The 144,179-nt window shown below is 44.9% G+C and overlaps 3 protein-coding genes across 4 annotated transcripts in view; 1 reads left to right on the top strand and 2 right to left on the bottom strand.

Annotated features, from left to right (window-relative positions):
- LOC135503817 (constitutive coactivator of PPAR-gamma-like protein 2) overlaps positions 1-23,693 on the bottom strand; it is a 77,435-nt gene extending 53,742 nt beyond the window's left edge. For both annotated transcript variants that reach the window (XM_064921954.1, XM_064921956.1), the window contains exons 1-6: positions 22,230-23,693; positions 8,600-8,846; positions 6,324-6,406; positions 5,780-5,908; positions 1,772-1,874; positions 1,547-1,620 (exon numbers count right to left, since the gene is read on the bottom strand). In XM_064921954.1, the coding sequence (XP_064778026.1) occupies positions 1,547-1,620; positions 1,772-1,874; positions 5,780-5,908; positions 6,324-6,406; positions 8,600-8,846; positions 22,230-22,727 (1,134 nt within the window). In that variant the 5' untranslated portion in view covers positions 22,728-23,693. The remainder of the gene's footprint in view (positions 1-1,546; positions 1,621-1,771; positions 1,875-5,779; positions 5,909-6,323; positions 6,407-8,599; positions 8,847-22,229) is intronic.
- Positions 23,694-38,317: 14,624 nt separating this feature from the next.
- LOC135503816 (isocitrate dehydrogenase [NAD] subunit gamma, mitochondrial-like) lies at positions 38,318-103,054 on the top strand. The gene is made up of 10 exons (XM_064921953.1): positions 38,318-38,365; positions 39,648-39,745; positions 42,346-42,461; positions 59,513-59,573; positions 72,320-72,452; positions 101,001-101,134; positions 101,365-101,467; positions 101,899-102,045; positions 102,340-102,495; positions 102,771-103,054. Exons 1-10 carry the CDS (start codon positions 38,318-38,320, stop codon positions 102,870-102,872), a joined length of 1,098 nt encoding a protein of 365 aa, XP_064778025.1. The 3' UTR covers positions 102,873-103,054.
- Positions 103,055-115,463: 12,409 nt separating this feature from the next.
- LOC135559440 (probable C->U-editing enzyme APOBEC-2) lies at positions 115,464-143,311 on the bottom strand. The gene is made up of 5 exons (XM_064993592.1): positions 142,997-143,311; positions 121,977-122,157; positions 117,610-117,780; positions 116,762-116,943; positions 115,464-116,679 (listed from the first exon to the last, which is right to left on the bottom strand). The coding sequence occupies exons 1-4, from the start codon at positions 143,266-143,268 to the stop codon at positions 116,764-116,766; spliced, it is 804 nt and encodes a 267-aa protein (XP_064849664.1). The 5' UTR covers positions 143,269-143,311; the 3' UTR covers positions 115,464-116,679; positions 116,762-116,763.
- Between the last annotated feature and the right edge of the window lie 868 nt (positions 143,312-144,179).

Raw genomic sequence — 144,179 nt, 5'->3', positions numbered from 1 at the left:
AATGACAGATTTGTACCTTGTCAGCTCGGAGGTTTGAACTTGCAACCTTCCGGTTACTCGTCCACCGCTCTAACCACTAGGCTACCCTGCCGCCTTACCGCCACTAAATAATGAAACATGTTCAATTTGGTTTGAAATAAGGCAAATACAAAGTTTTGGAGAAGAAAGTAAAAGTGCAATATGTGCCATGTAAAAAAGCTAACGTTTAAGTTCCTTGCTCAGAACACGAGAATAAATGAAAGCTGGTGGTTCCTTTTAACATGAGTCTTCAATAATCCAAGGTAAGAAGTTTTAGGTTGTAGTTATTATAGGACTCTCTATACCATTTGTATTTCAATTTTTTGTATTTCAAATACCTTTGACTATTGGATGTTCTTATAGGCACTTTAGTATTGCCAGTGTAACAGTATAGCTTCCGTCCCTCTCCTCGCCCCTACCTGGCTCGAACCAGGACCACATCGACAACAGCCACCCCCGAAGCATCGTTACCCATCGCTCCACAAAAGCGGAGCAAGGGGAACAACTACTCCAAGTCTCAGAGCGAGTGACGTCACCGATTGAAAAGCTATTAGCGCGCAACGAGCCAGGCGGCCCAAACTGCTGCATATACCCTGACTATGTTGCAAGAGAAGTGACACAATTTCCCTAGTTAAAAGAAATTAATGTTAGCAGGCAATATTAACTAAATATGCAGGTTTAAAAATATATACTTGTGTATTTATTTTAAGAAAGGCATTGATGTTTATGGTTAGGTACACGTTGGAGCAACGACAGTCCTTTTTCACGAATACACACCGCATCGATTATATGCAACGCAGGACACGCTCGATAAACTAGTATCATCAACCATTGATTGATTGTTTTTTTTATGAGATAAGTTTAATGCTAGCTAGCAACTTACCTTGGCTTCTTACTGCATTCGCGTAAAAGGCATGCTCCTCGTGGAGTGCAATGTAAGGCAGGTGGTTAGAGCGCTACAAGATTCTGCCCCTGAACAAGGCAGTTAACCCACCATTCCTAGGCCGTCATTGAAAATATGAATGTGTTGTTAACTGACTTGCCTAGTTAAATGAAGGTGTCCAAAAACACTGATTTCCGATTGTTATGAAAACGGCCCTAATTAATTGGCCACTCCGATTAATTAATCAACCTCTAGAACCAGCTACTGTACCACAGTCAAGACAAGACCCAGCTACTGTACTACTGAGCCAATACAAGAGAACCAGCTACTGTACTACTGAGCTAAGAGAACCAGCAGTTGTTCTGCTGAGTCAATACAAGAGGAGAACCAGCTACTGTACTGCTGAGTCAATACAAGAGGAGAACCAGCTACTGTACTGCTGAGTCAATACAAGAGGAGAACCAGCTACTGTACTGCTGAGTCAATACAAGAGGAGAACCAGCTACTGTACTACTGAGTCAATACAAGAGGAGAACCAGCTACTGTACTGCTGAGTCAATACAAGAGGAGAACCAGCAACTGTACTACTGAGCCAAGAAGCTTAAGAGGTAATAAGTAGCTACATCAGAGGCATGTGACTCCTACCTGGGTCTTTACAGTCTGCATCGCCCCCATGTGGCCAGGAGGTCCACCAAACGGAGCCGGCCCAAACCCTGGCACTACACACAGACAGAGAAATAAATGACTTGTCCAATTTAGCAGGTCTAACAAGTATTTAAGAAAAAGCTTTAGCCAATCGTGCTTGTGTCACTGACTACAAGAGATACTGCATGACAGACAGCGGCCTTCGCCAAATGCGGGGTTACTCACAGAGGTAGGGGGAGGTTCCCATGGAGAGTGGGCGGGGTTTAGAGGCAGCTGAGAAATACTCCACAGCTCTCTTAAAACGCTGCACCTTGTCCTCCATACGAGACTAGAGGGAGACAAATATATATTTATTTAACCTTTATTTAAACAGGGATCCACATTGAGATTAAACATATTTTACAAGAGAGCCCTGTACACATTACAATAAAAACAGAATATTAAAACATACGTGTATAAAACAATAGAATTCAGCTCAATTAAAAAAATAAACATTTAATAAAAGCAATCCCATTCAACTACATAGAGGTCCTCAATCAATAATGTAAACTGCCTGAGAGGTACTAGCACATCTAAGTGCAGTGAACTCTGCAGATTGTTCCACAAATTAGAAGCAATAAAAACAAAATGCAGATTTTCCCAAATCTGTAGAGACTGGAGAGATCTCTAATGTTATCCATTCCTGTGAATGGGATATTTTGATATGAAAAAAACATCTTGGATCTTAGCTTCTTAGTCAGATGATTTATGTGTGTTATAAAGGACAACTTGTCATCAATCCAGACACCCAGGTACTTATATTGCGAAACAAGCTCAATGTGGGCTCAATTTATAGGGCAAGTCCTCAGGGTCAACATTTCATGACCTACAGAACAGCATGAGCTTGGTTTTACTTAGTATTTACACTAATTTAAGATATGGATTTCTGAACTGAATCAAAGTCATCCTAAAGTTCATGAATGGCCTGCTGCACTGAGGTGGCACAGGAATACAACACTGTGTCGTCTGCATAGAGATGAATGTTACAAGTATGAACAGTGTCTCCTATGTCATTAACTTCTTGGTGACTGGGGGGCAGTATAGAGTAGCTTGGATGAATAAGGTGCCCAGAGTAAACTGCCTGCTACTCCGGCATTAAAGCTAGAATATGCATATAATTAGTATATTTGGATAGAAACCCCATTGAAGTTTCTAAACCTGTTTGAATGATGTATGTGAGTATAACAGAACTCATATGGCAGGCGAAAACCAGAGAAAAAAATCCAACCAGGAAGTGGGAAATTTGAGGTTGGTCGATTTTCAACTCAGTCCCTATTGAAGATACAGTGGGATATTAGTCATGTTGCACTTCCTAAGGCTTCCACTAGATGTCAACAGTCTTTAGAAACTTGATTGAGGTTTCTACTGTAAAGGGGGCTCATAAGGGCTCTTTGAGTCAGTGGTCTGGCAGAGTGCCACGGCTCGTGACGCGCGGTCATGAGAGTTAGCTCGCATTCCATTGCTTTTCTACAGACAAAGGAATTCTCCAGTTGGAACATTATTGAAGATTTATGTTAAAAACATCCTAAAGATTGATTCTATCCATCGTTTGATATGTTTCTACGGACTGTAACGGAACTTTAACATTTCGTCTGCTCCTAGTGAACGCGCTTTGTGACTTTGGATTTGTTTACAAAACGTGCTAACAAAGGTAGCTACTTGGAAATAAATGATGGACATTATCTAACAAATCAAACATTTATTGTGGAACTGGGATTCCTGGGAGTGCATTCTGATGAAGACCATCAAAGGTAAGTGAATATTTATAATGCTATTTCACACTAATGTTGACTACACAACATGGTGGATATTTCTTTGGCTGGTTTGGGCTCTGAGTGCCGTACTCAGATTATTGCATGGTGTGCTTTTTCCGTAAAAATAAATAAATAATCTGACACAGTGGTTGCATTAAGGAGAAATGTATCTAAAGTTCCATGTATAATAGTTGTATCTTTTATCAATGTTTATTATGAGTATTTCTGTGGCTCTCTGCAAAATCACGGCATGTTTTGGAACTACTGAACATAAAACGCCAATGTAAAATGAGATTTTTGGATATAAATATGAACTTTATCGAACAAAACATACATGTATTGTTTAACATGAGTGTCATCTGATGAAGATCAAAGGTTAGTGATTCATTTCATTGCTGCTTTTTGTGACTCCTCTCTTTGGCTGGAAAAATGGCTGTGTTTTTCTGTGACTTGGTGGTGACGTAACATAATAGTTTGTGCTTTCGCTGTAAAGCCTTTTTGAAATCAGACTGTGATAAACGAGAATTATCTTTAAAATGGTGTAAAATACTTGATTGCTGAAGAATTTTAATTAGGAGATTGTTGTTTTGAATTTGGCGCCCTGCACTTTCACTGGCTGTTGGCGGGGTGGGACGCTACCGTCCCGAATATCCCAGAGGTTAAGTAGCTAGCCGCCCGGGTGAACATCCCAGAGAGGTTAAGTAGCAAGCCTCCCAGGTGAACATCCCATAGAGGTTAATATACAAAGTGAACAATGGACCCAAAATCAAACCCTAAGGAACACCTTTTTGAATCTCAATTCAGATTTAACCCCATCTATCAAGATGGCCTGAGTTCTGTCACTGAGATAATTCAGATTTAACCCCATCTATCAAGATGGCCTGAGTTCTGTCACTGAGATAATTTAGATTTAACCCCATCTATCAAGATGGCCTGAGTTCTGTCACTGAGATCGTTCAGATTTAACCCCATCTACCAAGATGGCCTGAGTTCTGTCACTGAGATCGTTCAGATTTAACCCCATCTACCAAGATGGCCTGAGTTCTGTCACTGAGATCATTCAGATTTAACCCCATCTACCAAGATGGCCTGAGTTCTGTCACTGAGATCATTCAGATTTAACCCCATCTACCAAGATGGCCTGAGTTCTGTCACTGAGATCGTTCAGATTTAACCCCATCTACCAAGATGGCCTGAGTTCTGTCACTGAGATCATTCAGATTTAACCCCATCTACCAAGATGGCCTGAGTTCTGTCACTGAGATCGTTCAGATTTAACCCCATCTACCAATAAATGTCTGAACTGAAACAGTTTTGTAAAGAGGAATGGTCCAAAATCCCTCCTGACCATTGTGCAGGTCTGATCTACAACTACAGAAAACGTTTGGTTGAGGTTATTGCTGCTAAAGGAGAGTCAACCATTTATTAAATACAAGGGTCCACATACTTTTTCCACCCTGCAATGTTTACACGGTGTGTTCAATAAGGAGATGAAAACGTATAATTGTTTGTGTGTTATTAGTTTAAGCACACTGTGTTTGTCTGTTGTTGTGACCTTGATGAAGACCAGATCAAAGGGTTCACATACTGTTTCTTGCCACTGTGTATCCCAGGACTACTCTTGATCATTTCTTCATCAAAACAGAACGATCAACAGTGTCGAACGCCTATGACAGGTCAATGAACAAGGCAGCACTATGGGGTCAATATCACGCCATATGTATTGAATTAAATATGAAATAAATTGCGAACATGAAAAATACATTTGAGAATGTAAACATATTTGAGGACGGATTAAATATTGGATGTTGAAATCATAATGTATAGAATTGTTAATAAAAATAAGACAACATAAGCAAAACCCCAAAAAGCGAGAGCAAAACTGTGACAAATTATTTAAAAAAATATTTGAAAACGAATGCAAAAATAATTTTTGGTTTAACTTTCCCAGCAACCAATCGTATTGAATTAATTTAGCCTCTTGCCTGCATGTACTACCTTTTGGTTACGCTACTCATATCTTTGCTTTCACAGAGTCTTTTCGATCTCGAGTTTTGGCATTATTTTTCCATGAAGGGTTTAGGGGGAGGCGTAGACAATGAGTCTCCTTTGGTCTGCTAGTTTTGCAGTGATGGTTCGCCTTAACCCAATCAATGAACATGATAGACAGGCTTTTTTCTATTGCCTACTTAAGTCAACGGTCTGATGTCACCACTACGCTCCAAATCTTCCCCCCTGTGCCCGCATGCTCTGAACATGGCGAAGCAGTTACCAACACCTGCGCAGAACATTGTGCAACAGGCAAATCACATATTTACTTATGTAGTTAGAAGGGTCAGAGCCAGTGACACCTCAAATCATTGATTGGGTTAAGACAACTGTCACTCCAAACTAAAGGGGGGGGGGCGAGAGAAAGAGAGAGAACTAGGTGTGTGTGTACCTGTGACTGTTTGAAGACGTCTCTGGCGATAACGTCGAGGTTCCCCAGGTCTTTAATGGAGGAGACGTACTCTGACACCGCCTTGATAACCACCTCACAGGGAGGCAGCACCAACTGGTGGGCACGCACCTAGAGGGTTAGAGGTCAGGGGTTAGAGGTCAGACACCGCCTTGTTAACCACCAACTAGTGGGCACGCACCTAGAGGGTTAGAGGTCAGACACCGCCTTGTTAACAACCTCACAGGGAGGCACCACCAACTCGTGGGCACGCACCAAGAGGTCAGAGGTTATAGATGATGGGCCAGACAGCAGGGGTATAGCTTAATGTAATGGTTTAGAAGTAAATAGAAGATATCGTCAGGATTAAAGGTCAGAGGTTATAGATGATGGGCCAGACAGATGGGGTGTAGCTTAATGTAATGGTTTAGAAGTAAATAGAAGATATCATCAGGATTAAAGGTCAGAGGTTATACCTTGAGTGAGGCCAGGGGGTGTTCTGGTCCTAAAATTCTCCAGTGGAAAGGTTAAAGGTCAGAGGTTATACCTTGAGTGAGGCCAGGGGGTGTTCTGGTCCTAAAAGGCTCCAGTGGAAGGCAGCCAGGTCCTCATCAGGGAGAATATGGTTCCCTACGGGGGGAGGGGGAGAGGGAGAGTAAGTTCAGTTGTGTGTGTTTGAGCAAAATTCCAAATGCCTGTATGGCAAGAATAACGGTTTTAATGAACGTTGAACGTTTGTCAGCTTGTTCTGGTGATTGTATTTTTGGTCTCCTTCGCTCCTCTGTGCTGTGTGCATTTCCCCATTTACACCAGAGATCTGTAAATAATGACAAGATGCACGTCTCCTCCATAACAATAGGAGTCGTCCCAAAGGCAGGAAGGCAGGCGACAAGCTGAGATCCAAAATAAACCCATAGAAACGCATTGGCCTTAACTTGGACACACTTTATCTTTGCCTCTTCCTCTATGGTTTACACACGCCAAGCCCCTCCCCCCACCTCTAGCCCCTCCCCCCGGCTAACACGCCAAGCCCCTCCCCCCGGCTAACACGCCAAGCCCCTCCCCCCGGCTAACACGCCAAGCACCTCCCCCCGGCTAACACGCCAAGCACCTCCCCCCGGCTAACACGCCAAGCACCTCCCCCGGCTAACACGCCAAGCCCCTCCCCCTGCCTAACACGCCAAGCCCCTCCCCATGACTCTCACAACAACACAGTTGAGAGATCACATCTTCCTCTCTGGCGAGAGGTTTCAACTTGCTATTTGTGACGGGGTTAGGGCTTGGTGTGGGAAGCAGAGGAGGGGAGAAAGTTGACTCAAGTAGACTATAAAAACGGGCATGTTTTTAGAGTTGGGGTTGCGCATCACATTTAACAAAACAAACATTGAAATACCGTTTTAGGGGGTAAAGTAAAAACCCAAAGCAGTAAGCATCGAAATCGGGCAAAATCGGGCCCGATTGCAGATCCTAGGGCTTCCACTAGATGTCAGTCTTTAGAGTTTCAGGCTGGTTTTTGGAAAAATGAGCCAGAAATTGTGGTTTTTCTAAGTGGCTCCCATTTTGTCTGTAGTGTTTCCAAGCGCGTGAATGAGAGCACGTTCTTTGGTATTTTTCTCCGGTAAAGACAATAATGATTGTCTTAAATTGTATCGTTTATTTGCATATTAGGGTACCTAAGGTTTGACTATAAACGTTGATTGACTTGTTTGGATAAGTTTAGTGGTAACGTTTGGGATTCATTTTGTATGTATTAGGAGGGAAACCAAGTGGATTATTGATTGAAGCGCGTTATGCATGTGTGTGCTGGGCTCTGTCCTCAGATAAACGCATGGTTTGCTTTCGCCATAAAGCCTTTGACACGGCGGCTGGATTAACAACAAGTTAAGCCTCATTTTGATGTATTGCACTTGTGATTTCATGAAAGTTTAATATTTATAGTAATTTAATTTTGGCACTGCAATTGCACCGGAAGTTTTTGCTAGCGTCCCACTGATCCGCAAGAAGTTAATATTAGGAAAGTTTAGAAAGAAATATAGTAGGTCTAGTCTGTAGAAAGCTGATGGGATCCTCCTCTTTTTAATAGAGGCCATCACTCTGTTTTCTCACACAATAGCATAGCCTATAGAAATATTGCCCAACATGAGCTCATGGGCTCTCATGAAGTGTTTGATTAGTGTTTGATTAGATTTTAAATTACATTTGCATTGATGTCAGAGTGATTAGAGGGACAACCGAATGCTGAGGACCAGGCAGTTAGCAAGTTTGGTAGGCTACTAATGACCATCAGCAGCATCAGAGCTTGGAGAAGCCTTATTACAGTGACTAAATGGTCATGTGGAATTTGACTAGTCATGACTCGTGACCACCGGTGTGGAGGAAATATGGTCACCGTAACAGACCTACACGTTGGTGCTGCATGTTCCTTACTGTTTATAGACCGGACACATTTTGCATTGAGTTTTCCGTATGCTAATTTGTAACATTGCAGAAAAATGTAAAACCTTGAAGAAAAACCACATTGTGTGTATAGAACACACTGCTGGATAAACACAATCAGCATACATCGATCAGCATATTTTGATGGAGCTTAAAATCTGCGATGTCCAAGCTATCCTCCTGCAATATATAATATAATAATATATATAATAATAATATATAATAATATATAATATAATAATCTGGTCCCTCTGGAGTTCTGCCCAAGCAAGGCATTTGATTAGTTTGACATGTTGCGAGGAGTCACTGATTTACAGCAGGTTACCACACCTATTTAGCTACCATGGACTTACCCAGACTTCAAGTTTTGGTTAATTAGGTACCTACCGAGCAGTGCAGTGAAGCAGGGCAGGTGTTGTGTCTTCAGACCAAGCTGTCTGGCTGCTTCAGAGAGCAGGTACTGGTGGGTGGTCAGGTTCTTGCCGTTCCAGGACAGTTTGAGGGCATGCGAGGAGAAGTAGGCAGGCACGTTGCAGAGGGCAAACTCTGAGTCCTGGGCGATCAGGCCGCAGAAACCAAAGTCCCTGTAGAGGGACAGCACCTCCTGGTGGTGGTCCTCCAACGTCTGGACAACCTGGATAATACAACAGAACATTACACACCTTAACCCTTCACCCTGACAGTAGTAGTGAATCCAGAGGTCAGTCAGTCTTCAGTCCAGTAGAGAATCTACAGATATCACATGCTGAGTTTAGCATTAGTCTCTCGGTATCAGAGGCTATAAATTATGTTTAAATTGATTGAGATATATAATTCATTCAGGCCCAATATTCTACATGTATGTCTGTATGAATTATATGCTAAATGTGAAATGTTTTTTTGCGATGGGAAGTAATAGTTGTACATTCAGATTGGAAAATGCTTAATGTTTATGTATTCTTATGATTACGATCTACTGGCTTATTATGTGAGTTTATGGACTGCTTATCCTTTAGTTTAACATCCTGCTGTGTGTGACTGCTGTCTGTCCATCAGCCCTATGCAGTGGAGTAGTGGTGCTTCAACAAGCACAGCACTAACACAAATTACTGATTGGCTGAGAGAAATTGATACAAAGATTGTGGGGGCTGTCTTGTTAAACTTCAGTGCAGCTTTTGACATTATCGATAAGTCTGCTGCTGGAAAAACGTATATTTGTTATGGCTTTACACCCCCTGCTATATTGTGGATAAGGAGATACCCGTCTAACAGAAGAGGGTGTTCTTTAATGGAGCCTCTCCAACGTAATCCAGTAGAATCAGGAATCCCCCAGGGCAGCTGTCTAGTCCAAATACTTCTTTTGATCTTTACTAACGACATGCCACTGGCTTTGAGTAAAGGGTTCGTGTCTATGTATCCAGATGACTCAACACAAAACACGTCAGCTACCACAGCCACTGAAACACTTAAAGGGCTGCAGTTAGTTTCAGGGTGGGTGGCAAGGAATAAGTTAGTCCTAAATATTTCAAAAACTAAAAGCAAACTAAATCTTGTAATTAATCATGTGGAAATTGAGCAAGTTGAGGTGAATAAACTGCTTGGAGTAACCCTGGATTGTAAACAATCATGGTCAAAACATATTGATACAACAGTAGCTAAGCTGTTGAGAAGTCCTCTGTTCAGTAGTGTGGTCAGGTGCCACAAAGAGGGACTTAAGAAAATTGCAATTGGCTCAGAACAGGGCAGCACGGCCCTTGGATGAACACAGAGCTAATATTAATAATATGCATGTCAATCACTCCTGGCTTAAAGTAGAGGAGAAATTGACTTCATCCCTTACTTGTATTTATGAGAGGTATTGACATGATGAATGCACCGAGCTGTCTGTCTAAACTACTAGCACACAGCTCTGATACCCATGCATACCCCACAAGACATGCCACAAGAGGTCTCTTCACAGTCCAGAACAGACTATGGTAGCACATAGAGCCATGACTACATGGAACTCTATTCCACAGTACTACATAGAGCCATGACCACATGGAACTCTATTCCACAGTAGTACATAGAGACATGACTACATGGAACTCTATTCCACAGTACTACATAGAGCCATGACTACATGGAACTCTATTCCACAGTACTACATAGAGCCATGACTACATGGAACTCTATTCCACAGTACTACATAGAGCCATGACTACATGGAACTCTATTCCACATCAGGTAACTGATGCAGCAGTAGAATCAGATTTAAAAAGCTGGTAAAAATACACCTTATGGAACAGCGGGGACTGTGAAGACACACACACAGGCACAGACACACGACAACATGCGCACGACACACACACACATGGATTTTGTACTGTATGTGGTAGTAGTGGAGTAGGGGCCTGAGGGCACACAATGTGTTGTGAATGTATTGTAATGTTTTTAAAATTGTATAAACTTAATTTTGCTGGACCCAAGGAAGAATAGCTTCTGCCTTGGCAGGAACGAAGAGGGAACCATAATAAACACCAGGAAGAGTAGCTTCTGCCTCGACAGGAACTAATAGGGATCCATAATAAACCCCAGGAAGAGTAGCTTCTGCCTCGACAGGAACTAATGGGGATCCATAATAAACCCCAGGAAGAGTAGCTTCTGCCTTGGCAGGAACTAATGGGGATCCATAATAAACCCCAGGAAGAGTAGCTGCTGCCTTGGCAGGAACTAATGGGGATCCATAATAAACCCCAGGAAGAGTAGCTGCTGCCTTGGCAGGAACTAATGGGGATCCATAATAAACCCCAGGAAGAGTAGCTGCTGCCTTGGCAGGAACTAATGGGGATCCATAATAAACCCCAGGAAGAGTAGCTGCTGCCTTGGCAGGAACTAATGGGGATCCATAATAAACCCCAGGAAGAGTAGCTGCTGCCTTGGCAGGAACGAAGAGGGAACCATAATAAACACCAGGAAGAGTAGCTTCTGCCTCGACAGGAACTAATGGGGATCCATAATAAAACACAGGAATAGTAGCTCTGCCTTGGCAGGAACTAATGGGGATCCATAATAAACCACAGGAATAGTAGCTCTGCCTTGGCAGGAACTAATGGGGATCCATAATTAATACAAATCTGTTAAATATGTGTATGCGACAAACATTTAATTTGACTTCGATATTGGGATGACTGAGTTGATGTGTGCTATAACCAGCCTTTCAAAGCTCTTCATGACTACAGATGTGAGTACCACAGGGTGGTAGTCATTCTGGCAGGAAGCCTTACAGTTCTTGGGAACAGAAATGATGACTAGTTTGAGATGGGTGGGAGTTACAGACTGAATGATTGTGAATATGCCTGCCAGCTGTTTTTTGCTGGAATAACATCCGGCCACACGGCCTTATGAGTGTTGACCTGATTAAAAACCTCACGTCAGCCTCAGAGCGAGATCACCCAGTCTCCCTGTCATAGCCTCAGAGCGAGATCACCCAGTCTCCCTGTCGTAGCCCCAGAGCGAGATCACCCAGTCTCCCTGTCGTAGCCTCAGAGCGAGATCACCCAGTCTCCCCGTCATAGCCTCAGAGCGAGATCACCCAGTCTCCCCGTCATAGCCTCAGAGCGAGATCACCCAGTCTCCCCGTCGTAGCCTCAGAGCGAGATCACCCAGTCTCCCCGTCGTAGCCCCAGAGCGAGATCACCCAGTCTCCCCGTCGTAGCCCCAGAGCGAGATCACCCAGTCTCCCCGTCGTAGCCCCAGAGCGAGATCACCCAGTCTCCCTGTCCGTAGCCCCAGAGCGAGATCACCCAGTCTCCCTGTCCGTAGCCCCAGAGCGAGATCACCCAGTCTCCCTGTCGTAGCTTCAGAGCGAGATCACCCAGTCTCCCTGTCGTAGCCTCAGAGCGAGATCACCCAGTCTCCCCGTCGTAGCCTCAGAGCGAGATCACCCAGTCTCCCTGTCGTAGCCTCAGTTGTCTGCGATAGCTTTGTCTTTTAGTTTAGCACCAGCCTCTGTGTTAACTTAGGGCTGTTGATTAAGGAAGCAGCAACACTTCACTGTGGGGACAAGGTCGCCGATGCATTTCCTAATGAAACTGGTCACCGAGGTGGTTTGCTCGTCTATGCTATCGGCAGAGTCCAGGGAACATATTCCAGTCAGCGCTAGCAAAGCAGCCTTGTAGCATAGCTTCCAATTAGGATGACCATTTCTCAACAGAGTACTGTTGAGTAGCAAGATAAAGTATGAGAACCCTTTGGAATTACCTGGATTTCTACATAAATTGGTCATCAAATTTGATCTGACCTTCATCTAAGTCACAAGAATAGACAAACATAGCGTGCTTAAACAAATAATAGAAATTGTATTTTTCTTGTCTATATTGAATACATAATTTATAACATTCACAGCGTAGTTTGGAAAAATGTATGTGAACCCACTAGGCTAATGACTTTACCAAAAGGTAATTGGAGTCAGCTAACCTAAGTTGAATCAATGAGACAAGATTGGCGATGTTGGTTAGAGCTGCCCTGCCCTATTAAAAAAATAATGTGAGATTCCTATTCACAAGAAACATTGCCTGATGTGAACCACACCTCAAAACAGATCACAGAAGACCTAAGATTAAGACATGTTGACTTGCATAATGCTGGAAAGTGTTACAAAAGTATATCTAAAAGCCTTGATGTTCAGTCATAAGACAAATTGTCTATAAATGGAGAAAGTTCAGCATTGTTGCTACTCTCCCTAGGAGTGGCCGTCCTGCAAAGATGACTGCAAGAGCACAGCGCAGAATGTTCTATGAGGTTAAGAAGAATCCTAGAGTGTCAGAGACTTACAGAAATCTATGGGACATGCAAACATCTCTGACTAGTCTACAATACGTAAAACACTAAACAAGAAGAGTGTTCATCGGAGGACACCACGGAAGAAGCCACTGCTGTCCAAAAACACATTGCTTCACGTCTGAAGTTCGCAAAAGTGCACCTGGATGTTCCACATCGCTACTGGCAAAATATTCTGTGGACAGACGAAACTATAGTTGAGTTGTTTGGAAACAACACTATGTGTGGAGAAAAAAAGGCACAGCAGAGCAACATCAAAACCTAATCCCAACAGTAAAGTATGGAGGAGGGAGCATCATGGTTTGGGGCTGCTTTGCTACCTCAGGGCCAGGACAGCTTGCTATCATCGACGGAAAAATGAATTCATAAGATTATCAAGACATTTTGCAGGAGAATGTAAGGCTATCTGTCCGCCAACTGAAGCACAACAGAAGTTGGGTGATGCAACAGGACAACAACCCAAAACACAGAAATAAGTAAAGTAAATCAACAACAGAATGGCTTCAACAGAAGAAAATACCCCTTCTGGAGTGGCCCAGTCAGTCCTGACCTCAACCCCACTGAGATGCAGTGTCCTGACCTCAACCCCATTGAGATGCAGTGTCCTGACCTCAACCCCACTGAGATGCAGTGTCCTGACCTCAACCCCACTGAGATGCAGTGTCCTGACCTCAACCCCACTGAGATGCAGTGTCCTGACCTCAACCCCACTGAGATGCAGTGTCCTGACCTCAACCCCATTGAGATGCAGTGTCCTGACCTCAACCCCATTGAAATGCAGTGTCCTGACCTCAACCCCATTGAGATGCAGTGTCCTGACCTCAACCCCATTGAGATGCTGTGTCCTGACCTCAACCCCATTGAGATGCAGTGTCCTGACCTCAACCCCATTGAGATGCAGTGTCCTGACCTCAACCCCATTGAGATGCAGTGTCCTGACCTCAACCCCATTGAGATGCAGTGTCCTGACCTCAACCCCATTGAGATGCAGTGTCCTGACCTCAACCCGATTGAGATGCAGTGTCCTGACCTCAACCCCATTGAGATGCAGTGTCCTGACCTCAACCCCATTGAGATGCAGTGTCCTGACCTCAACCCCATTGAGATGCAGTGTCCTGACCTCAACCCCATTGAGATGCAGTGTCATGACCTCAACCCCATTGAGATGCAGTGTCCTGACCTCAACCCCATTGAGATGCAGTGTCCTGACCTCAACCCCATTGAGATGCAGTGTCCTGACCTCAACCCCATTGAGATGCAGTGTCCTGACCTCAACCCCATTGAGATGCAGTGTCCTGACCTCAACCCCATTGAGATGCAGTGTCCTGACCTCAACCCCATTGAGATGCAGTGTCCTGACCTCAACCCCATTGAGATGCAGTGTCCTGACCTCAACCCCATTGAGATGCAGTGTCCTGACCTCAACCCCATTGAGATGCAGTGTCCTGACCTCAACCCCATTGAGATGCTATTACTTGACCTCAAGAGAGCAGTTCACAGCAGACTTCCCAATAAATGTCTGAACTGAAACAGTTTTGTAAAGAGGAATGGTCCAAAATCCCTCCTGACTGTTGTGCAGGTCTGATCTACAACTACAGAAAACGTTTGGTTGAGGTTATTGCTGCCAAAAAAAGGGTCAATTTATTGAATCCAAGGGTTCATATAGTTCTTCCACACTGCACTATGTTTAAATGATGTATTCAATATAGACAAGACAAATAAAATAATCTGTGTTTTATTAGTTTAAGCACACTGTCTATTGTTGTGACTTAGATGAAGATCAGATCAAAGTTTATGACCAATTTATGCAGAAATCCAGGTATTTCCAAAGGGGTCACCTTTTCTTGCTACTGTATGCTTGTGGGTGGAGCAACAGTGGTCTAGGACTTCATTGCCCCGAGTGACGAAGGAGACGTGTTGATGGAAGTTGGGAAACAATGAAACCTCCAGGTCCATCCTGAGTTAATCAGGAAGTGTATAGGAGATGTTGCACCCACTGTGACTATTAAAACCTATCCTAACCAGAAACCGTGGATAGATGGCAGCATTCACGCAAAACTGAAAGCACGAACCACTACATTGAACCATGGGAACATGGCAGAATAGAAACAGTGTAGTTATTCCCTCCATAAGGCAATCAAACAGGCAAAACCTCAGTGTGGAGAATGTGGAGTAGCAATTCAACAGCTCAGACACGAGACCTATGTGGCAGGGTCTACAGACAATCACAGATTACAAAGGGAGAACCAGCTACATTGCGGCCACCTGGACAATTGAAACACCTTCGCCTGCTTTGAGGATAACACACTGCCACCGAAGTGACCCGCTACCAAGGACTGTGGGCTCTCCTTCTCCGTGGCCAACGAGAGTAACACATTTAACCTCTAGAAGCTAGGGGGCACTATTTTTACATTTGAAAAAATAATGTTCCCAAAGTAAAATGCCTATTTCTCAGGACCAGATGCTAGAATATACATATAATTGACAGAATAGGATAGAAAACTCTAAAGTTTCCAAAACTGTCAAAATATTGTATGTGAGTATAACAGAACTGATATTGCAGGCGAAACCCTGAGAAAAATCAAACCAGGAAGTGGCTTCTATTTTGAAAACTCCTTGTTCCATAGCCTGCCATTGCTCCATTTAAAGGGATATCAACCAGATTCTTTTTCCTATCGCTTCCTCGAGGTGTCAACAGTCTTCAGACATAGTTTCAGGCTTTTATTTTGAAGAATGAGCGTGAACGACCACATTGCGTAAGTGGATAGGTGGGGGCTCTCAGAGTGAGTTGTGCACAAAAGAGAAAGGCGGCCATCGTTACTCCCGGTCCTAGTGAAAAGCCAACTGTCCCGGTTGATATATTATTGAATAGATATTTGAAAAACATCCTGAGATTGATTATAAAAAACGTCTGACATGTTTCTGTGGACATTATGGATATAATTTGGAATTTTTCTCTGCGTTGTCATGACCGCTCTTTCCGGTGGATTCCTGGGCATAACGCACCAAACTAACGGAGGTATTTGGATATAACAAATATCTTTAGGAACAAAAGGAACATTTGTTGTCTAACTGGGAGTCTCGTGAGTGAAAACATCCGAAGATCAAAGGTAAACGATTAATTTGATTGCTTTGCTGATTTTCGTGACCAAGTTACCTGATGCTAAGTGTACTTATTGTTTTGTCGAGCAAGCGATACATTTACACAAACGCTTGTTTTGCTTTCGTTGTAAAGCATATTTTCAAAAAATCTGAGACGACAGGTGGATTAACAAAAGGCTAAGCTGTGTTTTGCAATATTGCACTTGTGATTTCATGAATATGAATATTTTCTAGTAATATTATATGACTGTGGCGCTATGCTATTCAGCGTTGCTGATGACAATTATACTGGGTCCAGGATGGGTATTTCAGAGGTTAAGCTTGTTAACCCTCGCAAGGCTGCCGGCCCAGGCGGCATCCCTTTCCGCGTCGTCAGAGCTTGCGCAGAACAGCTGGCTGGAGTGTTTAAGGACATACTCAATCTCTCCCTATCCTAGTCTGCTGTCACCACATGCTTCAAGACGTCCGTCATTTTTCCTGTACCCAAGAAAGGAAAGGTAACTTTACTAAAATAGCTATCGACCCATAGCACTCCTGTCATCATGAAGTGCTTTGAGAGGCTAATCAAGGATCATATCACATCTACTTTACCTGACACCCTAGACCCACTTCAATTTGCTTACCGCCCCAATAGATCCAAACAATGCAATTGCACACTGCCCTATCCATTCTGGACAAGAGGAATACCTGTGTAAGAATGCTGTTCATTGACTACAGCTCAGCCTTCAACACCATAGTATGCTCCAAGCTCATCATTAAGCTTGGGGCCCTGGGTCTGAACCCCACCTTGTGCAACTGGGTCCAAGACTTTCTGATGGGCCACCCCCAGGTGGTGAAGGTAGAAAACACCACTTTGCTGATCCTCAACACAGGGGCCCCCACAAAGGTGCGTGCTCAGCCCACTCCTGTACACCCATGACTGCAACAGTAGTAGGCCTGACTACCCACAATGACGAGACAGCCTACAGGGAGTAGGTGAGGGCTCTGGGAGTGTGGTGCCAGGAAAATAACCTCTCATTCAATGTCGACAAAACAAAGGAGCACCCCACTATCCACATCGACGGGACCGCAGTGGAGCAGGTGGAAAGCTTCAAGTTCCTCAGCGTACACATCACCGACGATCTGAAATGGTCCATGCACACAGACAGTGTGGTGAAGGCGGCGCAACCTCAGGAGGCTGGAGACATTTGGCTTGGCACCTAAAACCCGCATGCACCTAAAACTAGGGATGCACCGATATGGAATTTTTGCACGATACCGATATCTGATAATTTCCTTGCCAAAAACCTGATAGCGATATTTACATATTTTGCAGCTTTTTAAGCATTCTAGAACAGTTAAATAGTTTTTACACACTGACAAAAATGTTATTTTGTTGGCATTTACGTAGGTCCCCATTACCAGTAAAACATCAAAACCTTTTTCTTTCACATACTTGCTGTGCTGTTTCGTTGTTTGTTTATTTGTTCAGTCTCATAAATGTCAAGAAGTGAAGTTTCAGCTGTCTATCCGTGGTCTCTCTTCCTCTGCACCGTCACTGTGTTGTTTCCATCTTGTCCAGCTGTGTTTAACGTCACGTATCCCTGTTTCTTGTCAGCATTGAAGTAGCGGTACTTGTACCTGACATCTAGCATGGTGGTGACACAGTAGAGGTTCTTGTACCTAGCATGGTGGTGACACAGTAGAGGTCCTTGTACCTAGCATCTAGCATGGTGGCGACACAGTAGAGGTCCTTGTACCTGGCATCTAGCATGGTGGTGACACAGTAGAGGTCCTTGTACCTAGCATGGTGGTGACACAGTAGAGGTCCTTGTACCTGGCATCTAGCATGGTGGTGACACAGTAGAAGTCCTTGTACCTGGCATCTAGCATGGTGGTGACACAGTAGAGGTCCTTGTACCTGGCATCGAGCATGGTGGTGACACAGTAGAGGTCCTTGTACCTAGCATCTAGCATGGTGGTGACAAAGTACAGGTCCTTGTACCTAGCATGGTGGTGACACAGTAGCGGTCCTTGTACCTGGCATCGAGCATGGTGGCGACACAGTAGAGGTCCTTGTACCTGGCATCGAGCATGGTGGTGACACAGTAGAGGTCCTTGTACCTAGCATCTAGCATGGTGGTGACAAAGTACAGGTCCTTGTACCTAGCATGGTGGTGACACAGTAGAGGTCCTTGTACCTGGCATCTAGCATGGTGGTGACACAGTAGCGGTCCTTGTACCTGGCATCGAGCATGGTGGTGACACAGTAGAGGTCCTTGTACCTGGCATCGAGCATGGTGGTGACACAGTAGAGGTCCTTGTACCTGGCATCGAGCATGGTGGTGACACAGTAGAGGTCCTTGTACCTGGCATCGAGCATGGTGGTGACACAGTAGAGGTCCTTGTATCTGGCATCGAGCATGGTGGTGACACAGTAGAGGTCCTTGTACCTGGCATCGAGCATGGTGGCGACACAGTAGAGGTCCTTGTACCTGGCATCGAGCATGGTGGCGACACAGTAGAGGTCCTTGTACCTGGCATCGAGCATGGTGGTGACACAGTAGAGGTCCTTGTACCTGGCATCGAGCATGGTGGCGACACAGTAGAGGTCCTTGTACCTGGCATCTAGCATGGTGGCGACACAGTAGCGGTCCTTGTACCTGGCATCGAGCATGGTGGCGACACAGTAGAGGTCCTTGTACCTGGCATCGAGCATGGTGGTGACACAGTAGAGGTCCTTGTATCTGGCATCGAGCATGGTGGTGACACAGTAGAGGTCCTTGTACCTGGCATCGAGCATGGTGGCGACACAGTAGAGGTCCTTGTACCTGGCTTCGAGCATGGTGGTGACACAGTAGAGGCTCAGAGAATGCCACAGCTTGTTCACAGCCTTGAGTACTTTTGCAATTTTAACCACACGGTCTGTGTGGGCAGTTTTGTTGAGCAGGCGTTTCAATGCCATGACAGAGGGGTATCACGTCTGCTGCAGACAGCTCTTTCTCCAGTCAGTTTCAACAATACTGTGTAACTCCGGTAGGGCAAAGTCTGAAAAATAGCACCTACTTGGTAGTGTGTACCGGGGCTCGAGGTGCTCGACCAGTCGGCAAAAGCCAACATCATCCACAAAAGAGAACGGTTGATTGTCAAGTACAATGAATTCCATTATCTTGGCGTTAATGGATGTTGCCATTGAGTTGTCTTGCTGAAATTTTCTTACCCTTTGAAATGACTGCTCAACTTGAACTTGGTTAGTTGTTGGAAGTGTGCACTTTGTATTATTCTGCTTTTGTTCGGCGTCATTACGTCATCTACCTACGTTACAAGCATTTCGCTACACTCGCATTAACATCTGCTAACCATGTGTATGTGACAAATAAAATTTGATTTATATAGGTATGCATGTCAGCTTTGACATCGGTGTTAAACTAGACATCAGGCTGATGCCGACGTTGGCATTTTTAGCTAACGTCGGCCGATTCCCATATGCTTACCGATATATTGTGCATCCCTAACTAAAACCCTCACAAACCTTTACAGATGACCAATCAAGAGCATCCTGTCGGACGATATCAACACCCAGTATTGCAACCACACCGCCCTCAACCGCAGGGCTCTCCAGAAGGTGGTGTGGTCTTCCCAACACATCACCATGGTCAAACTACCTGCCCTCAAGGACACCTACATCACCCAATGTCACAGGAAGGCCAAAAAGATCAAGGACAACCACCGCCCAAGCCACTGCCTGTTCACCCCACTATCATCCAGAAGGCGAGGTCAATACAGGTGCATCAAAGCTGGGACCGAGCGACTGAAAAACAGCTTCTATTTCAAGGCAATTAGACTGTTAAGTTGTTGTAACTCCCAACTCCCGGGATCGTTGTCATCATCTGACACTAATTAGCATAACGCAACAGACATAAATATTACTAGAAAATATTCCTATTCATGAAAATCACAGGTGAAATATATTAAAACACAGCTTAGCCTTTTGTTAATCACCCTGTCATCTCAGATTTTCAAAATATGCTTTACAGCCAAAGCAAGACAAGCATTTGTTTATCGATAGCCTAGCATAGCATTATGTCCAGCTAGCAGCAGGTAACTTGGTCACGAAAATCAAAATAAATTGTTTACCTTTGATGAGCTTCGGATGTTTTCACTCACGAGACTCCCAGTTAGATAGCAAATGTTCCTTTTTTCCAAAAATATTATTTTTGTAGGCGAAATAGCTTTTGTTCTTCACGTTTGGCTGAGAAATCGACCAGAAATTGCGGTCACGACAACGCCGAAAAATATTCCAAATTAGCTCCATAATATTGACAGAAACATGGCAAACTTTGTTTATAATCAATCCTCAAGGTGTTTTTCAAACATCTATTCGATAATATATCCACCGGGACAATTGGTTTTTCAGTAGGAGCAAAAGGAAAAATGGCTACCTCTGTATTTTACGCAAGAATCACTCAGAGCCATCAGGAGACCACTTGCGCAATGTAACTACGTCACAATGCTGTAGACACCTTGGGGAATACGTAGAAAAAGTAATCTGGTTGATAGCCCATTCACTGCTCAATAGGGACGCATCGGAACGCAGAGCTTTCAAAACATGAGTCACTTCCGGATTGGATTTCTCTCAGGCTTTCGCCTGCAATATCAGGTCTGTTATACTCACAGACAATATTTTTACAGTTTTGGAAACTTTAGTGTTATCTATCCTAAGGTGTCAATTATATGCATATTCTAGCATCTTATCCTGACAAAACATCCCGTTTACTTTGGGAACGTTATTTTTCCAAAAATTAAAACACTGCCCCTAGTCACAACAGGTCAAATAGCCATCACTAGACAGCTTCCACCCGGTTACGTAACCCTGCGCCTACGCTTCCGACAGCATCATTGTGCAAAATAGTACGCAGCATCATCTGGATGTGTCTGCAACAAAAGTTCAACATTCACCTTCTGCTACCATTTCTGTCAAGCCGTCTACGCACATTCGAAAATCCAAAGTACGCACCACACCGAACGTACTGCAACTGCCTCTGCAACACAATGCTGCAAAGCAAACACAGCGTTTCATTGGAAACAAATGTCATTCTGGTGTACCAAAATGCAATGACACTGTCGGTGTGATTTTTATTTTTTATTTATTTCACCTTTATTTAACCAGGTAGGCTAGTTGAGAACAAGTTCTCATTTGCAACTGCGACCTGGCCAAGATAAAGCTTAGCAGTGTGAACAGACAACACAGAGTTACACATGGAGTAAACAATTAACAAGTCAATAACACAGTACAAAAAAAGGCGAGTCTATATACATTGTGTGCAAAAGGCATGAGGAGGTAGGCGAATAATTACAATTTTGAAGATTAGCACTGGAGTGATAAATGATCAGATGGTCATGTACAGGTAGCATTAGAATCTGATGCCCTATATACCTAGACTTGAAATCACTGGCCACTTTAATAAAGGAACACTAGTCACTTTAATAATGTTTACATACTGCTTTACTCATCTCATATGTACAGTGGGGTAAAAAAGTATTTAGTCAGCCACCAATTGTGCAAGCTCTCTTATTACTTATTTTCCACCATCATTTGCAAATAAATTCATTCAAAATCCTACAATGTGATTTTCTGGATTTTTTTTTTCATTTTGTCTGTCATAGTTGAAGTGTACCTATGATGAAAATTACAGGCCTCTCATCTTTTTAAGTGGGAGAACTTGCACAATTGGTGGCTGACTAAATACTTTTTTGCCCCACTGTATATACTGTATTCTATAGTATTTTAGTCAATGCTTAACCTAATATTTATATATTCCTTAATTCCATTATTTTACTTTGAGGTTTGTGTGTATTTTTGTGATTTGTTAGATATTACTGCCCTGTTGGAGCTAGAAAGACAAGCATTTCGCTACACCTGCAATAACATCTACTAAATGTGTATGTGACCAATAAAACCACCAATTACTTTCCTTACGTTTCCAAAACTGTATCGTAAGTGATGCGTATTGACGTCTAGAGCAAGCATTTGGGCTTTTAACAGAAGTCCCCCAGGAAGAAGAGGCCTTCATCAATAGGCGTTAAAGGTAGATAGCCTCTATGAATGGGGAAGCAGCTATTGCTCTTTACTCACCCGCACTCTGAAGCGAAACATGGCGAGGCGGACACAGTGGCTGAGGCAGGCTGGGGGCAGGAACCAAGCACGGGGAGGCGGAGTTGCCTTGCTGCCAACATGATTGACGATGAGCTGGGCTGTCTGGCGTTGCCCCTGGGCCCGGCGCGCCCACTCTGGCCACCGTTCCTTCCCCAGGGTCCCGTTGAACACCACGACCAGCTCAAGCCCACCCTGGTACAGACAGGCCTGGGACAGAGCGGACAGGTATCCCAGCATGGCGTTCCACTCCCCGCCGCACACCCAGTCCGTCTGGTAGCCGCCGTACAGCCGCTGCAGGCCGGAGTCAGCATCGATGAGTATCCGGGCCGGGGGTGGAGGAGGCATAGGGCCGGGGTGATGGGGGTGGTGGTGCGGGGGCTGGCGGCCCGGTGTACGGGCTAGTTTGAGGAGGTCCACGGGGACAGCTGCCCCGGGACACCGTTTCTCAAGATACTCCTGGAAGCCCTGCACACCCATCCCGGTGTTGTTGAGCCGGTGGGTCTGGCCAGGGGAGGGGGGCTCCGGGTACGTTCGGAACGCCGTGGTGATAGCTGATGTGAGAGTCGAGACTGTAACTCGCTAGAACCTGGCAGCGAGCTAACGTATCTCTCTGTGTGACTGACTGAACGACTGTTGCTGCACCTAGCTGCTGCCACCCTCAACTCTGATACGAGTGACCAACCCTGCAAAGGCAAACTAGCCTAGTACGCTAGTTGGCCAGGCCGAGAGGTGTACTTCCTAACAGCAAGTAAGAAAGCTAGCTAACTAGTTAGTGTGCAAAGCCAATCTTCTATATTTGGTTGTGTGAGTGCAATTGTGTGTCCATCCCTAGCAGTATTTTGGTCAACTGCCAGCAAAGCCAGCTAGTGTAATTTTCCGGCTAAAGTTTAACTTCCCCTCTGACCAGCTAGCTAGCTAGGTAATAACACATGAAATGTTGATAACTGATTATGGCTAGTGGCTAACTATAGTAATGGTATGATTTACTCCAAAATTATAATCCTGATTCACACGAAGAAACGTTGCGCATTAGTTGGCGAACATGACGGTCGAGTAATTCTTAATCTGACAGTATATTGATATTAGAACAGTTAGACTATTTCAAATTAATGAGACGTGCTAGTTAGCAGGCCGATGGGATAATAACAATATGATTTAGTTAGCTAGCTAACCAGCTATCTCGCTGGCTAACGTTAACCGCTGTAGCGAGCTGGGTCCCCGGCGTGACTTGACGCGTCAACTCTCAAAGACAACTCTGGGACAGAGACGACGCGAAATGAAATGGATGTTTGGAGAAATTAACGGCAGAAATAAAAAAAATTAAAAAGTTAATTAAAAACAAACGGCCGATGGTGCCTCCCTCGCTTTCTTCCACACTCACGACTTCATGTTGAGGAAGGAGACATACTTTCAAGCGATGTCAGCCATCTTGCGACTTCCTCACGGACCAACAAAAGTGGGAGGGAAGGCGGTGAGCGGAGATGACGCCGAGGGAGCTGTAGGGAAATGTAGTTACAAAAGCTCGCATTTTTCTCTAAAGGTCCCTGGAATGCTCGGGTGAAAAGACTCTAACTACCAAGAATACATGTGACGCCCTCTGCCTTGGCATGAAACGTCGGAGGGTCCTTGCTACTGGGGATCCTTGGAACGTCCCTACCATATCTACCATATTGAAGTTGAAATGTAAAATGGTTATGGTTAGGAGAGGGATTAAATTTATGGGTTAAGATTACGTTTAGGGTCGTCCCGTCCCAAAGATACAGGATTGCACTAACCAAAACCAGAGGAGCGTTTTGTACTAAATGTTAAATTATGATCAGCGACACAATTAACTACTAAATCGATGATTGTCATGCACATTCTTGTTGCAGACTTTGCCCCCCTGCTAGAATGGACTATAGATTAATCAAACAGACAATGTTTAATATTTATATTACATCAAGTAAAGTATACATTGCATTGCATGTAAACACTAGGTGAGAGACTAATGTAACAAGTATGTAACAAGTAACCAAGCTAAGATCAGTGTAATGTAACCAAACTAAGATCAGTGCATGTAGTGTATATATCGCCCTCCTGTGGGGGCATTTGGGACAGCAGGAACACCATTTATGTTTGTATTTGAACATGAGGAAAATAGACTTTCTGTGTTTCAGATCAACCCCTCCATATCCCTCTGCCCATAGCATGTTTAGCCCCGAGGCCTAGACACTACTCTCCTTGGCTGTCCCTAGCACTCCAAATACAACCCTGCTATATCACACTCACTGAATACCAGCCCACCACCATCATCATCACACACATCACACAGACACATTTTGGCAACCTGGCATCCTATTTTTATGATATCATTCACAGATTGACTGCAATAGAAGTACGTTTGTGAATTATGTTGCTCTTCTCCCTCCACTTGTCCTCTCTCCCCCCACTTGTCCTCTCTCCCTCCTCTACTTGTCCTCTCTCCCTCCTCTACGTGTCCTCTCTCCCTCCTCTACGTGTCCTCTCTCCCCCCTCTTCTCTCTGAACTTGTCCTCTCTCCCCCCTCTTCTCTCTGAACTTGTCCTCTCTCCCCCGTCTACTTGTCCTCTCTCCCCCCTCTCCCCTCTACTTGTCCTCTCTCCCTCCTCTACTTGTCCTCTCTCCCCCCTCTACTTGTCCTCTCTCCCCCTATTCTCCCTCCACTTGTCCTCTCTCCCCCTTCACTTGTCATCTCTCTCCCCTCTACTTGTCCTCTCTCCCCCCTCTACTTGTCCTAGCTCCCCCTCTTCTCCCTGAACTTGTCCTCTCTCCCCCTCTACTTGTCCTCTCTCCCCCTCTACTTGTCCTCTCTCCCCTCTCTACTTGTCCTCTCTCCCCCTCTACTTGTCCTCTCTCCCCCTCTACTTGTCCTCTCTCCCCCTCTACTTGTCCTCTCTCCCCCTCTACTTGTCCTCTCCCCCTCTACTTGTCCTCTCCCCCTCTACTTGTCCTCTCTCCCCCTCTACTTGTCCTCTCTCCCCCTCTACTTGTCCTCTCCCCCTCTACTTGTCCTCTCCCCCTCTACTTGTCCTCTCCCCCTCTCTACTTGTCCTCTCTCCCCCTCTACTTGTCCTCTCTCCCCCTCTACTTGTCCTCTCTCCCCCTCTACTTGTCCTCTCTCCCCCTCTACTTGTCCTCTCTCCCCCTCTACTTGTCCCCTCCCCCTCTACTTGTCCTCTCCCCCTCTCTACTTGTCCTCTCTCCCCCTCTACTTGTCCTCTCTCCCCCTCTACTTGTCCTCTCTCCCCCTCTACTTGTCCCCTCTCCCCCTCTACTTGTCCTCTCTCCCCCTCTTCTCCCTCCACTGTCCTCTCTCCCCCTCCACTTGTCATATCTCTCCCCTCTACTTGTCCTCTCTCCCCCTCTACTTGTCCTCTCTCCCCCCTCTACTTGTCCTCTCTCCCCCTCTACTTGTCCTCTCTCCCCCTCTTCTCCCTCCACTGTCCTCTCTCCCCCCTCCACTTGTCATCTCTCTCCCCTCTACTTGTCCTCTCTCCCCCTCTACTTGTCCTCTCTCCCCCTCCACTTGTCCTCTCTCCCCCTCCACTTGTCCTCTCTCCCCCTCCACTTGTCATCTCTCCCCCTCCACTTGTCATCTCTCCCCCTCCACTTGTCCTCTCTCCCCCTCCACTTGTCCTCTCTCCCCCTCCACTTGTCCTCTCTCCCCCTCTACTTGTCCTCTCTCCCCCTCTACTTGTCCTCTCTCCCCCTCTACTTGTCCTCTCTCTCCCCCTCTACTTGTCCTCTCTCCCCCTCTACTTGTCCTCTCTCCCCCTCTACTTGTCCTCTCTCCCCCTCTACTTGTCCTCTCTCCCCCTCTACTTGTCCTCTCTCCCCCTCTACTTGTCCTCTCTCCCCCCTCCACTTGTCCTCTCTCCCCCTCCACTTGTCCTCTCTCCCCCTCTACTTGTCCTCTCTCCCCCTCTACTTGTCCTCTCTCCCCCTCTACTTGTCCCCTCTCCCCCTCTACTTGTCCTCTCTCCCCCTCTTCTCCCTCCACTGTCCTCTCTCCCCCTCCACTTGTCATATCTCTCCCCTCTACTTGTCCTCTCTCCCCCTCTACTTGTCCTCTCTCCCCCTCTACTTGTCCTCTCTCCCCCTCTACTTGTCCTCTCTCCCCCTCTACTTGTCCTCTCTCCCCCCTCTACTTGTCCTCTCTCCCCCTCTACTTGTCCTCTCTCCCCCTCTACTTGTCCTCTCTCCCCCTCCACTTGTCATCTCTCTCCCCTCTACTTGTCCTCTCTCCCCCTCCACTTGTCATCTCTCTCCCCTCTACTTGTCCTCTCTCCCCCTCCACTTGTCCTCTCTCCCCCTCCACTTGTCCTCTCTCCCCCTCTACTTGTCCTCTCTCCCCCTCCACTTGTCATCTCTCTCCCCTCCACTTGTCCTCTCTCCCCCTCCACTTGTCCTCTCTCCCCCTCCACTTGTCCTCTCTCCCCCTCTACTTGTCCTCTCTCCCCCTCTACTTGTCCTCTCTCCCCCTCTACTTGTCCTCTCTCCCCCTCTACTTGTCCTCTCTCCCCCTCTACTTGTCCTCTCCCCCTCTACTTGTCCTCTCTCCCCCTCTACTTGTCCTCTCTCCCCCTCTACTTGTCCTCTCTCCCCCTCTACTTGTCCTCTCTCCCCCTCTACTTGTCCTCTCTCCCCCTCCACTTGTTATCTCTCCCCTCCACGTGTCCTCTCTCCCCCCTCTACTTGTCCTCTCCCCCTCTACTTGTCCTCTCTCCCCCTCTACCTGTCCTCTCCCCCCTCTACTTGTCCTCCACCCCCTCTACTTGTCCTCTCTCCCCCTCTTCTCCCTCCACTTGTCCTCTCTCCCCCTCCACTTGTCATCTCTCTCCCCTCTACTTGTCATCTCTCTCCCCTCTACTTGTCATCTCTCCCCCTCTACTTGTCCTCTCTCCCCCTCTTCTCCCTGAACTTGTCCTCTCTCCCCTCTACTTGTCCTCTCTCCCCATCTACTTGTCCTCTCTCCCCCTCTACTTGTCCTCTCTCCCCCTCTACTTGTCCTCTTTCCCCCTCTACTTGTCCTCTCTCCCCTCCACTTGTCCTCTCTCCCCCTCTACTTGTCCTCTCTCCCCCTCTACTTGTCCTCTCTCCCCCTCCACTTGTCCTCTCTCCCCCTCTACTTGTCCTCTCTCCCCCTCTACTTGTCCTCTCTCCCCCTCTACTTGTCCTCTCTCCCCCTCTACTTGTCCTCTCTCCCCCTCTACTTGTCCTCTCTCCCCCTCTACTTGTCCTCTCTCCCCCCTCCACTTGTCATATCTCTCCCCTCTACTTGTCCTCTCTCCCCCTCTACTTGTCCTCTCTCCCCCTCTATTTGTCCTCTCTCCCCCTCTACTTGTCCTCTCTCCCCCTCTACTTGTCCTCTCTCCCCCTCTACTTGTCCTCTCTCCCCCCTCTACTTGTCCTCTCTCCCCCCTCCACTTGTCATCTCTCTCCCCTCTACTTGTCCTCTCTCCCCCCTCCACTTGTCATCTCTCTCCCCTCTACTTGTCCTCTCTCCCCCTCCACTTGTCCTCTCTCCCCCTCCACTTGTCCTCTCTCCCCCTCTACTTGTCCTCTCTCCCCCTCCACTTGTCATCTCTCTCCCCTCTACTTGTCCTCTCTCCCCCTCCACTTGTCCTCTCTCCCCCCTCCACTTGTCCTCTCTCCCCCCTCTACTTGTCCTCTCTCCCCCCTCTACTTGTCCTCTCTCCCCCCTCTACTTGTCCTCTCTCCCCCTCTACTTGTCCTCTCCCCCTCTACTTGTCCTCTCTCCCCCTCTACTTGTCCTCTCTCCCCCTCTACTTGTCCTCTCTCCCCCTCTACTTGGCCTCTCTCCCCCCTCTACATGTCCTCTCTCCCCCCACTTCTCCCTGAACTTGTCCTCTCTTAAATCACTGGGGAAGCCAAGCAAGAAAAAAAACACGTTACAAACTACAGTATGTGCTGTAATGACTGTGTTGTGTGCTCTATAACCTGTTAGTTCATATGCCTTGACACCGTGGTATATAAGGCTAAGGCCGAGACAATTAGAATACACAGTGGCAGAATCACATTGATCCCAAAACCGGAGAGCCACAACTGTCCAGTGGAGTTCACAAAGCACATGCGTGTAGAGTAACAGACAGTTACAGATCTATAGCATGGTGAAGCAAGATAATGTGTCTGGCATTTTCAGACCACTAAACAACTACTGATTTAGAACCATGGAGAGTTGCCGCAAATTATGTGCTGCCCTATGGGACTCCCAATCATGAGCGAATGTGATACAGCTTACATCATCAAATCACCTCTGCTTAGTCTACTCCACTAAAAGATACCAATAATTATTTGGTCCAATCAACGTAAGCTAAATATGATGTGGCTGTCCATGGTTCTGATTTCTGTGTGTGTGCATGCGCATTCCAGCAAGTAGAAAAACATGTTGACTCACCCTACTGATAGAGAAACACCACCCTCCTCTCATGTTGACTCACCCTACTGGTAGAGAAACACCACCCTCCTCTCATGTTGACTCACCCTACTGGTAGAGAAACACCACCCTCCTCTCTGTCATGTTGACTCACCCTACTGGTAGAGAAACACCACCCTCCTCTCATGTTGACTCACCCTACTGGTAGAGAAACACCACCCTCCTCTCATGTTGACTCACCCTACTGGTAGAGAAACACCACCCTCCTCTCTGTCATGTTGACTCACCCTACTGGTAGAGAAACACCACCCTCCTCTCTGTCATGTTGACTCACCCTACTGATAGAGAAACACCACCCTCCTCTCTGTCATGTTGACTCACCCTACTGGTAGAGAAACACCACCCTCCTTTCTGTCATGTTGACTCACCCTACTGGTAGAGAAACACCACCCTCCTCTCATGTTGACTCACCCTACTGGTAGAGAAACACCACCCTCCTCTCTGTCATGTTGACTCACCCTACTGGTAGAGAAACACCATGATTGATTATTGCCTTATTTCACTCTAGAGCCTCTAAGCCTGCTCAATATGCCTTAGCTAACCCTTTAGTTCCACCTCCCACACTGCAGTGACCTCACCTGGTTTAAATGATGTTTCTAGAGACAATATCTCTGTAATGGGGTGCGTGCTGGTGGCAGGGAAGTCAGGCGCAGGAGAACGAAATTGGTAAAAACGGAGTTATTTAATATTAGCTTACAAACTCCGAAAACCAACATACATGATAAAGAAAGTGGGTGAAAACCCGACGCACACCGTAACATACTTGGCACCAATACATACAACGAACAATTCCTGACAAGGACATGGGGGGAAAACAGAGGGAAAATACACAACATGTAATTTAGGGAATTGAAACCAGGTGAGTGTGAAAACAAGACAAAACAAATGGAACATGTCAAATGGATTGATGATGGCTAGAAGACCGGTGACGTCGACCTCCGAACACCCCCCGAACAAGGAGAGTAACCAACTTCGGTAGAAGTCGTGACAATCTCTCTCATCGTCACTCAATGCATATGTTTACCTCCACTGTATTCACATCCTACCATACCTTTGCCTGTACATTATGCCTTGGATCTATTCTACCGTGCACAGAAACCTGCTCATTTTACTCTCTGTTCCGAACGTACTAGACAACCAGTTCTGATAGCCTTTAGCAGTACCCTTACCCTACTCCTCCTCTGTTCCTCTGGTGATGTAGAGGTTAATCCAGGGCCTGCAGTGCCTAGCTCCACTCCCACTCCCCAGGTGCTCTCATTTGTTGACTTCTGGAACCGTAAAAGCCTTGGTTTCATGCATGTTAACATTAGAAGCCTCCTCCCTGTTTTATTCATTGCTTTAGCACATTCTGCCAATCCGGATGTCATAGCCGTGTCTGAATCCTGGCTTAGGAAAACATTTTCCTGCAAGATTGAACTGCCAAAGCGGGCGGTGTTGCAATCTACTGCAGAGATAGCCTGCAGAGTTCTGTCTTACTTTCCAGGTCTGTGCCAAATAATTTGAGCTTCCACTTATAAAAATCCACCTTTCCAGAAACAAGTCTCTCACCTTTGCCACTTGCAATAGACCACCCTCTGCCCTCAGCTGTGCCCTGGACACCATATATGAATTGATTGCCCCCCATCTATTTTCAGAGCTCGTGCTCTGAGGTGACCTAAACTGGGACATCCTAGCAGATTTGTACCTTGTCGGCTTGGGGATTTGAACTCTCTAACCACTAGGCTACCCTGCCGCCCCATCTATCACTCCGGTGTTTAATTTAATTATTTCGCCTCTATGGCCTATTTATTGCCTTACCTCCCTTATCCTACCTCATTTGCACACACTGTATATAGACTTGTTCTATTGTGTTATTGACTGTATGTTTGTTTATTCCATGTGTAACTCTGTGTTGTTGTTTGTGTCACCCTGCTTTGCTTTATCTTGGCCAGGTTGCAGATGTAAATGAGAACTTGTTCTCAACTAGCCTACCCGGTTAAATAAAGGTGAAATACATGTTTAAAAATAAACTCGCTCACCGAGTCAATCAATGTTATTGTCTGAGGCTACCCGGAACATAGCCACATGATCGAAGCAATCTTGAGGAATCCGATTGGTCAGACCAGCGTTGGATAGACCTAAGCACAGGCGCTTCCTGTTTTAGTTTCTGCCTATAGGAAGGGAGCAAGAAGATGGAGTCATGGTCATATTTGCCTAAAGGAGGGCAGGGGAGGGCCTTTGTGTGCATCTCAGAAGTTTGAAAAGCAATGATCGAGCGTGTTACTCGCTCGTGTACTGCAATCGATATGCTGATAGAATTTAGGTAGCCTTGTTGTCAAATTAGCTTTGTTTAAATCCCCAGCTACAATTAATGCAGCCTCAGGATATATGGTTTCCAGTTTACATAAAGTCCAGTGAAGTTCCTTAATGGTCGTCTTGGTATCCTTGCGGGGGGATATACACGGCTGTGCCGATATACGCAACTGTGACGATAACCGAGGAGAGTTCTCTTGGGAGATATTACGGTCTGCATTTGATTGTGAGGAATACTAGGTCAGGTGAACAAAAGGACTTATTGTATGTATGTATTGTATGTTATTACAATTACACCATGAGTTGTTAATCATGAAACATACACCTCCGCCCTTCTTACTGGAGAGATGTTTATTCCTGTCGGTGCGATGCCCTGAAAATCCCGTTGGCTGTACGTACTCTGACAGCATGTCCCCAGCTAGCCATGTTCCCGTGAAACAGAGTATGTCTTTGGAAAGCAACTCTTGCTCTGATTTCGTCGACTTTGTTAATTAGGGACTGGACAATAGCGAAGAATATACTCAGAAGCGGTGGGTGGTGTGTGCGCAACCGAAGCCTCACTGGAAGACGGCGTTGTTTTGTGTCGGCCTCTGGAATTGGTTCAAATGCTCTGGGAGGAGACAAAGGATCCGCTTTGGGAAAGTTGTATTCCTGGTCGTAGTGGTCGTTGTGCTGGTTCGCTGACGTCTCTCTGATATCCAATAGTTCTTCCCCGGCTGTATGTATTAACACTTAACATTATCTTGGCTAACAACGTCAGAAATAATACATACAAAAATAAAATACTGCATAGTTTACTGAGGACTAGAAGTGAAGCTGCCATTTCTATCGGCGCCATCTTGTTTTGACCTGTCAGAGGGTTTCAACAGATGAAGATGAAAATCAACTAAGTGCTATATTAATACATTACTTGTCTCTTTATCTGTATATACCTCTGTGTATGAGTTTGGGGGATTGGAATGAAGGAGGGGTCTATGTGCTTGTGTGGGGTGGGGTTAGAACAAAGGAGGGGTCTACCTAATCCCCAGCGATTCTCTCTCACTGCAATCTGGTCTCTTGTCCTCTCCCTTTCAGTCTCTTGTCCTCTCCCTCTCAGTCTCTTGTCCTCTCCCTCTCAGTCTCTTGTCCTCTCCCTCTCAGTCTCTTGTCCTCTCCCTCTGTCTCTTGTCCTCTCCCTCTGTCTCTTGTCCTCTCCCTCTGTCTCTTGACCTCTCCCTCTGTCTCTTGTCCTCTCCCTCTGTCTCTTGTCCTCTCCCTCTGTCTCTTGTCCTCTCCCTCTGTCTCTTGTCCTCTCCCTCTCCCTCTCAGTCTCTTGTCCTCTCCCTCTCAGTCTCTTGTCCTCTCCCTCTCAGTCTCAGTCTCTTGTCCTCTCCCTCTCAGTCTCTTGTCCCCTCCCTCTCAGTCTCTTGTCCTCTCAGTCTCTTGTCCTCTCCCTCTCAGTCTCTTGTCCTCTCAGTCTCTTGTCCTCTCCCTCTCAGTCTCTTGTCCCCTCCCTCTCAGTCTCTTGTCCCCTCCCTCTCAGTCTCTTGTCCCCTCCCTCTCAGTCTCTTGTCCTCTCAGTCTCTTGTCCTCTCCCTCTCAGTCTCTTGTCCTCTCCCTCTCAGTCTCTTGTCCTCTCCCTCTGTCTCTTGTCCTCTCCCTCTCAGTCTCTTGTCCTCTCCCTCTCAGTCTCTTGTCCTCTCAGTCTCTTGTCCTCTCCCTCTCAGTCTCTTGTCCTCTCCCTCTCAGTCTCTTGTCCTCTCCCTCTGTCTCTTGTCCTCTCCCTCTGTCTCTTGTCCTCTCCCTCTGTCTCTTGTCCTCTCCCTCTGTCTCTTGTCCTCTCCCTCTCCCTCTCAGTCTCTTGTCCTCTCCCTCTCAGTCTCAGTCTCTTGTCCTCTCCCTCTCAGTCTCAGTCTCTTGTCCTCTCCCTCTCAGTCTCTTGTCCCCTCCCTCTCAGTCTCTTGTCCTCTCAGTCTCTTGTCCTCTCCCTCTCAGTCTCTTGTCCTCTCCCTCTCAGTCTCTTGTCCCCTCCCTCTCAGTCTCTTGTCCCCTCCCTCTCAGTCTCTTGTCCCCTCCCTCTCAGTCTGTCCTCTCAGTCTCTTGTCCTCTCCCTCTCAGTCTCTTGTCCTCTCCCTCTCAGTCTCTTGTCCTCTCCCTCTCAGTCTCTTGTCCTCTCCCTCTCAGTCTCTTGTCCTCTCCCTCTCAGTCTCTTGTCCTCTCCCTCTCAGTCTCTTGTCCTCTCCCTCTCAGTCTCTTGTCCTCTCCCTCTCAGTCTCTTGTCCTCTCCCTCTCAGTCTCTTGTCCTCTCAGTCTCTTGTCCTCTCAGTCTCTTGTCCTCTCAGTCTCTTGTCCTCTCCCTCTCAGTCTCTTGTCCTCTCCCTCTCAGTCTCTTGTCCTCTCCCTCTCAGTCTCTTGTCCTCTCCCTCTCAGTCTCTTGTCCTCTCCCTCTCAGTCTCTTGTCCTCTCCCTCTCAGTCTCTTGTCCTCTCCCTCTCAGTCTCTTGTCCTCTCCCTCTCAGTCTCTTGTCCTCTCAGTCTCAGTCTCTTGTCCTCTCCCTCTCAGTCTCAGTCTCTTGTCCTCTCCCTCTCAGTCTCTTGTCCCCTCCCTCTCAGTCTCTTGTCCTCTCAGTCTCTTGTCCTCTCCCTCTCAGTCTCTTGTCCTCTCAGTCTCTTGTCCTCTCCCTCTCAGTCTCTTGTCCCCTCCCTCTCAGTCTCTTGTCCCCTCCCTCTCAGTCTCTTGTCCCCTCCCTCTCAGTCTGTCCTCTCAGTCTCTTGTCCTCTCCCTCTCAGTCTCTTGTCCTCTCCCTCTCAGTCTCTTGTCCTCTCCCTCTCAGTCTCTTGTCCTCTCCCTCTCAGTCTCTTGTCCTCTCCCTCTCAGTCTCTTGTCCTCTCAGTCTCTTGTCCTCTCAGTCTCTTGTCCTCTCAGTCTCTTGTCCTCTCAGTCTCTTGTCCTCTCAGTCTCTTGTCCTCTCAGTCTCTTGTCCTCTCAGTCTCTTGTCCTCTCCCTCTCAGTCTCTTGTCCTCTCCCTCTCAGTCTCTTGTCCTCTCCCTCTCAGTCTCTTGTCCTCTCCCTCTCAGTCTCTTGTCCTCTCCCTCTCAGTCTCTTGTCCTCTCCCTCTCAGTCTCTTGTCCTCTCCCTCTCAGTCTCTTGTCCTCTCCCTCTCAGTCTCTTGTCCTCTCCCTCTCAGTCTCTTGTCCTCTCCCTCTCAGTCTCTTGTCCTCTCCCTCTCAGTCTCTTGTCCTCTCCCTCTCAGTCTCTTGTCCTCTCCCTCTCAGTCTCTTGTCCTCTCCCTCTCAGTCTCTTGTCCTCTCCCTCTCAGTCTCTTGTCCTCTCCCTCTCAGTCTCTTGTCCTCTCCCTCTCAGTCTCTTGTCCTCTCCCTCTCAGTCTCTTGTCCTCTCCCTCTCAGTCTCTTGTCCTCTCCCTCTCAGTCTCTTGTCCTCTCCCTCTCAGTCTCTTGTCCTCTCCCTCTCAGTCTCTTGTCCTCTCCCTCTCAGTCTCTTGTCCTCTCCCTCTCAGTCTCTTGTCCTCTCCCTCTCAGTCTCTTGTCCTCTCCCTCTCAGTCTCTTGTCCCCTCCCTCTCAGTCTCTTGTCCCCTCCCTCTCCCTCGCTCAGTGTTTATTATTCTCTCTCTCTCATTTAGGATCAGCTGTTTGAGATCCTGTGCACGCATCTCTCAATCCAGGACTCAGTTCCAGTAACACTCCTTCTCCAAGATGACGGGTTGGTCTGTTCTGTCTCTGTCCCGGGTGCTGCAGGCCAACACACACATGGCTCAGGTAAGACATCCAGTTCGCTTGTTAGAAAGTTGTTAGCTTTCAATGTTACTTTCTATGTGTTTGACATGTCAACTTGCATTTATTTAGCCTGGTTTGGTTTGTACGGTAAGCTGATTAGCTAGTTGAGTAATGTTAGCAAGTCGACCCAGTTAGCTAAAGCTATCTAGCCCCACGGCATCACGTAAGCCTGTGTCACTGTCCAGCACTAAGATAGCGTAGCGACAAGGTCAGTGCAGATATAACTGTCAGATACGGCCCTGGATCCGTTGCTTATCAACTAAACCTGTTTCAGGCAACAACTTATTGTTGTAACCCAAGTTACCAATACCACATCTAGCTAACTACATTATTTACATGAGAAAGTCAAGTGTCTCAAATTCCCGAGCAAGCCTGCATCGGCAACTATATAGTTAGCTCCATATAGGAAAAATACTCTTCTGCACCATCAGCTGTAGCCAGTGTTGCTGTTCTTTCAGGGTCGTCCGTGCTCTGTCAGTTGACTTGTTAGTGGTCCATTTACGACAACTAATGCTTTATAATTAGGCAGACGTGTGTTTTATGTTTTATTAGGCGAAAGAAACCCTCACCTGTTTAGGAGAGGTGCTGGCTAGCAGAGTAGAACACCTGTTTAGGAGAGGCGCTGGCTAGCAGAGTAGAACACCTGTTTAGGAGAGGTGCTGGCTAGCAGAATAGAACACCTGTTTAGGAGAGGCGCTGGCTAGCGGAATAGAACACCTGTTTAGGAGAGGTGCTGGCTAGCAGAGTAGAACACCTGTTTAGGAGAGGTGCTGGCTAGCAGAGTAGAACACCTGTTTAGGAGAGGTACTGGCTAGCAGAGTAGAACACCTGTTTAGGAGAGGTACTGGCTAGCAGAGTAGAACACCTGTTTAGGAGAGGTGCTGGCTAGCAGAGTAGAACACCTGTTTAGGAGAGGTGCTGGCTAGCAGAGTAGAACACCTGTTTAGGAGAGGTACTGGCTAGCAGAGTAGAACACCTGTTTAGGAGAGGTACTGGCTAGCAGAGTAGAACACCTGTTTAGGAGAGGTGCTGGCTAGTGGAGTAGAACACCTGTTTAGGAGAGGTGTTGGCTAGCAGAATAGAACACCTGTTTAGGAGAGGTGCTGGCTAGCAGAGTAGAACACCTGTTTAGGAGAGGTACTGGCTAGTGGAGTAGAACACCTGTTTAGGAGAGGTGCTGGCTAGCAGAGTAGAACACCTGTTTAGGAGAGGTGCTGGCTAGTGGAGTAGAACACCTGTTTAGGAGAGGTGCTGGCTAGTGGAGTAGAACACCTGTTTAGGAGAGGTGCTGGCTAGCAGAGTAGAACACCTGTTTAGGAGAGGTGCTGGCTAGTGGAGTAGAACACCTGTTTAGGAGAGGTGCTGGCTAGCAGAGTAGAACACCTGTTTAGGAGAGGTGCTGGCTAGTGGAGTAGAACACCTGTTTAGGAGAGGTGCTGGCTAGCAGAATAGAACACCTGTTTAGGAGAGGTGTTGGCTAGCAGAATAGAACACCTGTTTAGGAGAGGTGCTGGCTAGCAGAGTAGAACACCTGTTTAGGAGAGGTACTGGCTAGCAGAATAGAACACCTGTTTAGGAGAGGTGTTGGCTAGCAGAATAGAACACCTGTTTAGGAGAGGTGCTGGCTAGCAGAGTAGAACACCTGTTTAGGAGAGGTGTTGGCTAGCAGAATAGAACACCTGTTTAGGAGAGGTGTTGGCTAGCAGAATAGAACACCTGTTTAGGAGAGGTGCTGGCTAGCAGAGTAGAACACCTGTTTAGGAGAGGTGCTGGCTAGCAGAGTAGAACACCTGTTTAGGAGAGGTACTGGCTAGCAGAGTAGAACACCTTTTTAGGAGAGGTGCTGGCTAGTGGAGTAGAACACCTGTTTAGGAGAGGTGTTGGCTAGCAGAATAGAACACCTGTTTAGGAGAGGTACTGGCTAGCAGAATAGAACACCTGTTTAGGAGAGGTGCTGGCTAGTGGAGTAGAACACCTGTTTAGGAGAGGTGTTGGCTAGCAGAATAGAACACCTGTTTAGGAGAGGTACTGGCTAGCAGAATAGAACACCTGTTTAGGAGAGGTGCTGGCTAGTGGAGTAGAACACCTGTTTAGGAGAGGTGCTGGCTAGCAGAGTAGAACACCTGTTTAGGAGAGGTACTGGCTAGCAGAGTAGAACACCTGTTTAGGAGAGGTACTGGCTAGCAGAGTAGAACACCTGTTTAGGAGAGGTGCTGGCTAGCAGAGTAGAACACCTGTTTAGGAGAGGTGCTGGCTAGCAGAGTAGAACACCTGTTTAGGAGAGGTACTGGCTAGCAGAGTAGAACACCTGTTTAGGAGAGGTACTGGCTAGCAGAGTAGAACACCTGTTTAGGAGAGGTGCTGGCTAGTGGAGTAGAACACCTGTTTAGGAGAGGTGTTGGCTAGCAGAATAGAACACCTGTTTAGGAGAGGTGCTGGCTAGCAGAGTAGAACACCTGTTTAGGAGAGGTACTGGCTAGCAGAGTAGAACACCTGTTTAGGAGAGGTGCTGGCTAGTGGAGTAGAACACCTGTTTAGGAGAGGTGCTGGCTAGCAGAATAGAACACCTGTTTAGGAGAGGTGTTGGCTAGCAGAATAGAACACCTGTTTAGGAGAGGTGCTGGCTAGCAGAGTAGAACACCTGTTTAGGAGAGGTACTGGCTAGCAGAATAGAACACCTGTTTAGGAGAGGTGTTGGCTAGCAGAATAGAACACCTGTTTAGGAGAGGTGTTGGCTAGTGGAGTAGAACACCTGTTTAGGAGAGGTGTTGGCTAGCAGAATAGAACACCTGTTTAGGAGAGGTGCTGGCTAGCAGAGTAGAACACCTGTTTAGGAGAGGTGTTGGCTAGCAGAATAGAACACCTGTTTAGGAGAGGTGTTGGCTAGCAGAATAGAACACCTGTTTAGGAGAGGTGCTGGCTAGCAGAGTAGAACACCTGTTTAGGAGAGGTACTGGCTAGCAGAGTAGAACACCTGTTTAGGAGAGGTACTGGCTAGCAGAGTAGAACACCTGTTTAGGAGAGGTGCTGGCTAGTGGAGTAGAACACCTGTTTAGGAGAGGTGTTGGCTAGCAGAATAGAACACCTGTTTAGGAGAGGTACTGGCTAGCAGAATAGAACACCTGTTTAGGAGAGGTGCTGGCTAGTGGAGTAGAACACCTGTTTAGGAGAGGTGCTGGCTAGTGGAGTAGAACACCTGTTTAGGAGAGGTGCTGGCTAGCAGAGTAGAACACCTGTTTAGGAGAGGTGCTGGCTAGCGGAGTAGAAAACCTGTTTAGAAGCAGAGACCCTCACACTCTAGGAGCTCAGATAACGTTGGTTATTGGGTTGACAGACAAGCTATACCCTGATGAAGACAGCTTGTCTGTCGAAACGTTGGTTATTGGGTTACTAAATTATTATTACATCTGAGCTCCTAGTGTGCGGCTCTCATTATGTTTAATTCGACCTAAGTTTTGTTGTTTTAGTGTGGTTGGAAACATTATGTTGACCTGTTTTCTGACCTGTTCTGCTACACCCCGGGCAGATGTTGAGGGCAGCCTTGTGCGGAAGGAGGCAGATGTCCCGCTACACCGTGAGTGACACAACAACCAGAACTTATCCAAGGCAACATGATGCATGACTGTAAAACTGTGTTGGAACAAAATGGTGACTCTATCACCGTGTAGAGTCACCGTGTAGAGTCACAAAACGGTGACTTTCACTGTGTAGCATGCTGACCACACCACTCACGTCGCATGCGTTGCAAAATAAATCTACACATACATGTTACTCAATCATTGCACCCACACTGCTCACGAGCATCTGTGTAGCCAGGCGCTAAAATAGAACTTGGTTCTATTTGTGACGCTTGAAGCGCTGCAAGTCCCACCTCTTCCATCTCCTCATTGGTTTTTAGGAGCATATACCCACGTGGGTGATTGAAAGATGAACAGGTACAATCTCCAGACCAGTTGATGGTGGTAAAGCACCTTAACGTTGGTTAGCAACCGCCATATCAAGTCCAAAGAAGAAGAAGAAGCCTGAAGGAGGAGAGATTACTAGAAACTAACTTGGTTTACCCTTTTTATCTGTGGATGAATTGTCAGAGTAGAGGACCTTGTGCATTTCAGGTAAAATAACAACCCAATGTTTATATCTTAGGACAAATTAGTTAGCAACAGCAAGCTAGCAAGCTAAATTGTCATTAATGTTTAATTATTTTCAACCTACCCCCAAGTTTAGAGTTTGTTTTGATATTTCAACCTGCATGTTCTGATCATGCCTGGTGTGGGTGGACAAAATCAACTTGCGCGTGATGGAACACGCGGATACGCGCCTGCAGGCTGGTCAGCATGTAGGGATAGGAATTGGATGTTAGTGATTGATAAGTAATGTCTGAGATCATGGAGATGATGGTTACTGTTAGAATGAAGACATGTTCTCCAGAGCTCCTGTATACTGCCTCTGGCTGCTCTTAGCTTTCCTTTAGTCCTACCCTTTAAATACAGATGTATTGAAATCTCAAGATGCCTTCTGCCTCTCCCACCATGTCAACCCGACTGTTATGCCCCTGTAATACACTGTAATACACTGTACCCAAACTAACTAACTACACTATGAGTCCATTATTCCTATAGATAGGTTCTTGCTAATATATTAGCATCCATGCTGTCTGTCCGTTCTCCCTGACTAACGATGCCTCTGTTATCTCCTCTATCCTCTCCCTCCATCCTCTACAACAGATCATAGTGAGTACAGAGACACACACAAAGTAGTGGTCATAGTTATATTGTTGTAGCTTCTAGTCATTGATGGTTTAAGAAAAGGCTGGTGTTAGGGTTCTGTATTCCTTGTTGTGGTTCTGTGTGTTCCAGCCACCCCCAGCACGGTACGGGGGTCGTCACACGGTGACTCTCATCCCAGGAGACGGTATCGGACCTGAGCTACTCAGCCATGTTAGAGCACTGTTCAGGTTAGACACACACACACACACTTCAGGAAACAGCAGAGGGAACACCCCCCTATCCACATCGATGGAACAGTAGTGGAGAGGGTAGTAAGTTTTAAGTTCCTCGGCATACACATCACAAACAAACTGAATTGGTCCACTCACACAGACAGCATCGTGAAGAAGGCGCAGCAGCGCCTCTTCAACCTCAAGAGGCTGAAGAAATTCGGCTTGTCACCAAAAGCACACAAACTTCTACAGTTGCACAATCGAGAGCATCCTGGCGGGCTGTATCACCGCCTGGTACGGCAACTGCTCCGCCCACAACCGTAAGGCTCTCCAGAGGGTAGTGAGAAGGCGAGGTCAGTACAGGTGCATCAAAGCTGGGACCGAGAGACTGAAAAACGGCTTCTATCTCAAGGCCATCAGACTGTTAAACAGCCACCACTAACATTGAGTGGCTGCTGCCAACACACTGACTCAACTCCAGCCACTTCAATAATGGGAATTGATGGGAAAGGATGTAAAATATATCACTAGCCACTTTAAACAATGCTACCTAATATAATGTTTACATACCCTACATTATTCATCTCATATGTATACATATATACTGTACTCTATCATCTACTGCATCCTTATGTAATACATGTATCACTAGCCACTTTAACTATGCCACTTTGTTTACATACTCATCTCATATGTACGGTGCCTTGCGAAAGTATTCGGCCCCCTTGAACTTTGCGACCTTTTGCCACATTTCAGGCTTCAAACATAAAGATATAAAACTGTATTTTTTTGTGAAGAATCAACAACAAGTGGGACACAATCATGAAGTGGAACGACATTTATTGGATATTTCAAACTTTTTTAACAAATCAAAAACTGAAAAATTGGGCGTGCAAAATTATTCAGCCCCTTTACTTTCAGTGCAGCAAACTCTCTCCAGAAGTTCAGTGAGGATCTCTGAATGATCCAATGTTGACCTAAATGACTAATGATGATAAATACAATCCAACTGTGTGTAATCAAGTCTCCGTATAAATGCACCTGCACTGTGATAGTCTCAGAGGTCCGTTAAAAGCGCAGAGAGCATCATGAAGAACAAGGAACACACCAGGCAGGTCCGAGATACTGTTGTGAAGAAGTTTAAAGCCGGATTTGGATACAAAAAGATTTCCCAAGCTTTGAACATCCCAAGGAGCACTATGCAACCGATAATATTGAAATGGAAGGAGTATCAGACCACTGCAAATCTACCAAGACCTGGCCGTCCGTCTAAACTTTCAGCTCATACAAGGAGAAGACTGATCAGAGATGCAGCCAAGAGGCCCATGATCACTCTGGATGAACTGCAGAGATCTACAGCTGAGGTGGGTGACTGTCCATAGGACAACAATCAGTCGTATATTGCACAAATCGGGCCTTTATGGAAGAGTGGCAAGAAGAAAGCCATTTCTTAAAGATATCCATAAAAAGTGTTGTTTAAAGTTTGCCACAAGCCACCTGGGAGACACACCAAACATGTGGAAGAAGATGCTCTGGTCAGATGAAACCAAAATTGAACCTTTTGGCAACAATGCAAAACGTTATGTTTGGCGTAAAAGCAACACAGCTCATCACCCTGAACACACCATACCCACTGTCAAACATGGTGGTGGCAGCATCATGGTTTGGGCCTGCTTTTCTTCAGCAGGGACAGGGAAGATGGTTAAAATTGATGGGAAGATGGATGGAGCCAAATACAGGACCATTCTGGAAGAAAACCTGATGGAGTCTGCAAAAGACCTGAGACTGGGACGGAGATTTGTCTTCCAACAAGACAATGATCCAAAACATAAAGCAAAATCTACAATGGAATGGTTCAAAAATAAACATATCCAGGTGTTAGAATGGCCAAGTCCAGACCTGAATCCAATCGAGAATCTGTGGAAAGAACTGAAAACTGCTGTTCACAAATGCTCTCCATCCAACCTCACTGAGCTCGTGCTGTTTTGCAAGGAGGAATGGGAAAAAATTTCAGTCTCTCGATGTGCAAAACTGATAGAGACATACCCCAAGCGACTTACAGCTGTAATCGCAGCAAAAGGTGGCGCTACAAAGCATTAACTTAAGGGGCTGGAATAATTTTGCACGCCCAATTTTTCAGTTTTTGATTTGTTAAAAAAGTTTGAAATATCCAATAAATGTCGTTCCACTTCATGATTGTGTCCCACTTGTTGTTGATTCTTCACAAAAAATACAGTTTTATATCTTTATGTTTGAAGCCTGAAATGTGGCAAAAGTTCGCAAAGTTCAAGGGGGCCAAATACTTTCGCAAGGCACTGTATATACTGTACTCGATACCATCTACTGTATCTTGCCTATGCTGCTCTGCACCATCACTCATTCATATCTTTATGTACATATTCTTTATCCCCTTACACTGTGTATAAGGAATTAGTTTTGGAATTGTTAGTTAGATTACTTGTTGGTTATTACTGCATTGTCGGAACTGGAAGCACAAGCATTTTGCTACACTCGCATTAACATCTGCTAAACATGTGTATGTGACAAATAAAATTTGATTTGATTTGATTTGACACACACACACACTAACTCCTACATTTCTGTGTGTACATTAGGTTCTGCTGTGTACCTGTGGATTTTGAGGTGGTGAATGTGGATTCTACTATGACATCAGAGGATGATATCAACGACGCCATTACAGCCATCAGACGCAACAGAGTGGCCCTCAAAGGTCTGGAGGAGGGAGGGGGAGAGAGACTGAGGGGGAGAGAGAGAGGTGGAAGGGGAGGGAGGGAGGGGGGAGAGAGAGGGAGGGGGAGAGAGAGGGAGTGGGAGGGAGCCAGAGAGAGAGCTGGAAGCGGAGAGAGAGGGAGGGGGAGAGAGCCAGAGAGAGAGCTGGAAGCGGAGAGAGAGGGAGGGGGAGAGAGCCAGAGAGAGAGGTGGAAGCGGAGAGAGAGGGAGTGGGAGAGAGCCAGAGAGAGAGGTGGAAGGGGAGAGAGAGGGAGTGGGAGAGAGAGCCAGAGAGAGGTGGAAGGGGAGAGAGAGGGAGTGGGAGAGAGCCAGAGAGAGAGGTGGAAGGGGAGAGAGAGGGAGTGGGAGAGAGCCAGAGAGAGAGGTGGAAGGGAGAGAGAGGGAGTGGGAGAGAGCCAGAGAGAGAGGTGGAAGGGGAGAGACAGGGAGTGGGAGAGAGCCAGAGAGAGGTGGAAGGGGAGAGAGAGGGAGGGGGAGAGAGCCAGAGAGAGAGGTGGAAGGGGAGAGAGCCAGAGAGAGAGGTGGAAGGGGAGAGAGAGGGGAGTGGGAGAGAGCCAGAGAGAGGTGGAAGGGGAGAGAGAGTGAGTGGGAGAGAGCCAGAGAGAGAGGTGGAAGGGGGAGAGAGAGGGAGTGGGAGAGAGCCAGAGAGAGAGGTGGAAGGGGGAGAGAGGGAGTGGGAGAGAGCCAGAGAGAGGTGGAAGGGGAGAGAGAGGGAGTGGGAGAGAGCCAGAGAGAGAGGTGGAAGGGGAGAGAGCCAGAGAGAGAGGTGGAAGGGGAGAGAGAGGGAGTGGGAGAGAGCCAGAGAGAGAGGTGGAAGGGGAGAGAGAGGGAGTGGGAGAGAGCCAGAGAGAGAGGTGGAAGGGGAGAGACAGGGAGTGGGAGAGAGCCAGAGAGAGGTGGAAGGGGAGAGAGAGGGAGGGGGAGAGAGCCAGAGAGAGAGGTGGAAGGGGAGAGAGCCAGAGAGAGAGGTGGAAGGGGAGAGAGAGGGAGTGGGAGAGAGCCAGAGAGAGAGGTGGAAGGGGAGAGAGAGTGAGTGGTACTAGGTACTAGGCAGTACTAGGCAAAAGATAAGTCATGACAGTCAAAGAGTCGTAATCCAGGAAAACAGGAGACAAAGGACTGTGAGACAGTGGTTCAATTCTAGATACATGGAAAGTGGGACGTGGGACGTATACGGAGAGTGCAGGGCAACAGAAGGCGAACGGCAGAGGGCTAAGGGCCTTAGAGATGGGGAAAGGGCCGATAAATTTGGGGGAATGTTTGCAGGACTCCACTCTGAGGAAACCCTAGTGGAAACCCTCTGCCCAAGATGGTAGCGGGTAGCAGGGGTCCGGTGGCAGTCCACCTGTCGTCAATACCTGGAGCTGGACTTGAGAAGAGCGATCCGGGTTCTCTTCCAGGTATGGCAACAGCAACAGACAAATATCTGGGCAGATGACTTCACATTAGACTGGGGATGAAAACCAGAGGATAAGGACCGCGATCGATCGGAGACCATGTCGACCAGATGTGTATGAATCCGGAAGATGTGCTGCACCTTGTGCTGGGCCGTCTCCTTAGCTGAGGGCAACTTAGGAAGGGGGATAAAGTGGGCGGTTTTGGAAAACCTATCCACCACTGTAAGGATGATTGTGTTGCCATCTGACGGAGGGAGACCCGTGACAAAGTCCAAGGATATATGGGAGCAGGAGCAGTGTGGAACAGGGAGTGGTTGAAGGAGGCCAGCCGGAGCTTGCTGCAGTCTTGTTCTGCACACACACAGTGCAGGCGGCAACGAACGCGGAGACGCGGGGAACAATGGTGGGCCACCAAAAACATTGTCAGATGAAAGCCAAGGTCCGACAGGAACCAGGATGACAAGTGAGCCTCGAGGAATGTGCCCATTCCAGAACCGGAGCACGGGCAGAGTCCGGGACAAATCAGATTAGCCGGGGCCCAACCTCAATTCCCCAGATGAAAGCAGCCACAGAAAGTAGGGAGGATGGCCTCGGGGTCCGATGGTGTAGCGGTGGGGCTGTACAGATGTGAAAGTGTGTCAGGCTTCACATTCCTGGACCCAGGGTGGTAGGAGATAGTGAAATGACAACGAGTGAATAATAGGGCCCATTTTGCCTGCCTGGAGTTTAGGCCTTGGCGGTGCAGAGATATTCCAGGTTTTTATGGTCCACACCAAGAATAGATGTTCCGCCCCTTCTAACTAGTGCCTCCACTCTTCCAACGCCATCTTAACAGCGAGTAATTCTCGATTTCCCACGTAGTCCCTCTCAGTGGAGTTAAGACGATGGGAAAGGAAGGCACAGAGATGCAGCTGCTGGTCCCCACTCCGATGTCCGAGGTGTCGGCCTCCACCACGAACTGACGGGATGGTCCGGATGGATTAAGATAGGGGCTGTAGGGAATCGAACGGAACCTTGGGAGAGGAGAGTGGAGAGAAGGGGGAAGCAAGGGTGCTGTAACCACAGGATGAAACAACGGTAGAAATGAGCAAACCCCAGGAAACATTGCTGCTGTACTCTGGATGTGGGTTGAGGGAAATCCACCACCGCTCTCACCTTGTCAGGGTCCATCTGAATGTTCCTGGCAGCAATGATGTATCCTGGGAAGGAGATAGTGGAGATGGTGTAGCGATGGAAAGCTGGTTCTCCAGGAGATGCAGGAGGGCCTGTCGGACATGGAGGATGTGCTCCTCAGCCCACTGGAATGGTGGACAGACCTGAGGCTAGCAGGGAGACGTCCCGGGGCTGTGCCGACATCAGACAATATGCATGGCAAAATGGACTCCAACCCATGATGGAACCCATCGCCCATTCAATTAGGGGATTGTGCCTCTGGAGCCATGAAAATCCCATAACCATGGGTACATGAGGAGACTCCAGGAGCAGAAACTATAAAGACTCACTGTGGTTGCCTGACAACTTGCAGGTGGAACCATATTGTGAGTGACGGCCAATAGAGTGCCCATCCAGCGCTCTGACATCGGGATGGAAAGGGGTTGAGTGGAGATACCCAGCTCAGACACCAGGGTAGTGTCCATTAAGCTCTCGTCGGCCACAGAGTCAAAGAGCACACGGATGGATTCGGACTGGCTTCCCCACAACAGGGTAGCATAGAGGGGGTTACGAGTAGTGAGAGATTGAAAATTCCCCGTACGGCTCACCAGTGTACTCGTACCTACTGATAAGCCTGGTCTTTTAATGGGCAGGTAGATAAGAAATGTCCCGGAAATCCACAATACAGACAACTCTTGGTGTTTAGTCTGCGTAAGCGCTCAGCAGGAGACAATCTAGCCCTGCCCAGTTGCATGGGCTCCGGAGGAGATGAATTGACAGCCTTCCGAGAGAGCTCGGGTGACATCGGATTCACTCGGAAATGTAGACTTCGAGGATTTCCGGGATTCCTCGGAGGCGAGGTGGAAATTGAGGACAAGCGAGGACAACTGGGAACAGATTCCCTCTCCCTCCAATGTACCTTTGCTGCCCATCGATCCGGATGGTCAAGGCTATGAGGGAATCGAGGTCCATGGGAAGCTCCCGGGCTGCAAACTCATATTTAACTATCTCCAATAATCCGTCACGGAATGAGTCGATCAAGGTTTTCCGTGTTCCAGGCACTCTCAGCTGCCAACGTGCGAAAATCCACCATGTATTCTGCCACACTACGGGAGTCTTGACATAGTTGGAGCAGCTTACGAGCAGCCTCTCTCCCAGACAACAGAGAATCGAACACGTTACGTACCTCCATCACAAACTCCTCCAGATTGAGGCAAGCGGTGGACTATTGCTCCCACACCGCTGTAGCCAAGGCGAGTGCCCTTCCGGACATCAGCGTTATCAAATACACTATCTTCGAGCGGGTTCCAGAATCTCCAGCGTAGCACTCCGGAGGAAGCGAGGTTCTCGGGACACTGGGGTAGGCTGGGAAGAAGCGCCGCTGGTAAGGGGTTTCTGGGAGTCTGGGGGATTACTGTTGTGGCTTGCTGCCTAGTTGGGAATCCGCGGAATTGCTCCAGCAATGTATCAAATGCATGGTCATGGCATTCTACCAGGGTATGGTTGTCCCTCCATAAGGCATTGCAGTATCGTTGTGCTTTCCAATGGTGGATCCTTGACAGCATTGCGGAGCTGGTCCGAGTCTGCTTGGTCAGAACTAGGAAGACAAGGAAAAACTCAAACTAGAGCACAGGAAACACGGGAACATGCTGGTAGGACTTGACGGGACAAAACGAACTGGCAACAGACAAACAGAAAACTCAGATATATTGAGGGGAGATATCTGACAGTCAATTGGCTCTACCCTCGAGCCTTATATGGACGTCCTGCCCCAACGAGGCAAGGCTGTAGTTCATTAAGCCAGGGGGTGCTTGGGGATAAAAGAGGAAGCAGTCTGCACAAAGAGACAGCCAAGTGCATAATGAAGAGTGGGAGAAAAGAGAGCAATATATGTGAGATTACATGTTGTAACCTGGACTGTTGGACTACCTCCCTTGTGTACCGGACCGGATTGGCTGAGGACCTGAGTGTGATGATTAACCCTGGAAAACGGAACGGACAACGAGAATGGCTTGTGGACTGTGAAGTGATTGGTGAATCCCCCCCCTCTTCCCCAGTGTACCAAAACCCCTAATAAACTCGCATTCTAATTGTGCTACCGGTGCATGTTTTGTTATTGCACTTGGTGACGTGACACCCTTGAGCTACAAAGGACATAAGCAAACAAGAAAATGCTCATCCAGAATTGATGCTCCTAATGGCCGGGGACTTTAATGAAAACTTGAAACTTAAAACACCTCTAGACCACCTTTACTCCACACACAGAGATACATACAATGCTCTCCCCCACCCTCCATTTGGCAAATCTGGCCATAATTATATCCTCCTGATTCCTGCTTTAAAAAACAGAATTCTTTAACCAGGGACGGGGCCTTCGCCAGGGTTGCAATCTAAGTCCTGCACTCTTCAATATTTACATCATCAAATTGGCCACTATTTCAGAGAAATCCTCAGCCCCTGGTGTCTCCACAGTTCAGAGGTTAAATGCCTACTCTTGGCAGATGACCTGTGTCTGCTGTCACCCACAGTACATGGCCTACAGCAGAGCCTGGACCTGCTAGAGCAGTACTGCCAGACCTAGGCCCTGGCAGTAAACCCCAAAAATACAAAAATAATTATGATTTTCCATAGAAGATCCAGATATCAGGGAATAAGACCAAAGATCTCAATTGGTACAAAATATATAGAGTACTGCACACACTACAATTACTTAGGTTTAAAATAAGCTCAACTGGACACCTTAATCAGGCAGTGAATGAATTGAGTGAGAAAGCATGTAGGTCATTCTACGCCATTAAAACAAACTAATTCAAATTGACCTATTACAATTTGACTAATCGAATGTGTCAGTAAACCAATTGAACTTTATGGCATCGAGGTGTGAGGTACACTTGCAAAACATTTGACCCAATTTTACCCAACACAAACACCCAATTGACACCCTTCATGCAGAGTTCTGTAAGAGGAAAGCTACAAACAATGCATGCAGAGCAGAATTAGGCAAACATCCACTAATAAGAAAAACTCAAAAAAGAGCAATTAAGTTTTGGAAACATATTAAACACAGTGACCACCTCTCATATCAATACCAATCCCTGCAATGCCAAGAGCTGAGCAAAGAAAAGAGTCCCCTCATCCAGCTGGTCCTGGGGCTGAGTTCACTAACCTGTTCTACTAACACACTGAAGCCTCAGTCCACTCATCCAGCTGGTCCTGGGGCTGAGTTCACTAACCTGTTCTACTAACACACTGAAGCCTCAGTCCCCTCATCCAGCTGGTCCTGGGGCTGAGTTCACTTACCTGTTCTACTAACACACTGAAGCCTCAGTCCCCTCATCCAGCTGGTCCAGGGGCTGAGTTCACTTACCTGTTCTACTAACACACTGAAGCCTCAGGACCAGAACATCCAATCAATCAGAATAAACCAAATTACAACACAGTCAAAACAAAACTATATTGCTTATTGGGAAACAGAAGCACAAAACAAAATGCAGTGCTATCTGATCCTAAATCAACAGTACACCATGGCTAAATATTTGACCATGGTTACTGATCAAAACCTTGGCAAAGTACTGGCTCAGTGAGCACAGCCTTGTCATTGAGAAGGGTAGACACAGGAAAACCTGGCTCCCTGTAGAGGAAAGGCTGTGCAACCACTGCAAAAAATATAAAACAATTAGAGAATGTAATTTCCCCAAATTGAAAACTCTTATTCAAGGTTTCAAAGACCTCTCTGATGAGGATAGGCTACCCGTCCTGTTGGGGGAGGACACAGAGAGCTGTGGGTTAGCAGAGCACTACATTGCTGCCTGCCATAAGATGAGGAACAGTGTCTGACAGACCAAGCAACCTGCACATGTCTGATATGCCATTGTTATTGTTTGGTTATTTTGACCCTTGATTATTGTTGTTATTGTTGTCCCGTTGACAATATTGATTATTATTATAATTTTTATTTGGAAAATCTCCAAAGTGAGCTTTGGCAATATGTACATTGTTACGTCACGCCAATAAAGCAAATGTAATTTAATTGGCGAGAGAGACAGAAAGAGAAAGACAGACAGAGATAAAAAAGACAGAGATGGAAAGACAGAGATGGAAAGACAGAGATGGAAAGACAGAGATAAAAAGACAGAGATGGAAAGACAAAGATGGAAAGACAGAGATAAAAAGACAGAGATAAAAAGACAGAGATGGAGAGGCAGAAATGGAAAGACAGAGATAAAAAGACAGAAATGGAAAGACAGAGATAAAAAGACAGATATGGAAAGACAGAAAAGGAGAGACAGATGGAAAGACATAGATGGAAAGACATAGATAAAAAGACATAGATGGAGAGACACAGATGGAAAGACAGAGATAAAAAGACAGAGATGGAGAGGCAGAAATGGAAAGACAGAGATAAAAATACAGAGATGGAAAGACAGAGATAAAAAGACAGATATGGAAAGACAGAGATAAAAAGACAGAGATGGAAAGACAGAGATAAAAAGACAGAAAAGGAGAGACAGAGATGGAAAGACAGATGGAAAGACAGAGATAAAAAGACAGAGATGGAGAGGCAGAAATGGAAAGACAGAGATAAAAAGACAAATGGAAAGACAGAGATGGAAAGATATAGATGGAGAGACAGAGATAAAAAGACAGAGATGGAAAGACAGAGATAAAAAGACAGATATGGAAAGACAGAGATAAAAAGACAGAAAAGGAGAGACAGAGATGGAAAGACATAGATGGAGAGACAGAGATGGAAAGACGGAGATGGAAAGACAGAGATAAAAAGACAGAAAAGGAGAGACAGAGATGGAGAGACAGAGATGGAAAGACGGAGATGGAAAGACGGAGATGGAAAGACGGAGATGGAAAGACAGAGATGGAGAGGCAGAGATGGAGAGGCAGAGATGGAAAGACAGAGATAAAAAGACAGAAAAGGAGAGACAGATGGAAAGACATAGATGGAGAGACAGAGATGGAAAGACGGAGATGGAAAGAAAGAGACAGAAAGACAGAGATGGAAAGATGGAGATGGAGAGGCAGCGATTGAAAGACAGAGATGGAAAGACAGATAAAAAGACAGAGATGGAGAGACAGAGATGGAAAGACAGAGACAAAAAGACAGAAAAGGAGAGACAGAGATGGAAAGACATAGATGGAGAGACAGAGATGGAAAGACAGATAAAAAGACAGAGATGGAAAGACAGAGAAGGAAATAGAGATAAATAGACAGATGGAAAGACAGAGATAAAACGACAGAGATGGAAATACAGAGATAAAAAGACAGATATGGAAAGACAGAGATAAAAAGACAGAGATAAAAAGACAGAGATAAAAAGACAAAGATGGAAAGACAGAGATGGAAAGACAGAGATGGAAAGACAGAGATGGAAAGACACAGATGGAAAGACAGAGATAAAAAGACAGATATGGAAAGACAGAGATAAAAATACAGCGATTGAAAGACAGAGATGGAAAGAAAGATGGAAAGACAGAGATGAAAAGACAGAGATGGAAAGACAGAGATGGAAAGACAGAGATAAAAAGACAGAGATGAAAAGACAGAGATGGAAAGACAGAGATGGAAAGACAGAGATAAAAAGACAGAGATACAAAGACAGAGATGAAAAGACAGAGATGGAAAGACAGAGATAAAAAGACAGAGATGGAAAGACAGAGATGGAAAGACAGAGATAAAAAGACAGAGATAAAAAGACAGAGATAAAAAGACAGAGATACAAAGACAGAGATGAAAAGACAGATGGAAGGACAGAGATGGAAAGACAGAGATGGAAAGACAGAGATGGAAAGACAGAGATAAAAGAGAAGGAAATAGAGATAAAAAGAGAGATGGAAAGACAAAGCTGGAAAGACAGAGATGGAAATACAGAGCTAAAAAGACAGAGATGGAAAGAGAGATAAAACGACAGAGATGGAAAGACACAGATGGAAAGACAGAGATGGAAATACAGAGATAAAAAGACAGATATGGAAAGACAGAGATAAAAAGACAAAGATGGAAAGACAGAGATGGAAAGACAGACGGAGAGACACAGATGGAAAGACAGAGATAAAAAGACAGAGATGGAGAGGCAGAAATGGAAAGACAGAGATAAAAAGACAGATATGGATTGACAGAGATAAAAAGACAGATGAAAAGACAGAGATGGAAAGACAGATAAAAAAGATAGATAAAAGGACAGAGATGGAGAGACAGAGATGGAAAGACAGATAAAAAAGATAGATAAAAGGACAGAGAAGGAGAGACAGAGATGGAAAGACAGAGATAAAAAGACAGATATGGAAAGACAGAGATAAAAAGACAGAGATGGAAAGACAGAGATAAAAAGACAGATGAAAAGACAGAGATGGAAAGACAGATAAAAAGATAGATAAAAGGACAGAGATGGAAAGACAGATGGAAAGACAGAGATGGAAAGACAGATAAAAAGATAGATAAAAGGACAGAGATGGAAAGACAGAGATGGAAAGACAGAGATGGAAAGACAGAGATGGAAAGACAGAGATGGAAAGACAGAGATGGAAAGACAGAGATGAAAAGACAGAGATGGAAAGACAGAGATGGAAAGACAGAGATGAAAAGACAGAGATGGAAAGACAGAGATAAAAAGACAGAGATAAAAAGACAGAGATGGAAAGACAGAGATGGAAAGACAGAGATGGAAAGACAGAGATGGAAAGACAGAGATAAAAAGACAGATGAAAAGACAGAGATAAAAAGACAGATGGAAAGACAGATGGAAAGACAGAGATGGAAAGACAGATGGAAAGACAGATGGAAAGACAGATGGAAAGACAGATGGAAAGACAGATGGAAAGACAGAGATAAAAAGACAGATGAAAAGACAGAGATAAAAAGACAGATGAAAAGACAGAGATGGAAAGACAGATAAAAAAGATAGATAAAAGGACAGAGATGGAAAGACAGAGATGGAAAGACAGAGATGGAAAGACAGATGGAAAGACAGAGATGGAAAGACAGATAAAAAGATAGATAAAAGGACAGAGATGGAAAGACAGAGATGGAAAGACAGATGGAAAGACAGATGGAAAGACAGATGGAAAGACAGATGGAAAGACAGATGGAAAGACAGAGATAAAAAGACAGAGATAAAAAGACATATATGGAAAGACAGAGATAAAAAGACAGATGGAAAGACAGAGATAAAAAGACAGATGGAAAGACAGATGGAAATACAGAGATAAAAAGACAGAGATGGAAAGACAGAGATGGAAAGACAGAGATGGAAAGACAGAGATAAAAAGACAAAGATGGAAAGACAGAGATGGAAAGACAGATGGAGAGACAGATGGAGAGACACAGATGGAAAGACAGAGATAAAAAGACAGATGAAAAGACAGAGATGGAAAGACAGATAAAAAAGATAGATAAAAGGACAGAGATGGAAAGACAGAGATGGAAAGACAGAGATGGAAAGACAGAGATGGAAAGACAGAGATGGAAAGACAGATGGAAAGACAGATGGAAAGACAGATGGAAAGACAGATGGAAAGACAGATAAAAAGATAGATAAAAGGACAGAGATGGAAAGACAGAGATGGAAAGACAGAGATGGAAAGACAGATGGACAGAGATGGAAAGACAGAGATGGAAAGACAGAGATGGAAAGACAGATGGAAAGACAGATGGAAAGACAGATGGAAAGACAGATGGAAAGACAGATGGAAAGACAGATGGAAAGACAGAGATAAAAAGACAGAGATAAAAAGACAGAGATAAAAAGACAGAGATGGAAAGACAGAGATGGAAATACAGAGATAAAAAGACAGATATGGAAAGACAGAGGCGGCAGGGTAGCCTAGTGGTTAGAGCTTTGGACTAGTAACCGGAAGGTTGTGAGTTGTGAGTTCAAACCCCCGAGCCGACAAGGTACAAATCTGTCGTTCTGCCCCTGAACAGGCAGTTAACCCACTGTTCCCAGGCCGTCATTGAAGAATAAGAATGTGTTCTTAACTGACTTGCCTGGTTAAATAAAGGTAAAAAAAAAAAAAAAAACTTAACTTGTAAGTCGCTCTGGATAAGAGCGTCTGCTAAATGACTTAAATGTAATGTAAAATGTAAATGTAATAAAAAGACAGATGGAAAGACAGAGATAAAAAGACAGATGGAAAGACAGATGGAAATACAGAGATAAAAAGACAGAGATGGAAAGACAGAGATGGAAAGACAGAGATGGAAAGACAGAGATAAGAAGACAAAGATGGAAAGACAGAGATGGAAAGACAGATGGAGAGACAGATGGAGAGACAGATGGAAAGACAGAGATAAAAAGACAGATGAAAAGACAGAGATGGAAAGACAGATAAAAAAGATAGATAAAAGGACAGAGATGGAAAGACAGAGATGGAAAGACAGAGATGGAAAGACAGATGGAAAGACAGATGGAAAGACAGATGGAAAGACAGAGATGGAAAGACAGATGGAAAGACAGATAAAAAGATAGATAAAAGGACAGAGATGGAAAGACAGAGATGGAAAGACAGAGATGGAAAGACAGAGATGGAAAGACAGATGGAAAGACAGATGGAAAGACAGATGGAAAGACAAAGATGGAAATACAGAGATAAAAAGACAGATAAAAAGACAGAGATAAAAAGACAGAGATAAAAAGACAGAGATGGAAAGACAGAGATGGAAAGACAGAGATAAAAAGACAGATGGAAAGACAGAGATAAAAAGACAGATGGAAAGACAGATGGAAATACAGAGATAAAAAGACAGATAAAAAGACAGAGATAAAAAGACAGAGATGGAAAGACAGAGATGGAGAGACAGAGATGGAAAGACAGATAAAAAGACAGAGATGGAAAGACAGAGAAGGAAATTGAGATAAAAAGACAGAGATGGAAAGACAGAGATAAAACGACAGAGATGGAAATACAGAGATAAAAAGACAGATATGGAAAGACAGATAAAAAGACAGAGATAAAAAGACAGAGATAAAAAGACAAAGATGGAAAGACAGAGATGGAAAGACACAGATGGAAAGACAGAGATAAAAAGACAGATATGGAAAGACAGAGATAAAAATACAGCGATTGAAAGACAGAGATGGAAAGAAAGATGGAAAGACAGAGATGGAAAGACAGATGGAAAGACAGATAAAATGATAGATAAAAGGACAGAGATGGAAAGACAGAGATGGAAAGACAGAGATGGAAAGACAGAGATGAAAAGACAGAGATAAAAAGACAGAGATGGAAAGACAGAGATAAAAAGACAGAGATGGAAAGACAGAGATGGAAAGACAGAGATAAAAAGACAGAGATAAAAAGACAGAGATAAAAAGACAGAGATACAAAGACAGAGATACAAAGACAGAGATGAAAAGACAGAGATGGAAAGACAGAGATGGAAAGACAGAGATAAAAGAGAAGGAAATAGAGATAAAAAGACAGAGATGGAAAGACAAAGCTGGAAAGACAGAGATGGAAATACAGAGCTAAAAAGACAAAGATGGAAAGACAGAGATGGAAAGACAGATGGAGAGACACAGATGGAAAGACAGAGATAAAAAGACAGAGATGGAGAGGCAGAAATGGAAAGACAGAGATAAAAAGACAGATATGGATTGACAGAGATAAAAAGACAGATGAAAAGACAGAGATGGAAAGACAGATAAAAAAGATAGATAAAAGGACAGAGAAGGAGAGACAGAGATGGAAAGACAGATAAAAAAGATAGATAAAAGGACAGAGATGGAGAGACAGAGATGGAAAGACAGAGATAAAAAGACAGATATGGAAAGACAGAGATAAAAAGACAGAGATGGAAAGACAGATGGAAAGACAGAGATAAAAAGACAGATGAAAAGACAGAGATGGAAAGACAGATAAAAAGATAGATAAAAGGACAGAGATGGAAAGACAGATGGAAAGACAGAGATGGAAAGACAGAGATGGAAAGACAGAGATAAAAAGACAGAGATGGAAAGACAGAGATGGAAAGACAGAGATCAAAAGATAGAGATACAAAGACAGAGATAAAAAGACAGAGATGGAAAGACAGAGATAAAAAGACAGAGATGGAAAGACAGAGATGGAAAGACAGAGATAAAAAGACAGAGATAAAAAGACAGAGATAAAAAGACAGAGATACAAAGACAGAGATGAAAAGACAGAGATGGAAAGACAGAGATGGAAAGACAGAGATGGAAAGACAGAGATAAGAAGACAGAGATGGAAAGACAGAGATGGAAAGACAGATGGAGAGACAGATGGAGAGACAGATGGAGAGACAGATGGAAAGACAGAGATAAAAAGACAGATGAAAAGACAGAGATGGAAAGACAGAGATGGAAAGACAGATGGAAAGACAGATGGAAAGACAGATGGAAAGACAGAGATGGAAAGACAGATGGAAAGACAGATAAAAAGATAGATAAAAGGACAGAGATGGAAAGACAGAGATGGAAAGACAGATGGAAAGACAGATGGAAAGACAGATGGAAAGACAAAGATGGAAATACAGAGATAAAAAGACAGATAAAAAGACAGAGATAAAAAGACAGAGATAAAAAGACAGAGATGGAAAGACAGAGATGGAAAGACAGAGATAAAAAGACAGATGGAAAGACAGAGATAAAAAGACAGATGGAAAGACAGATGGAAATACAGAGATAAAAAGACAGATAAAAAGACAGAGATAAATAGACAGAGATGGAAAGACAGAGATGGAAAGACATAGATGGAGAGACAGAGATGGAAAGACAGATAAAAAGACAGAGATGGAAAGACAGAGAAGGAAATTGAGATAAAAAGACAGAGATGGAAAGACAGAGATAAAACGACAGAGATGGAAAGACAGAGATGGAAAGACAGAGATAAAAAGATAGAGATACAAAGACAGAGATAAAAAGACAGAGATGGAAAGACAGAGATAAAAAGACAGAGATGGAAAGACAGAGATGGAAAGACAGAGATAAAAAGACAGAGATAAAAAGACAGAGATAAAAAGACAGAGATAAAAAGACAGAGATACAAAGACAGAGATGAAAAGACAGAGATGGAAAGACAGAGATGGAAAGACAGAGATGGAAAGACAGAGATAAGAAGACAAAGATGGAAAGACAGAGATGGAAAGACAGATGGAGAGACAGATGGAGAGACAGATGGAGAGACAGATGGAAAGACAGAGATAAAAAGACAGATGAAAAGACAGAGATGGAAAGACAGATAAAAAAGATAGATAAAAGGACAGAGATGGAAAGACAGATGGAAAGACAGAGATGGAAAGACAGAGATGGAAAGACAGATGGAAAGACAGATGGAAAGACAGATGGAAAGACAGAGATGGAAAGACAGATGGAAAGACAGATAAAAAGATAGATAAAAGGACAGAGATGGAAAGACAGAGATGGAAAGACAGATGGAAAGACAGATGGAAAGACAAAGATGGAAATACAGAGATAAAAAGACAGATAAAAAGACAGAGATAAAAAGACAGAGATAAAAAGACAGAGATAAAAAGACAGAGATGGAAAGACAGAGATGGAAAGACAGAGATAAAAAGACAGATGGAAAGACAGAGATAAAAAGACAGATGGAAAGACAGATGGAAATACAGAGATAAAAAGACAGATAAAAAGACAGAGATAAAAAGACAGAGATGGAAAGACAGAGATGGAAAGACATAGATGGAGAGACAGAGATGGAAAGACAGATAAAAAGACAGAGATGGAAAGACAGAGAAGGAAATTGAGATAAAAAGACAGAGATGGAAAGACAGAGATAAAACGACAGAGATGGAAATACAGAGATAAAAAGACAGATATGGAAAGACAGATAAAAAGACAGAGATAAAAAGACAGAGATAAAAAGACAAAGATGGAAAGACAGAGATGGAAAGACACAGATGGAAAGACAGAGATAAAAAGACAGATATGGAAAGACAGAGATAAAAATACAGCGATTGAAAGACAGAGATGGAAAGAAAGATGGAAAGACAGAGATGGAAAGACAGATGGAAAGACAGATAAAATGATAGATAAAAGGACAGAGATGGAAAGACAGAGATGGAAAGACAGAGATGGAAAGACAGAGATGAAAAGACAGAGATAAAAAGACAGAGATAAAAAGACAGAGATGGAAAGACAGAGATAAAAAGACAGAGATGGAAAGACAGAGATGGAAAGACAGAGATAAAAAGACAGAGATAAAAAGACAGAGATAAAAAGACAGAGATACAAAGACAGAGATGGAAAGACAGAGATGGAAAGACAGAGATGGAAAGACAGAGATAAAAGAGAAGGAAATAGAGATAAAAAGACAGAGATGGAAAGACAAAGCTGGAAAGACAGAGATGGAAATACAGAGCTAAAAAGACAAAGATGGAAAGACAGAGATGGAAAGACAGATGGAGAGACACAGATGGAAAGACAGAGATAAAAAGACAGAGATGGAGAGGCAGAAATGGAAAGACAGAGATAAAAAGACAGATATGGATTGACAGAGATAAAAAGACAGATGAAAAGACAGAGATGGAAAGACAGATAAAAAAGATAGATAAAAGGACAGAGAAGGAGAGACAGAGATGGAAAGACAGATAAAAAAGATAGATAAAAGGACAGAGATGGAGAGACAGAGATGGAAAGACAGAGATAAAAAGACAGATATGGAAAGACAGAGATAAAAAGACAGAGATGGAAAGACAGATGGAAAGACAGAGATAAAAAGACAGATGAAAAGACAGAGATGGAAAGACAGATAAAAAGATAGATAAAAGGACAGAGATGGAAAGACAGATGGAAAGACAGAGATGGAAAGACAGAGATGGAAAGACAGAGATGGAAAGACAGAGATAAAAAGACAGAGATGGAAAGACAGAGATGGAAAGACAGAGATAAAAAGACAGAGATGGAAAGACAGAGATGGAAAGACAGAGATAAAAAGACAGAGATAAAAAGACAGAGATAAAAAGACAGAGATACAAAGACAGAGATGAAAAGACAGAGATGGAAAGACAGAGATGGAAAGACAGAGATGGAAAGACAGAGATAAAAGAGAAGGAAATAGAGATAAAAAGACAGAGATGGAAAGACAAAGCTGGAAAGACAGAGATGGAAATACAGAGCTAAAAAGACAGAGATGGAAAGAGAGATAAAACGACAGAGATGGAAAGACACAGATGGAAAGACAGAGATGGAAAGACAGAGATAAAAAGACAAAGATGGAAAGACAGAGATGGAAAGACAGATGGAGAGACACAGATGGAAAGACAGAGATAAAAAGACAGAGATGGAGAGGCAGAAATGGAAAGACAGAGATAAAAAGACAGATATGGATTGACAGAGATGAAAAGACAGAGATGGAAAGACAGATAAAAAAGATAGATAAAAGGACAGAGAAGGAGAGACAGAGATGGAAAGACAGATAAAAAAGATAGATAAAAGGACAGAGATGGAGAGACAGAGATGGAAAGACAGAGATAAAAAGACAGATATGGAAAGACAGAGATAAAAAGACAGAGATGGAAAGACAGATGGAAAGACAGAGATAAAAAGACAGATGAAAAGACAGAGATGGAAAGACAGATAAAAAGATAGATAAAAGGACAGAGATGGAAAGACAGATGGAAAGACAGAGATGGAAAGACAGAGATGGAAAGACAGAGATGGAAAGACAGAGATGAAAAGACAGAGATGGAAAGACAAAGATGGAAAGACAGAGATAAAAAGACAGAGATGGAAAGACAGAGATGGAAAGACAGAGATGTAAAGACAGAGATAAAACGACAGATGGAAAGACAGAGATAAAAAGACAGATGGAAAGACAGATGGAAATACAGAGATAAAAAGACAGAGATGGAAAGACAGAGATGGAAAGACAGAGATGGAAAGACAGAGATAAAAAGACAAAGATGGAAAGACAGAGATGGAAAGACACAGATGGAAAGACAGAGATAAAAAGACAGATGAAAAGACAGAGATGGAAAGACAGATACAAAAGATAGATAAAAGGACAGAGATGGAAAGACAGAGATGGAAAGACAGAGATGGAAAGACAGAGATGGAAAGACAGAGATGGAAAGACAGAGATGGAAAGACAGATGGAAAGACAGAGATGGAAAGACAGATGGAAAGACAGATGGAAAGACAGATGGAAAGACAGATGGAAAGACAGAGATGGAAAGACAAAGATGGAAATACAGAGATAAAAAGACAGATAAAAAGACAGAGATAAAAAGACAGAGATAAAAAGACAGAGATGGAAAGACAGAGATGGAAAGACAGAGATAAAAAGACAGATGGAAAGACAGAGATAAAAAGACAGATGGAAAGACAGATGGAAATACAGAGATAAAAAGACAGATGGAAAGACAGAGATGGAAAGACAGAGATGGAAAGACAGAGATGGAAAGACAGAGACGGAAAGACAGAGACAGAAAGACAGAGATAAAAAGTCAGAGGGAGATGTGCAATATCTAATCAGTGTGTTCTTTCTACAGGCAACATTGAGACCAACCACAACCTGCCTCCCTCCTTTATATCCAGAAATAACCTGCTTCGGTGAGATCCTCTGACCTCTAATCCCTGACCCCTCAGCCTACCTCTCCATGTGGTAGATTTAAAGCAGGAATCTATTGATTCTATGCCACACACCCTACTTCTTGTTTTTCTTTTTCACTTTGAACTAAACCCAGGAGGTTGAGCCCTGAGATGCCTTGGTCTGGCCTTCTGGGATAGGTCTAATGAGGTCCCACTCATACAAAAAAATATCCCCCCCTAGTCACTAACCCTAACCCACTCATACAAGACAATATCCCCTCTAGCAGGTGGGAAAAGGACACACTAAGTATATACTACCTAGAAACCCCCCTAGTCACTAACCCTAACCCACTCATACAAAACAATATCCCCCTAGTCACTAACCCTAACCCTAACCCAGTCATACAAAACAATATCCCCCCCTCGTCACTAACCCTAACCCACTCATACAAAACAATATCCCCCCCCTAGTCACTAACCCTAACCCACTCATACAAAACAATATCCCCCTAGTCACTAACCCTAACCCTAACCCACTCATACAAAACAATATCCCCCTAGTCACTAACCCTAACCCACTCATACAAAACAATATCCCCCTAGTCACTAACCCTAACCCACTCATACAAAACAATATCCCCCCCTAGTCACTAACCCTAACCCTAACCCACTCATACAAAACAATATCCCCCCCTAGTCACTAACACTAACCCATTCATACAAAACAATATCCCCCCTCGTCACTAACCCTAACCCACTCATACAAAACAATATCCCCCCTAGTGACTAACCCTAACCCTAACCCACTCAATCAAAACAATATCCCCCCTAGTCACTAACCCTAACCCACTCATACAAAACAATATCCCCCCTAGTAACTAACCCAAACCCACTCAAACAAAACAATATCCCCCTAGTCACTAACCCTAACCCTAACCCACTCATACAAATCAATATCCCCCTAGTCACTAACACTAACCCACTCATACAAAACAATATCCCCCTTAGTCACTAACCCTAACCCTAACCCACTCATTCAAAACAATATCCCCCTAGTCACTAACCCTAACCCACTCATTCAAAACAATATTCCCCCTAGTTACTAACCCTAACCCTAACCCACTCATTCAAAACAATATCCCCCCTAGTCACTAACCCTAACCCACTCAATCAAAACAATATCCCCCCTAGTCACTAACCCTAACCCACTCATACAAAACAATATCCCCCCTAGTCACTAACCCTAACCCACTCATACATAACAATATCCCCCTAGTCACTAACCCTAACCCTAACCCAGTCCTACAAAACAATATCCCCCCTAGTCACTAACCGTAACCCTAACCCACTCATACAAAACAATATCCCCCCTAGTCACTAACCCTAACCCACTCATACAAAACAATATCCCCCCAGTCACTAACCCTAACCCACTCATACAAAACAATATCCCCCAGTCACTAACCCTAACCCTAACCCACTCATACAAAACAATATCCCCCTAGTCACTAACCCTAACCCACTCATACAAAACAATATCCCCCCTAGTCACTAACCCTAACCCTAACCCACTCATACACAACAATATCCCCCTAGTCACTAACCCTAACCCTAACCCACTCATACACAACAATATCCCCCTAGTCACTAACCCTAACCCACTCATACAAAACAATATCCCACCTAGTCACTAACGCTAACCGACTCCTACAAAACAATATCCCCCCAAGTTACTAACCCTAACCCACTCATACAGAACAATGTCCCCCCTAGTCACTAACCCTAACCCACTCATACAAAACAATATCCCCCCTAGTCACTAACCCAAACCCACTCAAACAAAACAATATCCCCCTAGTCACTAACCCTAACCCTAACCCACTCATACAAAACAATATCCCCCCTAGTCACTAACCCTAACCCACTCATTCAAAACAATATTCCCCCTAGTTACTAACCCTAACCCTAACCCAGTCCTACAAAACAATATCCCCCCTAGTCACTAACCCTAACCCTAACCCACTCATACAAAACAATATCCCCCTAGTCACTAACCCTAACCCTAACCCACTCATACAAAACAATATCCCCCCTAGTCACTAACCCTAACCCCCTCATACAAAACAATATCCCCCCAAGTCACTAACCCTAACCCTAACCCACTCATTCAAAACAATATCCCCCCTAGTCACTAACCCTAACCCTAACCCACTCATTCAAAACAATATCCCCCCTAGTCACTAACCCTAACCCTAACCCACTCATACAAAACAATATCCCCGCTAGTCACTTTCCCTAACCCACTCATACAAAACAATATCCCCCTAGTCACTAACCCTAACACTAACCCACTCATACAAAACAATATCCCCCTAGTCACTAAACCTAACCCACTCATACAAAACAATATCCCCCCTAGTCACTAACCCTAACCCACTCATACAAAACAATATCCCCCCTAGTCACTAACCCTAACCCACTCATACAAAACAATATCCCCCCTAGTCACTAACCCTAACCCACTCATACAAAACAATATCTCCCCTAGTCACTAACCCTAACCCACTCATACAAAACAATATCCCCCTCGTCACTAACCCTAACCCACTCATACAAAACAATGTCCCCCTAGTCACTAACCCTAACCCACTCATACAAAACAATATCCCCCTCGTCACTAACCCTAACCCACTCATACAAAACAATGTCCCCCCTAGTCACTAACCCTAACCCACTCATACAAAACAATATCCCCCCTAGTAACTAACCCAAACCCACTCAAACAAAACAATATCCCCCTAGTCACTAACCCTAACCCTAACCCACTCATACAAATCAATATCCCCCTAGTCACTAACACTAACCCACTCATACAAAACAATATCCCCCTTAGTCACTAACCCTAACCCTAACCCACTCATTCAAAACAATATCCCCCCTAGTCACTAACCCTAACCCTAACCCACTCATTCAAAACAATATCCCCCCTAGTCACTAACCCTAACCCACTCATTCAAAACAATATTCCCCCTAGTTACTAACCCTAACCCTAACCCAGTCCTACAAAACAATATCCCCCCTAGTCACTAACCCTAACCCTAACCCACTCAAACAAAACAATATCCCCCTTAGTCACTAACCCTAACCCTAACCCACTCATACAAAACAATATCCCCCCTAGTCACTAACCCTAACCCACTCATACAAAACAATATCCCCCCAAGTTACTAACCCTAACCCCCTCATACAAAACAATATCCCCCCAAGTCACTAACCCTAACCCTAACCCACTCATTCAAAACAATATCCCCCCTAGTCACTAACCCTAACCCTAACCCACTCATTCAAAACAATATCCCCCCTAGTCACTAACCCTAACCCACTCATACAAAACAATATCCCCCCTAGTCACTAACCCTAACCCACTCATACAAAACAATATCCCCCCTAGTCACTAACCCTAACCCTAACCCACTCAATCAAAACAATATCCCCCCTAGTCACTAACCCTAACCCACTCATACAAAACAATATCCCCCTAGTCACTAACCCTAACCCACTCATACAAAACAATATCCCCCCTAGTCACTAACCCTAACCCTAACCCACTCATACACAACAATATCCCCCTAGTCACTAACCCTAACCCTAACCCACTCATACAAAACAATATCCCCCCTAGTCACTAACCCTAACCCTAACCCACTCATACACAACGATATCCCCCTAGTCACTAACCCTAACCCTAACCCACTCATACAAAACAATATCTCCCCTAGTCACTAACCCTAACCCCCTCATACAAAACAATATCCCCCCAAGTCACTAACCCTAACCCTAACCCACTCATTCAAAACAATATCCCCCTAGTCACTAACCCTAACCCTAACCCACTCATTCAAAACAATATCCCCCCTAGTCACTAACCCTAACCCTAACCCACTCATTCAAAACAATATCCCCCCTAGTCACTAACCCTAACCCTAACCCACTCATACAAAACAATATCCCCCCTAGTCACTAACCCTAACCCTAACCCACTTAATCAAAACAATATCCCCCCTAGTCACTAACCCTAACCCTAACCCTAACCCACTCATTCAAAACAATATCCCCCCTAGTCACTAACCCTAACCCACTCATACAAAACAATATCCCCCCTAGTCACTAACCCTAACCCACTTAATCAAAACAATATCCCCCCTAGTCACTAACCCTAACCCACTCATACAAAACAATATCCCCCCTAGTCACTAACCCTAACCCACTCATTCAAAACAATATCCCCCCTAGTCACTAACCCTAACCCACTCATACAAAACAATATCCCCCTAGTCACTAACCCTAACCCTAACCCACTCATACAAAACAATATCCCCCCTAGTCACTAACCCTAACGCACTCATACAAAACAATATCCCCCCTAGTCACTAACCCTAACCCACTCATACAAAACAATATCCCCCCTAGTCACTAACCCTAATCCTAACCCACTCATACAAAACAATATCCCCCCAGTCACTAACACTAACCCACTCATACAAAACAATATCCCCTAGTCACTAACCCTAACCCACTCATACAAAACAATATCCCCCCTAGTCACTAACCCTAACCCACTCATACAAAACAATATCCCCTCTAGTCACTAACCCTAACCCTAACCCACTCATACAAAACAATATCCCCCCTAGTCACTAACCCTAACCCACTCATACATAACAATATCCCCCCTAGTCACTAACCCTAACCCTAACCCACTCATACATAACAATATTCCCCCTAGTCACTAACCCTAACCCTAACCCACTCATACATAACAATATCCCCCCCTAGTCACTAACCCTAACCCACTCATACAAAACAATATCCCCCCTAGTCACTAACCCTAACCCACTCATACAAAACAATATCCCCCCTAGTCACTAACCCTAACCCTAACCCAGTCCTACAAAACAATATCCCCCCCTAGTCACTAACCCTAACCCTAACCCACTCATACAAAACAATATCCCCCTAGTCACTAACCCTAACCCACACATACAAAACAATATCCCCCCTAGTCACTAACCCTAACCCTAACCCACTCATACAAAACAATATCCCCCCTAGCCACTAACCCTAACCCACACATACAAAACAATATCCCCCCTAGTCACTAACCCTAACCCACTCATTCAAAACAATATCCCCCCTAGTCACTAACGCTAACCGACTCCTACAAAACAATATCCCCCCAAGTTACTAACCCTAACCCACTCATACAAAACAATGTCCCCCCTAGTCACTAACCCTAACCCTAACCCACTCATACAAATCAATATCCCCCCTAGTCACTAACACTAACCCACTCATACAAAACAATATCCCCCTTAGTCACTAACCCTAACCCACTCATACAAAACAATATCCCCCCTAGTCACTAACCCAAACCCACTCAAACAAAACAATATCCCCCTAGTCACTAACCCTAACCCTAACCCACTCATACAAATCAATATCCCCCTAGTCACTAACACTAACCCACTCATACAAAACAATATCCCCCTTAGTCACTAACCCTAACCCTAACCCACTCATTCAAAACAATATCCCCCCTAGTCACTAACCCTAACCCACTCATTCAAAACAATATTCCCCCTAGTTACTAACCCTAACCCAGTCCTACAAAACAATATCCCCCCTAGTCACTAACCCTAACCCTAACCCACTCATACAAAACAATATCCCCCCTAGTCACTAACCCTAACCCACTCATACAAAACAATATCCCCCCTAGTCACTAACCCTAACCCACTCATACAAAACAATATCCCCCCTAGTCACTAACCCTAACCCACTCATACAAAACAATATCCCCCCTCGTCACTAACCCTAACCCACTCATACAAAACAATGTCCCCCCTAGTCACTAACCCTAACCCACTCATACAAAACAATATCCCCTCTAGTCACTAACCCTAACCCTAACCCACTCATACAAAACAATATCCCCCCTCGTCACTAACCCTAACCCACTCATACATAACAATATCCCCCCTAGTCACTAACCCTAACCCTAACCCACTCATACAAAACAATATCCCCCCTAGTCACTAACCCTAACCCTAACCCACTCATACAAAACAATATCCCCCCTAGTCACTAACCCTAACCCTAACCCACTCATACAAAACAATATCCCCCGTAGTCACTAACCCTAACCCACTCATACATAACAATATCCCCCCTAGTCACTAACCCTAACCCTAACCCAGTCCTACAAAACAATATCCCCCCTAGTCAATAACCCTAACCCTAACCCACTCATACAAAACAATATCCCCCCTAGTCACTAACCCTAACCCACTCATACATAACAATATCCCCCCTAGTCACTAACCCTAACCCTAACCCAGTCCTACAAAACAATATCCCCCCTAGTCACTAACCCTAACCCACTCATACATAACAATATCCCCCCTAGTCACTAACCCTAACCCTAACCCAGTCCTACAAAACAATATCCCCCCCTAGTCACTAACCCTAACCCTAACCCACTCATACAAAACAATATCCCCCCTAGTCACTAACCCTAACCCACACATACAAAACAATATCCCCCCTAGTCACTAACCCTAACCCTAACCCACTCATGCAAAACAATATCCCGCCTCGTCACTAACCCTATCCCACTCATACAAAACAATATCCCCCCTAGCCACTAAACCTAACCCACTCATACAAAACAATATCCCCCCTAGCCACTAACCCTAACCCTAACCCACTCATTCAAAACAATATCCCCCCTAGTCACTAACGCTAACCGACTCCTACAAAACAATATCCCCCCTAGTCACTAACCCTAACCCTAACCCACTCATACAAATCAATATCCCCCCTAGTCGCTAACACTAACCCACTCATACAAAACAATATCCCCCTTAGTCACTAACCCTAACCCACTCATACAAAACAATATCCCCCCTAGTCACTAACCCAAACCCACTCAAACAAAACAATATCCCCCTAGTCACTAACCCTAACCCTAACCCACTCATACAAATCAATATCCCCCCTAGTCACTAACACTAACCCACTCATACAAAACAATATCCCCCTTAGTCACTAACCCTAACCCTAACCCACTCATTCAAAACAATATCCCCCCTAGTCACTAACCCTAACCCACTCATTCAAAACAATATTCCCCCTAGTTACTAACCCTAACCCTAACCCAGTCCTACAAAACAATATCCCCCTAGTCACTAACCCTAACCCTAACCCACTCATACAAAACAATATCCCCCCTAGTCACTAACCCTAACCCTAACCCAGTCATACAAAACAATATCCCCCCTAGTCACTAACACTAACCCACTCATACAAAACAATATCCCCCTAGTCACTAACCCTAACCCTAACCCACTCATACAAAACAATATCCCCCCTAGTCACTAACCCTAACGCACTCATACAAAACAATATCCCCCTAGTCACTAACCCTAACCCACTCATACAAAACAATATCCCCCCTCGTCACTAACCCTAACCCACTCATACAAAACAATATCCCCCCTAGTCACTAACCCTAACCCACTCATACAAAACAATATCCCCCTAGTCACTAACCCTAACCCACTCATACAAAACAATATCCCCCTAGTCACTAACCCTAACCCACTCATACAAAACAATATCCCCCCTAGTCACTAACCCTAACCCTAACCCACTCATACAAAACAATATCCCCCCTAGTCACTAACCCTAACCCACTTATACAAAACAATATCCCCCTAGTCACTAACCCTAACCCTAACCCACTCATACAAAACAATATCCCCCTAGTCACTAACCCTAACCCACTCATACAAAACAATATCCCCCCTAGTCACTAACCCTAACCCACTCATACAAAACAATATCCCCCCTCGTCACTAACCCTAACCCACTCATACAAAACAATATCCCCCCTAGTCACTAACCCTAACCCACTCATACAAAACAATATCCCCCCCTAGTCACTAACCCTAACGCACTCATACAAAACAATATCCCCCCTAGTCACTAACCCTAACCCACTCATACAAAACAATATCCCCCCCTCGTCACTAACCCTAACCCACTCATACAAAACAATATCCCCCCTAGTCACTAACCCTAACCCACTCATACAAAACAATATCCCCCCCAGTCACTAACCCTAACCCTAACCCACTCATACAAAACAATATCCCCCCTAGTAACTAACCCTAACCCACTCATACAAAACAATATCCCCCCCAGTCACTAACCCTAACCCACTCATACAAAACAATATCCCCCTAGTCACTAACCCTAACCCACTCATACATAACAATATCCCCCCTAGTCACTAACCCCAACCCAGTCCTACAAAACAATATCCCCCTTAGTCACTAACCCTAACCCACTCATACAAAACAATATCCCCCCTAGTCACTAACCCTAACCCACTCATCCAAACCATATCCCCCCCCCCCCAGTCACTAACCCTAACCCACTCATACAAAACAATATCCCCCCTAGCAGGTGGGGAAAAGGACACACTAAGTATGATCCTCCATAGAGGTAACGATTATCAGCTGCCTCCAATTGGGAACCATACACACACACCAAACCGAGACCCATTAAAACCTCACCACTACACTAGCTAGGCCTCGACCCATTAAAACCTCACCACTAAACTAGCTAGGCCTCGACCCATTAAAACCTCACCACTACACTAGCTAGGCCTAGACCCATTAAAACCTCACCACTAAACGAGCTAGGCCTCGACCCATTAAAACCTCACCACTAAACTAGCTAGGCCTAGACCCATTAAAACCTCACCACTACACTAGCTAGGGCTCGACCCATTAAAACCTCACCACTACACTAGCTAGGCCTCGACCCATTAAAACCTCACCACTAAACTAGCTAGGCCTCGACCCATTAAAACCTCACCACTACACTAGCTAGGCCTCGACCCATTAAAACCTCACCACTACACTAGCTAGGCCTCGACCCATTGAAACCTCACCACTACACTAGCTAGGCCTCGACCCATTAAAACCTCACCACTAAACGAGCTAGGCCTCGACCCATTAAAACCTCACCACTAAACTAGCTAGGCCTCGACCCATTAAAACCTCACCACTAAACTAGCTAGGCCTCGACCCATTAAAACCTCACCACTACACTAGCTAGGCCTCGACCCATTAAAACCTCACCACTAAACGAGCTAGGCCTCGACCCATTAAAACCTCACCACTTAACTAGCTAGGCCTCGACCCATTAAAACCTCACCACTACACTAGCTAGGCCTAGACCCATTAAAACCTCACCACTAAACGAGCTAGGCCTCGACCCATTAAAACCTCACCACTAAACTAGCTAGGCCTAGACCCATTAAAACCTCACCACTAAACTAGCTAGGCCTCGACCCATTAAAACCTCACCACTACACTAGCTAGGCCTCGACCCATTAAAACCTCACCACTAAACTAGCTAGGCCTCGACCCATTAAAACCTCACCACTACACTAGCTAGGCCTCGTCCCATTAAAACCTCACCACTACACTAGCTAGGCCTCGACCCATTAAAACCTCACCAATAAACGAGCTAGGCCTAGACCCATTAAAACCTCACCACTAAACGAGCTAGGCCTCGACCCATTAAAACCTCACCACTAAACTAGCTAGGCCTAGACCCATTAAAACCTCACCACTAAACTAGCTAGGCCTCGACCCATTAAAACCTCACCACTACACTAGCTAGGCCTCGACCCATTAAAACCTCACCACTAAACTAGCTAGGCCTCGACCCATTAAAACCTCACCACTACACTAGCTAGGCCTCGTCCCATTAAAACCTCACCACTACACTAGCTAGGCCTCGACCCATTAAAACCTCACCACTAAACGAGCTAGGCCTCGACCCATTAAAACCTCACCACTAAACTAGCTAGGCCTCGACCCATTAAAACCTCACCACTAAACTAGCTAGGCCTCGACCCATTAAAACCTCACCACTAAACTAGCTAGGCCTCGACCCATTAAAACCTCACCACTACACTAGCTAGGCCTAGACCCATTAAAACCTCACCACTACACTAGCTAGGCCTCGACCCATTGAAACCTCACCACTACACTAGCTAGGCCTCGACCCATTAAAACCTCCCCGCCAAACTGGCTAGGCCTAGACCCATTAAAACCTCACGACTAAACTAGCTAGGCCTCGACCCATTAAAACCTCACCACCAAACTGGCTAGGCCTATACCCATTAAAACCTCATGACTAAACTAGCTAGGCCTCGACCCTTTAAAACCTCACCACTATACCAACTTGCCCATCTTCCTCTACTACTCTCTTCACTGTCTCAGCATATGACACCTTCTGCACTACTCTGATTCTGGCAACCTCAACCTACCTCTCTATCAGCAAACACCTCTGGTCTCCAGCCCCATGGGTACCCTTACAGTTAACACACACAGATACTGTACATTCCTTTGTCTTATGTCCTTCTGCTCACTTCTCACTCTCCAGCTCTGGAGCAGCAGGGTTATTCAAGTAGGTGGGTTTAATGCAAAGACACACCAAGCCCAGATGGCCTGGCCCATGGTGGCCCAGGGCTAAACACCCTTGTTTTCGTTCAAAGTGAAAACACCACACAGGAAATGGGGCGGCCCACAACCTGCGGCTTTCTGCTTTAAAGCGGCAATATGCCACTTTTGGGGTGAAGCGACCAAATTCACGTAGAAATGTGAGTTATAAATCTGTCATTCGCATTGAAAGCAAGTCTAAGAAGCGGTAGATGATTGATATTTCTATGTTTCCTGTGTATAAAGTTTGTATTTGCGTCTTTGACTTTGGGTTTTGTCCTCCAGAGTCAAACAGCGGAAATACGATATTTGTGGTTATTTACAGGTTTAGAAGGTACAGGCATTCTCTTCTACACTATACACTGAGTCTACCAAACATTAGGAACACCCCCTAATATTGAGTCATGGAAAGAGCAGGTGTTCTTAATGTTTTGTAGTGCTTGTTTTTTCAAAATGACATCAGAACTATTCAAATTTTTGCAACCAGGAAATGGCGAAGCGATATCTGCATATTGTCTCTCCCGTACAGCATGTACTAGCCTTCCCTCCTGCCATCCCTCTGTCTCTCCCTCCCTCTGTCCCTGTGTTCTCTCACTCTCTCTCTCCCTCTGTCCCTGTGTTCTTTCACTCTGTCTCTCCCTCCCTCTGTCCCTGTGTTCTCTCACACTCTCTCTCTCTGTCCCTGTGTTTTTTCACTCTCTCTCCCTCCCTCTGTCCCTGTGTTCTCTCACTCACTCTCTCCCTCCCTCTGTCCCTGTGTTCTCTCACTCACTCTCTCCCTCCCTCTGTCCCTGTGTTCTCTCACTCTGTCTCTCTCTCTCCCTTTGTCCGTGTTCTCTCACTCTGTCTCTCTCTCTCCCTTTGTCCGTGTTCTCTCACTCTCTCCCTCCCTCTGTCCCTGTGTTCTCTCACTCTCTCTCTCCCTCCCTCTGTCCCTGTGTTCTCTCACTCACTCTCTCTCTGTCCCTGTGTTCTCTCACTCACTCTCTCCCTCCCTCTGTCCCTGTGTTCTCTCACTCACTCTCTCTCTCCCTCTGTCCCTGTGTTCTCTCACTCTGTCTCTCTCTCCCTCTGTCCCTGTGTTCTCTCACTCTCTCTCTCTCCCTCTGTCCCTGTGTTCTCTCACTCTGTCTCTCTCTCTCCCTCTGTCGCCCTGTTCTCTCACTCTGTCTCTCTCTCTCTCTCTGTCCCTGTGTTCTCTCACTCTGTCACTCTCTCCCTGTCCCTGTGTTCTCTCACTCTGTCACTCTCTCCCTCTGTCCCTGTGTTCTCTCACTCTGTCTCTCTCTCCCTCTGTCACTGTTCTCTCACTCACTCTCTCTCTCCCTCTGTCCCTGTGTTCTCTCACTCTCTCTCTCTCCCTCTGTCCCTGTGTTCTTTCACTCTGTCTCTCTCTCCCTCGGTCCCTGTGTTCTCTCACTCTCTCTCTCCCTCCCTCTGTCCCTGTGTTCTCTCACTCTCTCTCTCCCTCCCTCTGTCCCTGTGTTCTCTCACTCACTCTCTCTCTCCCTCTGTCCCTGTGTTCTCTCACTCTCTCCCTCCCTCTGTCCCTGTGTTCTCTCACTCTGTCTCTCTCTCTCCCTCTGTCCGTGTTCTCTCACTCTCTCCCTCCCTCTGTCCCTGTGTTCTCTCACTCTCTCTCCCTCCCTCTGTCCCTGTGTTCTCTCACTCACTCTCTCCCTCCCTCTGTCCCTGTGTTCTCTCACTCACTCTCTCCCTCCCTCTGTCCCTGTGTTCTCTCACTGTCTCTCTCTCCCTCTGTCCCTGTGTTCTCTCACTCTGTCTCTCTCTCTCCCTCTGTTGCCCTGTTCTCTCACTCTGTCACTCTCTCCCTCTGTCCCTGTGTTCTCTCACTCTGTCTCTCTCTCCCTCTGTCACTGTTCTCTTACTCTGTCTCTCTCTCCCTCTGTCCCTGTGTTCTCTCACTCTGTCTCTCTCTCCCTCTGTCCCTGTGTTCTCACTGTCGCTCCCTCCCTCTGTCCCTGTGTTCTCTCACTCTGTCTCTCTCTCCCTCTGTCCCTGTGTTCTCTCACTCTGTCTCTCTCTCCCTCTGTCCCTGTGTTCTCTCACTCTGTCTCTCTCTCTCCCTCTCCCTCTGTCCCTGTGTTCTCTCACTCTGTCTCTCCCTCTGTCCTTGTGTTCTCTCACTGTCTTTCTCTCATGTCTTTCTGCCCTCCACCCCTACAGTACCAGTCTGGACCTGTATGCCAACGTGATGCACTGCCAGTCTCTGCCAGGCGTTCGGACTCGTCACAGGAACATCGACATCATCATCATCAGAGAAAACACTGAGGGAGAATACAGCAGTCTGGAGCACGAGGTGTGTGTGTACGGTGTGTGTGTGTGTGTGGACGTGTTAAACTATACTTGTGGGGACCAGGAAAATGGCACCCATGGTTTAAAATATAATATTTGAATAAGATAATTTGTGAACGACCTGTCCTACAGGCTATTTGTATGAACATTTGAATTAATAAATAACAAAACACAGCTGTTTTCAAGGCGAATCTAGGCCTCTAATTTAGTTTCACCAAGGCATAAACATTTTAAATAATAAATTAAACATGACTGTCTACAAACACAATAATTAGCCAGTCATTTACTTGCCAGGAAAAATAGAAACACCTGATCCACGCATGTGGATTCACAAAGTATTCATACCGCTTGACTTGGGAATTTACAGTACCTTCACAAAGTATTCATACCGCTTGACTTGGGGATTTACAGTACCTTCACAAAGTATTCATACCCCTTGACTTGGGGATTTACAGTACCTTCACAAAGTATTCATACCCCTTGACTTGGGGATTTACAGTGCCTTCACAAAGTATTCACACCGCTTGACTTGGGGATTTACAGTGCGTTCACAAAGTATTCATACCCATTGACTTGGGGATTTACAGTGCCTTCACAAAGTATTCATACTGCTTGACTTGTGGATTTACAGTCCCTTCACAAAGTATTCATACAGCTTGACTTGGGAATTTACAGTGCCTTCACAAAGTATTCACACCGCTTGACTTGGGGAGTTACAGTGCCTTCACAAAGTATTCATACCCATTGACTTGGGGATATACAGTGCCTTCACAAAGTATTAATACCCCTTGACTTGGGGATTTACAGTGCCTTCACATAGTATTCATACCCCTTGACTTGGGGATTTACTGTGCCTTCACAAAGTATCCATAACGCTTGACTTGGGGATTTACAGAGCCTTCACAAACTATTCATACAGCTTGACTTGGGGATTTACAGTGCCTTCACAAAGTATTCATACCGCTTGACTTGGGAATTTACAGTGCCTTCACAAAGTATTCATACCGCTTGACTTGGGGATATACAGTACCTTCACAAAGTATTTATACCGCTTGACTTGGGGATTTACAGTGCCTTCACAAAGTATTCATACCGCTTGACTTGGGGATTTACAGTGCCTTCACAAAGTATTCATACCGCTTGACTTGGGGATTTACAGTACCTTCACAAAGTATTCATACCGCTTGACTTGGGGAGTTACAGTGCCTTCACAAAGTATTCATACCGTTTGACTTGGGGATTTACAGTGCCTTCACCAAGTATTCATACCCCTTGACTTGGGGATTTACAGTGCCTTCACAAAGTATTCATACCGCTTGACTTGGGGATTTACAGTGCCTTCACAAAGTATTCATACCGCTTGACTTGGGGATTTACAGTACCTTCACAAAGTATTCATACCGCTTGACTTGGGGAGTTACAGTGCCTTCACAAAGTATTTAAACCGCTTGACTTGGGGATTTACAGTGCCTTCACAAACTATTCATACCCCTTGACTTGAGGATTTGCAGTGCCTTCACAAACTATTCATACAGCTTGACTTGGGGATTTACAGTGCCTTCACAAAGTATTCATACCCCTTGACTTGGGGATTTACAGTGTCTTCACAAAGTATTCATACCGCTTGACTTGGGGATATACAGAACCTTCACAAAGTATTTATACCGCTTGACTTGGGGATTTACAGTTCCTTCACAAAGCATTCATACAGATTGACTTGGAGAATTACAGTACCTTCTCAAAGTATTCATACCGCTTGACTTGGGGATTTACAGTGCCTTCACAAAGTATTCACACCGCTTGACTTTGGGATTTACAGTTCCTTCACAAACAATTCATACCCCTTGACTTGGGGATTTACAGTGTCTTCACAAAGTATTCATACTGCTTGACTTGTGGATTTACAATGCCTTCATAAAGAATTCATACCGCTTGACTTGGGGATTTACAGTACCTTCACAAAGTATTCATACCGCTTAACTTGGGGATTTACAGTCCCTTCACAAAATATTCATACCCCTTACTTGGTGATTTACAGTGCCTTCACAAAATATTCATACCGCTTGACTTGGGGATTTACAGTGCCTTCACAAAGTATTCATTCCCCTTGACGTGGGGATTTACAGTGCCTTCACAAATTATTCATACTGCTTGACTTGTGGATTTACAGTCCCTTCACAATGTATTCATACCGCTTGACTTGGGAATTTACAGTGCCTTCACAAAGTATTCACACCGCTTGACTTGGGGATTTACTGTGCCTTCACAAAGTATTCATACCCCTTGACTTGAGGATGTGCAGTGCTTTCACAAACTATTCATACCCCTTGACTTGGGGATTTACAGTACCTTCACAAAGTATTCATACAGATTGACTTGGAGATTTACAGTACCTTCACAAAGTATTCATACCCCTTGACTTGGGGATTTACAGTACCTTCACAAAGTATTCATACCGCTTGACTTGGGGATTTACAGTGCCTTCACAAAGTATTCATACCACTTGACTTGGGGATTTACAGTACCTTCACAAAGTATTCATACAGCTTGACTTGGAGATTTACAGTACCTTCACAAAGTATTCATACCCCTTGACTTGGGGATTTACAGTACCTTCACAAAGTATTCATACCCCTTGACTTGGGGATTTACAGTACCTTCACAAAGTATTCATACCGCTTGACTTGGGGATTTACAGTGCCTTCACAAAGTATTCATACCGCTTGACTTGGGGATTTACAGTGCCTTCACAAAGTATTCATACCGCTTGACTTGGGGATTTACAGTGCATTCACAAAGTATTCATACCACTGGACTTGGGGATTTACAGTACCTTCACAAAGTATTCATACCCATTGACTTGGGGATTTACAGTGCCTTCATAAAGTATTCATACAGCTTGACTTGGGGATTTACAGTGCCTTCACAAACTATTCATACCGCTTGACTTGGGTATTTACAGTGCCTTCTCAAAGTATTCATACCGCTTGACTTGGGGATTTACAGTGCCTTCACAAAGTATTCACACCGCTTGACTTTGGGATTTACAGTTCCTTCACAAAGTATTTATACCGCTTGACTTGGGGATTTACAGTGCCTTCACAAAGTATCCATACCGCTTGACCTGGGGATTTAGAGTGCCTTCACAAAGTATTCATACCGCTTGACTTGGGGATTTACAGTGCCTTCACAAAGTATTCACACCGCTTGACTTTGCGATTTACAGTACCTTCACAAAGTATTCATACCCCTTGACTTGGGGATTTACAGTACCTTCACAAAGTATTCATACCCATTGACTTGGGGATTTACAGTGCCTTCATAAAGTATTCATACAGCTTGACTTGGGGATTTACAGTGCCTTCACAAACTATTCATACCGCTTGACTTGGGTATTTACAGTGCCTTCTCAAAGTATTCATACCGCTTGACTTGGGGATTTACAGTGCCTTCACAAAGTATTCACACCGCTTGACTTTGGGATTTACAGTTCCTTCAAAAAGTATTCATACCGCTTGACTTGTGGATTTACAATGCCTTCATAAAGTATTCATACAGCTTGACTTGGGGATTTACAGTACCTTCACAAAGTATTCATACCGCTTAACTTGGGGATTTACAGTCCCTTCACAAAATATTCATACCCCTTACTTGGTGATTTACAGTGCCTTCACAAAATATTCATACCGCTTGACTTGGGGAGTTACAGTGCCTTCACAAAGTAATCATACCCATTGACTTGGGGATTTACAGTGCCTTCACAAAGTATTCATTCCCCTTGACGTGGGGATTTACAGTGCCTTCACAAATTATTCATACTGCTTGACTTGTGGATTTACAGTCCCATCACAATGTATTCATACCGCTTGACTTGGGAATTTACAGTGCCTTCACAAAATATTCACACCGGTTGACTTGGGGATTTACTGTGCCTTCACAAAGTATTCATACCCCTTGACTTGAGGATTTACAGTGCCTTCACAAACTATTCATACAGCTTGACTTGGGGATTTACAGTGCCTTCACAAAGTATTCATACAGCTTGACTTGGGGATTTACAGTGCCTTCACAAACAATTCATACAGCTTGACTTGTGTATTTACAGTGCCTTCTCAAAGTATTCATACCGCTTGACTTGGGGATTTACAGTGCCTTCACAAAGTATTCATACCACTTGACTTGGGGATTTAGAGTACCTTCACAAAGTATTCATACCCCTTGACTTGGGGATTTTCAGTACCTTCACAAAGTATTCATACAGCTTGACTTTGGGATTTACAGTTCCTTCACAAAGTATTCATACCCCTTGACTTGGGGATTTACAGTACCTTCACAAAGTATTCATACAGCTTGACTTGGAGATTTACAGTACCTTCACAAAGTATTCATACCCCTTGACTTGGGGATTTACAGTGCCTTCATAAAGTTTTCATACAGCTTGACTTGGGGATTTACAGTGCCTTCACAAAGTATTCATATCACTTGAATTGGGGATTTACAGTGCCTTCCCAAAGTATTCCTACCCCTTTACTTGGGGATTTACAGTGCCTTCACAAAGTATTCATACTGCTTGACTTGTGGATTTACAGTCCCTTCACAAAGTATTCATACCACTTGACTTGGAGATTTACAGTGCCTTCACAAAGTATTCACACCGCTTGACTTGGGGATTTACAGTGCCTTAACAAAGTATTCATACACCTTGATGTGGGGATTTACAGTACCTTCACAAACTATTCATACAGCTTGACTTGGGGATTTACAGTGCCTTCACAAAGTATTCATACAGCTTGACTTGGGGATTTACAATGCCTTCACAAACTATTCATACAGCTTGACTTGGGGATTTACAGTGCCTTCACAAACTATTCATACAGCTTGACTTGGGGATTTACAGTGCCTTCAAAAAGTATTCATTCCCCTTGACGTGTGGATTTACAGTGCCTTCACAAATTATTCATACTGCTTGACTTGTGGATTTACAGTCCCATCACAATGTATTCACACCGCTTGACTTGGGGATTTACTGTGCCTTCACAAAGTATTCATACCCCTTGACTTGAGGATTTGCAGTGCCTTCACAAACTATTCATACAGCTTGACTTGGGAATTTACAGTGTCTTCACAAAGTATTCATACCGCTTGACTTGGGGATATACAGAACCTTCACAAAGTATTTATACCGCTTGACTTGGGGATTTACAGTGCCTTCACAAAGTATCCATACCGCTTGACCTGGGGATTTAGAGTGCCTTCACAAACTATTCATACAGCTTGACTTGGGGATTTACAGTGCCTTCACAAACAATTCATACAGCTTGACTTGGGTATTTACAGTGCCTTCTCAAAGTATTCATACCGCTTGACTTGGGGATTTACAGTGCCTTCACAAAGTATTCATACCACTTGACTTGGGGATTTACAGTGCCTTCACCAAGTATTCATACCGCTTGACTTGGGGATTTACAGTGCCTTCACAAAGTATTCATACCGCTTGACTTTGGGATTTACAGTTCCTTCACAAAGTATTCATACCCCTTGACTTGGGGATTTACAGTACCTTCACAAAGTATTCATACAGCTTGACTTGGGGATTTACAGTGCCTTCATAAAGTTTTCATACAGCTTGACTTGGGGATTTACAGTACCTTCACAAAGTATTCATATCACTTGAATTGGGGATTTACAGTGCCTTCCCAAAGTATTCCTACCCCTTTACTTGGGGATTTACAGTGCCTTCACAAAGTATTCATACTGCTTGACTTGTGGATTTACAGTCCCTTCACAAAGTATTCATACCACTTGACTTGGAGATTTACAGTGCCTTCACAAAGTATTCACACCGCTTGACTTGGGGATTTACAGTGCCTTCACAAAGTATTCATACACCTTGATGTGGGGATTTACAGTACCTTCACAAACTATTCATACAGCTTGACTTGGGGATTTACAGTGCCTTCACAAAGTATTCATACAGCTTGACTTGGGGATTTACCGTGCCTTCACAAAGTATTCATACAGCTTGACTTGGGGATTTACAGTGCCTTCACAAAGTATTCATACCGCTTGACTTGGGGATTTACAGTGCCTTCACAAAGTATTCATACCGCTTGACTTGTGGATTTACAGTGCCTTCACAAAGTATTCACAACGCTTGACTTGGAGATTTACAGTGCCTTCACAAAGTATTCCTACCCCTTTACTTGGGGATTTACAGTGCCTTCACAAAGTATTCATACTGCTTGACTTGTGGATTTACAGTGCCTTCAAAGTATTCATACCGCTTGACTTGGGGATTTACAGTGCCTTCACAAAGTATTCACACCGCTTGACTTGGGGATTTACAGTACCTTCACAAAGTATTCATACCCCTTGACTTGGGGATTTACAGTACCTTCACAAAGTATTCATACCGCTTGACTTGGGGATTTACAGTGCCTTCACAAAGTATTCATACCACTTGAATTGGGGATTTACAGTACCTTCACAAAGTATTCATACCCATTGACTTGGGGATTTACAGTGCCTTCATAAAGTATTCATACAGCTCGACTTGGGGATTTACAGTGCCTTCACAAACTATTCATACCGCTTGACTTGGGTATTTACAGTGCCTTCTCAAAGTATTCATACCGCTTGACTTGGGGATTTACAGTGCCTTCACAAAGTATTCACACCGCTTGACTTTGGGATTTACAGTTCCTTCACAAAGTATTCATACCCCTTGACTTGTGGATTTACAATGCCTTCATAAAGTATTCATACAGCTTGACTTGGGGATTTACAGTACCTTCACAAAGTATTCATACCGCTTAACTTGGGGATTTACAGTCCCTTCACAAAATATTCATACCCCTTACTTGGTGATTTACAGTGCCTTCACAAAATATTCATACCGCTTGACTTGGGGAGTTACAGTGCCTTCACAGAGTAATCATACCCATTGACTTGGGGATTTACAGTGCCTTCACAAAGAATTCATACTGCTTGACTTGTGGATTTACAGTCCCATCACAATGTATTCATACCGCTTGACTTGGGAATTTACAGTGCCTTCACAAAATATTCACACCGCTTGACTTGGGGATTTACTGTGCCTTCACAAAGTATTCATACCCCTTGACTTGAGGATTTGCAGTGCCTTCACAAACTATTCATACAGCTTGACTTGGGGATTTACAGTGCCTTCACAAAGTATTCATACTGCTTGACTTGGGAATTTACAGTGTCTTCACAAAGTATTCATACCGCTTGACTTGGGGATATACAGAACCTTCACAAAGTATTTATACCGCTTGACTTGGGGATTTACAGTGCCTTCACAAAGTATCCATACCGCTTGACCTGGGGATTTAGAGTGCCTTCACAAACTATTCATACAGCTTGACTTGGGGATTTACAGTGCCTTCACAAACAATTCATACCGCTTGACTTGGGTATTTACAGTGCCTTCACAAAGTATTCATACCACTTGACTTGGGGATTTACAGTGCCTTCACCAAGTATTCATACCGCTTGACTTGGGGATTTACAGTGCCTTCACAAAGTATTCATACCGCTTGACTTTGGGATTTACAGTTCCTTCACAAAGTATTCATACCCCTTGACTTGGGGATTTACAGTACCTTCACAAAGTATTCATACAGCTTGACTTGGGGATTTACAGTGCCTTCATAAAGTTTTCATACAGCTTGACTTGGGGATTTACAGTGCCTTCACAAAGTATTCATATCACTTGAATTGGGGATTTACAGTGCCTTCCCAAAGTATTCCTACCCCTTTACTTGGGGATTTACAGTGCCTTCACAAAGTATTCATACTGCTTGACTTGTGGATTTACAGTCCCTTCACAAAGTATTCATACCACTTGACTTGGAGATTTACAGTGCCTTCACAAAGTATTCACACCGCTTGACTTGGGGATTTACAGTGCCTTCACAAAGTATTCATACACCTTGATGTGGGGATTTACAGTACCTTCACAAACTATTCATACAGCTTGACTTGGGGATTTACAGTGCCTTCACAAAGTATTCATACAGCTTGACTTGGGGATTTACAGTGCCTTCACAAAGTATTCATACAGCTTGACTTGGGGATTTACAGTGCCTTCACAAAGTATTCATACCGCTTGACTTGGGGATTTACAGTGCCTTCACAAAGTATTCACAACGCTTGACTTGGAGATTTACAGTGCCTTCACAAAGTATTCCTACCCCTTTACTTGGGGATTTACAGTGCCTTCACAAAGTATTCAACTGCTTGACTTGTGGATTTACATACTCAAAGTATTCATACCGCTTGACTTGGGGATTTACAGTGCCTTCACAAAGTATTCACACCGCTTGACTTGGGGATTTACAGTGCCTTCACAAAGTATTCATACCCCTTGACTTGGGATTTACAGTACCTTCACAAAGTATTCATACCGCTTGACTTGGGGATTTACAGTGCCTTCACAAAGTATTCATACCACTTGACTTGGGGATTTACAGTACCTTCACAAAGTATTCATACCCATTGACTTGGGGATTTACAGTGCCTTCATAAAGTATTCATACAGCTTGACTTGGGGATTTACAGTGCCTTCACAAAGTATTCATACTGCTTGACTTGGGTATTTACAGTGCCTTCTCAAAGTATTCATACCGCTTGACTTGGGGATTTACAGTGCCTTCACAAAGTATTCACACCGCTTGACTTTGGGATTTACAGTTCCTTCACAAAGTATTCATACCCCTTGACTTGTGGATTTACAATGCCTTCATAAAGTATTCATACAGCTTGACTTGGGGATTTACAGTCCCTTCACAAAATATTCATACCCCTTACTTGGTGATTTACAGTGCCTTCACAAAATATTCATACCGCTTGACTTGGTGATTTACAGTGCCTTCACAAAATATTCATACCGCTTGACTTGGGGAGTTACAGTGCCTTCACAGAGTAATCATACCGCTTGACTTGGGGATTTACAGTGCCTTCACAAAGTATTCATACTGCTTGACTTGTGGATTTACAGTCCCATCACAATGTATTCATACCGCTTGACTTGGGAATTTACAGTGCCTTCACAAAATATTCACACCGCTTGACTTGGGGATTTACTGTGCCTTCACAAAGTATTCATACCCCTTGACTTGAGGATTTGCAGTGCCTTCACAAACTATTCATACAGCTTGACTTGGGGATTTACAGTGCCTTCACAAAGTATTCATACTGCTTGACTTGGGAATTTACAGTGTCTTCACAAAGTATTCATACCGCTTGACTTGGGGATATACAGAACCTTCACAAAGTATTTATACCGCTTGACTTGGGGATTTACAGTGCCTTCACAAAGTATCCATACCGCTTGACCTGGGGATTTAGAGTGCCTTCACAAACTATTCATACAGCTTGACTTGGGGATTTACAGTGCCTTCACAAACAATTCATACCGCTTGACTTGGGTATTTACAGTGCCTTCTCAAAGTATTCATACCGCTTGACTTGGGGATTTACAGTGCCTTCACAAAGTATTCATACCACTTGACTTGGGGATTTACAGTGCCTTCACCAAGTATTCATACCGCTTGACTTGGGGATTTACAGTGCCTTCACAAAGTATTCATACCGCTTGACTTTGGGATTTACAGTTCCTTCACAAAGTATTCATACCCCTTGACTTGGGGATTTACAGTACCTTCACAAAGTATTCATACAGCTTGACTTGGGGATTTAGAGTGCCTTCACAAACTATTCATACAGCTTGACTTGGGGATTTACAGTGCCTTCACAAAGTATTCACAACGCTTGACTTGGAGATTTACAGTGCCTTCACAAAGTATTCCTACCCCTTTACTTGGGGATTTACAGTGCCTTCACAAAGTATTCATACTGCTTGACTTGTGGATTTACAGTGCCTTCAAAGTATTCATACCGCTTGACTTGGGGATTTACAGTGCCTTCACAAAGTATTCACACCGCTTGACTTGGGGATTTACAGTACCTTCACAAAGGAGTCAATCACCACCTTCCGGAGACACCTGAAACCCCACCTCTTCAAGGAATACCTAGGATAAGATAAGTAATCCTTCTCACCCCCCTTAATGATTTAGATGCACTATTGTAAAGTGGCTGTTCCACTGGATGTCAGAAGGTGAATTCACCAATTTGTAAGTCGCTCTGGATAAGAGCGTCTGCTAAATGACTTAAATGTAATGTAAATGTACCCCTTGACTTGGAGATTTACAGTGCCTTCACAAAGTATTCCTACCCCTTTACTTGGGGATTTACAGTGCCTTCACAAAGTATTCATACTGCTTGACTTGTGGATTTACAGTGCCTTCAAAGTATTCATACCGCTTGACTTGGGGATTTACAGTGCCTTCACAAAGTATTCACACCGCTTGACTTGGGGATTTACAGTACCTTCACAAAGTATTCATACCCCTTGACTTGGGGATTTACAGTACCTTCACAAAGTATTCATACCGCTTGACTTGGGGATTTACAGTGCCTTCACAAAGTATTCATACCACTTGACTTGGGGATTTACAGTACCTTCACAAAGTATTCATACCCATTGACTTGGGGATTTACAGTGCCTTCATAAAGTATTCATACAGCTTGACTTGGGGATTTACAGTGCCTTCACAAAGTATTCATACTGCTTGACTTGGGTATTTACAGTGCCTTCTCAAAGTATTCATACCGCTTGACTTGGGGATTTACAGTGCCTTCACAAAGTATTCACACCGCTTGACTTTGGGATTTACAGTTCCTTCACAAAGTATTCATACCCCTTGACTTGTGGATTTACAATGCCTTCATAAAGTATTCATACAGCTTGACTTGGGGATTTACAGTCCCTTCACAAAATATTCATACCCCTTACTTGGTGATTTACAGTGCCTTCACAAAATATTCATACCGCTTGACTTGGGGAGTTACAGTGCCTTCACAGAGTAATCATACCCATTGACTTGGGGATTTACAGTGCCTTCACAAAGTATTCATACAGCTTGACTTGGGGATTTACAGTGCCTTCACAAACTATTCATACCGCTTGACTTGGGTATTTACAGTGCCTTCTCAAAGTATTCATACCGCTTGACTTGGGGATTTACAGTGCCTTCACAAAGTATTCACACCGCTTGACTTTGGGATTTACAGTTCCTTCACAAAGTATTCATACCCCTTGACTTGTGGATTTACAATGCCTTCATAAAGTATTCATACAGCTTGACTTGGGGATTTACAGTACCTTCACAAAGTATTCATACCGCTTAACTTGGGGATTTACAGTCCCTTCACAAAATATTCATACCCCTTACTTGGTGATTTACAGTGCCTTCACAAAATATTCATACCGCTTGACTTGGGGAGTTACAGTGCCTTCACAGAGTAATCATACCGCTTGACTTGGGGATTTACAGTGCCTTCACAAAGTATTCATACTGCTTGACTTGTGGATTTACAGTCCCATCACAATGTATTCATACCGCTTGACTTGGGAATTTACAGTGCCTTCACAAAATATTCACACCGCTTGACTTGGGGATTTACTGTGCCTTCACAAAGTATTCATACCCCTTGACTTGAGGATTTGCAGTGCCTTCACAAACTATTCATACAGCTTGACTTGGGGATTTACAGTGCCTTCACAAAGTATTCATACTGCTTGACTTGGGAATTTACAGTGTCTTCACAAAGTATTCATACCGCTTGACTTGGGGATATACAGAACCTTCACAAAGTATTTATACCGCTTGACTTGGGGATTTACAGTGCCTTCACAAAGTATCCATACCGCTTGACCTGGGGATTTAGAGTGCCTTCACAAACTATTCATACAGCTTGACTTGGGGATTTACAGTGCCTTCACAAACAATTCATACCGCTTGACTTGGGTATTTACAGTGCCTTCTCAAAGTATTCATACCGCTTGACTTGGGGATTTACAGTGCCTTCACAAAGTATTCATACCACTTGACTTGGGGATTTACAGTGCCTTCACCAAGTATTCATACCGCTTGACTTGGGGATTTACAGTGCCTTCACAAAGTATTCATACCGCTTGACTTTGGGATTTACAGTTCCTTCACAAAGTATTCATACCCCTTGACTTGGGGATTTACAGTACCTTCACAAAGTATTCATACAGCTTGACTTGGGGATTTAGAGTGCCTTCACAAACTATTCATACAGCTTGACTTGGGGATTTACAGTGCCTTCACAAAGTATTCACAACGCTTGACTTGGAGATTTACAGTGCCTTCACAAAGTATTCCTACCCCTTTACTTGGGGATTTACAGTGCCTTCACAAAGTATTCATACTGCTTGACTTGTGGATTTACAGTGCCTTCAAAGTATTCATACCGCTTGACTTGGGGATTTACAGTGCCTTCACAAAGTATTCACACCGCTTGACTTGGGGATTTACAGTACCTTCACAAAGGAGTCAATCACCACCTTCCGGAGACACCTGAAACCCCACCTCTTCAAGGAATACCTAGGATAAGATAAGTAATCCTTCTCACCCCCCCCCCCCCCTTAATGATTTAGATGCACTATTGTAAAGTGGCTGTTCCACTGGATGTCAGAAGGTGAATTCACCAATTTGTAAGTCGCTCTGGATAAGAGCGTCTGCTAAATGACTTAAATGTAATGTAAATGTACCCCTTGACTTGGGGATTTACAGTACCTTCACAAAGTATTCAGACCGCTTGACTTGGGGATTTACAGTGCCTTCACAAAGTATTCATACCACTTGACTTGGGGATTTACAGTACCTTCACAAAGTATTCATACCCATTGACTTGGGGATTTACAGTGCCTTCATAAAGTATTCATACAGCTTGACTTGGGGATTTACAGTGCCTTCACAAAGTATTCATACTGCTTGACTTGGGTATTTACAGTGCCTTCTCAAAGTATTCATACCGCTTGACTTGGGGATTTACAGTGCCTTCACAAAGTATTCACACCGCTTGACTTTGGGATTTACAGTTCCTTCACAAAGTATTCATACCCCTTGACTTGTGGATTTACAATGCCTTCATAAAGTATTCATACAGCTTGACTTGGGGATTTACAGTCCCTTCACAAAATATTCATACCCCTTACTTGGTGATTTACAGTGCCTTCACAAAATATTCATACCGCTTGACTTGGGGAGTTACAGTGCCTTCACAGAGTAATCATACCCATTGACTTGGGGATTTACAGTGCCTTCACAAAGTATTCATACTGCTTGACTTGTGGATTTACAGTCCCATCACAATGTATTCATACCGCTTGACTTGGGAATTTACAGTGCCTTCACAAAATATTCACACCGCTTGACTTGGGGATTTACTGTGCCTTCACAAAGTATTCATACCCCTTGACTTGAGGATTTGCAGTGCCTTCACAAACTATTCATACAGCTTGACTTGGGGATTTACAGTGCCTTCACAAAGTATTCATACTGCTTGACTTGGGAATTTACAGTGTCTTCACAAAGTATTCATACCGCTTGACTTGGGGATATACAGAACCTTCACAAAGTATTTATACCGCTTGACTTGGGGATTTACAGTGCCTTCACAAAGTATCCATACCGCTTGACCTGGGGATTTAGAGTGCCTTCACAAACTATTCATACAGCTTGACTTGGGGATTTACAGTGCCTTCACAAACAATTCATACCGCTTGACTTGGGTATTTACAGTGCCTTCTCAAAGTATTCATACCGCTTGACTTGGGGATTTACAGTGCCTTCACAAAGTATTCATACCACATGACTTGGGGATTTACAGTACCTTCACAAAGTATTCATACCCCTTGACTTGGGGATTTTCAGTACCTTCACAAAGTATTCATACCGCTTGACTTTGGGATTTACAGTTCCTTCACAAAGTATTCATACCCCTTGACTTGGGGATTTACAGTACCTTCACAAAGTATTCATACAGCTTGACTTGGAGATTTACAGTACCTTCACAAAGTATTCATACCCCTTGACTTGGGGATTTACAGTGCCTTCATAAAGTATTCATACAGCTTGACTTGGGGATTTACAGTGCCTTCACAAAGTATTCATATCACTTGAATTGGGGATTTACAGTGCCTTCCCAAAGTATTCCTACCCCTTTACTTGGGGATTTACAGTGCCTTCACAAAGTATTCATACTGCTTGACTTGTGGATTTACAGTCCCTTCACAAAGTATTCATACCACTTGACTTGGAGATTTACAGTGCCTTCACAAGGTATTCACACCGCTTGACTTGGGGATTTACAGTGCCTTCACAAAGTATTCATACACCTTGATGTGGGGATTTACAGTACCTTCACAAACTATTCATACAGCTTGACTTGGGGATTTACAGTGCCTTCACAAAGTATTCATACAGTTTGACTTGGGGATTTACAGTGCCTTCACAAACTATTCATACAGCTTGACTTGGGGATTTACAGTGCCTTCACAAAGTATTCATGCCGCTTGACTTGGGGATTTACAGTGCCTTCACAAAGTATTCATACCGCTTGACTTGTGGATTTACAGTGCCTTCACAAAGTATTCACACCGCTTGACTTGGAGATTTACAGTACCTTCACAAAGTATTCCTACCCCTTTACTTGGGGATTTACAGTGCCTTCACAAAGTATTCATACTGCTTGACTTGTGGATTTACAGTGCCTTCACAAAGTATCCATACCGCTTGACTTGGGGAGTTACAGAGCCTTCACAAAGTATTCCTACCCCTTGACTTGGGGATTTACAGTGCCTTCACAAAGTATTCATACCCCTTGATGTGGGGATTTACAGTACCTTCACAAAGTATTCCTACCCCTTGACTTGGGGATTTACAGTGCCTTCACAAAGTATTCATACCCCTTGATGTGGGGATTTACAGTACCTTCACAAAGTATTCATACTGCTTGACTTGTGGATTTACAGTGCCTTCACAAAGTATTCATACTGCTTGACTTGTGGATTTACAGTGCCTTCACAAAGTATTCATACCGCTTGACTTGGGGATTTACAGTGCCTTCACCAAGTATTCATACCCCTTGACTTGGGGATTTACAGTGCCTTCACCAAGTATTCACACCGCCTGACTTGGGGATTTACAGTGCCTTCACAAAGTATCCATACCGCTTGACTTGGGGAGTTACAGAGCCTTCACAAAGTATTCCTACCCCTTTACTTGGGGATTTACAGTGCCTTCACAAAGTATTCATACTGCTTGACTTGTGGATTTACAGTGCCTTCACAAAGTATCCATACCGCTTGACTTGGGGAGTTACAGTGCCTTCACAAATTATTCATACCGCTTGACTTGGGGATTTACAGTGCCTTCACCAAGTATTCATACTGCTTGACTTGTGGATTTACAGTGCCTTCACAAAGTATCCATACCGCTTGACTTGGGGAGTTACAGAGCCTTCACAAATTATTCATACCGCTTGACTTGGGGATTTACAGTGCCTTCACCAAGTATTCATACCGCTTGACTTGGGGATTTACAGTACCTTCACAAAGTATTCACACCGCTTGACTTGGGGATTTACAGTGCCTTCACCAAGTATTCATACTGCTTGACTTGTGGATTTACAGTGCCTTCACAAAGTATTCATACCGCCTGACTTGGGGATTTACAGTGCCTTCACAAAGTATCCATAACGCTTGACTTGGAGAGTTACAGAGCCTCCACAAAGTATTCCTACCCCTTTACTTGGGGATTTACAGTGCCTTCACAAAGTATTCATACTGCTTGACTTGGGGATTTACAGTGCCTTCACAAAGTATTCATACCGCTTGACTTTGGGATTTACAGTTCCTGTACAAAGTATTCATACCCCTTGACTTGGGGATTTACAGTACCTTCACAAAGTATTCATACAGCTTGACTTGGGGATTTACAGTGCCTTCATAAAGTTTTCATACAGCTTGACTTGGGGATTTACAGTGCCTTCACAAAGTATTCATATCACTTGAATTGGGGATTTACAGTGCCTTCCCAAAGTATTCCTACCCCTTTACTTGGGGATTTACAGTGCCTTCACAAAGTATTCATACTGCTTGACTTGTGGATTTACAGTCCCTTCACAAAGTATTCATACCACTTGACTTGGAGATTTACAGTGCCTTCACAAAGTATTCACACCGCTTGACTTGGGGATTTACAGTGCCTTCACAAAGTATTCATACACCTTGATGTGGGGATTTACAGTACCTTCACAAACTATTCATACAGCTTGACTTGGGGATTTACAGTGCCTTCACAAAGTATTCATACAGCTTGACTTGGGGATTTACAGTGCCTTCACAAAGTATTCATACCGCTTGACTTGTGGATTTACAGTGCCTTCACAAAGTATTCACAACGCTTGACTTGGAGATTTACAGTGCCTTCACAAAGTATTCCTACCCCTTTACTTGGGGATTTACAGTGCCTTCACAAAGTATTCATACTGCTTGACTTGTGGATTTACAGTGCCTTCAAAGTATTCATACCGCTTGACTTGGGGATTTACAGTGCCTTCACAAAGTATTCACACCGCTTGACTTGGGGATTTACAGTACCTTCACAAAGTATTCATACCCCTTGACTTGGGGATTTACAGTGCCTTCACAAAGTATTCATACCGCTTGACTTGGGGATTTACAGTGCCTTCACAAAGTATTCATACCACTTGACTTGGGGATTTACAGTACCTTCACAAAGTATTCATACCCATTGACTTGGGGATTTACAGTGCCTTCATAAAGTATTCATACAGCTTGACTTGGGGATTTACAGTGCCTTCACAAACTATTCATACCGCTTGACTTGGGTATTTACAGTGCCTTCTCAAAGTATTCATACCGCTTGACTTGGGGATTTACAGTGCCTTCACAAAGTATTCACACCGCTTGACTTTGGGATTTACAGTTCCTTCACAAAGTATTCATACCCCTTGACTTGTGGATTTACAATGCCTTCATAAAGTATTCATACAGCTTGACTTGGGGATTTACAGTACCTTCACAAAGTATTCATACCGCTTAACTTGGGGATTTACAGTCCCTTCACAAAATATTCATTCCCCTTACTTGGTGATTTACAGTGCCTTCACAAAATATTCATACCGCTTGACTTGGGGAGTTACAGTGCCTTCACAGAGTAATCATACCCATTGACTTGGGGATTTACAGTGCCTTCACAAAGTATTCATACTGCTTGACTTGTGGATTTACAGTCCCATCACAATGTATTCATACCCCTTGACTTGAGGATTTGCAGTGCCTTCACAAACTATTCATACAGCTTGACTTGGGGATTTACAGTGCCTTCACAAAGTATTCATACTGCTTGACTTGGGAATTTACAGTGCCTTCACAAAGTATTCATACCGCTTGACTTGGGGATATACAGAACCTTCACAAAGTATTTATACCGCTTGACTTGGGGATTTACAGTGCCTTCACAAAGTATCCATACCGCTTGACCTGGGGATTTAGAGTGCCTTCACAAACTATTCATACAGCTTGACTTGGGGATTTACAGTGCCTTCACAAACAATTCATACCGCTTGACTTGGGTATTTACAGTGCCTTCTCAAAGTATTCATACCGCTTGACTTGGGGATTTACAGTGCCTTCACAAAGTATTCATACCACATGACTTGGGGATTTACAGTACCTTCACAAAGTATTCATACCCCTTGACTTGGGGATTTTCAGTACCTTCACAAAGTATTCATACCGCTTGACTTTGGGATTTACAGTTCCTTCACAAAGTATTCATACCGCTTGACTTGGGGATTTACAGTACCTTCACAAAGTATTCATACAGCTTGACTTGGAGATTTACAGTACCTTCACAAAGTATTCATACCCCTTGACTTGGGGATTTACAGTGCCTTCATAAAGTATTCATACAGCTTGACTTGGGGATTTACAGTGCCTTCACAAAGTATTCATATCACTTGAATTGGGGATTTACAGTGCCTTCCCAAAGTATTCCTACCCCTTTACTTGGGGATTTACAGTGCCTTCACAAAGTATTCATACTGCTTGACTTGTGGATTTACAGTCCCTTCACAAAATATTCATACCCCTTACTTGGTGATTTACAGTGCCTTCACAAAATATTCATACCGCTTGACTTGGGGAGTTACAGTGCCTTCACAGAGTAATCATACCCATTGACTTGGGGATTTACAGTGCCTTCACAAAGTATTCATACTGCTTGACTTGTGGATTTACAGTCCCATCACAATGTATTCATACCGCTTGACTTGGGAATTTACAGTGCCTTCACAAAATATTCACACCGCTTGACTTGGGGATTTACTGTGCCTTCACAAAGTATTCATACCCCTTGACTTGAGGATTTGCAGTGCCTTCACAAACTATTCATACAGCTTGACTTGGGGATTTACAGTGCCTTCACAAAGTATTCATACTGCTTGAATTGGGGATTTACAGTGCCTTCACCAAGTATTCATACCCCTTGACTTGGGGATTTACAGTGCCTTCACCAAGTATTCACACCGCCTGACTTGGGGATTTACAGTGCCTTCACAAAGTATCCATACCGCTTGACCTGGGGATTTAGAGTGCCTTCACAAACTATTCATACAGCTTGACTTGGGGATTTACAGTGCCTTCACAAACAATTCATACCGCTTGACTTGGGTATTTACAGTGCCTTCTCAAAGTATTCATACCGCTTGACTTGGGGATTTACAGTGCCTTCACAAAGTATTCATACCACATGACTTGGGGATTTACAGTACCTTCACAAAGTATTCATACCCCTTGACTTGGGGATTTTCAGTACCTTCACAAAGTATTCATACCGCTTGACTTTGGGATTTACAGTTCCTTCACAAAGTATTCATACCCCTTGACTTGGGGATTTACAGTACCTTCACAAAGTATTCATACAGCTTGACTTGGAGATTTACAGTACCTTCACAAAGTATTCATACCCCTTGACTTGGGGATTTACAGTGCCTTCATAAAGTATTCATACAGCTTGACTTGGGGATTTACAGTGCCTTCACAAAGTATTCATATCACTTGAATTGGGGATTTACAGTGCCTTCCCAAAGTATTCCTACCCCTTTACTTGGGGATTTACAGTGCCTTCACAAAGTATTCATACTGCTTGACTTGTGGATTTACAGTCCCTTCACAAAGTATTCATACCACTTGACTTGGAGATTTACAGTGCCTTCACAAGGTATTCACACCGCTTGACTTGGGGATTTACAGTGCCTTCACAAAGTATTCATACACCTTGATGTGGGGATTTACAGTACCTTCACAAACTATTCATACAGCTTGACTTGGGGATTTACAGTGCCTTCACAAAGTATTCATACAGCTTGACTTGGGGATTTACAGTGCCTTCACAAACTATTCATACAGCTTGACTTGGGGATTTACAGTGCCTTCACAAAGTATTCATACCGCTTGACTTGGGGATTTACAGTGCCTTCACAAAGTATTCATACCGCTTGACTTGTGGATTTACAGTGCCTTCACAAAGTATTCACACCGCTTGACTTGGAGATTTACAGTGCCTTCACAAAGTATTCCTACCCCTTTACTTGGGGATTTACAGTGCCTTCACAAAGTATTCATACTGCTTGACTTGTGGATTTACAGTGCCTTCACAAAGTATCCATACCGCTTGACTTGGGGAGTTACAGAGCCTTCACAAAGTATTCCTACCCCTTGACTTGGGGATTTACAGTGCCTTCACAAAGTATTCATACCCCTTGATGTGGGGATTTACAGTACCTTCACAAAGTATTCCTACCCCTTGACTTGGGGATTTACAGTGCCTTCACAAAGTATTCATACCCCTTGATGTGGGGATTTACAGTACCTTCACAAAGTATTCATACTGCTTGACTTGTGGATTTACAGTGCCTTCACAAAGTATTCATACCGCTTGACTTGGGGATTTACAGTGCCTTCACAAAGTATTCATACTGCTTGACTTGTGGATTTACAGTGCCTTCACAAAGTATTCATACCGCTTGACTTGGGGATTTACAGTGCCTTCACCAAGTATTCATACCGCTTGACTTGGGGATTTACAGTACCTTCACAAAGTATTCACACCGCTTGACTTGGGGATTTACAGTGCCTTCACCAAGTATTCATACTGCTTGACTTGTGGATTTACAGTGCCTTCACAAAGTATTCATACCGCTTGAATTGGGGATTTACAGTGCCTTCACCAAGTATTCATACCCCTTGACTTGGGGATTTACAGTGCCTTCACCAAGTATTCACACCGCCTGACTTGGGGATTTACAGTGCCTTCACAAAGTATCCATACCGCTTGACTTGGGGAGTTACAGAGCCTTCACAAAGTATTCCTACCCCTTTACTTGGGGATTTACAGTGCCTTCACAAAGTATTCATACTGCTTGACTTGTGGATTTACAGTGCCTTCACAAAGTATCCATACCGCTTGACTTGGGGAGTTACAGTGCCTTCACAAATTATTCATACCGCTTGACTTGGGGATTTACAGTGCCTTCACCAAGTATTCATACTGCTTGACTTGTGGATTTACAGTGCCTTCACAAAGTATCCAAACCGCTTGACTTGGGGAGTTACAGAGCCTTCACAAATTATTCATACCGCTTGACTTGGGGATTTACAGTGCCTTCACCAAGTATTCATACCGCTTGACTTGGGGATTTACAGTACCTTCACAAAGTATTCACACCGCTTGACTTGGGGATTTACAGTGCCTTCACCAAGTATTCATACTGCTTGACTTGTGGATTTACAGTGCCTTCACAAAGTATTCATACCGCCTGACTTGGGGATTTACAGTGCCTTCACAAAGTATCCATACCGCTTGACTTGGGGAGTTACAGAGCCTTCACAAAGTATTCCTACCCCTTTACTTGGGGATTTACAGTGCCTTCACAAAGTATTCATACTGCTTGACTTGTGGATTTACAGTGCCTTCACAAAGTATCCATACCGCTTGACTTGGGGAGTTACAGAGCCTTCACAAATTATTCATACCGCTTGACTTGGGGATTTACAGTGCCTTCACCAAGTATTCATACTGCTTGACTTGTGGATTTACAGTGCCTTCACAAAGTATCCATACCGCTTGACTTGGGGAGTTACAGAGCCTTCACAAATTATTCATACCGCTTGACTTGTGGATTTACAGTGCCTTCACCAAGTATTCATACCGCTTGACTTGGGGATTTACAGTACCTTCACAAAGTATTCACACCGCTTGACTTGGGGATTTACAGTGCCTTCACCAAGTATTCATACTGCTTGACTTGGGGATTTACAGTGCCTTCACAAAGTATTCATACCGCTTGACTTGGGGATTTACAGTGCCTTCACCAAGTATTCCTACCCATTGACTTGGGGATTTACAGTGCCTTCACCAAGTATTCATACCGCTTGACTTGGGGATTTACAGTGCCTTCACAAAGTATTCATACCGCTTGACTTGGGGATTTACAGTGCCTTCACCAAGTATTCATACCGCTTGACTTGGGGATTTACAGTGCCTTCACCAAGTATTCATACCGCTTGACTTGGGGATTTACAGTGCCTTTACCAAGTATTCATACCCATTGACTTGGGGATTTACAGTGCCTTCACCAAGTATTCATACCGCTTGACTTGGGGATTTACAGTGCCTTCACCAAGTATTCATACCGCTTGACTTGGGGATTTACAGTGCCTTCACAAAGTATTCATACCGCTTGACTTGGGGATTTACAGTGCCTTCACCAAGTATTCATACCGCTTGACTTGGGGATTTACAGTGCCTTCACCAAGTATTCCTACCCCTTGACTTGGGGATTTACAGTGCCTTCACCAAGTATTCATACCCATTGACTTTTTCCACATTTTGTTGTTACAGCCTGAATTCAAAATGTATTAAAAATTTAGCATTTTTCCCCCCATCTAAACACAATACCCCATTATGGCAAAGTGAAAACATGTTTTGAAAATGAACACAAAAATATCTAATTTCCATACGTATTTACACCCCAGACCCCATACATGTTAGAATCATCTTTGGCAGAGATTACACCTGTGAGTCTTTCTGGGTCAGTCTCTAAGAGCTTTCCACACCTGCGTTGAGCAAAATTGTCCCATTCTTTTTTAAATAACTCTTCAAGCTCTGTTAAACATTTTCATGTTTTTCCATAGATAGTAATAGTTTTAAAACTTCTTGGTGACAGCGGGCAGTATTTTCACGTCCGGATGAAATGCATGCCCAAATTCAACTGCCTGCTACTCATCCCCAGAACATAATATATGCATATTATTAGTAGAAAACACTCTGAAGTTTCTAAAACTGAATCATGTCTGTGAGTATAATAGAACTTATGTAGCAGGCGAAACCCAGAGGACAAACCATTCAGATTTTATTTTTGAGGTCACTCTCTTTTCAACGGGTTTTCATTGGGAATCCACATTTCTGAGGGACCTTTTCCTTTGTGTCATGAAGAAGTAGCCCTGTTCAAAACGAGGGTCACTTCAAGTGTACTGTTTGATAGAGGTGCGTGACCAGAAAGGTAGCGTCAGTTTGTTTCCTTCCTATATTGTACACAGGTCATCCCGTCTTCAATTTTATCGATGATTTACAAAAGTAGTTTGAAATGTTTTGGCAAAGTTTACAGGTAACTTTTGAGATATTTTTAGTCACGTTGCGCAAGTTGGAACCGTTTTTTTTCTGGATCAAACGTGGCAATTAAATTAACATTTTGGATATATCGAAGGAATTAATCTAACAAAAGGACCATTTGTGATGTTTATGGGACAACAACAGAAGAAGCTCGTCAAAGGTAAGACATTAATTATATTTTTATTTCTGCGTTTTGTGTCGCGCCTGCAGGGTTGAAATATGCGTTCACCCTTTGTTTACGGAGGTGCTATATATCCTCAGATAATAGCATTGTTTGCTTTTGACGAAAAGCCTTTTTGAAATCTAACATGTTGGCTGGATTCACAACACGCGTAGCTTTAATTTGATATCCTTCGTGTGTGATTTCATGAAAGTTTGATTTTTATAGTAATTTAATTGAATTTGGCGCTCTGCATTTTCTCTGGCTTTTGGCCAACACATCACAGAGAGTTAAGTCAAAACTGTAACTCACCCAACTCAGGAACATTCACATCTTGATAAGGAATTCCAGTGTAGATTTGGCCTTGTGTTTTAGGTTATTGTCCTGCTGAAAGGTGAATTCATCTCCCAGTGTCTGGTGGAAAGCAGACTGGACCAGGTTTTCCTTTTGCCTGTGCTTAGCTCAAAAATCCCTGAAGTTGGAGACTTTTATCTCCCTCACCAACTTCAAACATGTGCTATCTGAGCAGCTAACCGATCGTTGCAGCTGTACATAGTATATTGGTAAATAGCCTACCCATTTTCACCTACCTCATCCCCACACTGTTTTTATTTATTTACTTTTCTGCTCTTTTGCACACCAATATCTCTACCTGTACATGACCATCTGATCATTGATACATTAATACGGTACAGAGTCAATGTGGAGGCTATATACAGGGGGTACCGGTACAGAGTCAATGTGGAGGCTATATACAGGGTATTACGGTACAGAGTCAATGTGGAGGCTATATACAGGGGGTACCGGTACAGAGTCAATGTGGAGGCTATATACAGGGGGTACCGCTACAGAGTCAATGTGGAGGCTATATACAGGGTATTACGGTACAGAGTCAATGTGGAGGCTATATACAGGGGGTACCGGTACAGAGTCAATGTGGAGGCTATATACAGGGTATTACGGTACAGAGTCAATGTGGAGGCTATATACAGGGTATTACGGTACAGAGTCAATGTGGAGGCTATATACAGGGTATTACGGTACAGAGTCAATGTGGAGGCTATATACAGGGTATTACGGTACAGAGTCAATGTGGAGGCTATATACAGGGTATTACGGTACAGAGTCAATGTGGAGGCTATATACAGGGGGTACCGGTACAGAGTCAATGTGGAGGCTATATACAGGGTGTGACGTAGAAGTCCGTCACTGGCCGCGGGCAGCATTTGGTTCTTTAACGCACACACATATTCATCACTCCTCCCTGCGCCATTATAAGATAAGTTAACAATGTGGGTCGACACACAAATTAACTTCTGTCTTGGTGCATGCATTTCACACTTGTCAATGTTCATATTTGAGAGATACAATAATTATTATACTTATCAATGTTGTGGATGAGTGCATTGTTTGTTTGTTCTGTTCCTCTCTCTCCATCTCTGTAGCTTCCGGGTATGCTGGAAAAGGACCCGAGCTAAGGGAATTGGGTTGGCTTTATAGTGCCTGTCCCAAATGGCTCATTAATGCATATGGGCATATTGAAAGATATTGTCATTAGTGATGTAATGTTGTAAATGTTATGTTGTGATATTGTTTAAAACCGTGTTGCAATGTATATCCTTTAGTATGTTTAGTTCATGGAAAATGTAGGTTTGTATTGTTAATTGATTAATTAATTAGGGTTAATTGTTCTGAGGGGAGGGGCTAGCCCTACAAAAGGAGCCTCTCTTTCAGTCATGGAAAGGCAGTTTGGATTGAGCTGTGGATGGGGCAGCATTGTTTTTAAGCTGTCCCATAAGGTAGACGTTGATGGCAGTACTGTTGTTTTTTGTTCCGGAATCACTTGTAAATAAACACCTTTGCACAGAAGAACTTTTGCGGTTCCGCCATCTTTTTATTTTGATAGAGGTTAGGTTATCCAGTTTAGCCTTCTGGCCTACTCTACGTGACATATGGTGGCAGTGGTGGGATGGCGTACCGCAAATCAGTGAATTCCAACAAGAGAGGTAAAGGAATGCGTACAGGATTGCGTTCTCAGCAACAGCATCAACTGTCAGAAAAGGTACCTGAAGTTGAACCGGGGTGGAATACCATGGAATCGTCTGGTGAAGAAGAGGTCAAGTATGAGAAACTAGGAGCCCGACGCGGGGCCAAAGACAACCAGAACTGGGTGAGCTGCTGACTGAAGGAGCAGTTGGGGGACCAGAACCACACCCAACCATGGTAACCCTTTTTCAGCAACTTTTCACCTGCCTTGAGAGGAGGGACGAAGACCTCAAGCAGGAGTTACGTGGCCTACGCCAATCTATCCTCACAGCTCCCCACCAGGCGGAACTCGTCAGTGAGAGCCCAAGCTTGGGTCTTCCAACACCAGGACGACAAAGGCTCGATGCAGCAGGGACTTCAACTCCGCAGCAGGGACTTCAACTCCACAGCAGGCACCCCAAGTAGTAATGAGGCCAGTACCAGGAGACCAGTCCAGCAGTGTTAACGTCCATCTTCCAGCATTCCTGAGGAAGGAGCCAAAGATGCCCTCATACCAGCAGGGGGAGGACATTGAAAACTATCTGCTGAGGTTTGAGCGCATGGCTAAGACGTGGCAGTGGCCTGAGGTAGAGTGGGCCTGCAAGCTTGTCCCATTGCTCACGGGCAAGGCCTTAGAGGCTTACACAGCAATGGATGAGGGGCTGTCCAATGTCTACAAGGGCTTGAAGGAAGCGCTGCTGGTGAAGTTTGACATCTCACCGGAAACCTACCGTCAACGCTTCAGAGCTGCATCAACGCCATCGGGTGAGTCGCCGACAGAGACGTACCACCGCCTCAAGGGTCTCTACCGACGATGGGTTCGGCCGGGGGAGAAGACACAGGACGAAATCGGGGAGGTCATCATCCTCGAGCAACTTCTACAGGTTCTACCACACGACATTCGAACCTGGGTCCGAGAGCACGAGCCCAAGGAAGGGCTTATGGCGGCCAAGCTTGCACTTCAGTATCTTAATTCACGTAAAGGGGGCCCACCACAACCTGCAGCACCCGCTCCAAGGAGTCTCAGAGACACAAGGGACATCAGAAACGCCAGAGATGGTGGAGGTAACTCTGGGGGTTATGTGTCTGGGAGGGAGGTAAGGGATCATGCAGTTCGCTCTGATGGGAGGGGTCTGACCTGTTTTTACTGCCGGCAGCAGGGGCACAAAGCTTCAATGTGTCCGCTACGTAAATCCAAGCTCTCAGGTTACTGTTATGTACCCAGAGAGGGGGATGGTGTTCAGAATGGACAGACTCGGGAAGGGTCATGCTTGGTACCTGTAAAAGTGAATGGTAAAAGTTTTACTGCAATGATTGACACCGGCAGTTCCCGGTCATTGATCAGAAAAGGTAATGTACCTGTTAATGACATTGATTATGGTCATCAGACACTGATCCAATGTGTCCATGGTGACCAGTCACAGCAGCCCACAGCTGAGCTCACAGTTGAGATTCAGGGTCAGAAATACCTCCTCAAAGTTGGGGTAATGGAGAAGCTACCTTTTGAGATGATTTTGGGGAGGAATGTGCCTGTACTCTCTGATCTGTTGGGAAGTGTGGGGGGTCAGCTATATGGGCAGTCAGTTTGCCAGTCTGATGTTCAGATGGCATGTTCAGTTGTCACTCGTGCCCAGGCCAAAGCTGGTTTACAACCTCTGCCTGACTTGTGTGATAGTCAGCCTATTGTGATAGACAGTCTATTTATTGCCTTACATCCGTTATCCTTCCTCAAAGGCACTCACTGTACATAGACTTTCCTATTGTGTTATTGTTTGTTTATTCCATGTGTAACTCTGTGTTGTTGTTTGTGTCTCACTGCTTTGCTTTATCTTGACCAGGTCGCAACTGGCCTACCTGGTGAAATAAATAAAACAGTCAATGCCCATCAGAGACTTCACTCCTCACACTGATTGAGTAGTTTAAATGTGATATTGAGCTCTCTCTCCTTCTTGTGTTTTTGTGCATTACCGTTAACAAGACTTCTGTCCGTGGTGCTGAATGCGCAGTGTACTTTTACCTAGATCTTCATAATGAAAAGACCCACCAAAAGGAGAACTTGGATGTGGTTTATTTCTGTGCATGTTAAAACACTAAAGTAAGTTGCATATCTGGATGTGATTTACAGTAGATATATCTGTCACCACAGTCATACACATGATGTATAATCCTGTAATATGATTCTGGCCCGCGATGGCAAACATATTCTAATATGGCCCTCCATGGAAAATAATTGCCCAGGCCTGTTCTAGTTAGTAACTTACAGTAGCTGTATTCCAGGCCTGTTCTAGGGCGTGTAAAATGGTCAGAGTGAGATGTTCTCTCACTTGTGTCTGGAAGTAGCTAGCTAGCAATCTAGGAAACATTAACCTGTTAGTGATGGTGCTTGACAAGCTAGGAAACATTAACCTGTTAGTGATGGTGCTTGACTGCTGTTAGGTCAGAATACTCGGATCAACCCTTCTCCTCGGCGAGAGCGTCCAGTTCGCTCCTGAGAGCAAAACGCTCTGAATATACAAATGGACAATCTGACAAGGCTCTGAATTTAGGAACTCCTAGAGCACTCTGACTCTCTAGTGAATTTAGGAACTCCTAGAGCACTCTGACTCTCTCTGAATTTAGGTACACACCCATAGTGTGACTCTTTCTCTGTCTCCTCTATGTAGAGTGTGTCTGGGGTGTGACTCTCTCTCTGTCTCCTCTATGTAGAGTTTGACTGGGGTGTGACTCTCTCTCTGTCTCCTCTATGTAGAGTGTGGCTGGGGTGTGACTCTCTCTCTGTCTCCTCTATGTAGAGTTTGACTGGGGTGTGACTCTCTCTCTGTCTCCTCTATGTAGAGTTTGGCTGGGGTGTGACACTCTCTGTCTCCTCTATGTAGAGTTTGGCTGGGGTGTGACTCTCTCTCTGTCTCCTCTATGTAGAGTGTGGCTGGGGTGTGACTCTCTCTCTGTCTCCTCTATGTAGAGTGTGACTGGGGTGTGACTCTCTCTCTGTCTCCTCTATGTAGAGTGTGACTGGGGTGTGACTCTCTCTCTGTCTCCTCTATGTAGAGTGTGACTGGGGTGTGACTCTCTCTCTGTCTCCTCTATGTAGAGTGTGACTGGGGTGTGACTCTCTCTCTGTCTCCTCTATGTAGGGTGTGACTCTCTCTCTGTCTCCTCTATGTAGAGTGTGACTGGGGTGTGACTCTCTCTCTGTCTCTATGTAGGGTGTGACTCTCTCTCTGTCTCCTCTATGTAGAGTGTGACTGGGGTGTGACTCTCTCTCTGTCTCCTCTATGTAGAGTGTGACTGGGGTGTGACTCTCTCTCTGTCTCCTCTATGTAGAGTGTGACTGGGGTGTGACTCTCTCTCTGTCTCCTCTATGTAGAGTGTGACTGGGGTGTGACTCTCTCTCTGTCTCCTCTATGTAGGGTGTGACTCTCTCTCTGTCTCCTCTATGTAGAGTGTGACTGGGGTGTGACTCTCTCTCTGTCTCCTCTATGTAGGGTGTGACTCTCTCTCTGTCTCCTCTATGTAGAGTGTGACTGGGGTGTGACTCTCTGTCTCCTCTATGTAGAGTGTGACTGGGGTGTGACTCTCTCTCTGTCTCCTCTATGTAGAGTGTGACTGGGGTGTGACTCTCTCTCTGTCTCCTCTATGTAGGGTGTGACTCTCTGTCTCCTCTATGTAGAGTGTGACTGGGGTGTGACTCTCTGTCTCCTCTATGTAGAGTGTGACTGGGGTGGTGGAGTGTCTGAAGATCATCACGAGGACCAACTCTCTGAGGATTGCTGACTATGCTTTCAGACTGGCCAGGGAGAGAGGTCGTCGTAGGGTCACCGCTGTCCACAAGGCCAACATCATGTCAGTGATACTCAGTAAATGTGCATGTTAGTTAATTAGTTAGTTTGTTAATGGGTTAGTTAGCTAGTTTGTTCATTAATTAGTTAACTAGTTAGTTAATTAATTGGTTAGCTTGGTATAAAAACAGTGCTTCTTAGTGTGTTTGATTGAATCTGTGTGTGTGTTTTGTATTAATTTGCTGTCTGATGATAAATCTCGTGTGTGTGTGTGTGTGTGTGTGTATTTAACAGGAAGCTAGGTGATGGTCTGTTCCTACAGTGTTGTAAGGAGGTTGCCGCGGGTTATCAAGACATCTCCTTCGATGCCATGATCGTGGACAACACCACCATGCAGGTATACTAAACACTTTTTTAGAAAAAAGGGTTTGAAAAGGGTTTGTTGGCTGTTCCCATAGGATAACACATTTTTGGTTACAGGCAGAACCCTCTGTGGAAAGGGTTCGACATTGAACCCAAAAGGTTCTACTTTGAACCGAAAAGAGTTCTTCAAAGGGTTCTCCTATGGGGACAGACAACAAACTATTTTAGGTTCTAGACACCACCATGCAGGTAACCATAGCAACATCACTACTACACCATGCAGGTAACCATAGCAGTATCACTATGACACCTTTCAGGTAACCATAGCAACATCACTACGACACCGTGTAGGTAACCATAGCAGCATCACTACTACACCTTGCAAGTATCCATAGCAACATCACTACTACCTAATCAAATTGGATAATAAATTGTGTGTGTGTGTGTGTGTGTGTGTGTGTGTAGCTGGTGTCTAAGCCACAGCAGTTTGACGTGATGGTGATGCCTAATCTCTATGGTAATGTGGTGAGCAACGTGTGTGCTGGTCTGGTGGGGGGGCCGGGACTCGTTCCAGGAGCCAACTACGGGACGGACTACGCTGTGTTCGAGTGTGTATGTACACAGGGGGTGTGGGTAGATGGGGGTGAGGTTACTGGGGGTGTGGGTGTAGCTGTGGGTGTGGATAGCTGGGGGTGAGGTTACTGGGGGTGTGGATAGCTGAGGGTGGAGATAGCTGTGGGTGTAGCTGGGAGGGGGGTGTGGATAGCTGGGGGTGTGGATAGCTGGGGGTGTGGATAGCTGGGGGTGTGGATAGCTGGGGGTGTGGATAGCTGGGGGTATGGATAGCTGGGGGTATGGATAGCTGGGGGTGTGTGTAACTGGGGGTGTGTATAATGTGTGTTGCAGGGCACCAGGAACACAGGGAAGAGCATAGCAGATGGTAACATAGCCAACCCTACAGCCATGTTACTCGCTTCCTGTCTGCTCCTGGACCATCTGAGGCTACATGCATACGCCACCATGATACGACGGGCTGTCATCGCTACTGTTACTGAGACACGGGTAACACACGCAGGCTGTTGCATAGTGATTTCTTCCATTCTCATTTGTTTACATTGCCAAGGGAAGAGCAAAAGAAAAAAGAACAGTAAAGTTGTTAAAAATATATACTTTTCAAAAGTTATACTTATGTGCAAATAGAAAATAGATAAAGAGGTACTTATCTGTCCTCTCTCTCTCTCTTTCTCTCTATCGCTCAACCCATCCTCTCTCTCTTTCTCTCTATCGCTCAACCCATCCTCTCGCTCTCTCGCTCTCTCTCTCTGTCCTCTCTCTAGCTCCATACAGCTGATTTGGGAGGTCAGGGGTCAACCTCTGATGTGGTCCATTCCATCATGAAGGAGATACAGAGCACTGGACCCCTAACACAGAACATCTAAATATTTCTTTCACTTATGACTGTAGCCTACCCTATAATTATGACCCTATGGTCCTATAATTTTGACCCTATAATTATGACCCTATGGTCCTATAATTATGACCCTATGATTGACCCTACGATTGACCCTATAATTATGACCCTACGATTGACCCTATAATTATGACCCTATAATCCTATAATTATGACTTATGACCCTATGATTATGACCCTATAATTATGACCCTATGATCCTATAATTTTGACCCTATAATTATGACCCTATGGTCCTATAATTATGACCCTATGATTGACCCTACGATTGACCCTATAATTATGACCCTACGATTGACCCTATAATTATGACCCTATAATCCTATAATTATGACTTATGACCCTATGATTATGACCCTATGATTATGACCCTATGATTTTGACCCTATAATTATGACCCTATAATTATGACCATTGATTATGACCCTATGATTATGACCATATAATTATGACCCAATGATTATGATCCTGTAATTATGACCCTATAATTATGACCATATAATTTTGACCCTATGATTATGTACATATAATTATGACCATATAATTTTGACCCTATAATTATGACCATATAATTTTGATCCTGTAATTATGACCCTCCGATTATGACACTATGATTGTGACCCTATAATTATGACCATATGATTTGACCCTACGACACTATAATTATGACCCTATGGTCCTATAATTATGACCGTATGGTCCTATAGTTATGACCCTATGATTATGACCCTATAATTTTGACCCTATAATTTTGACCCTATAATTATGACCCTATGACCCTATGATTATGACCCTATGATTATGACCCTATGATTATGACCCTATGATTATGACCCTATGATTATGACCCTATGATTATGACCCTATGATTATGACCCTATGATTATGACCCTATGGTTATGACCCTATAATTATGACCCTATGATTATGACCCTATAATTATGACCCTACGACACTATAATTATGACCCTATGACCCTATAATTATGACCCTATAATTATGACCCTGCGGTGCTATAATTATGACCATATGGTTATGACCCCATAATTATGGCCCTATAATTATGACCCTATGACCCTATAATTATGAGCCTATGATTATGACCCTATAATTATGACCATTGATTATGACCCTATAATTATGACCATTGATTATGACCCTATAATTATGACCATATAATTATGACCCTATGATTATGACCCTCCGATTATGACACTATGATTTTGACCCTATAATTATGACCCTATGACCCTATAATTATGACCCTATAATTATGACCCTACGATGCTATAATTATGACCATATGGTTATGACCCTATAATTATGGCCCTATAATTATGACCCTATAATTATGACCATTGATTATGACCCTATGACCCTATAATTATGACCCTATAATTATGACCCTATGATCCTCTAATTATGACCCTATGATTATGACCCTATGATTATGACCCTATGATTATGACCATTGATTATGACCCTATAATTATGACCATATAATTATGACCCTATGATTATGACCCTCCGATTATGACACTATGATTTTGACCCTATAATTATGACCCTATGACCCTATAATTATGACCCTATAATTATGACCCTACGATGCTATAATTATGACCATATGGTTATGACCCTATAATTATGGCCCTATAATTATGACCCTATAATTATGACCATTGATTATGACCCTATGACCCTATAATTATGACCCTATAATTATGACCCTATGATCCTCTAATTATGACCCTATGATTATGACCCTATGATTATGACCCTATGATTATGACCCTATGATTATGACCCTATGATTATGACCCTATGATCCTATGATTATGACCCTATAATTATGACCATATAATTATGACCCTATAATTATGAGCCTATGATTTTGACCCTATAATTATGATCCTATAATTATAACCCTATGATTATGACCCTACGATTATGACCCTACGATTATGACCCTATAATTATGACCCTATAATTATGACCCTATGATCCTATAATTATGACCCTATGACCCTATAATTGTGACCCTATAATTTTGACCCTATGACCCTATAATTATGACCCTATGATTATGACCCTATAATTTTGACCCTATAATTATGACCCTATGATCCTATAATTATGACCCTATGACCCTAGAATTATGACCCTATAATTTTGACCCTATGATTTTGACCCTATAATTTTGACCCTATGATTATGACCCTATAATTATGACCCTATAATTATGACCCTATGGCCCTATAATTATGACCCTATGACCCTAGAATTATGACCCTATGACCCTATAATTATGACCCTATGACCCTAGAATTATGACCCTATAATTTTGACCCTATGACCCTAGAATTATGACCCTAGAATTATGACCCTAGAATTATGACCCTAGAATTATGACCCTAGAATTATGACCATATAATTATGATCCTATAATTATGACCCTATGATCCTATAATTATGACCCTATGACCCTAGAATTATGACCCTATAATTTTGACCCTATGATTATGACCCTATAATTATGACCCTATAATTATGATCCTATAATTTTGACCCTATGATCCTATAATTATGACCCTATAATTATGACCCTATTATTATGACCCTGCGATGCTATAATTATGACCATATGGTTATGACCCTATAATTATGGCCCTATAATTATGACCCTATAATTATGACCCTATAATTATGACCCTATAATTATGACCCTATGATTATGACCCTATGGTCCTATGATTATGACCCTATGATTATGACCCTATGATTATGACCCTATGATTATGACCCTATAATTATGACCATTGATTATGACCCTATGATTATGACCCTATGATTATGACCCTATGATTATGACCCTATGATTATGACCCTATGATTATGACCCTATAATTATGACCCTATGATTATGACCCTATGATTATGACCCTATGATTATGACCCTATAATTATGACCCTATGATTATGACCCTCCGATTATGACACTATGATTTTGACCCTATAATTATGACCCTATGACCCTATAATTATGACCCTATAATTATGACCCTACGATGCTATAATTATGACCATATGGTTATGACCCTATAATTATGGCCCTATAATTATGACCCTATGACCCTATGATTATGACCCTATGATTATGACCCTATGATTATGACCCTATGATTATGACCCTATGATCCTATGATTATGACCCTATGACCCTATAATTATGACCCTATAATTATGACCCTATAATTATGAGCCTATGATTTTGACCCTATAATTATGACCCTATGATTATGACCCTATGATTATGACCCTATGATTATGACCCTATGATTATGACCCTATAATTATGACCCTATGATTATGACCCTCCGATTATGACACTATGATTTTGACCATATAATTATGACCCTATGATTATGTACATATAATTTTGACCCTATAATTATGACCATATGATTTGACCCTACGACCCTATAATTATGACCCTATGGTCCTATAATTATGACCATATGGTCCTATATTTATGACCCTATGATTATGACCCTATAATTTTGACCCTATAATTATGACCATTGATTATGACCCTATAATTATGACCATATAATTATGACCCTATGATCCTATGATTATGACCCTATGATCCTATAATTATGACCCTATGACCCTATGATTATGACCCTATGATTATGACCCTATGATTATGACCCTATGATTATGACCCTATGATTATGACACTATGATTTTGACCCTATAATTATTACCATATGATTATGTACATATAATTTTGACCCTATAATTATGACCATATGATTTGACCCTACAACCTTATAATTATAACCCTACGATCCTATAATTATTAATTATAACCCTATTATTATGACCCTATAATTATGACCCTATGATCCTGTAATTATGACCCTATAATTATGACCCTATGATCCTATAATTATGACCCAATGATCCTATAATTATGACCCTATGTGTCAGGACCCGGTTACGAACCTGGGTCTCCGGAGTGAGAAACAGTCACTTAACCAACTGAGCCACGAATAGTCAGCAGAACCCAGAAGATGAGGCAGACACAGCAGTACTTAATACGGTGTATTTAATAAAGTAAAAAAGAGAAGTCCGTCAATACAAAAATGGTAAATCCAAAAGGTGGTAGGAATAGCACAAAAAAGCCTCGAGATACTCAAAAACAAAAACAGAATTCCACAAGAGCATCCACCGGAATCGACAAGAATACACAGAACACTAGGGCTGGGTGCTAACATACAAACACAGAGCACAGAACTGAGGGAAACTAAGGGTTTAAATACAATCAGGGGAAAACGAGGCACAGGTGCAAATAATAATGGGGAACAAGGGAAAAAACATAAGGTCAAAAAGCACAATGGGGGCATCTAGTGACCAAAACCCGGAACAACCCTGGCCAAATCCTGACAGAATCCCCCCTAGGAACGGCTCCTGACGTTCCTACCAGCTCTCTCAGGGTGGAGGGCCCTGAACTGACGAATGAGGTCAGGGTCCAGGATGTCTTTGGCAGGAACCCAGGAGCGCTCCTCGGGACCGTAGCCTTCCCAGTCCACCAGATACTGCCAGGACCGCTGCACCCGGCGGGAATCCAGTATCCGATGGACGGTATAAGCCGGCTGGCCTCCAATGACACGAGGCGGAGGGGGAGGTCTGTCTGCCGGGACAAGGGGAGAAAAAACAACAGGTTTTAACAATGAAATGTGAAATGTGGGATTAATCTTAAGGGATCTGGGTAAGTGTAGGTGATAAGAAACTGGGTTAACTCTCCTGGCAACCTTGAAGGGACCGATGTATTTTTGGGACAGCTTGCGAGACTCCACCCGTAGAGGTAAGTCTCTTGTGGAGAGCCAGACTCTCTGGCCGGGGCGCAGGGTAGGCCCGGGACGGCGACGTCTGTTGGCTTGTTGTTGTTACCTCTGTGAGGAACGCATAAGATTAAGACGGGTCTTCCTCCACATAAGTCGACAGCGTCTGACGAACTTCAAGGCTGAAGGCACTCTGACTTCTGCCTCCTGGTCCGGGAACAATGGAGGAGCATAGCCAAACTGACACTCGTGCGGGGACATACCAGTGGAGGAGGAGCGCAAGGGGTTGTGCGCGTATTCAGCCCAAACAATAAAGGATGACCATGTGGACGGGTTGTCACGAGTCATACATCGGAGGGTGGTTTCCAGCTCTTGATTCATCCTCTCTGTTTGGCCGTTGGACTCCGGATGGTACCCTGAAGATAGACTGGCAGAAGCCCCAATGAGTTGGCAGAAGGCCTTCCAAAACCTTGAGGCGAACTGGGGACCTCTGTCAGAAACCATATCTTGAGGAATGCCGAAGACTCGGAACACATGATTAATTACCAACTCAGCCGTTTCCTTGGCAGAAGGTAACTTAGTCAGAGGGACGAACCTGGCCGCCTTTGAAAACCTGTCGATTATGACTAGGATAGTAGTATTGCCATGGGATGGAGGAAGTCCAGTAATAAAGTCCAATGAGATATGGGACCAGGGTCTGTGGGGAACAGGTAAAGGGTGAAGGAGTCCTTGAGGGCGGAGGTGAGAAGATTTGCCCTGGCAGCACACGGGACAGGCATTGACGAAAGTGGCAACGTCTTCTCTTATGGTAGGCCACCAGAACTTACGCTGGATGAACTCCAAGGTGCGACCTACGCCCGGATGACAGGTGAGGCGAGAGGAGTGCCCCCACAGAAGGACCTGAGTCCTCACTGCCTTGGGGACAAACAACCGATTGGCAGGACCTCCTTTCGGGTCCGGTTCGCTAGCTTGAGCACGTCTCACGGTATCCTCAACTTGCCACGAGATCGGAGCCACAATCTTAGCAGCAGGAAGGACAGGCATGTCCGTGTCATCTCGAATGGCAGGAGCGTAGACTCGGGACAGGGCATCCGGTTTGAGATTCTTCGACCCGGCCCGATAGGTGAGGATAAACTGGAATCGATTGAAGAAAAGAGACCATCTAGCTTGTCTAGAGTTCAACCGCTTCGCCTGCTGGATATACTCCAGATTTTTGTGGTCCGTAAGCACTTGAAACGGGTGAGAAGCCCCTCGAGCCAGTGTCTCCATTCCTTCAATGCCATCTTAACCGCTAGGAGTTCACGATCCCCCACATCGTAGTTCCTCTCAGTCGGGGTAAGCCGGTGTGAGAAGAAAGCGCACGGATGAAGCTTCTTGTCTTCACCCCTCTGAGACAGGACAGCTCCAACACCAACCTCTGATGCGTCTACCTCCACCACAAATGGTTCATCCGTAGTCGGTAGTATCAGGATGGGAGCAGAGAGAACGCGCTGCTTGAGTCCTTGGAAGGCCGTCTCAGCTTCTCTTCCCCACAAAAACCTTGCATTGCCACCCTTGGTTAAAGCTGAGAGAGGGGCTGCCACCAAGCTGAAGTTCTTGATGAACTTGCGGTAAAAGTTTGTGAAGCCTAGGAAACGCTGAACTTCCTTAACGGATTTGGGGGTGGGCCAATCCGCTACCGCCCCTACCTTCCTGGGGTCCATTTGGACTCGACCGGGTTCCACTACAAATCCCAGGAATTGTACTCGGGATGAATGGAATTCACATTTTTCCGGCTTAACGTACAGATGGCTGTCCAGGAGGCGTTTGAGTACTTGTCTGACATGCTTAGTGTGTTCTTGAAGGGAGCTCGAAAAGATGAGGATGTCATCCAAGTAAACGAACACAAATATGTTAAGCATATCCCTAAGCACATCGTTTATGAGCGCTTGGAACACCGCTGGGGCGTTGGTCAGGCCGAAGGGCATCACCAAGTATTCATAGTGACCAGTAGGCGTGTTGAAAGCGGTCTTCCACTCATCACCAGGTCTGATCCGCACAAGATGGTATGCGTTCCGCAGGTCAAGCTTAGTGAAAACAACTGCTTCCTGGAGCAGCTCGAAGGCTGTGGCCATAAGGGGTAGCGGGTAACGGTTACGGACGGTTATGGCATTGAGTCCCCGGTAGTCGATGCAAGGACGTAATCCACCGTCTTTCTTGGCCACAAAGAAAAACCCTGCTCCCGCCGGGGGAGGTGGATGGACGCATGAGGCCTGCTTCCAGAGCGTCCTTGATGTAGGTATCCATAGCAGCTCGTTCGGGTGGAGATAGGGAAAAGATCCGACCCCTGGGGGGCAAGTGCCCGGAAACAGGTCGATGGGGCAATCGTAAGGTCTATGGGGTGGTAGCATGGTGGCCCTCTGTTTGCTAAACACCAGTTTGAGGTCATGGTAACACTCGGGAACTCGGGTCAGGTCGATGGATTCTAAAGACTCGGGAGTAGAACTCGGGAATTCTGGAAAATACAAGTAGCTTGGCACGTAGGACCCCACTGCTTGATAGTGCCCACAGACCAGTCGATGTGAGGGTTATGGCTGTGAAGCCAGGGGTATCCAAGGACGAGAGGGAACTCGGAACAGGAGATCAAATGAAAGTTCATCAATTCCTGGTGTTGTGAAACTGAAAGTCGCAAGGAGGTAGTGACATGAGTGACAAGTCCAGATCCCAAAGGGCTTCCATCCAATGTAGTGACCCTCATGGGTTCACTTAGAGGTTCAGAGGGAACGCCATTCTCCTTCGCCCAGACACCATCCATGAAGTTACCTGCGGCTCCAGAGTCTACCAAGGCTTGAAGGTGAAGCTTGTGGTTGTCCCAGGAGAGGGTGACTGGAATGAGCAGACGGGAGTTGGACGGATGGGAGGAGGTTATGTTTCCCGTTACAGTTCCCCCCGGTCTGTACGGGACAGAGCGTTTCCCTGGAGCCCGGGGCACGTGGAACTGAAATGGCCCGGTTTTCCGCAATATAGACAGCGTCGCTCCCTCATCCGGCGGTCTCTCTCAGCCTGGGAGATGCGTCCAATCTGCATGGGTTCCGATGGAGCCAGCGAGGATAAAGGTGGGGACTCGGAGCTGGGACTGATAGGAGCTAGAGGTCTACGGTTGAGTTCTCTCTCTCTCAGACGCTGGTCAATGCGTGAGGCCAACTTGATCAGGGACTCGAGATTGTCCGGTGGTTCCCGAGTGGCCAGTTCATCTTGGATAGTGTCGGAAAGGCCTTTCAGAAAGCACACCGTGAGCGCCTCGTTGTTCCAGCCACTTGCTGCTGCCACCGTGCGGAACTGGATGGCATAGTCCGTCACGCTGCGCCAACCTTGGTGGAGAGTCAGGAGCTGTTTGGCTGAGTCAGAACCACTGCTTGGGCCTTGAAACACTCGTTTGAATTCCTCAGCAAAGGCAGAGTAGCTGGCACAGCAGGAACTATGGGCATCCCACACAGCAGTAGCCCAGGCCAGGGCTTCTTCCGACAGCAGGGTGATGATATAAGCGATCTTAGACCGGTCGGTGGGAAACGACGAGGGTTGTAGCTCAAAGGAGAGAGAACATTGGGTGAGAAACCCTTTACAAGCACTTGGATCACCTGAGAACCGTTGGGGAGGTGGAAGACGAGGTTCAGCCAGGGGTTAACTGCCATGGGTACGTGAATCTGAGGTACTGGGACTGGAACTGTTGCCGGGGTAAGACGATCAGATATTTGCTTAATGGAAGTCAGCATCTCCGACAGAAGATGAGAATGTCTAGCCATTAAGGCCTCTTGCTGAACCAGGGCGGCTTCGTGGCGTTGGACAGTCTCCTGGTGGTGGGACAGCATGGCAAAAAGGTCCTGGGAACTGGCTGCCTCTGGGTTCATTTTTGGCTCTGTGTTTCTGTCAGGACCCGGTTACGAACCTGGGTCTCCGGAGTGAGAAACAGTCACTTAACCAACTGAGCCACGAATAGTCAGCAGAACCCAGAAGATGAGGCAGACACAGCAGTACTTAATACGGTGTATTTAATAAAGTAAAAAAGAGAAGTCCTTCAATACAAAAATGGTAAATCCAAAAGGTGGTAGGAATAGCACAAAAAAGCCTCAAGAGATACTCAAAAACAAAAACAGAATTCAACAAGAGCATCCACCGGAATCGACAAGAATACACAGAACACTAGGGCTGGGTGCTAACATACAAACACAGAGCACAGAACTGAGGGAAACTAAGGGTTTAAATACAATCAGGGGAAACGAGGCACAGGTGCAAATAATAATGGGGAACAAGGGAAAAAACATAAGGTCAAAAAGCACAATGGGGGCATCTAGTGACCAAAACCCGGAACAACCCTGGCCAAATCCTGACACTATGATCCTATAATTATGACCCTACGACCCTATAATTATGACCCTATAATCCTATAATTATGACCCTATAATTTTGACCCTATAATTATGACCCTATGGTTATGACCCTATAATTTTGACCCTATAATTATGACCGTATAATTATGACCCTATGGTTATGACCCTATAATTATGACCCTATAATTATGACCCTATGATTATGACCAGTGATGATGACCCTATAATTATGACCATTGATTATGACCCTGTAATTATGACCCTGTAATTATGACCCTATAATTATGACCCTATAATTATGACCCTATGATCCTATTATGACCCTACGACCCTATAATTATGACCCTATCACCCTATAATTATGACCATATGATTTTGACCCTATGATCCTATAATTATGACCCTATAATTATAACCCTATGATTTTGACCCTATGATTATGACCCATTGATTTTGACCCTATAATTATGACCCTATGATCCTATAATTATGACCCTATCACCCTATAATTATGACCATATAATTATGACACTATGGTCCTATAATTATGGTCCTATGATTTTGACCCTATAATTATGACCATATGATTATGACCCTATAATGATGACCGTTGATTATGACCATATGATTATGACCCTATAATGATGACCGTTGATTATGACCCTATAATTATGACCCTACAATTATGACCCTATAATTATGACCCTATGATCCTATAATTATGACCCTATGATTATGACCATATAATTATGACCCTATAATTATGACCCTATAATTATGACCATTGATTATGACCCTATAATTATGACCATATAATTATGACCCTATGATTATGACCATATAATTATGACCCTATCACCCTATAATTATGACCATATAATTATGACACTATGGTCCTATAATTATGACCCTATGGTTATGACCCTATGGTTATGACCCTATGGTTATGACCCTATGGTTATGACCCTACAATTATGACCCTATAATTATGGTCCTATGACCCTATAATTATGACCCTATTAATTATGACCATATGATTATGACCCTATGATTATGACCATATAATGATGACCCTATAATTATGACCCTATAATTATGACCCTATGATTTTGACCCTATAATTATGACCCTATAATGATGACCCTATAATTATGACCCTATAATTATGACCCTATGATTTTGACCCTATGATTTTGACCCTATAATTATGACCCTATAATTATGACCCTATAATTATGACCCTATGATCCTATAATTATGACCCTATAATCCTATAATGATGACCTTATGATTATGACCCTATGGTCCTATAATTATTACCCTATAATTATGACCATTGATTGTGACCCTATAATTTTGACCCTATAATTATGACCCTATGACCCTATAATTATGACCCTATGGTTATGACCCTATAATTATGACCCTATAATTATGACCCTATGATCCTATAATTATGACCCTATGATCCTATAATTATGACCCTACAACCCTATAATTATGACCCTATAATCCTATAATGATGACCTTATGATTATGACCCTATGATCCTATAATTATGACCCTATGATTATGACCCTATGACCCTATAATTATGACCCTATTATTATGACCAGTGATGATGACCCTATAATTATGACCATTGATTATGACCCTATGATTATGACCCTATAATTATGACCATATAATTTTGACACTATGGTCCTATAATTATGAGCCTATGAATTTGACCCTATAATTATGACCCTATAATTATGACCCTATGGTTATGACCCTACAATTATGACCCTACAATTATGACCCTATAATTATGACCCTATGATTATGACCCTATAATTATGGTCTTATGACCCTATTAATTATGACCCTATGGTTATGACCCTACAATTATGACCCTACAATTATGACCCTATAATTATGACCATATAATTATGACCCTAATGATGACCATTGATTATGTCCCTTTAATTATGACCATTGATTATGACCATTGATTATGACCCTATAATTATGACCCTATAATTATGACCCTATGGTTATGACCCTATAATTATGACCCTATGATTTTGACCCTATAATTATGACCATATAATTATGACCATATGATTATGACCCTATAATTATGACTTATGACCCTATGTTTATGACCCTATGTTTATGACCCTATAATTATGACCCTATGATTATGACCCTATAATTATGACCCTATGATTATGACCCTATTATTATGACCCCTACCTGGTTAAATAAAGGTGAAATAAAAAAATAAAAAGTCTCCAATACTTGTATCATCCTAAATACTACACATTATATTTTGTATGAAATTGCATAGGGTCATAATCATAGGGTCATAATCATAGGGTCATAATCATAGGGTCATAATCATAGGGTCATAATTATAGGTAGTTGAGAACAAGTTCTCATTTACAACTGCGACCTGGCCAAGATAAAGCAAAGCAGTGTGAACAGACAACATAGTTACACATGGAGTAAACAATAAACAAGTCAATAACACAGTAGAAAAAAAAGAGAATCTATATACATTGTGTGCAAAAGGCATGAGGAGGTAGGCGAATAATTACAATTTTGCAGATTAACACGAGTGATAAATGATCAGATGAACGTGTGCAGGTAGAGATACTGGTGTGCAAAAGAGCAGAAAAGTAAATAAATATAAACGGTATGGGGATGAGGTAGTTAAATCACCGATAGACTATGTACAGCTGCAGCGATCGGTTTGCTGCTCAGATAGCAGATGTTTGAAGTTGGTGAGTGAGATAAAAGTCTCCAACTTCAGCGATTTTTGCAATTCGTTCCAGTCGCAGGCAGCAGAGAACTGGAACGAAAGGCGGCCAAATTAGGTTTTGGCATTAGGGATGATCAGTGAGAATCACCTGCTGGAGCGCGTGCTATGGGTGGGTGTTGCCATCGTGACCAGTGAACTGAGATAAGGTGTAGCTTTACCTAGTATGGACTTATAGATGGCCTGGAGCCAGTGGGTCTGGCGACGAATATGTAGCGAGGACCAGCCGACTAGAGCATACAGGTCACAGTGGTGGGTGGTATAAGGTGATTTGGTGACAAAACGGATGGCACTGTGATAAACTGCATCCGGTTTGCTGAGTAGAGTGTTGGAGGCTATTTTGTAGATGACATCGCCAAAGTCGAGGATCGGTAGGATAGTCAGTTTTACTAGGGTAAGTTTGGCAGACACTGCAGATTTTGCAGGTTTTCCTACTTACAAAGCATGTAGAGTTCTGTAATTTTTATCATAGGTACACTTCAACTGTGAGAGACGGAATCTAAAACAAAAATCCAGAAAATCACATTGTATGATTTTTAAGTAATTCATTAGCATTTTATTGCATGACATACAGTAAGTATTTGATCACATACCGGTATACATACACAATATTTTGTACTGATGAATACAAATTTGGAGAATGTATCTAACCACTTTTAATAGTACTGAAGTCCTTTATATCTATGTGGTTAGTTAATATAGTTTAATGTTTTACAGTTAATTGATGAAGTGTTTATTTGACTTATAAACTAGTTGTAATCTACTCTGTGTTGATTTTTTTATTCAGACATGGAGTCAATGCTGAGACCAAGGTGTCTTTATTTAGACAGGGAGTCAATGCTGAGACCAAGGTGTCTTTATTTAGACAGGGAGTCAATGCTGAGACCAAGGTGTCGTTATTTAGACAGAGAGTCAATGCTGAGACCAAGGTCTATTTATTCAGGCAGGGAGTCAATGCTGAGACCAAGGTGTCTTTATTTAGACAGGGAGTCAATGCTGAGACCAAGGTGTCTTTATTTAGACAGGGAGTCAATGCTGAGACCAAGGTGTCTTTATTTAGACAGGGAGTCAATGCTGAGACCAAGGTGTCGTTATTTAGACAGGGAGTCAATGCTGAGACCAAGGTGTCTTTATTTAGACAGGGAGTCAATGCTGAGACCAAGGTGTCTTTATTTAGACAGGGAGTCAATGCTGAGACCAAGGTGTCGTTATTTAGACAGAGAGTCAATGCTGAGACCAAGGTCTATTTATTCAGGCAGGGAGTCAATGCTGAGACCAAGGTCTATTTATTTAGACAGGGAGTCAATGCTGAGACCAAGGTGTCTTTATTTAGACAGGGAGTCAATGCTGAGACCAAGGTGTCTTTATTTAGACAGGGAGTCAACGTTGAGACCAAGGTGTCTTTATTTAGACAGGGAGTCAACGTTGAGACCAAGGTGTCTTTATTCAGACAAGGAGTCAATGCTGACATGTAAAAGTGGTTGTAGAGCGTGCAGACAGGGTTTTAGACCATGTAAATGTGGTTGAAGGACGAGTAGATGGGGTTGGAGGATGTGTAGATGGGGTTGGAGGAGGTGTAGATGGGGTTGGAGGAGGTGTAGATGGGGTTGGAGGAGGTGTAGATGGGGTTGGAGGAGGTGTAGATGGGGTTGGAGGACGTGTAGATGGGGTTGCAGGACGTGTAGATGGGGTTTGGAGGACGTGTAGATGTAGTTGTAGTCAGGGTGTGGGGGTGTGAAATGGTTTTGACTGCACCTGAAACAGAAACACACAGAAAACAAACACAAAAAGGAAAAGTTAATACTTTCTCTCTGTGTATGTGCGTGCATGTATGTACCTTTACTTGAGGATGGTGTTGAGTCTGTACTGGTAGTATTGGTAGTTGTCCTGACAGTCCTCCCAGGGGTTAAAGGTCATGTCCTCCTCCTTCTCTACAAATGTTTCCCAGACAGACAAGAAGTCAGACGGCTTCATCATCCTTATCCTCACACCCAGTGACGCCAGGCACCGCAGGCCCACCTAGCACACAGACACACACACACACAGCACGCACATGTACTGTATGAGAGAGAGGGAGTCTAATTTGGTATTTTATTAGGATCTCCATTAGCTGTTGCAAAAGCAGCAGCTACTCTTCCTGGGGTCCACACAAAACATGAAACATGACATAATACAGAACATTAATAAACAAGAACGACTCAAAGACAGAACTACATACATTTTTAAAATGGCAAACGTAACCTACATATCAGTACATACACACAAACTATCACAAGTCCAATAGAGGAGAGGTGCCGTGAGGTGTTGCATTATCTCTTTTTGAAACCAGGTTTGCTGTTTATTTAAGCAATATGAGATGGAAGGAAGTTCCATGCAATAAGGGCTCTATATAATACTGTATGCTTTCTTGAATTTGTTCTGGATATGGGGACTGTGAAAAGACCCCTGGTGGAATGACTGGGGTGTGTGTCAGAGCTTTGTGTAAGTTGACTATGCAAACTATTGGAATTTTCAACACATTAATGTTTCTTATGAAAAGAAGATGTGATGTAGTCAGTCTCTCCTAAACGCTTAGCTAAGAGAGACTGGCATGCATAGTATTTATATTAGCCCTCTGATTCAAATGAAGAGCAAGACCTGCCGCTTTGCTGCCCATCTCTGTGTGTGTGGGAGGGGGATTGGCACCTTTATCTCAGGCTCCTCCCACAGGAAGAGGCGGGACATGAGGAGGTAGAGGCGGAGATTCTTTCTCAGTCTGAGGACATCGGCCATCTTGGTGAAGCAGGCTGCACAGGGACTGGAAGATACGTACCACCGGACCTCGTATTCCTGGGAGGAGTCATAGTGGGGGAGGACCTGTGGGAGAGAAGGGGAGAATCAGAGTTAAAGAGTTGGTAGGAGGGTACACCTAGAGGGAGAATCTGAGTCACAGAGTTGGTACGAGGGTACACCTAGAGGGAGAATGTGAGTCACAGAGTTGGTACGAGGGTACACCTAGAGGGAGAATCTGAGTCACAGAGTTGGTCGGAGAGTACACCTAGAGGAAGAATCTGAGTCACAGAGTTGGTCGGAGGGTACACCTAGAGGAAGAATCTGAGTCACAGAGTTGGTCGGAGGGTACACCTAGAGGAAGAATCTGAGTCACAGAGTTGGTCAGAGGGTACACCTAGAGGAAGAATCTGAGTCACAGAGTTGGTACGAGGGTACATCTAGAGGGAGAATCTGAGTCACAGAGTTGGTCGGAGAGTACACCTAGAGGAAGAATCTGAGTCACAGAGTTGGTCGGAGGGTACACCTAGAGGGGGAATATGTGTCACAGTTGGTACGAGGGTACACCTAGAGGGGGAATATGTGTCAGAGTTGGTAGGAGGGTATATCTGGGGGGAATCTGTCATTTTCACTTTGACAGAATGGGCAGCACCATTGAGGGCTATCTCCATTGTAAAGTAGTCAAGGTCCATACCGCCATGATGGAGTGTGTTTAGTCTGAACAGGTATCAAGCCAAGGTTGTTGATATATGATATATATGGCTGATATCTCCTGTTTGCTCAGGAGTATTATTCATTGGATGACCCCTCCTGCTGACCTGGATGGAATTCTGTGATATCTGTGAACCCAGTTGACTACTTCAATATGGAGAAAGCCCTCAAAGGTGCATCCCACACTAAAACTGGCTTCATGATGCATCCCACACTAAAACTGGCATCATGATGCATCCCACACTAAAACTGGCTTCATGATGCATCCCACACTAAAACTGGCTTCATGATGCATCCCACACTAAAACTGGCTTCATGATGCATCCCACACTAAAACTGGCATCATGATGCATCCCACACTAAAACTGGCTTCATGGTGCATCCCACACTAAAACTGGCTTCATGATGCATCCCACACTAAAACTGGCTTCATGATGCATCCCACACTAAAACTGGCTTCATGATGCATCCCACACTAAAACTGGCTTCATGATGCATCCCACACTAAAACTGGCTTCATGATGCATCCCACACTAAAACTGGCTTCATGATGCATCCCACACTAAAACTGGCTTCATGATGCATCCCACACTAAAACTGGCTTCATGATGCATCCCACACTAAAACTGGCTTCATGATGCATCCCACACTAAAACTGGCTTCATGATGCATCCCACACTAAAACTGGCTTCATGATGCATCCCACACTAAAACTGGCTTCATGATGCATCCCACACTAAAACTGGCATCATGATGCATCCCACACTAAAACTGGCATCATGATGCATCCCACACTAAAACGGGCTTCATGATGCATCCCACACTAAAACTGGCTTCATGATGCATCCCACACTAAAACTGGCTTCATGGTGCATCCCACACTAAAACTGGCTTCATGATGCATCCCACACTAAAACTGGCTTCATGATGCATCCCACACTAAAACTGGCATCATGATGCATCCCACACTAAAACTGGCTTCATGGTGCATCCCACACTAAAACTGGCTTCATGGTGCATCCCACACTAAAACTGGCTTCATGGTGCATCCCACACTAAAACTGGCATCATGGTGCATCCCACACTAAAACGGGCGTCATGGTGCATCCCACACTAAAACTGGCATCATGATGCATCCCACACTAAAACTGGCTTCATGATGCATCCCACACTAAAACTGGCATCATGATGCATCCCACACTAAAACTGGCATCATGATGCATCCCACACTAAAACTGGCTTCATGATGCATCCCACACTAAAACTGGCTTCATGATGCATCCCACACTAAAACTGGCTTCATGATGCATCCCACACTAAAACTGGCTTCATGATGCATCCCACACTAAAACGGGCTTCATGGTGCATCCCACACTAAAACTGGCATCATGATGCATCCCACACTAAAACTGGCTTCATGATGCATCCCACACTAAAACTGGCTTCATGATGCATCCCACACTAAAACTGGCTTCATGATGCATCCCACACTAAAACTGGCTTCATGATGCATCCCACACTAAAACTGGCTTCATGGTGCATCCCACACTAAAACTGGCTTCATGATGCATCCCACACTAAAACTGGCATCATGATGCATCCCACACTATAACGGGCTTCATGGTGCATCCCACACTAAAACTGGCATCATGATGCATCCCACACTATAACGGGCTTCATGGTGCATCCCACACTAAAACTGGCATCATGATGCATCCCACACTAAAACTGGCTTCATGATGCATCCCACACTAAAACTGGCTTCATGATGCATCCCACACTAAAACTGGCATCATGGTGCATCCCACACTAAAACTGGCTTCATGATGCATCCCACACTAAAACTGGCTTCATGGTGCATCCCACACTAAAACTGGCATCATGATGCATCCCACACTAAAACTGGCATCATGATGCATCCCACACTAAAACTGGCTTCATGATGCATCCCACACTAAAACTGGCTTCATGATGCATCCCACACTAAAACTGGCATCATGATGCATCCCACACTAAAACTGGCATCATGATGCATCCCACACTAAAACTGGCTTCATGATGCATCCCACACTAAAACTGGCTTCATGGTGCATCCCACACTAAAACTGGCTTCATGGTGCATCCCACACTAAAACTGGCTTCATGGTGCATCCCACACTAAAACTGGCATCATGATGCATCCCACACTAAAACGGGCTTCATGGTGCATCCCACACTAAAACTGGCATCATGGTGCATCCCACACTAAAACTGGCTTCATGATGCATCCCACACTAAAACTGGCTTCATGGTGCATCCCACAATAAAACTGGCTTCATGATGCATCCCACACTAAAACTGGCATCATGATGCATCCCACACTAAAACGGGCATCATGGTGCATCCCACACTAAAACTGGCATCATGATGCATCCCACACTAAAACTGGCTTCATGATGCATCCCACACTAAAACTGGCATCATGATGCATCCCACACTAAAACTGGCATCATGATGCATCCCACACTAAAACTGGCTTCATGATGCATCCCACACTAAAACTGGCATCATGATGCATCCCACACTAAAACTGGCATCATGATGCATCCCACACTAAAACTGGCATCATGATGCATCCCACACTAAAACGGGCTTCATGATGCATCCCACACTAAAACTGGCATCATGATGCATCCCACACTAAAACTGGCTTCATGATGCATCCCACACTAAAACTGGCTTCATGATGCATCCCACACTAAAACTGGCTTCATGGTGCATCCCACACTAAAACTGGCTTCATGATGCATCCCACACTAAAACTGGCATCATGATGCATCCCACACTAAAACTGGCTTCATGATGCATCCCACACTAAAACTGGCTTCATGATGCATCCCACACTAAAACTGGCATCATGATGCATCCCACACTAAAACTGGCATCATGATGCATCCCACACTAAAACTGGCTTCATGATGCATCCCACACTAAAACGGGCTTCATGGTGCATCCCACACTAAAACTGGCATCATGATGCATCCCACACTAAAACTGGCTTCATGATGCATCCCACACTAAAACTGGCATCATGATGCATCCCACACTAAAACTGGCATCATGATGCATCCCACACTAAAACTGGCTTCATGATGCATCCCACACTAAAACTGGCTTCATGGTGCATCCCACACTAAAACTGGCATCATGCTGCATCCCACACTAAAACTGGCTTCCTGATGCATCCCACACTAAAACTGGCATCATGATGCATCCCACACTAAAACTGGCATCATGATGCATCCCACACTAAAACTGGCTTCATGATGCATCCCACACTAAAACTGGCATCATGATGCATCCCACACTAAAACTGGCTTCATGGTGCATCCCTTACTAAAACTGGCTTCATGATGCATCCCACACTAAAACTGGCTTCATGATGCATCCCACACTAAAACTGGCATCATGATGCATCCCACACTAAAACTGGCATCATGATGCATCCCACACTAAAACTGGCTTCATGATGCATCCCACGATAAAACAGCCATTGGTCCAAGTGAGCCCACCATCCAACTTTATGTTGTTACCCGTGTGAAGAAGGCCTCCTCTACGTGTGCGGTGGCGTGTTCGTCCTCCATGTATCCCTGTAGTGGATCAGTGGTGCCCTCCGGAGTCTCCACGCGGTAACATAGCAACGTCTTATTACGACCAGATGAATACTCAACGTTCCGGAATTGGAACTTAAAGTAGAACAGACTCATCTGCTCCCTGTGGGGAGAAGGGGAGAGGGAGGGAGAGAAAAAGGATATAAAGAGAGAGAGGATAAGCTAAAGGTGGCGACCTGCTGGTTGAGGTCAAATAAGCTTCCAAGCCGAATATTCCCTGCCATGACCCGGATTCGAAACAGGGTTGCTGGAGCCACAACACAGAGTACTAACTGGTGCAAACAGAGGAGATGATCGTGGACTTCAGGAAACAGCAGAAGGAGCAGCCCCCTATCCACATCGACAAGACGGTAGTGGAGACGGTAGTAAGTTTTAAGTTCACATCACGTACAAACTGAAATGGTCCACCCACATAGACAGCATGGTGAAGAAGGCGCAACAGTGCCTCTTCAACCTCCGGAGGCTGAAGAAATTCGGCTATACACCCAAAACACGCACAAACCTTTACAGATGCACAATCGAGAGCATCCTGTCGGGCTGTATCACCTCCTGGTACGGCAACTGCAAGGCTCTCCAGAGGGTGAGGTCTGCACAACGCATCACCGGGGGCAAACTACCTGCCCTCCAGGACACCCACAGCACCCGATGTCACAGGAAGGCCAAAAATATCATCAAGGACATCAACCACCCGGGCCACTGCCTGTTCACACCGCTACCATCCAGAAGGTGAGATCAGTACAGGTGCATCAAAGCTGGGACCGAGCGACTGAAAAACAGCCTTTATCTCAAGGCCGTCAGACTGTTAAACAGAAATCACTAACTCAGAGAGGCTGCTGCCTACATTGAGACCCAATCACTGGCCACTTTAATAAATGGATCACTAGTCACTTTATACAATATCACTCTAAATAATGCCACTTTAATAATGTTTGCATATCTTACATTACTCATAGCACATAGTATATACTATTAGCTCATAGTATATACTGTATTCTATACCATCTACTGCACCTTGCCCATGCCGCTCGGCCATCGCTCATCCATATACTTATATGTACATATTCTCATTCACCCCTTTAGATTTGTGTGTATTAGGTAGTTGTTGGGGAATTGTTAGATTACTTGTTAGATATTACTGCACTGTCGGACCTAGAAGCACAAGCATTTCGCTACACTCGCATTAACATCTACTAACCATGTGTTTGTGACAAATAAAATTAGATTTGGATTTGATTTGGTAACTACTATAGGATCACAGCACTCTACTGGAGAACATGGCTAACACAAGACAGAGGCTATTCCAAATCCGAACAGTATCCCTTACCCTCTTTTGATTAAACCCTGAAAATATAAATGTTATAAATTAATCCCTAGGGACCTCAGAGTTAGTGGTAGTGCCCAGGGAGAGAGGTAGGGGGTGTATTGGGACCGGCTGTCATGGTAACAGTCACTACTAATGAATGAAATGAAATTTTATTTGTCACATGCTTCCTTACAAGCCCTTAACCAACAATGCAGTTCAAGTAATAGAGTTAAGAAAATATTTACTAAATAAACTAAAGTGAAAAAAAACAAACAAGTCAATCAAAAAGTAACACAAGAAATGTACATAACAATACAGGATGTACCGGTAATGAGTCAATGTGCAGGGTTAGAGGTTAATCGATGTCATTTGTAAAGTGACTACAAACCTGTTATGGTGGGGTTTGGCTGCTTTGATCATGACATAACAATCATTATAAAACTGGTTGTTTGGATCCTGGATGCTGATTGGACAAGCAGTGTTTCAAGACTGTAATGGTTCCAATAATTTTTCCACCGGGCATTTTTCCCACAGGGTATTTTAGAAACACTTACAGTAAGGGCTGTGATTCATGTAGGCTTGCCCTGGCATACGTTTTGATAACTGTGTATACGGAGACTTGATTACACACAGGTGGATTGTATTTATCATCATTAGTCATTTAGGTCAACATTGGATCATTCAGAGATCCTCACTGAACTTCTGGAGAGAGTTTGCTGCACTGAAAGTAAAGGGGCTGAATAATTTTGCACGCCCAATTTTTCAGTTTTTGATTTGTTAAAAAAGTTTGAAATATCCAATAAATGTCGTTCCACTTCATGATTGTGACCCACTTGTTGTTGATTCTTCACAAAAAAATACAGTTTTATATCTTTATGTTTGAAGCCTGAAATGTGGCAAAAGGTCGCAAAGTTCAAGGGGGCCGAATACTTTCGCAAGGCACTGTACATGTAGGCAGAGTTAAAATGACTATGCATAGATAAGTAGCAGTAGCGTAAAAGGGGATGCAAATTGTCTGGGAAGCCATTAGTGTTCAGGGTCTGACAGTCTATGACTGGGGTGGGTGGGGTCTTTGACAATGTTTATGGCCTTCAGGGACAAGTTGAACATTTCAGTGAACACACTTGCCAGTTAGTCAGCGCATGCTCAAAGGACACATCCTTATAATCTGTCTGGCCCTGCGGCCTTGTAAATCTTGACCTATTTCAAGGTCTCACTCACATCGGCTACAGAGAGCGTGATCACACAGTTGTCAGAAACAGCTGGTGCTCGCATGCATGTTTCAGTGCTACTTGCCTCGAAGCGAGCATAGAAGTAATTTAGCTCACCTGGAAGGCTTGTGTCACTGGGCAGCTCGTGGCTGTGCTTCCCTTTGTAGTCTGTAATAGTTTGCGAGCCCTGCCACATCCGATGAGCATCGGAGCCGGTGTAGTATGATTCAATCTTAGTCCTGTATTGACGCTTTGCCTGTTTATTGGTTCGTTGGAGGGAATAGCGGGATTTCTTATAAGCGCCCAGGTTAGAGTCCCGCTCCTTGAAAGCGGCAGCTCTACTCTTTAGCTCAATGCAGATGTTGCCTGTAATCCATGGCTTCTGGTTGGGGTATGTACGTACGGTCACTGTGGGGACAACATCAACAATGCACTTATTGGTGAAGCTGGTGACTGATGTGGTATTCTCCTCAATGCCTTTGGATGAGTCCTGGTACATTATTCCAGTCTGTGCTAGCATCTGCGTCTTCTGACACCTTCCATATTGAACAAGTCACTGGTACTTCCTGCTTTAGTTTTTGCTTGTTAGCAGGAATCAGGAGGATAGAGTTTTGGTCAGAATTGCCAAATGGAGGGCGGGGGAGAGCTCTGTACTCGTCTCTGTCTGTGGAGTAAATATCTAGAGTTGTTTTCTCTCTGGTTGTACATGTAACATGCTGGTAGAAATGAGGTGAAACGGATTTAAGTTTCCCTGCATTAAAGTCCCAGGCCGCCTCTGGGCTCCCAAGTGGTGCAGCGGTCTAAGGCACTGCATCTCAGTGCTAGAGGCGTCCCTACTGACCCTGTTTAGATTGCAGGCTGTATCACAACCGACCATGATTAGGAGTCCCATAGGGCGGCGCACAATTGGCTCAGCATTGTCCGGGTTTGGCAGGGGTAGGCCTCATTGTAAATAATAATTCATTCTTAACTGACTTGCCTAGATAACTAAAGGTTCAATAAATAAATAAAAATGATACTTTTTTTGTGTGCTTATGGCTTTATACAGCTCGTTGAGTGCAGTTTCCGTGCCAGCATTGGTTTGTGGTGGTAAATAGACAGCTGCAACTCTCTTGGTAAATAGTGTGGTCTACAGCTTATCATGAGATACTCTACCTCAGGCGAGCAAAACCTTGAGACTTCCTTAACATTGATTTTCCGCACCAGCTTTTATTGACACACTGATTGGTAAAGTAATTTAATGAGCAAAATATAAAAAACAGTTGATTTCACAGGTTAAAAAAAGGAACAGAAAGGAACAATTAAAACCAGTACTTTTTTGGGGTTGAACCAGTTCAGAACTGTATTTTGCTGATCGGAACAGTAGAACGTAATTCATTTTGAGGGGGTTCTGTTCAGAACAAAATGACTGGAAAATAATTTTGGTTCCAACATGTTTTGAAGAAGTCAATTTTCTTCTTCTACTACTTCTATGGGCTGGAAAACTATCTAGCTATCATCAACCCCTGCCCCTTATCCAAAATATAATTAAGCGCTGATGAAGCCAGACAGTCAAGAACTGTTGTCTTTTAGAAGATTGTATAATAACACATACAATAAAAACAACAGTATTGTCACGCCCTGACCTTAGAGAGCCTTTTTATTTCCCTATTTGGTTAGGTCAGGGTGTGATTTGAGTGGGCATTCTATTTCATGGGTTTTTGGCTGAGTGTGGTTCCCAATCAGAGGCAGCTGTCTATCATTGTCTCTGATTGGGAATCATACTTAGGCAGCCTTTTTCCCACCTAATGTTGTGGGTAATTATTTATTTTCTGTGTGTGTGTTTGTGTGCGCCACGGTTGGGTCACGTTCGGTTTCTATTTACCTGTTTTTTTGTGAAGGTTTCACTTTATGGAATTCCATGCACCCTGTGCCTTGGCTCATTTATGACAGGGAGTTTGAAGACAGTGATTATGACACGTATGACATGTATTATAAAACACGTATTATAAAACACATGCTGATTAAACATTTTAAACAAGCAAATAGAATTGCCAAATATATGTCTTTCTTAATTTACATTTCCTCATCACCCGAATGGCACATTCCCGGTTTGGCCCAACACCTATCAGGCTGAGATGGGGAGTCTGCAACGGAACACAGAAAATGAATCAGAAGTGTTGTTAGGGAAGGGATGCAAAAAGTGTTTTAATCAGAGAGAATTCAGTATTCACTCATTGTGAAATGATCTTAGCATCATAAAGTAAAGCCCTGAAGCCTGGTATTGAATGGTTACAATGAAGGGGCAATGGCTGGGGTGCAATAAAGTGGTGGCTTGCATGATTCAACATCATCAGGGCTGCCATGACATAACCACACCTGTAGCACAGTGCTGCCATGACATAACCAAACCTGTACCACGTCGCTGCCATGACAACTCCACACCTGTAGCACAGTGCTGCCATGACAACTCCACACTTGTACCACATCGCTGCCATGACAACTCCACACCTGTAGCACAGTGCTGCCATGACAACTCCACACCTGTAGCACATCGCTGTCATGACAACTCCACACCTGCACCACATCGATGCCATGACAACTCCACACCTGCACCACATCGCTGTCATGACAACTCCACACCTGTACCACATCGCTGCCATGACAACTCCACAGCTGTACAACATCGCTGCCATGACAACTCCACACCTGTACCACATCGCTGCCATGACAACTCCACACCTGTACCACATCGCCGCCATGACAACTCCACACCTGTACCACATCGCTACCATGTCACCTCCACACCTGTACCACATCGCTGCCATGACAACTCCACACCTGTACCACATCGCTGCCATGACAACTCCACCCCTGTACCACATCGCTGCCATGACAACGACACACCTGTACCACATCGCTGCCATGTCACCTCCACACGTGAACCACATCGCTGCCAGGACAACTCCACACCTGTAGCACAGTGCTGCCATGACAACTCCACACCTGTACCACATCGCTGCCATGTCACCTCCACACCTGTATGAAATGCTTCCATGGCAACTCCACACCTGTATCACAGTGCTGCCATGACAACTCCACACCTGTACCACATCGCTGCTATGTCACCTCCACACCTGTACCACATCGCTGCCATGTCACCTCGACACCTGTACCACATCGCTGCCATGACAACTCCACACCTGTACCACATCGCTGCCATGACAACTCCACACCTGTACCACATCGCTGCCTTGAGAACTCCACACCTGTACCACATCGCTGCCATGACAACTCCACACCTGTACCACATCGCTGCCATGACAACTCCACACCTGTACCACATCGCTGCCATGACAACTCCACACCTGTACCACATCGCTGCCATGACAACTCCACACCTGTACCACATCGCTGCCTTGAGAACTCCACACCTGTAGCACAGTGCTGCCATGACAACTCCACACCTGTACCACATCGCTGCCATGACAACTCCACACCTGTACCACATCGCTGCCATGACAACTACACACCTGTACCACATCGCTGCCATGACAACTCCACACCTGTACCACATCGCTGCCTTGAGAACTCCACACCTGTAGCACAGTGCTGCCATGACAACTCCACACCTGTACCACATCGCTGCCATGACAACTCCACACCTGTACCACATCGCTGCCATGACAACTACACACCTGTACCACATCGCTGCCATGACAACTACACACCTGTAGCACAGTGCTGTCATGACAACTCCACACCTGTAGCACAGTGCTGACATGACAATTCCACACCTGTAGCACAGCGCTGTCATGAAACCTCCTGTACCCCAGCAATGCCATGAAACCTCCTGTACCACAGCAATGCCATGAAACCTCCTGTTCTCCAGCACTGTCATGACACCTCCTGTACAACAGTGCTGTCATGAAACCTCCTGTACCACAGTGCTCTCATGACAACTCCACACTTGTACCACAGCACTGTCATGAAACCTCCTGTACCAAAGTGCTGTCATGACAACTCCACACTTGTACCACAGTGCTGTCATGACACCTCCACACCTGTAGCACAGTGCTGCCATGACAACTCCACACCTGTACCACTTCGCTGCCATGACAACTCCACACCTGTACCACTTCGATGCCATGACAACTCCACACCTGTACCACATCGCTGCCATGACAACTCCACACCTGTACCACATCGCTGCCATGACAACTACACACCTGTAGCACAGTGCTGTCATGAAACCTCCTGTACCACAGCACTGTCATGAAACCTCCTGTACCACAGCACTGTCATGAAACCTCCTGTACCCCAGCAATGCCATGAAACCTCCTGTACTCCAGCACTGTCATGAAACCTCCTGTACCACAGTGCTCTCATGACAACTCCACACCTGTACCACAGCACTGTCATGAAACCTCCTGTACCACAGTGCTGTCATGACAACTCCACACCTGTAGCACAGTGCTGTCATGACAACTCCACACCTGTACCACAGTGCTGTCATGACAACTCCACACCTGTAGCACAGTGCTGACATGACAATTCCATACCTGTACAACAGTGCTGTCATGACAACTCCACACCTGTAGCACAGTGCTGTCATGACACCTCCACACCTGTAGCACAGTGCTGTCATGACACCTCCACACCTGTAGCACAGTGCTGCCATGACAACTCCACACCTGTACCACAGTGCTGTCATGACACCTCCACACCTGTACCACAGCACTGCCATGAAACCTCCTGTACCACAGCAATGCCATGAAACCTCCTGTTCCACAGCAATGCCATGAAACCTCCTGTACCACATAACTGCCATGAAACCTCCTGTACCCCAGCAATGCCATGAAACCTCCTGTACCACAGCACTGCCATGAAACCTCCTGTAGCACAGCACTGTCATGAAACCTCCTGTACCACATTCCTGCCATGTCACCTCCACACCTGTACCACATAGCTGCCATGAAACCTCCTGTACCACAGCACTGCCAAGAAAACACCTGTCCAACAGGACTGCCATGAATCCTCCTGTACCACAGCAATGCCATGAAACCTCCTTTACCACAGCACTGTCATGAAACCTCCTGTACCACAGCAATGCCATGAAACCTCCTGTACCCCAGCAATGCCATGAAACCTCCTGTACCACAGCACTGTCATGAAACCTCCTGTACCACAGCACTGCCAAGAAAACACCTGTTCTACAGGACTGCCATGAAACCTCCTGTAGCACAGCACTGTCATGAAACCTCCTGTACCACAGCACTACCATGAAACCTCCTGTACCACAGCACTTCCAAGAAAACACCTGTTCTACAGGACTGCCATGAAACCTCCTGTAGCACAGCACTGTCATGAAACCTCCTGTACCACAGCACTGCCATGAAACCTCCTGTACCACAGCACTGCCATGAAACCTCCTGTACCACAGCACTGTCATGAAACCTCCTGTACCACAGTGCTGTCATGACAACTCCACACCTGTACCACATAGCTGCCATGACAACTCCACACCTGTACCACATCGCTGCCATGACAACTCCACACCTGTACCACATCGCTGCCATGACAACTACACACCTGTACCACAGCACTGCCATGAAACCTCCTGTACCACAGCAATGCCATGAAACCTCCTGTTCCACAGCAATGCCATGAAACCTCCTGTACCACATAACTGCTAAGAAACCTCCTGTACCCCAGCAATGCCATGAAACCTCCTGTACCACAGCACTGCCATGAAACCTCCTGTAGCACAGCACTGTCATGAAACCTCCTGTACCACATTCCTGCCATGTCACCTCCACACCTGTACCACATAGCTGCCATGAAACCTCCTGTACCACAGCACTGCCAAGAAAACACCTGTCCAACAGGACTGCCATGAAACCTCCTGTACCACAGCACTGCCATGAAACCTCCTGTACCACAGCAATGCCATGAATCCTCCTGTACCACAGCAATGCCATGAAACCTCCTTTACCACAGCACTGTCATGAAACCTCCTGTACCACAGCAATGCCATGAAACCTCCTGTACCCCAGCAATGCCATGAAACCTCCTGTACCACAGCACTGTCATGAAACCTCCTGTACCACAGCACTGCCAAGAAAACACCTGTTCTACAGGACTGCCATGAAACCTCCTGTAGCACAGCACTGTAATGAAACCTCCTGTACCACAGCACTGCCATGAAACCTCCTGTACCACAGCACTGTCATGAAACCTCCTGTACCACAGTGCTGTCATGACAACTCCACAACGGTACCACATCGCTGCCATGACAACTCCACACCTGTACCACATCGCTGCCATGACAACTCCACACCTGTACCACATCGCTGCCATGACAACTACACACCTGTAGCACAGTGCTGTCATGAAACCTCCTGTACCACAGCACTGTCATGAAACCTCCTGTACCACAGCACTGTCATGAAACCTCCTGTACCACAGCACTGTCATGAAACCTCCTGTACTCCAGCACTGTCATGAAACCTCCTGTACCACAGTGCTCTCATGACAACTCCACACCTGTACCACAGCACTGTCATGAAACCTCCTGTACCACAGCACTGTCATGAAACCTCCTGTACTCCAGCACTGTCATGAAACCTCCTGTACCACAGTGCTGTCATGACAACTCCACACCTGTAGCACAGTGCTGTTATGACAACTCCACACCTGTACCACAGTGCTGTCATGACAACTCCACACCTGTAGCACAGTGCTGACATGACAATTCCATACCTGTACCACAGTGCTGTCATGACAACTCCACACCTGTAGCACAGTGCTGTCATGACACCTCCACACCTGTAGCACAGTGCTGTCATGACACTTCCACACCTGTAGCACAGTGCTGCCATGACAACTCCACACCTGTACCACAGTGCTGTCATGACACCTCCACACCTGTAGCACAGTGCTGCCATGACAACTCCACACCTGTACCACAGTGCTGTCATGAAACCTCCACACCTGCAGCACAGTGCTGCCATGACAACTCCACACCTGTAGCACAGTGCTGTCATGAAACCTCCACACCTGTAGCACAGTGCTGCCATGACAACTCCACACCTGTACCACATCGCTGCCATGTCAACTCGACACCTGTACCACATCGCTGCCATGAAAGCTCCTGTTCTACAGCACTGCCATGAGACCTCCTGTAGCACAGCAATGCCATGAAACCTCCTGTACCACAGCACTGCCATGAAACCTCTTGTAGCACAGCACTGTCATGAAACCTCCTGTAACACATTCCTGCCATGTCACCTCCACACCTGTACCACATAGCTGCCATGAAACCTCCTGTACCACAGCACTGCCAAGAAAACACCTGTTCTACAGGACTGCCATGAAACCTCCTGTACCACATAACTGCCATGAAACCTCCTGTACCCCAGCAATGCCATGAAACCTCCTGTACCACAGCACTGCAAAGAAAACACCTGTTCTACAGGACTGCCATGAAACCTCCTGTACCACATAACTGCCATGAAACCTCCTGTACCCCAGCAATGCCATGAAACCTCCTGTACCACAGCACTGCCATGAAACCTCCTGTACCACAGCACTGTCATGAAACCTCCTGTACCACAGTGCTGTCATGACAACTCCACACCTGTAGCACAGTGCTGTCATGACACCTCCACACCTGTAGCACAGTGCTGTCATGACAACTCCACACCTGTACCACATCGCTGCCATGACAACTCCACACCTGTACCACATCGCTGCCATGACAACTCCACACCTGTACCACATCGCTGCCATGACAACTACACACCTGTAGCACAGTGCTGTCATGAAACCTACTGTACCACAGCACTGTCATGAAACCTCCTGTACCACAGCACTGCCAAGAAAACACCTGTTCTACAGGACTGCCATGAAACCTCCTGTACCACATAACTGCCATGAAACCTCCTGTACCCCAGCAATGCCATGAAACCTCCTGTACCACAGCACTGCCATGACAACTCCACACCTGTACCACATCGCTGCCATGACAACTCCACACCTGTACCACAGTGCTGTCATGACAACTCCACACCTGTAGCACAGTGCTGACATGACAATTCCATACCTGTACCACAGTGCTGTCATGACAACTCCACACCTGTAGCACAGTGCTGTCATGACACCTCCACACCTGTAGCACAGTGCTGTCATGACACCTCCACACCTGTAGCACAGTGCTGCCATGACAACTCCACACCTGTAGCACAGTGCTGTCATGAAACCTCCACACCTGTAGCACAGTGCTGCCATGACAACTCCACACCTGTAGCACAGTGCTGTCATGAAACCTCCACACCTGTAGCACAGTGCTGCCATGACAACTCCACACCTGTACCACATTCCTGCCATGACAACTCCACACCTGTACCACATCGCTGCCATGAAAGCTCCTGTTCTACAGCACTGCCATGAGACCTCCTGTAGCACAGCAATGCCATGAAACCTCCTGTACCACAGCACTGCCATGAAACCTCCTGTACCACAGCACTGCCAAGAAAACACCTGTTCTACAGCAATGCCATGAAACCTCCTGTAGCACAGCACTGTCATGAAAACACCTGTTCTACAGGACTGCCATGAAACCTTCTGTACCCCAGCACTGCCATGAAACCTCCTGTACCCCACAGCACTGTCATGAAACCTCCTGTACCACAGCAATGCCATGAAACCTCCTGTACCACAGCACTGCCATGAAACCTTCTGTACCACAGCACTGTCATGAAATCTCCTGTACCACAGTGCTGTCATGACAACTCCACACCTGTACCACATCGCTGCCATGACAACTCCACACCTGTACCACATCGCTGCCATGACAACTCCACACCTGTACCACATCGCTGCCATGACAACTACACACCTGTAGCACAGTGCTGTCATGAAACCTCCTGTACCACAGCACTGTCATGAAACCTCCTGTACCACAGCACTGTCATGAAACCTCCTGTACCACAGCACTGTCATGAAACCTCCTGTACCACAGTGCTGTCATGAAACCTCCTGTACTCCAGCACTGTCATGAAACCTCCTGTACCACAGTGCTCTCATGACAACTCCACACCTGTACCACAGCACTGTCATGAAACCTCCTGTACCACAGCACTGTCATGAAACCTCCTGTACTCCAGCACTGTCATGAAACCTCCTGTACCACAGTGCTGTCATGACAACTCCACACCTGTAGCACAGTGCTGTTATGACAACTCCACACCTGTACCACAGTGCTGTCATGACAACTCCACACCTGTAGCACAGTGCTGACATGACAATTCCATACCTGTACCACAGTGCTGTCATGACAACTCCACACCTGTAGCACAGTGCTGTCATGACACCTCCACACCTGTAGCACAGTGCTGTCATGACACCTCCACACCTGTAGCACAGTGCTGCCATGACAACTCCACACCTGTACCACAGTGCTGTCATGACACCTCCACACCTGTAGCACAGTGCTGCCATGACAACTCCACACCTGTAGCACAGTGCTGTCATGAAACCTCCACACCTGTAGCACAGTGCTGCCATGACAACTCCACACCTGTAGCACAGTGCTGTCATGAAACCTCCACACCTGTAGCACAGTGCTGCCATGACAACTCCACACCTGTACCACATTCCTGCCATGACAACTCCACACCTGTACCACATCGCTGCCATGTCAACTCGACACCTGTACCACATCGCTGCCATGAAAGCTCCTGTTCTACAGCACTGCCATGAGACCTCCTGTAGCACAGCACTGCCATGAGACCTCCTGTACCACAGCACTGTCATGAAACCTCCTGTACCACAGCAATGCCATGAAACCTCCTGTAGCACAGTACTGTCATGAAACCTCCTGTACCACATTCCTGCCATGTCACCTCCACACCTGTACCACATAGCTGCCATGAAACCTCCTGTACCACAGCACTGTCATGAAACCTCCTGTACCACAGCACTGCCAAGAAAACACCTGTTCTACAGGACTGCCATGAAACCTCCTGTACCACATAACTGCCATGAAACCTCCTGTACCCCAGCAATGCCATGAAACCTCCTGTACCACAGCACTGCCATGAAACCTCCTGTACCACAGCACTGTCATGAAACCTCCTGTACCACAGTGCTCTCATGACAACTCCACACCTGTACCACATCGCTGCCATGACAACTCCACACCTGTACCACATCGCTGCCATGACAACTCCACACCTGTACCACATCGCTGCCATGACAACTACACACCTGTAGCACAGTGCTGTCATGAAACCTCCTGTACCACAGCACTGTCATGAAACCTCCTGTACCACAGCACTGCCAAGAAAACACCTGTTCTACAGGACTGCCATGAAACCTCCTGTACCACATAACTGCCATGAAACCTCCTGTACCCCAGCAATGCCATGAAACCTCCTGTACCACAGTGCTGCCATGACAACTCCACACCTGTACCACATCGCTGCCATGACAACTCCACACCTGTACCACAGTGCTGTCATGACAACTCCACACCTGTAGCACAGTGCTGACATGACAATTCCATACCTGTACCACAGTGCTGTCATGACAACTCCACACCTGTAGCACAGTGCTGTCATGACACCTCCACACCTGTAGCACAGTGCTGTCATGACAACTCCACACCTGTAGCACAGTGCTGACATGACAATTCCATACCTGTACCACAGTGCTGCCATGACAACTCCACACCTGTAGCACAGTGCTGTCATGAAACCTCCACACTTGTAGCACAGTGCTGCCATGACAACTCCACACCTGTAGCACAGTGCTGTCATGACACCTCCACACCTGTAGCACAGTGCTGCCATGACACCTCCACACCTGTAGCACAGTGCTGCCATGACAACTCCACACCTGTACCACAGTGCTGTCATGACACCTCCACACCTGTAGCACAGTGCTGCCATGACAACTCCACACCTGTAGCACAGTGCTGTCATGAAACCTCCACACCTGTAGCACAGTGCTGCCATGACAACTCCACACCTGTAGCACAGTGCTGTCATGAAACCTCCACACCTGTAGCACAGTGCTGCCATGACAACTCCACACCTGTACCACATCGCTGCCATGTCAACTCGACACCTGTACCACATCGCTGCCATGAAAGCTCCTGTTCTACAGCACTGCCATGAGACCTCCTGTAGCACAGCAATGCCATGAAACCTCCTGTACCACAGCACTGCCATGAAACCTCTTGTAGCACAGCACTGTCATGAAACCTCCTGTAACACATTCCTGCCATGTCACCTCCACACCTGTACCACATAGCTGCCATGAAACCTCCTGTACCACAGCACTGCCAAGAAAACACCTGTTCTACAGGACTGCCATGAAACCTCCTGTACCACATAACTGCCATGAAACCTCCTGTACCCCAGCAATGCCATGAAACCTCCTGTACCACAGCACTGCCATGAAACCTCCTGTACCACAGCACTGTCATGAAACCTCCTGTACCACAGTGCTCTCATGACAACTCCACACCTGTACCACAGCACTGTCATGAAACCTCCTGTACCACAGTGCTGTCATGACAACTCCACACCTGTACCACATCGCTGCCATGACAACTCCACACCTGTACCACATCGCTGCCATGACAACTCCACACCTGTACCACATCGCTGCCATGACAACTACACACCTGTAGCACAGTGCTGTCATGAAACCTCCTGTACCACAGCACTGTCATGAAACCTCCTGTACCACAGCACTGCCAAGAAAACACCTGTTCTACAGGACTGCCATGAAACCTCCTGTACCACATAACTGCCATGAAACCTCCTGTACCCCAGCAATGCCATGAAACCTCCTGTACCACAGTGCTGCCATGACAACTCCACACCTGTACCACATCGCTGCCATGACAACTCCACACCTGTACCACAGTGCTGTCATGACAACTCCACACCTGTAGCACAGTGCTGACATGACAATTCCATACCTGTACCACAGTGCTGTCATGACAACTCCACACCTGTAGCACAGTGCTGTCATGACACCTCCACACCTGTAGCACAGTGCTGTCATGACACCTCCACACCTGTAGCACAGTGCTGCCATGACACTCCACACCTGTAGCACAGTGCTGTCATGAAACCTCCACACCTGTAGCACAGTGCTGCCATGACAACTCCACACCTGTAGCACAGTGCTGTGATGAAACCTCCACACCTGTAGCACAGTGCTGCCATGACAACTCCACACCTGTACCACATCGCTGCCATGTCAACTCGACACCTGTACCACATCGCTGCCATGAAAGCTCCTGTTCTACAGCACTGCCATGAGACCTCCTGTAGCACAGCAATGCCATGAAACCTCCTGTACCACAGCACTGCCATGAAACCTCCTGTACCACAGCACTGCCAAGAAAACACCTGTTCTACAGCAATGCCATGAAACCTCCTGTAGCACAGCACTGTCATGAAAACACCTGTTCTACAGGACTGCCATGAAACCTTCTGTACCCCAGCAATGCCATGAAACCTCCTGTACCACAGCACTGCCATGAAACCTCCTGTAGCACAGCACTGTCATGAAACCTCCTGTACCACAGCACTGCCAAGAAAACACCTGTTCTACAGGACTGCCATGAAACCTCCTGTACCACATAACTGCCATGAAACCTCCTGTTCTACAACAATGCCATGAAACCTCCTGTTCTACAGCAATGCCATGAAACCTCCTGTACCACAGCACTGCCATGAAACCTCCTGTACCACAGCACTGCCATGAAACCTCCTGTTATACAGCAATGCCATGAAACCTCCTGTACCACAGCAATGCCATGAAACCTCCTGTACCACAGCACTGCCATGAAACCTCCTGTACCACAGCACTGCCATGAAACCTCCTGTACCACATAGCTGCCATGAAACCTCCTGTACCACAGCACTGCCAAGAAAACACCTGTTCTACAGGACTGCCATGAAACCTCCTGTAGCACAGCACTGTCATGAAACCTCCTGTACCACAGCACTGCCATGAAACCTCCTGTACCCCAGCAATGCCATGAAACCTCCTGTACCACAGCACTGTCATGAAACCTCCTGTACCACAGCACTGCCAAGAAAACACCTGTTCTACAGGACTGCCATGAAACCTCCTGTAGCACAGCACTGTCATGAAACCTCCTGTACCACAGCACTGCCATGAAACCTCCTGTACCACAGCACTGTCATGAAACCTCCTGTACCACAGCACTGCCAAGAAAACACCTGTTCTACAGGACTGCCATGAAACCTCCTGTAGCACAGCACTGTCATGAAACCTCCTGTACCACAGCACTGCCATGAAACCTCCTGTACCACAGCACTGCCATGAAACCTCCTGTAGCACAGTACTGTCATGAAACCTCCTGTACCACATTCCTGCCATGTCACCTCCACACCTGTACCACATAGCTGCCATGAAACCTCCTGTACCACAGCACTGCCAAGAAAACACCTGTTCTACAGGACTGCCATGAAACCTCCTGTACCACATAACTGCCATGAAACCTCCTGTACCCCAGCAATGCCATGAAACCTCCTGTACCACAGCACTGCCATGAAACCTCCTGTACCACAGCACTGTCATGAAACCTCCTGTACCACAGTGCTCTCATGACAACTCCACACCTGTACCACAGCACTGTCATGAAACCTCCTGTACCACAGTGCTGTCATGACAACTCCACACCTGTACCACATCGCTGCCATGACAACTCCACACCTGTACCACATCGCTGCCATGACAACTCCACACCTGTACCACATCGCTGCCATGACAACTACACACCTGTAGCACAGTGCTGTCATGAAACCTCCTGTACCACAGCACTGTCATGAAACCTCCTGTACCACAGCACTGCCAAGAAAACACCTGTTCTACAGGACTGCCATGAAACCTCCTGTACCACATAACTGCCATGAAACCTCCTGTACCCCAGCAATGCCATGAAACCTCCTGTACCACAGCACTGCCATGACAACTCCACACCTGTACCACATCGCTGCCATGACAACTCCACACCTGTACCACATCGCTGCCATGACAACTCCACACCTGTACCACATCGCTGCCATGACAACTACACACCTGTAGCACAGTGCTGTCATGAAACCTCCTGTACCACAGCACTGCCATGAAACCTCCTTTACCACAGCAATGCCATGAAACCTCCTGTACCACAGCAATGCCATGAAACCTCCTGTACCACAGCACTGTCATGAAACCTCCTGTAGCACAGCAATGCCATGAAACCTCCTGTTCTACAGCAATGCCATGAAACCTCCTGTACCACAGCAATGCCATGAAACCTCCTGTACCACAGCACTGCCATGAAACCTCCTGTACCACAGCACTGTCATGAAACCTCCTGTACCACAGCACTGCCACGAAAACACCTGTTATACAGCAATGCCATGAAACCTCCTGTTCTACAGCACTGCCATGAAACCTCCTGTAGCACAGCACTGCCATGAAACCTCTTGTACCACAGTGCTGTCATGACAACTCCACACCTGTACCAAATCGCTGCCATGACAACTCCACACCTGTACCACATCGCTGCCATGACAACTCCACACCTGTACCACATCGCTGCCATGACAACTACACACCTGTAGCACAGTGCTGTCATGAAACCTCCTGTACCACAGCACTGTCATGAAACCTCCTGTAGCACAGCAATGTCATGAAACCTCCTGTACCACAGCACTGCCATGAAACCTCCTGTACCACAGCACTGCCATGAAACCTCCTGTACCACAGCACTGCCAAGAAAACACCTGTTCTACAGCAATGCCATGAAACCTCCTGTAGCACAGCACTGTCATGAAAACACCTGTTCTACAGGACTGCCATGAAACCTTCTGTACCCCAGCAATGCCATGAAACCTCCTGTACCACAGCACTGCCATGAAACCTCCTGTACCACAGCAATGCCATGAAACCTCCTGTACCACAGCACTGCCATGAAACCTCCTGTAGCACAGCACTGTCATGAAACCTCCTGTACCACATTCCTGCCATGTCACCTCCACACCTGTACCACATAGCTGCCATGAAACCTCCTGTACCACAGCACTGCCAAGAAAACACCTGTTCTACAGGACTGCCATGAAACCTCCTGTACCACATAACTGCCATGAAACCTCCTGTACCCCAGCAATGCCATGAAACCTCCTGTACCACAGCAATGCCATGAAACCTCCTGTACCACAGCAATGCCATGAAACCTCCTGTACCACAGTGCTGTCATGACAACTCCACACCTGTACCACAGTGCTGTCATGACACCTCCACACCTGTAGCACAGTGCTGCCATGACAACTCCACACCTGTACCACAGTGCTGTCATGACAACTCCACACCTGTACCACAGTGCTCTCATGACAACTCCACACCTGTACCACAGCGCTGTCATGACAACTCCACACCTGTAGCACAGCGCTGCCATGGCAACTCCACACCTGTAGCACAGTGCTGTCATGACAACTCCACACCTGTACCACATTCCTGCCATGACAACTCCACACCTGTACCACATCGCTGCCATGACAACGCCACACCTGTACCACATTCCTGCCATGACAACTCCACAACTGTACTACATCGCTGTCATGAAACCTCCACACCTGTAGCACAGTGCTGCCATGACAACGCCACACCTGTTCCACATTCCTGCCATGACAACTCCACACCTGTACCACATCGCTGCCATGAAACCTCCTGTACCACATAACTGCCATGAAACCTCCTGTACCCCAGCAATGCCATGAAACCTCCTGTACCCCAGCAATGCAATGAAACCTCCAGTACCACAGTGCTGTCATGATACCTCCACACCTGTAGCACAGTGCTGCCATGACAACTCCACACCTGTAGCACAGTGCTGTCATGACAACTCCACACATGACAAGCTCTCTCACACACACACACACACACACACACACACACACACACACACACACACACACACACACACACACAGCAACGATGGAGTGACAAAGTGTGGTGCTTAAAGACACTCAGAGCCTGCTATGGCATTACCATATTCTCAAGGCTGTGCCGAGTTCAACGAGATGTCCCGCTTGAACGTAGCTCGCTCGGTCTGAGTGCAGCGACCGTGAAAAAAAGAAGGCCCAAAATGAAGCCTGGACCTAAATTTCAAGTGCTTTTGGGTGACAGCGGCGGAATTGTTGGGTTTTGAAGGACAATTAAACCACAGGACTGTTCCTAAGGTCCTCCCGATCTGTACAAGCCTAACCTTGACCGTGTGGCATTAACCCTTAACAGTAAAACAGGATTTTTTGATCTCACAGATTACAATGACATCCCTCCCCATAGGAATACATTGCCTGCTCCCCTAAATTCAACCTAAAGCCTATGTGGGTTAATAATGCCATATGAACCTATCTTCGATGACAATCCATCAGGCCACTATGAGGTCTACCTGTGTTGATTCTAAGCTTCCTGGAGCAACTGGAAGTGATTAAATTCACCCAAAAGGTGTTTTGATGTACTTCTTGCAACTAGCAATCCCGGATCCGGGAGCGTAATCATAGCCTCAAACTAATTAGCATAACGCAGCGGACATAAATACCCCTAGAAACTTTTCATATTCATGAAAAGGATAGCTCATTCAAGGACCCCTTAGCAATGCCCGGAAAATGTGGATTTTCAACACTAATTAAGGTCGCCACTCGGGCTCTAAATGACCTATCAGGCCGAAACTTGGGATTCGGGGTCGCCTCAGCTCGGCCTACATATAATGTCAGAACTGGACCCGCAGCTAGAACGTAACTACGTGTTTTATGTTTTTATTGTGGTTTGAACAGAAGGCGCTGTGAATTTTGGGCCAGCTCTGAAATATGTGATAGCTGGCTTCAAAACAGTTTGGTGTTCGAATGATATCTAACTGACTGATGGACGGTGGACGATGACTTGCTGGCTGACTTTTGTCCATTTATAATATGTTTAAACAGTGAGGTACCATAACCAAAGTGACATTCTGAAATCAGAATGCACATTGAAACATATTGCAAATGGACAGCCGTGCACCTGATGATTGGAACGGGTTACCAGAAGCACATTTAAAAAAAAATTTAATACATTATGGGGTAGCAAGGGGTCCACGGTTGGGTAGGGAGAACCCCCCACCCAACATCCCTTGTCATTTTGGACGTTTTTCAAAAAATCATTAAAAAACAACAGTCCCACTTCTCCCTCATCATACATGACAAATAGACCATCTAGGTTGATTCATGGCTTAACATAGTGCTATATATTATTTGGGCAGTATGAAAACAGGTTTGCCTTTTGCACATAGTTCACTGACTTTGGGTTTGTAAACTGACTTCCATTGATCGTACATGGCAAATGGACATAACATCCTGATTTGGCACTTTCAAATCTTTCAGAATGCATTTGGACATTTCCTATGGCATTTGGCAAATAAAAAAAGTGACTTGTGACTGACTTTTGACTTCCTATGAAATCATCTTGCAAATGGACAAAACAAAACATATGCCTTATGGACAATTTTTTTAAACGGTCCAGAAACCACTTTTTTAAGGGGGTGATACATTTTCGATTTTTTTTACTCTTGGGTCTTGACTTGTGTTACATTTGCAATATGAAATATTACGGTGGAGCGCACTCGCCATCTATTGGATTTTTGCAGTGTTACACTTGGCATTTGCCATATGGCATTTGCAATCAACTTTGAATTAAACGAAGTCCAATTGAGTGGTATTGGACATTGTGTATATGTTTTGTACGGTGCCAATATGTTCCCATTAATTTGTGTCCATTTCAGGGGGGTGTTCCCTTACTCCTACGAATGACGGGGTTGAGGGCCTTGTCGGACGTCTGAAGTAAATCTTTCCCGTACGACTCATTGAAGAAAAAGTATTCCTCCAGTACGGGGTGAATAACTGCTGTCCAGAAGCTCTTTTCGGTTAGAAGACACGGTGGCAAAAACATTATGTACAAAATAAGTTACAAATAGCGTGAAAAAACACACACAATAGCACAATTTGTTAGTGGATCAGAAACAACAACCATCTCCTCTGGCGCCATCTCTGGAGAGACCTGAAAATATCTGTGCAGGTCCATCCAACCTGAGCTTAATTAAGAGGATCTACAGAGAAGAACGGGAGAAACTCCCCAAATACAGGTGTGCCAAGCTTGAAGCGTCATACCCAAGAAGAACTGTGGCTGTAATCACTGACAAATGTGCTTCAATGAAGTACTGAGTAAAGCATCTGAATATTTATGTAAATGTGTATAAAATGATGAGAGAGACTTGACACAAACCCCAGAGAAAGTATACCTGCCAATGTGTGTTAGAGAGAAAGAGCATGCAAAAGAGATTTGTGTGTGGTTGGTGTGTGTTTGGTGAATGTGTTTACCCAGTGACGATCTCCCATGGTGGCAGCTCGATGGTTTCAAACTCTCCATTTTCCACTCCTCCTTCTGCTACCTCTGTTATCTCCTCCGTTCCACCTGTCTTCTCTCCGCCTCCCTCCTTCTTCCTCACCTCCCCTGGTTGGTGTTGGTATCCCGTCTTCACAACTTGGTATCCTGTCTTCAACACTTTCTCCTCCTCCTTCTCCAGTGGTTTGCTCTCTCCTTTCTTCTCCCTCTTCTTCACTGAAAGCCAGCCTGGGTGGTTGTCAGCCATGACTCTGTGTTTCAGCGTCTGTAATCAAGTGAATGTCAGTTAGAGGGAGACGTGCGCTGTCTGACTTATATAAATATTATAGTTTGTGTGAGTGTGTGTGTGCATTTTGGATGAGACAGTTCAGTGACACCCACTCTTTCCATGCCTGGCTATTAACAGAAGAATCTAAAGGGGGATGTCAGTAGTGGAATTCATTTAGGAACTGTCAGACACACACACACACAGTAATATTCTATGTCAGGCTTTTAGGACTGTCAGCAGGCCAGCAACAGGCAAGTTATTAATAACTTGCCTGTGTCTGTCTGTGCGTGTGCGTTGTGACCAGGGCTCTTTTCTTTCCAGATTTAAAACCCTTATCACTACATCAAGGTCACACAAACAGACACACACAGAAGGTGTAGAGTGTGCATCTGTGGACAAACAATCAAATCTGTACAGCAATCTGGGGACAGAATCTGGGGGAGGGGAGGAATGGTGTGTGTGTAGACAATCAATCAATCTGTACAGCAATCTGGGGACAGACGTTGGGGGAGGGGAGGAATGGTGTGTGTGTAGACAATCAATCAATCTGTACAGCAATCTGGGGACAGAATCTGGGGGAGGGGAGGAATGGTGTGTGTGTAGACAATCAATCAATCTGTACAGCAATCTGGGGACAGAATCTGGGGGAGGGGAGGAATGGTGTGCGTGTGTAATGGGTTTCTGCAGATGTAACAACTTGTGGCGAGAGAGAGAGAGAGAGAGTGGGAGGTGGAGGGGGAAGTTACAATTTACTCTCTCTCTCTGCCCAGTAATTCATTTCAGAGACAGTTACCAGACTACCCAGAATGCTCTGCTTTAGCCTAACTAGAATGTATGGGCAGCCGGTGGGTGTGCTGCTATCTGCTGTTTGTGAAAACATATTCCTGAAA

The sequence above is a fragment of the Oncorhynchus masou genome, chromosome 18 (assembly GCF_036934945.1).
Source record: "Oncorhynchus masou masou isolate Uvic2021 chromosome 18, UVic_Omas_1.1, whole genome shotgun sequence".
NCBI lineage: Eukaryota > Metazoa > Chordata > Actinopteri > Salmoniformes > Salmonidae > Oncorhynchus > Oncorhynchus masou.
Note: the sequence above shows the minus strand (reverse complement) of the source record. Positions and strands in the feature narration are given on the sequence as shown.

Bases quoted from the DNA above. Each gene is read 5' to 3' on its own strand.
- LOC135503816 (XM_064921953.1), top strand. From the start codon at position 38,318: ATGTTGAGGGCAGCCTTGTGCGGAAGGAGGCAGATGTCCCGCTACACC. The intron at 59,574-72,319 runs GTGAGATCCTCT...CCACCCCTACAG, and splicing joins TCCAGAAATAACCTGCTTCG to TACCAGTCTGGACCTGTATG. The intron at 102,046-102,339 runs GTATGTACACAG...TGTGTGTTGCAG, and splicing joins ACTACGCTGTGTTCGAGTGT to GGCACCAGGAACACAGGGAA.
- LOC135559440 (XM_064993592.1), bottom strand. From the start codon at position 143,268: ATGGCTGACAACCACCCAGGCTGGCTTTCAGTGAAGAAGAGGGAGAAG. The intron at 122,158-142,996 runs GTAAACACATTC...TTCTCCCCACAG, and splicing joins CCATGGGAGATCGTCACTGG to GGAGCAGATGAGTCTGTTCT. The intron at 117,781-121,976 runs GTAACAACATAA...TCTCTCCCACAG, and splicing joins AGGAGGCCTTCTTCACACGG to GTCCTCCCCCACTATGACTC.